The 144179-nt window shown below is 39.5% G+C and overlaps 3 protein-coding genes, 2 long non-coding RNA genes and 4 other non-coding genes across 14 annotated transcripts; 2 read left to right on the top strand and 7 right to left on the bottom strand.

Annotated features, from left to right (window-relative positions):
* The first annotated feature begins 6183 nt into the window (after nucleotides 1–6183).
* LOC121990744 (cell division protein FtsY homolog, chloroplastic-like) lies at nucleotides 6184–22725 on the top strand. Its single transcript, XM_042544823.1, has 5 exons — nucleotides 6184–6533; nucleotides 21880–22096; nucleotides 22167–22271; nucleotides 22359–22432; nucleotides 22531–22725. Exons 1-5 carry the CDS (start codon nucleotides 6184–6186, stop codon nucleotides 22646–22648), a joined length of 864 nt encoding a protein of 287 aa, XP_042400757.1. The 3' UTR covers nucleotides 22649–22725.
* A 43462-nt stretch (nucleotides 22726–66187) lies between these two features.
* On the bottom strand, nucleotides 66188–68631 carry LOC121991924 (zinc finger A20 and AN1 domain-containing stress-associated protein 8-like). Its single transcript, XM_042546007.1, has 2 exons — nucleotides 68482–68631; nucleotides 66188–66977 (listed from the first exon to the last, which is right to left on the bottom strand). Exon 2 carries the CDS (start codon nucleotides 66964–66966, stop codon nucleotides 66457–66459), a length of 510 nt encoding a protein of 169 aa, XP_042401941.1. The 5' UTR covers nucleotides 66967–66977; nucleotides 68482–68631; the 3' UTR covers nucleotides 66188–66456.
* A 431-nt stretch (nucleotides 68632–69062) lies between these two features.
* On the top strand, nucleotides 69063–99003 carry LOC121991925. 6 transcript variants are annotated; one of them, XR_006114775.1, is made up of 6 exons: nucleotides 69063–69221; nucleotides 92052–92109; nucleotides 94614–94657; nucleotides 94729–95188; nucleotides 95378–98604; nucleotides 98680–99003. It is a non-coding gene; the product is annotated as an uncharacterized LOC121991925 (long non-coding RNA). The 6 variants fall into 6 exon arrangements; XR_006114773.1 differs by having other exon boundaries at nucleotides 94614–95188; nucleotides 95378–95467; nucleotides 97938–98604; XR_006114772.1 differs by having other exon boundaries at nucleotides 92052–92092; nucleotides 94614–95188.
* Nucleotides 99004–99423: 420 nt separating this feature from the next.
* LOC121989929 (zinc finger protein WIP2-like) lies at nucleotides 99424–101128 on the bottom strand. The gene is made up of 3 exons (XM_042544230.1): nucleotides 100396–101128; nucleotides 99869–100149; nucleotides 99424–99792 (listed from the first exon to the last, which is right to left on the bottom strand). The coding sequence occupies exons 1-3, from the start codon at nucleotides 101041–101043 to the stop codon at nucleotides 99594–99596; spliced, it is 1128 nt and encodes a 375-aa protein (XP_042400164.1). The 5' UTR covers nucleotides 101044–101128; the 3' UTR covers nucleotides 99424–99593.
* Nucleotides 101129–106464: 5336 nt separating this feature from the next.
* LOC121991922 lies at nucleotides 106465–108462 on the bottom strand. Its single transcript, XR_006114769.1, has 2 exons — nucleotides 108301–108462; nucleotides 106465–107318 (listed from the first exon to the last, which is right to left on the bottom strand). It is a non-coding gene; the product is annotated as an uncharacterized LOC121991922 (long non-coding RNA).
* LOC121993457 lies at nucleotides 107222–107325 on the bottom strand. Its single transcript, XR_006115300.1, has one exon. It is a non-coding gene; the product is annotated as a small nucleolar RNA Z152/R70/R12 (small nucleolar RNA).
* On the bottom strand, nucleotides 107463–107556 carry LOC121993456. Its single transcript, XR_006115299.1, has one exon. It is a non-coding gene; the product is annotated as a small nucleolar RNA R11/Z151 (small nucleolar RNA).
* Nucleotides 107700–107793, bottom strand: LOC121993455. Its single transcript, XR_006115298.1, has one exon. It is a non-coding gene; the product is annotated as a small nucleolar RNA R11/Z151 (small nucleolar RNA).
* Nucleotides 107937–108030, bottom strand: LOC121993454. Its single transcript, XR_006115297.1, has one exon. It is a non-coding gene; the product is annotated as a small nucleolar RNA R11/Z151 (small nucleolar RNA).
* Nucleotides 108463–144179: the final 35717 nt, after the last annotated feature.

Genomic DNA, 144179 nt, shown 5'->3' with positions numbered 1-144179 from the left:
AGGTCGGGATCGGCAGAGCTATTCAGAGACAGCTCGATCTACAGGCCTGCGTTTGAAGGCCCGGAACATAAGTCACACGGTACAGGTCGGGATCGGCGAAGCTGTTCAGAGGCAGCTCGATCTACAGGCCTGTGTTTGAAGGCCCGGAGCATAAGTCACACGGTACAGGTCGGGATCGGCAGAGCTGTTCAAAGACAGCTCGATCTGAGCTGCGTTGAGCCGGGCATAAGTCACCGCAGTTCGGTCGGGATCGGCGAGCTGTTGAGCGGCTCGATCTGAACTTGCGTTCGAGGCCGGGCATAAGCCACGGTTCGGTCGGGATCGGCGAGCTATTGAGCGGCTCGATCTGAGCTGCGTTTGAAGGCGGAGCATAAGTCACGGTTGGTCGGGATCGGCGGTGTTGAGAGGCGGCTCGATCTGAACTGCGTTGACCGGGCATAAGTCACCAGGTTGGTCGGGATCGGCGGGCTGTTGAGGCAGCTCGATCTGAACTGCGTTTGAAGTCCGGGCATAAGTCACAGTTGGTCGGGATCGGCGGGCTGTTGAGACTCGATCTGAACTGCGTTGAGCGGAGCATAAGTCACGCAGTTGGTCGGGATCGGCGGCTGTTGAGCGGCTCGATCTCTGAACTGCGTTGAGCCGGGCATAAGTCACACGGTTGGTCGGGATCGGCGGGCTGTTCGAGCGGCTCGATCTGATCTGCGTTGAGGCCGAGCATAAGTCACACGTTCGAGGCGGCTCGATCTGAGCTGCGTTTGAAGGCCCGGAACATAAGTCACACGGTTCAGGTCGGGATCGGCAGAGCTGTTCAGAGACAGCTCGATCTACATGCTTGCGTTTGAAGGCCCAGAACATAAGTCACAAGGTTCAGGTCGGAATCAGCAGAGCTGTTCAGAGACAGCTCGATCTACAGGCCTGCGTTTGAAGGCCCGGAACATAAGTCACACGGTTCAGGTCGGGATCGGCAGAGCTGTTCAGAGGCAGCTCGATCTACAGGCCTGCGTTTGAAGGCCCGGAACATAAGTCACAAGGTTCAGGTCGAGATCAACAGAGCTGTTCAGAGACAGCTCGATCTACAGGCCTGCGTTTGAAGGCCCGGAACATCAGTCACACGGTTCAGGTCGGGATCGGCAGAGCTGTTCAGAGACAGCTCGATCTACAGGCCTGCGTTTGAAGGTCCGGGACATAAGTCACACGGTATAGGTCGGGATCGGCGGAGCTATTCAGAGACAACTCGACTACAGGCTGCGCTTAAAAGCTGGGGAGCAGGTCTGACAGGAGGATGTGAGGGGGTAATCATCACATACCAGGGGATATACGCAAAGGCGGAGGTTCCTAAACGAGAAGATGTCTTCATAACCAATAGTAACCAGACAGGTGTCTTTCACTACATGACAAAGCCCCTGCGCAAAGGCGGAGGTTCCTAAACGAGAATATGCCTTCATAACCAATAGTAGTCAGACAGGTGTCCTTCACTACATGACAAAGCTCAGCGTCTAACGCTTTCTGAGATGCTTGCAGGTTCTAGAAGCCCTAGCTGGCGCATAAAAAGGGGAGGATTCCTCGTACGCAGGTACGCTCTCTCATCACTTTTTTCCACAACTTTTCACTTTCAGTCGTTTTTTCCTCTTTGCGTTTTCTGAGGAAAAAGTACCTGACTTGAGCGTCGGAGGGCCTGACCCGGTGACTTTTTCCCTGGGTTCTGGTTTCTAACGTGAGGAGGGGGGATCGTCTGAGTGTGTGCAGGAGCCTGCAGCATCGTTAGCCGCCCGTGGGAGCCGGATCATCCACGACTTTCCGTCAACAACCAGGCCGCTGCGACCAGCCTTCGTCCGACTCAGCTTTCGGACAGGATCATTAATCATGTTAATTTATCACAAATTTGAATTGTTTAGGATTATAAAATATTTCTGATTAAAAATATAAACCTAAAAAAAAAATATTAATGAAACTCCAGAAATCATCATGAATTTAAAAATCTTAAAAAAAATCTGAAGTGCTTAATGACTCTCTAAAATTCAAAATTAAAAAACAAGAGACGAGCGAACCATGAAAATTTTAACCCTATATGTGGATGGGTGAGCGAAGGTTTATTAACGGAAGAAGAAGGGAGAGGAAATAAATATTTATATTTTTTTTATTTAGAAGGAAGAAAATATTCATTAACATAACATGTACTATCGTGTTTGGGAGGGAAGCGAGGATGATAAAGGTTAAATATATAAAGTTATAAAATTACCTTTACTTTTATTAAAAACTTACGCGTCCAAGAATCTAGTACATCTTACATACATTTATTGATTAAGATTTACGTATTCAAATATTTATAGCTCATTTGTTAAAGTCGACGTCGAAATCGGTATCGGCGTCAAAGTCGACGTTGGCATTAGCAGCGACATTGGCATCGAAGTCGGCTTGAAGTCAACGTCAAAATCAGCTTCGGCATTAAAGTCGACGTCGACGGAGTGCGAGTGTCAAGCGGTGCGAGTCGAGCGATGCGAGTGTTTTTCGTCATTGCACAAAGAATATCTGAAATAATAATTTTTAAAATTAATATAATATAATAAGGATAAAATTTGAACATAATTTTTTTAAATTCCTTTTACCCTTCCTTACACATCAAATCAGGATATAATTTTTTTTTTATTTCATGAATAAGGAAGATTAAAATTTATCTTTCTTTATCTTTCCTTTTCATAGCTCACTTCTTCCCAAATAAAATTTCAAATTTTCCTTTTCATTCTTTATCCTTCCCTCCCCTTCCCTGATCTCCTACTAATAAATGCTTAAGAGTTCAAGAGTATTAAAGTCCGTAAACATATTTAATTGATTGATTAGTTGTTCGATCAATTTATAATATTAATAACAAATCCACTAAAATAGATTGGAGAAAGGACATTAGATGTCTATTTGCAAAAGTCTAAAATGGGGTGAACCCATTGATTATTTTAGAAACTGTGACTTTTCTAATCTCTAAGAAAATAAAAAACATGGTCTGATTTCGATAAGTTTATATATTTAATTTAGTGGGCCCCTTCTGTTAGGACCAAAAGTAGCTAGAGGGGGGGGTGAATAGCTCGTCGCGTGCTCGTTACTCGGTGTTGCTTGTTTCTTCAAGAATGCGCAGCGGAAAATACATAAACAAACACAAACACGCTAACACTAGGAGTTTACTTGGTATCCACCTCCAACGGAGATGACTAATCCAAGGATCCACACCACACACGCACCCTCCACTATGAAAACACTCCTTTTCGGTAACTACCGAGGGCGGAGAAGCCCTACAAGACTCTCAGTACAAGAAGAAGAAAGGGTAGTAAAGAATAAGCAAAAGCTTACAAGAAATGCAGTAAAAACCCTAGCTTCTTCTTCTTCTCGTTGCAACTCGCCTCTTGACTTGGATGAACCTCCAAGAACCTTCAAACTGGCGGTGAGGAGCTTAGAGTGCTGGGGAGGAGCCGTGTTGAATCTGGAATGAATCGGTGAAGTTACGCTGAAGAAATCGCACGCCAACAGCTAGCGCAACGGTTGAATCCCAATCGATTGGATTGCTCCCAATCGATTGGGGAGGCTGGATCGATCACGGATCGATCGGGCGCCTCTGCTCTGGAAAAACTTCGGATCGATCACGGATCGATCCAGCGCTATTGTCGCGGGGCCGTCCCAATCGATCAGCGATCGATTGGGACCTCTGGATCACGGATCGATCCGAGGGTTCGCACAGAATTCACGGATCGATCGGTGGATCGATCCGGATCTTCTGGATCGATCCGCGATCGATCAACTCTTGGATCAATCACGGATCAATCGAACTCTTTGGATCAATCCGGATCGATCAAACCTTGGTTTTGCCCAAAACCAAGCCCAAGCCCCTAAACCAACATCTAGTCAACCATGACTTGTTGGTACATAAGACCTAGCATCCGGTCACCCTTGGCCAGCTAGGACTCTCTCACCAAGTGTCGGTCAATCCTTTGACCCACTTGGACTTTTCTCTTCTTGCCAGTATCCGGTCACTCCCTAAGACCTACTTGGACTTTTCTTCCTCGTGCAAGTATCCGGTCAATCCTTTGACCTACTTGGACTCTCACCAGATGTCTGGTCAACCTTGACCCATCTGGATTTCTCTTCTGGCTTCACTCACCGGGACTTTCCCAATTGCCTAGATTCACTCACTAGGTCTTTCACCGGCTTCACTCACAGGATTTTTCTCTGCCTAGCTTCACTCACTAGGACTTCCCAATTGCCTAGCTTCACTCACTCTTTCACCTGGCTTCACCAGGATTTTCCTCCTGCCTAACATCCCAGTTAGGACTTCCCAGTCAAGTATCCGGTCATCCTTGACCTACTTGACTCTTCTTCAATCAATATCTTATTGTCAAACATCTAAACCCAAATCAAGACTCAGCTTGGTCAACCAGGTCAACCTTGATCTGAGGGATGTTGCACCAACACCTTCTTCTTTCCTTGTATGCTAATGTTTGTATCCCAATTAACGGACAATTTTTTTAAAAAAAATCTTATTTTTTTAATAGTACATAGCCATGTTTTTAATTTGTTATAAAACAATGTCGCGATCCGAAATAAAATAATCATGTATGAGTTATCAGGGGCTATATATGTTTTAATTTTTTTTCTCTCTCCCATGTGTTTTGTCCCTCTTCTCCCGTTTTTTTTTTTCCCTCACGTTTTGTTTTTTTCTTATGTCATTGTATTTTCTTCTTCCACCTCTAATTTCCTTCTTCCGCTATTGCCATCGTTTACCGCCAGTGCTATCATCATCACTTCGTCAACACTACACAATAAATACTTTTTGATTGAGATGAAATATTTTTGAAATTATGAATTTAAGTGTTATATATATATATATATATAAATTATTAGAAAAGATAATCATTATATTTTTAAAATACTATGATAATAATAAATTAAATGAAATAATAATATTGAAGTATTTTTTTAAAAATATGAGATAAATCTACTTTCAACATATCTTCCCTCCACCACCTCCTCCATTACATTTTGATTTTGATGTCTACTTGAATGGGTATACTAGTCATTTTTGGCTAAAAAGAATATCCTCAGAGTATAATTTAAATGACGAATCATTATTTTAAATAGAATCAAGGGCTAAAATTAAAAATTTTAAATATAACTTCATTTTAAATTCAAAATTTAGACGAATGGCAAAAAATATTTGATCTACATTAATTTTTAAGAAGTACCCATCCTAGTCTAAAATCTTGCCTACATCACCAAGAATTATTAGAGTAAGTTGTGATAATATTTATCTTAGATATAGACAAATAAATCATAGAAATCTTTTATTTTAGCATGATCCTCTCTATAAAGAAGTCGACAATCCATATGATATTTTACACTCTTTAAAAATTAACTTCAACATCTATTAAAACAACCATCTATTTAATTACCAACTGTATCAATACTCCGGTAGAAATCATATTGCACCAGCTATGAATTTAATAATAATAATAATAATAATAATAATTATTATTATTATTATTATTATTATTATTACAGGAGTAGAAGTTTCCGACTACTATACTGCACTAAAAAAGTAAGGATAATTTCTAAAATAATATTACTGTCGAAATTTTGGCATTCTAATAAAAAGGGAAACATTTTTAATTTTTATGTAAAATTATTTTACCATTTTAACAGCAACCATAGCCCATTTAATGCAATAATAAATGTAATATAGTACAATGATTAAATGTCATTATCAGTTTGTCTAATTTTTAGAAGCTATTCTATAAAAGAACCCACAAAATAGAGAAGCAAATAATCAACTTTCTGAACTTCTCTCATCCACTTCCATTTAATCAACGTTTATATTTAAGCTAATCAAAATTATTTGAAATGGCAAATTACTACTGACCTTCCTTTTGGAGCTCCCAACAAAACACACGTCCAATCTCACATGCTGAAACAGTCCAGTCAGATTTGAAAAAATAATAAATTAAGAGAAAAAGGACAAGATCTTCATTATATCGCCACTGGTTCAATTATTCATCTGCAGTTTCCTGCACAATTCAATTCCTTAAAAAAAAAAAAAAAAACAGTGATTGGACAACAGGATCCAGAAATTATTGCCGCCTGACATTTCATTCAGAATGGCGAAACGTGTCCAAGAAAATAAAGGCAACGTCGTCAGGAAGAAAGATGAAACAGACGGCAGACGAACTGCACCAAGCAGATGAAGCCGCCCGAGGTGATTACAGATTAGCAATCAATCTGATTGCTACACAAACAACCATTTTGGAAAGAAAAAAAAAAAAGCAACTGAAGAAATTAAAAGTTAACACGAAGACGAGCAACAAGTGGCTTTGGCTTCGGCAGGTTCTTGCCCCGGAACTACTATTTGAGTTCCTTTCAGTGAGTTTGAGTTTCCGGTCGACTCAGGCTTCGATCGCAGATGTCTCCGGGAAGAAGAGATTCTCGCGCTGGAAAAATTCCGTTGCGTCGTCGGTGGGCACCGCGAGAGATTCTCGTGCTGGGCAAATTCCGTTACTGTCAGCATGTCCGCGTAGTTCATCGAGCCATCTGGCCACATCATCAAACGACTGACGTTTAGTTATGTCGGAGATAAGCATCGCTCCCATCAATTTGCGATCAGTCAAAGTTGATTGATTGGCGGAGATGGATCCTATCTATCATGGGATTCATCCTCAACACCTAATGGAGGAAATGATCTATCTTCTATATCATAAATTACGATTAGATATGTGCTCCGCTGCCACCGCGCTTCTGTAGTAGGCACTTGTTAGTGTTCGAAACCGGTTGCAAATGGAAAAATAGAAATTTAAGCAGAATGATTTAAGGGTGCGTTTGGTATGTACGTTTTTTTTTTTATTTTCTAAAAAATATATGTTTCTAAAAAATAGAAAATAATTTTTTATCATTTTTTATTTTTTTAGAAAACGTTAATTATTTTTTTTAGAAAATAAGTATGAAAAATATAAATCAAATATTATTTTTTAAAAAACTGAAAATAAAAAATACGCATATCAAACGTACCCTTAGTTTTACTGAATTTGGGGATAAATTAGTGTTGGATATTGGAGCCTTAAATGGACCAAAACGATTTTGAGGAAAGAAGCCATCAATTGTTGAAAGTCGCAATTGACTTCAAAATTGAAATATACGATTCGCGTAGATAGATTTAGACTATTAATTTGCTCAAAACCGATTAAGGGTGAATGAGAAATTAATGTTTAAAGTCGGCCCAAAATAACATTTATTATTCATTAATAAAGTGCATGGGAGAATAGTCCCACATCGAAAATTCTCGATGTGTATTCTCTACTTATTAATGAAGATGTGTTAATGGAGTTAACACAAAAATAAAAGGACAGGTGCTCCTTTAGCCCAGGGCGAGCAGGTGCTCGCACCTGTGAGCCCTCCACGTGCGCACGTGCGCAATGGGCGCTTTGTAGGCGCACTTTGCACTTGCAGTGCCTACGTGTCAGGCTCGTACCTGACGTGGCAGCACCTATGCGGCATCCTCGTGGGCAAAGGGAGATGACTAGACAGTTGACTTAGGGAATGGATGGCTACCGTTGATCAACGTTGATCAAATAGGTATGATGGATCGCTTGTGATGCGATCTAGAGCGTTGGATCGCAAAGAGTAACGATCTGACGGCTTGGGATGAGACTTGATCTGAAGCATCGAATCAATGGATCCAGATCCGATGGCCGATGACAATAGGCGGGATCTGAGGGTCACAACTCCTCAGATCTGATGGATGAGATTGAAGTGGGCTTGGAGAAGGGTTGTATCTTGGGAACGAATTGCAACAATCCGTTAAGCACCGTAGCGGAGCAATATCGTTTACGGAGATAGTGTCGAACACTAGCCTCGACGATCAGTTTGCATACTCCAGAAGCTACCCGGGATAAACAGTCGTAAACGATATTTCGTGCAAACTGATATGGCTACCAACGACATTCCGACGGTCGTTCTGACCGTCATTCTGACCGCCATTCCGACAACCATTCCGCACGGAGAAAAGCCGGAGAAATTCACCGGAACCGACTTCAAAAGATGGCAGCAGAAGATGTTGTTTTATCTAACAACGCTAAACCTTGTACGGTTTTTGTACGAAAACACGCTAGCCGCTACGGAAGGTAGTAAGACTGCTAGCGATGCGTGGTCTCACGGAGATTTTCTGTACCGCAATTATATACTCAACGTCTTAGACAACACGTTATATAACGTATATTTTTCTCTGGAGACGGCAAAATCTTTGTGGGAATCCCTTGAGAAGAAATACAAGACCGAAAATGCTGGATTGAAGAAATTCATCGTCGGTCGGTTTCTGGATTTCAAGATGGTGGACTCAAAAAGCGTCTCATCTCAAGTCCAAGATATATAATTAATACTGCATGATCTGGACGCCGAAGGCATGAAGCTGAACGAGACATTCACAGTTGCTGCGGTAATTGAGAAGCTCCCTCCGTCATGGAAGGATTTCAAGAATTACCTAAAGCACAAGCAAAAGGAGATAGGGCTGCAAGACCTGATCCTGAGACTACGAATAGAGGAGGATAATCGAAAGTTATCCGACTCGGAGAACAAGCGGACTATAGACGAAATGTCCACTTTGGTCGGGCGAGCTAAAAAGCGGCGGTTCAAAAGAAGGCTCAGCAAAAGTTAAGGCTCTGCTCTGTTGTGGAAAGGCGGGACACTGTCAAGGGCTGAGGCATGAAGAAGCCAACCAAGGGGCCAAAGGATGCTGCGAATCATGTCGCAACCTCTCTTGAGGACTTGGATCTCACTGCAGTTGTATTTGAAGCCAACTTGGTGGATACCAACCCGAAGCACGGTTCATTGATACTGGAGCAACTCGTCATATCTGTTCCGATAAGGCGATGTTCTCCAAGTATACTCTGATAAATGGCAGGAAGCTCTATATGGGTAATTCCACGACGTCGCCAATTGTTGGACTCGGAAAGGTTGTTCTGAAGATGACGTCCGGAAAGGAGCTAACACTCATTGATGTACTCCATGTTCCCGACATTAGTAAGAACCTAGTTTCTGGAGCGGCATTGGTCAAGGCCGGATTTAGGCTAGTGTTCCAGTCAGACAACTTTGTACTTACGAAGAATGGTGTATTCGTAGGAAAGGGGTACCTAGAAAAGGGTCTATTCAAAATGGTTGTAATGCCTGTACTCCGAAATTTTGATGGTAATAAAATAAATGTTTCCAGCTATGTTGTTGAGTGTTTTAATTTATGGCATGATCGACTCAGACATGTGCATAATAATACTCTCAAACGTCTCGTCAAATTAAATTTATTACCAAACGTCAATATTGACGGAACACACAAATGTGAAGTGTGCGTGGAAGCGAAAATGACAAAACTACCTTTTCATTCGGTGGAAAGGACAATAACTCCTCTAGAGTTAATACATAGTGATCTATGTGACTTGAAATTTGTGCAAACTAGAGGAGGTAAAAAATATTTTATTACTTTTATCGATGACTGCACAAAGTTCTGTTATGTCTTTCTTTTAAGAAGTAAAGACGAAGCCCTAGAGGCGTTCAGAACCTATAAAACAGAAGTTGAAAACCAACTTGACAAACGAATTAAAATAATTCGAAGCGATAGAGGTGGAGAATATGGTGCACCGTTTGATGAATTTTGTATAGAATCTGGCATTATCCATCAAACAACGGCGCCTTACTCACCTCAATCAAACGGTGTTGCCGAACGTAAAAATCGGACACTAAAAGAAATGATGAATGCCTTGTTGATAAATTCAGGCTTACCTCAAAACTTGTGGGGGGAAGCAATATTATCGGCAACTCACATTCTCAACAGAATCCCTCATAAGAAAAATGATAAAAGTCCATATGAACTATGGAAAGACCGCGAGCCATCGTACAAATACCTGAAAGTGTGGGGGTGCTTGGCAAAGGTCGAAGTACCTAAACCAAAGCAAGTAAAGATCGAACCTAAAACGTTCGATGCGGTATTTGTCGGATATGCCCATAATAGTAGTGCATATCGTTTCCTAGTTCACAAATCAGACATTCCTGATATACATGTGGGAACAACCATAGAATCTCGGAATGCGATATTCTTTGAAAACGTATTCCCAAATAAAAAGGGAAACGTTGAAAGTGATAACAACGGAAGTTCAAACAAAAATGACGTTACCGAACTTAGCTGTTATAAAAGGACTATTGACGATCAAAGTGAAGAGCCACGTCGTAGCAAACGGGCTAGAGTTGAGAAATCGTTCGCCAGATTTCATGACTTTCATGTCAGAAATGGAACCAAGAACATTAAGTGAAGCTCACTCTAGACCCGATGCTCCAATGTGGAAAGAAGCTGTCAATAGTGAAATTGAGTCTATCATGAATAATCATACTTGGGAATTAGTAGACATTCTTTTGGTAATAAACCATTAGGTTGTAAGTGGATACTAAAACGTAAGTATAAAGCTGATGGATCAATTGACAAGTATAAGACCAGACTTGTAGCCAAGGGGTACAAGCAAGAGGAAGGCCTTAATTACTTCGATACATACTCACCGGTGACAAGGATTACGTCCATACGAGTGCTAATAGCCATTGCAGCACTGTATGACCTTGAAATACATCAAATGGATGTTAAGACTGCGTTCTTAAATGGTGAGTTGGAAGAAGAAATTTATATGGAGCAACCCGAAGGGTTCATGGCTCCTGAAATGAGAAAAAGGTGTGTCGACTTGTTAAGTCGTTGTACGAACTTAAGCAAGCGCCTAAACAATGACACGAAAAATTTGACAAAGTAATGCTGTCAAACGAATTCAGAATAAATGAATGTGACAAATGCATTTATGTCAAAAACACACCTGAAGGCTATGTAATTGTCTGTCTATACGTAGACGACATGCTAATAATGGGCGATAATCATGATGTAATCATGACTACAAAGAAAATGTTGACCAGAAATTTTGATATGAAAGATATGGGTAGCAGATGCTATATTGGGAATTAAAATTTTCAGGACATCGAAGGATAGTTTTAACACAATCCCATTATGTAGAATCTGTATTGAAAAAATTCAATGCGTACGATCTCTCTATAGTGAAAACACCTATGGATCTAAGTCAACACTTAGCGAAAAATCATGGTGAGACCATATCGCAGTTGGAATATTCTCGGATAATAGGCAGTTTGATGTATCTCACAAACTGCACACGGATATTGCCTATCAACAAACTGAGTCGTTTTACGAGTAATCCAAATGACACCCATTGGAAAGCATAGATGCGAGTTCTCAGATATTTGAAATATACTATGAACTATGAATTACATTATGGAAAATATCCCGTTGTGTTGGAAGGATATTGTGATGCTAATTGGATATCAGATACAAAAGACTCCAAATCCACTAGTGGATATGTATTCACGATCGGTGGGGGAGCAGTATCTTGGAAATCCACTAAGCAGACTTGCATTGCTAGGTCAACTATGGAATCCGAGTTTATAGCACTAGACAAAGCAGCTGAGGAAGCTGAATGGCTGCGGAATTTCTTGGAAGATATTCCGAGCTGGATGAAACATGTGCATGCCGTATTAATCAACTGTGATAGTCAATCGGCGATTGGAAGGACACATAGTAATATGTATAATGGGAAGTCACGACATATACGTCGTAGACATAATACCATTAGGCAGTTGATCTCGAATGGAGTGATTGCAATCGACTATGTTAAGTCCAAAGATAATTTGGCAGATCCTCTAACAAAGGGGTTGAGTCGAGATCAAGTATACTGCTCATCAAGAGGAATGAGATTAAAAATCTACAACTGAAAATGACTGTAGCGGTAACCCAACCTTGTTGACTGGAGATCCCAAGATCTTGGTTCAATGGGACAACGAAGTTACAGAAGTTGTGGTCCAGCACATTAGATAGTTTATCTCTATCCCAATCCTAGGATGAATTTGTGCTGTCCTACCTCATGTAGTGAGGTTAAGCTTATGCTTTTAGTGACTTCTATACCTGATAAGGTGGAGTATGGTAGGATACTCTTGATAGAAGTGTCACCTATGTGAGTGTGAAGACAGGCCGCTTCAATGAAACACTCATGAATCCAAGATGGTATCCATGGCCGAAACGGAACCAACCATGAGAACCTAAAGTAGGTGAGATAGATCTCTGTGTGGGTGTTATTGTCTAAGTATACACCAACAGCTGAGCAGTTCAAGACATCACTGCGCAGCCTAGTATACTCGATAGCATTTCACTACGGAAGGTTCAAAGCCACAAGCTACCTCTCCCGATGCAGTGACTTATCGATTGGACTCTTGTAAAATGTCAGCATGCATACACGCATTGCATTAATTTCCATTCATATGGGGGATTGTTGGATATTGGGGCCTTAAATGGACCAAAACGATTTAGAGGAAGGAAGCCATCAATTGTTGAAAGTCGTAATTGACTTCAAAATTGAAATCTACGATTCGCGTAGTTAGATTTAGACTATTAATTTGCTCAAAACCGATTAAGGGTGAATGAGAAATTAATGTTTAAAGTCGGCCCAAAATAACATTTATTATTCATTAATAAAGTGCATGGGAGAATAGTCCCATATCAGAAATTCTCGATGTGTATTCTCTACTTATTAATGAAGATGTGTTAATGGAGTTAACACAAAAATAAAAGGACAGGTGCTCCCTTAGCCAAGGGCGAGCAGGTGCTCGCACCTGTGAGCCCGCCACCCGCCACGTGCGCAATAGGTGCTTTGTAGGATCCTCGTGGGCAAAGGGAGATGACTGGACAGTTGACTTAGGGAATGAATGACTACCGTTGATCAACGTTGATCAAATAGGTATGATGGATCGCTTGTGATGCGATCTAGAGCGTTGGATCGCAAAGAGTAACGATTTGACGGCTTGGGATGAGACTTGATCTGAAGCATCGAATCAATGGATCCAGATCCGATGGCCGATGACAATAGGCGGGATCTGAGGGTCACAACTCCTCAGATCTGATGGATGAGATTGAAGTGGGCTTGGAGAAGGATTACAACCCTTCGGAATGGATGATCTAGATCGATCCAGCCCAAGGAACACATCCACTCACCCAAAGGACACTCAACCTCTTCTTTCAGTATAAATAGAACCCTCCAGATGACGGAATACTCACTCAATCCTCTCTTCTCTTCCTCAAGCATTCATCTCATCTTGTGCATTCAAGAGTCCAAGAAGTCTACTAGAAGGTTCGCTGATCTCGGAAGTCGGAGTGCTACGATTCCGAGACGTTCGTCGTCGTTGTATCTTGGAAACGAATTGCAACAATCCGTTAAGCACCGTAGCGGAGCAATATCGTTTACGGAGATAGTGTCGAACACTAGCCTCGACGATCAATTTGCATACTCCAGAAGTTACCCGGGATAAACAATTAGCAAACTAGAGAGTTGGAAATTTAGTTATTTATCATCAACTATAAAAACGCTAATTCATCGTTAATTGACATAACGACTGATTATTACTGATGCTTCAAATTGGTAGCTGACAAAATTTATTTCCGATATTAGCGAGTCTCTATATAACGAGGAAATAATTTATTTTGTCATTAATTATCGACTGTGTATTTTAAATATTAACGGCGGAATAAATTATCACGCTCTACAAGATAGAATTTAAACTCCATCTCTATTTAGCAATGGATTGTATTATCCTTAGTTAATATTTAAATACAGTGCCAATATCTAGCGGCGGTAGAATAAATATTTAAATATAGAATGTAATGATGAAATATGTACCCGTCTCTATTTAAAGATGAAGTTTAAATTATATTTTCATATAGTGATGAAAATTATATTTTTGTAGTTATTAATTTTAGATTAATTATAATTTTATTATTAACGATTAAATTAGAGATGGAAATATAATTTTATCTTTATTAGAGATGGAACTTTAAAGTTTTTTCAAATTAGAATAAGAATGTTAATTTCGTTTCTAATTTTGTCGCTAAAGACTAGTCTTTGTAGTGATAGTTGATATGATAAGTGAATGAGGTTTTGCCACTTGAAGTCGAGTGATCGAACCTTAGAACCAGTGGAGCGTAAATTCCTACATCCTATATGACACACACCTCTAATCCGTTTATCTTCTCAATTATTATAATTTATCTTCCCCATATTAATTCTAGGATATAAGCGTTTCGCCTTTGCCACTTGATGCCATCAATTGTTAGTTTGGAAGGGCAAAGATTAAACAAGAAAGCAATACGTGTCACAGTATTAACTTAAAACACTACAGGATGGAATTGGTTGAGATGGCAAGGAAATTAGCTCTATCTGGAATTTTACCCTCATATATCAGCTCAAGATGGATATTGGGCCAATCATTTGAGCAACTTTTATAGCAAAAACAAATGCAAACTCATAATTTTCTGCAACAAAATCCCTTTTCAGAATTCAAACCTTCAGACATAAACTGAGGCATTCAGGAGAGGAATTTAAGGAAAGCCTTATGTGGAATAAAAAGTTCTCAGAGACTAAAATTTTGTGGTGATATGAGTACGCTACTATAGTAATCTATAATTACATCAATAAATAATAAGCATACAATAAATGTTAATAAGAGTAAGGTTAAGAATTTATGTATCTCCGGTTGAAGCATCGGGTTTGCCGACTGTCTTTAGAGAATTTATTGCCGCCCACGGTACAGAGGTTCTCCGGCAAAATCCTCCCAAGATCCGACAACCGCTCGCGCCGTTTGTAGGTGCACTCCAAGACGAATGCCGCACTCGGACTCAACCTCAGATCGCAGAACCAAGCCTCAGAACTTGGAAAGAAGAAGAAGAGGAAGAAGAGAGCAGAGGAATGCTTTGTTTTTTCGGAGTGATTTAAGAAGGAGCAGAGGAAGTGTATTTATACACTTGAAGCAGTGCAGAGGAAGCGACGCACGCTTTGCTTCTGCTTCCTCATCTCACGCGCGGGTGCGCTGCTTCGCATCTTCACGCGACGCGGACAGAACCGAACAGATGCCGTCGCGCTGCTTCGCTTCCTCGCGCGGACAGAACCGAACCACCAGGTGCGAGGGACAAAATCAAACCGGACCAACAAAAATAAACCAGGTCACCAAACTGGCAAAAACAGACTAGGCCGCTCGCAAGCACGAGGCCCACGAGCTGGGGATTTGCACCCCCCCTGCGCGCGATGATCGCGTGCGTCGTGCCCGGTTTATGGATTTCGGGCTCGAACCCTCCGAAACCACCTGATTTGGGCTCAGCCCGCGCATGCGTGTAAGTCCCCTTAACATTGCTAAGCATAGATGGAAGGACTCCATATATAAGGCCTTCCAACTTTCTTGGCTTAGCAATGTGGGACTAAAAGCATAAGGGATAATGTGAATTAAAACTCAACAATCCCCTACTAATTCAAATTATTTTAGTCGAAAACAAAGATAAGTTCTGAGGCTTGGTTGCAATGAGCTTTTAGTGAAAATACCTTCTGGTTTGAATTTTCGCCTAAGTACACCAATCTTATTCACATAGGTTTGAAGAGAACTGAGTCTTGATCTTAAACCTTTTATATGTGAAGATCAATTGGTAACAACTCATCACTGGCGACGGTTGAATCCTTCTGGGTTGGTGCATTACGGCCATGCCACCGAATCTTGTTTCATATATGCTAAGGAGAGTTGCCTAGACCCCCCACACTGCGGCCCCACAGTTACACTTACATAGGTGAGTTCTCCAAGGATGTACTGCAAGCATCTTGTCATTAATACCTTGAACTCATTAAGAGCTCCTAAGCTCATCCTTACTAGTAGTCAAACATCTATCCAGGGAAGAGACTATGAGATTACATCTCAATCAATTTGATGCTTACGATTAATCCTTATAGCTTGTTTATACCACATTGAGCCTACTTCTTGGGATCTCCAATCAGATAGGTTGGGTTACTGCTATAGATGAATCCAGGACAGACCTCAGTCCCATTCCCTTACTGGATCTCTTGATTTTCTCAGAATCAAGCCCTTTAGTGAGTGGATTAGCAATATTGTCCTTTGAACTTACAAAGTCTAATGACACCACTCCAAGAGACACTAACTCACGAATAGACTTTAATCGTATTCGTACATGTCTCTTCTGTTTCTGGTTATACTTGGAGTTTCTAATTTGAGCTATTGTTGTTTGATTATCACAGTGTACTGAAATAGAAGGTATTTGCTTCATCATCAAGGGAATTTCAAAAAGAAGACTCTTCAGCCAATCAGCTTTAGTTACTGTGGTATCCAAAGCACACAATTGTGCCTCAGATGTAGAACGGGTTATAATCGTTTGTTTAACACCAAGCAACTGCACCGCCTCCAAGTGTAAAGACATAACCAGTAACGCCTTTACACTCAGCAGTGTCCGCTATCCAACTATCATCACTATATCCCTCCAGGGCTGCAGGGAATCTCCCATACCACAAGCCCAAAGATATAGTGCCTTTTAGATATCTGAGTACTCTGTCTAATGCATCCCAATGCGTTCTGTCCGGATAGCTGGTAAACCTGCTCAATTTCCATATAGCAAAAGAAATATCAGGTCTAGAACAATTTGCTAAATATATTAGACTACCTATTATTTGTGAGTACCTTAATTGAGACACTGCCACACCACTCTTATTCTTGTGGAGAGTTTTTGAAGAATCATACGTTGTGACTACAGATTTAACTTGGCTATAGCCATATTTCTCTAATACTCTCTCAATATAGAGTGACTGAGAAATTGCTATTCCATCAGTTGATCGAGTCAACTTCAGCCCTAAAATCATGTCAGCACAACCCATATCCTTCATATCAAACTTACCACTTAAGAGGACCTTAGTCTCATTAATAATAGAAAGGTTAAAACAAAAAAGTAGAATATCATCTACATATAAACATAAGATAATACAACTATCACCTTTCATTTTAGCATACACACATTTATCAGAGTCATTCATTTCAAAGCCAAACGATAGCATAGCACTATCAAATTTTTCGTGCCACTGCTTTGGGGCTTGCTTCAAACCATAAAAAGATTTAACTAACCTACAGACTTTATTCTCATTTCCAGAAACTACATGTCCCTCAGGCTGATCCATATATATCTCTTCTTCAAGATCTCCATTAAGGAATACCGTTTTGACATTCATTTGATGAACCTCAAGATGATATATGGATGACAATGCTATCAACACTCGGATTGTAGTAATTCTAGTAATAGGAGAATAAGTGTCAAAATAGTCAATCTCTTCTTTCTGTTTAAATCCCTTAGCAACTAGGCGAGCTTTGAATTTATCTACTGACCATCAGGTTTTAATTTTCTTTTAAACACTCATTTACATTCTATAGTGTTACACCCAGGAGGTAAATCTACCAACTCCCAAGTGGCATTAGAGATAATAGAGTCCATTTCATTTTTAATGACCTCTTTCCAGTGCTTAGCTTCAGGAGAAGCCATAACATCTCTATATGTCACAGGGTCACCTTCTATATTATAGGTGATAAAGTCCTGGCCTAAATCTGTAGACACACGTTGCCTCTTGCTTCTTCTTAGTTCTATACACTCACTAGATTCATCTAGTCTAGAGTGACTTGAGGAAGGTATACCTTCTACGGATAATGGGGCCTCTTCGAAAGCAGGCTTATCTCTAGTAGGAATACTAGATATAGACTGAGGTGTTCTTATCTTCATAGGAAATATATCCTCAAAAAATGTAGCATCGCGAAGTTCGACAATAGTATTTGCATCTATTCCAGAAATTTCTGATTTAATAATTAGAAATCTATATGCAATACTATTTTGAGCATAACCCAAGAAGATACCATTTACGGTCTTTGGACCAAGTTTTTTTTCCTTCTGTGTTCAGGTACTAGTACCTTTGCAAGGCACCCCCATACTTTAAGGTATTTCAAACTTGTCCTCCGACCTTTCCAAAGCTCATATGGGCTTTTATCCTTAGACCTCATGGGGATTCTATTTAACACATGACATGCAGTGTATAGAGCTTCCCCCCACATGAAGTTGAGTAACCCAGAACTGCCTAACATGGAATTAATCATATCTTCAAGGGTTCAATTTTTTCGTTCTGCTATACCGTTGGATTGAGGACTATATGGAGCAGTTACCTCATGAATTATACCTGTATCTTGACAAAATTTTTGAAACATGTTTGAGGTAAACTCTCCACCCCTATCGGACCTTAACCTTTTAATAGATTTATTTGTTTGATTCTCAGCTTCAGATTTAAAAATCATAAATTTATCTAAAGCTTCATCCTTAGTTTTCAGCAAATAAACATAACAATAACGAGAGTGATCATCAATGAAGGTGATGAAATACCTTTTATGATCTCTCGTTATTACACCGTTAAACTCATAACAGTCAGTATAGATCAATTCTAAAATATTAGAATTTCTCTCAACTGATTTGAAGGGTTTTCGGGTTTGTTTATATTGCACACAAACTTCACATTTTTTCTTATCATTTATATGCTTAGGAATCATGTCTAGGTTCATCATCCTTTTCACGGTATTAAAATTGACATGTCCTAATCTGTCATGCCATATATCATAAGACTCAATGTTATATGAACAACCAATATCATTAGATTTATTTAAGTTAGCATTTTCTACATTGAGTTTAAATAAACCTTCATTAAGGTAACATTTTCCAATAAAGGTTCCTAAATGTAATATTACAACTTTATTACATTTAAAGTGTTGAGACCTTGACGTTCGCTAGAGGGGGGGGTGAATAGCGTCTCACCCAAATCGTCGCTTCCTACGCTTGTTAGTGCACAGCGGAAACAAAAATACTAACAAACAAAAGCAAAGCTAACCCTAGAAAACAATAAACAAGAAGCAAACCCAATGACACGTTGTTTAACGTGGTTCGGAGATGAAGCTCCTACTCCACGGTTGTCGGTAAGGTGGACGATCCCGATCCGTCGGTGGATGACTCCTCGGAAAACCTCCGGCTAGCTCGTGTAGCTCCTTGTGGGTAGAGAAACCTCGCCACAACCTTGTACAAGCATGCTAGATCACTTGGGCACTAGGAGACTCTAATTAGGGTTAACCACCACTAATTTCGTCAACTTCAACCAAGCTTCCAATGCTTGGTTATATAGGCCACGGGTTAGAAAACCCCGCCTACCAGTCGACTGCCAAAATATGCAGTTGACTGCCCTTCGTGGAAATTCGACCATTGCAGCCCAACGGCTCGATACCAACCCTCTGTTCGCTACCAGTCGACTGCACCAGTCGACTGATGAAACCACCAGTCGACTGCTACAGTAAACCCTAATTTTGGGATTTTACCCCGAGTACATTCACTCAACACTCGTTCTCGCCCGACCAACCTAGACCTAGCCTTCTAGCCTCCTCCATCAACCTTGCGCCCCTCGGATGCCTCCCCATCCTTCACGTCTTGCCTTCTGGAGCTTCCATCGGCCTTGTCATTGTTGTCGGGTCTTCCTTTGCCAAGAGGTCGCGCCTCCGGGACTTCATCCATTGCCAAGTCACACTTGGACTTACGTTGCCAAGACTACATGCTTGGACTTACACCGCCAAAACTCATCCTTGGACTTTCCTCCTTTGCCAAGATCACACTTGGACTTACGTTGCCAAGACTATATACTTGGACTTACACCGCCAAGACTCACCCTTGGACTTAAACCTGTATCCTGCACACTCACAATGCATATCAAATACAATAATAAACCTAACTTAAACCTTTGCCTAAACATCAAAACCTAGGGTACCCAGATTGCTCCAACAATCTCCCCCTTTTTGATGTTTGGCAACCCGTTTAAGTTAGGGAAACAATATAGCAATACATATGCAAATAAATATATGTAATCTACACATGCATAAATCATGGAACCTAATCCTAGGCAGCTAGGCTCCCCCTTCACCTAAGCTCCCCCTTGAGCTAGGATTTCTTGCAAAGGTAAACTTCTCCCCTTTTGCTAATAAATGAGCAATCGTTCCCCCTTCACCTAAGCTCCCCCTTGAGCTAGGATTTATTGCAAAGGTATGTAAGTTTCCCACTTAAACCTAAACTTCTCCCCCTTTGCCATACATAAAAAAGAGCTCCAACAATATCCCAATTATTGGACTCTTTGACCTCTAATGACCATAAACATCATGTATTAATCCCCCATAAGATTACATACATGTTCACCACTCTTTTGGTCATTTTCTAATGCTTGAAAAATATTTTCAGACTGTATCAGTCGACTGCAAGAAGTACCAGTCGACTGCCCTCATGAAAACGAGCTTACAGAGACATTTTGTGCTCGTGAACAGTGTTACCAGTCGACTGGTAAAATTAGCAGTCGACTGACCTCGTCAAAATGAGCTTACAGAGTTCCTCTGTGTTGAAAATTACTGTTACTAGTCGACTGGTAACTGTACCAGTCGACTGGTAACTGTACTAGTCGACTGGTACTCTTTTTGGACAAAAATCAGCCTTTTTTACCCACTTTCAGAAATACGTCAAAAATTTCACAGACCTCCAAAAAATTCTAAATTTTGTGGAGAGGTCTATTTTATCCATGTCTACTTGGGAAAAATATATATAAAAATATATTTATCATAGATCCCAAGATTGACACAAAATTCAAAACTAGCTAAATGGTTCAATTGAACCTTGACCTAAAGTCCTAGTTTTGGCTTCCTCTTGATGTATCTGCCCATACTAAACCATAATGCATCCCTAGCATTAGTTTATATTACATATATACATCAAAAACTAATTTTCATGCAATATGAACCCAATTCATATTTCCATGCACGAAACATATCCCAATTGTGCCAACCCACTAGGTTAGAGGCTTAAGTCTGTCTCCTAACCACTTGGCACATTTGATAACCCATCTACCATGGGTTCCAAAGGCTCTTCCTAACCTTAAGATTCTTAACCTTAGTCACCTCCCTTGGCGACTCATCTACTATGGCTAGGCCACTTCGATGCACCTCGGGTGACACTTGGCCTATAAAACTCACCTTCTTAACCTTAGACATCTTGTCTTTGGTTAGTTTCTTCTTTCCCTTCACCTTAGACACATCATCCTTGCCATAATTATATGTCACCCTAGCATATTCCTTCTTATTGGCCGTGGATGACTCTCCCTTGTCCTTGGTCACACCTCCCTTACCAATGTCATGTGCTACCTTAGCACTTGACCTCCTTTTTGTCTTGGAGGGACCTAATTTGGCATTTTTGGATCTTTGACCACTCAAATACATGTCAAGTCCTTTAGGTCCAATAATGAAACTCTCTAGGACTTTCTCCATTTTTTCAAGCCTTACCTTCAAGGCTTGATTTTCTAATTCTAGGGTTCTAACCCTAGAGTCAACATGTCCACTTTGGACATCACTACAAGAAAAACGTCATTCAACAACACTCAAACGATAACGGTTTTATACCAAACCGTTGTCTTTTTGCCTTTTAACAATGGTTTTAACAAAAACTGTTGTCTTTTAGTAATTTTTTTGGCCTATGACAACGGTTTTTAAAAATTATTGTCTATTTATGTTTTTTTGGGGATACGACAACGGTTTTTAAAGGGTACGACAACAGTTTTTTAAAACTGTTGTCTATGTACGCTTTTTTGGGATTACGACAACGGTTTTTAAAAACCGTTGTCTATTAAGTGTTGTTGAATGCGATTATTTTTTCTTTCGCCACTTTTTCTGTCTATTAAGTGTTGTTTATGCCTTGTTTTTTTGTCTCTTTCCCAAAACCCTACTCTTCGCCACCTCCTCCTCACCACCCTCTTCGCCGCCTCCCTCCTCACCACCCTCTTCACCGCCTTCTTCGCTGCCTCCCTCCTCACCGCCCTCTTCGTCCTTTTCTATCTTCGTTTCCAGGGGAGTCTCTTCGTCAGCTTGGTTTCGGTGCGCAGCCGGGAAAACCGCCGGGTTCTTCACCCAGCTGGGTCGCTTCATCAAGGAGAAGGCCAAGAGCGATGTTGATAAGCTCTTCTCCGGATTCTCCAAGACGCGTGAGAGTCTCTCCGTTGTAGATGAGCTCCTCCTCTACTGGAACCTCGCCGACACCGACCGAGTTCTGGATGAGCTCGAAGAGGTGGCTAAAAAAAGGATGATCATGCAGTGGGAAGAGTTGACTTTGATTTTCAATCGAATTTTTCTTGTAGGCACTTTTAGTGTCTGATTTCGGCAAGAAAATTTCGTTCAAGATCGTGGACAGCCTTCAGGAAGATATACTAGCGGGGAAGCTAAAGTCTGGAAGTGAGATAAAGGTGAACTTTTTCTTTCTTCAGCATCTTCCTTGTAGGTTTTTCCCCTTCAGTAACTGCCTAAGTTAATTCTCATTAACAAATATCTAGGAGGCTTTGAAGACGAGCGTGCTCCAGTTGTTGACAAGCAAGGGCAGTAAGACAGAGCTTCAGCTGGGATTTAGGTTCTAGACTTTGAATTATTCTTCATGTATTTTATCCAATTGGTCTTTCGTCCAAGCTGGACTCAATTGCAAAGCCTTTGATTTCCATGTGCAACCAGAAAACCTGCAGTGATTATGATTGTTGGTGTTAATGGAGGGGGAAAGACAACGTCTCTTGGTAATCATTTTGATCTTGTATGTTCACTTGCACATTTTCCGTTTATGCTTTCACCTTAAAGAAAGTAGCGGAGTGTATTCTTTTCATCCTTAGGCTAGGTACTTTACCCAAGTTACTCAGGTTTATTTTTTGTGTAGGATTTACTTATAAGATGTAACAGTGATCGCAAAATCTTTTTAGCAAAGTTCTTCTCAACTCATCTATCTGTGTTTGAATTTTGGAGTTAATTCTACCTCTCATTATGCCCCTGTATTGATTGCAACTAGACATGTAATTCATGTATAGAGATGAATTGGTTGCTGATTGATAAGGCAAGAGCTGTTCCTATTGTGTTGAAATAGTTATAAATTAGTAGCTAATCAAAATCTAGATAAAAAGGAGTTCACAGTTCTTCCTCTTCCATCTCATTGTGTGTTAACTAAGTTATTACTTTTTCTGTCAGGTACTCATAATTAATATTCAATGATATTGGATTTTTTTTGGATTAATTCTGAATAATATGAAAAAAAATATTATTTTGCCCTTTTGGTTTGAGCATGTAAACTCTTGGACTTGTGTCACATTCTGAGTTATTTTGTTCCCTGCTCCGTGTCACATTCTTGGACTTGTGTGGGAACGTTTGCATTAGATTGTACCTTTAGAATTAATGTTGCTTGATCACTGGGAAAAATAATGTTTGCATGATTTATAATAGAAGCTTTGTATGCAGTGACATAGAATGAAAATTCTGCTTAATAATAAATTTAAGAGCCACCATATTATTTCAAGAGGTTACCATTTATGTTACGTAGATAACGCTTTTTGCACTTCTATTAGATGACTATATCAAATGGTTTTTATGGTTATGTAACATTTATGCAGTGTAATTAGAATCACACATACAGTTTAGTTGCTAATTTGTAATATATATCTTTATTCGAATAGATGTCCTCAAGAGTATTGGGAAGAATGCCGACAAGTTAAAAAAATGAAGAGACTTTAACAAATTAAGGAGCACTAGGAGCTGCAATCCCTCCTCTTCACCGACATCTAAGTAGAAAATCTTGTGTTATATTGTTCTACCTTTGTTTTAATAGTGTTATCATTTTGTTGATTGCTTATGAAATTTTGTTGGTTGCTTATGAAATTTCTTCAGAATGTTATAGATATTATTTTTGAATGTTAGAAAATTGTATATTAAATTTTATTTTGAAATTTAGTATTTTGAATGATTTATAATATTGGAAAATTGTGTATTAATTTTTTTTTATTTTTTTCTAAAAAAGACAACGGTTTTTCACCGTTGTCGTAGATAGTTTAAAACTGTTGTTGAATACCCTATTATTAAAGGTAGACGCTCAAAGACAACAGTGAAAAACTGTTGTCTTTGAAGGAAAAGACAACAGTTTTTCACTATTGTAAAAATGTTATCTTTGCCTTCAAAGACAACGGTTAAAAACTGTTGTCTTTGGGCACCCCTTTTAACAACACGGTCTTTAACAACAGTTCAAAATGGGCTACGACAACGGTGAAAAACCGTTGTTGTTAGGCTTTTTTCTTGTAGTGCATCCTTAGACCTACCCACTTTCCTAGGCATATGTCTCCCTTTCTTGGGATTAATGCTTAGGTTTTCAACCACCTTCTTCTCCTTAGGAAAGATAGGTTGTTTCTTTTTAGGTCTATCATTTGAAAATGATTTCCTAGGGTTATCACTTACATTAACCCTATTCCTATCATTATATCTAAAACCATAAATATGCATGGGCAAATAATTCATATTATTTCTAATATGCATGGAGGAATTTGAATTTGAACTTGAATTCAAGTTAGGGTTTACCTCCCTTACCCTTGAAGCTCTCTTCTTCTCCCACTTTCTCAAGTGCGCCAATTTCTTGAGCTCTCCTCTCCTTGGGCACTTTGTGTGGTAGTGACCCCACTCACCACATGTAAAACACCTAATGTGCTTCTTCTCCTTCTTCTTCCTACAACTCACATTAGTTTCTAAATTAACTTTAGTGAGTTTAGGGTTTACCTCCTTTACCTTCTTGAGCGAAGGATACCTACTCTTGTAGTGCCCCATCTTACCACACTCAAAGCATTTGATATGGTCCTTTGTGCTCTTCTTGGTAGTTGAGGTGGAGGGTTGAGCTTCCAAGATCTCCTCATCCTTGGATTGATCTTCTTCATCTTCACTTGAAGATGTGGATGATACCTCCTCATCTTCCTTCTCCTCCTCGGATGTTGAGCTCGTGTCAACATTCGATTGGTCCTTCTCCTCTTGGACCAATGAACCCTTCTCCTTGGGCTCCTCCTCTTCTTGGATTTGTGTAGGACTCTCATGAAGCGCAATTACCTTTTTCCAAAGGTCACTTGCATTCTCGTATTCACCTATATTCAATATCACATTTAGAGGTAATAAATTAATTAAAATTCTAGTTACCTCCTTGTCCGTCTCCGATTGCTCCCTTTGCTCATCGGTCCAATATCGACGTCGGAGACGCTTTCCCTTCTTGTCCGTTGGAACTTTAAACGGTTCCTCCAACGCAATCCATTGGTTCCAATTCATTTGGAACCACATCTCTATGCGCTTCCTCCAATAGTCGAAGTCCTCGCGCTCGTATGGAGGTGGGATTCGGATGTCCCATCCGAGAGGTTCCTCCGACTCCATCTTCTTCCTCTAGCCGCTCTCTTGGCGATTAGTCCAACAAGAGCTCACCTAGCTCTGATACCACTTGTTGGGACCTTGACGTTCGCTAGAGGGGGGGGGGTGAATAGCGTCTCACCCAAATCGTCGCTTCCTACGCTTGTTAGTGCATAGCGGAAACAAAAATACTAACAAACAAAAGCAAAGCTAACCCTAGAAAACAATAAACAAGAAGCAAACCCAATGACACGTTGTTTAACGTGGTTCGGAGATGAAGCTCCTACTCCACGGTTGTCGGTAAGGTGGACGATCCCGATCCGTCGGTGGATGACTCCCCAGAAAACCTCCGGCTAGCTCGTGTAGCTCCTTGTGGGTGGAGAAACCTCGCCACAACCTTGTACAAGCACGCTAGATCACTTGGGCACTAGGAGACTCTAATTAGGGTTAACCACCACTAATTTCGTCAACTTCAACCAAGCTTCCAATGCTTGGTTATATATGCCACGGGTTAGAAAACCCCGCCTACCAGTCGATTGCCAAAACATGCAGTCGACTGCCTTTCGTGGAAATTCGATCGTTGCAGCCCAACGACTCGATACCAACCCTCTGTTCGCTACCTGTCGACTGCACCAGTCGACTGATGAAACCACCAGTCGACTGCTACAGTAAACCCTAATTTTGGGATTTTACCCCGAGTACATTCACTCAGCACTCGTTCTCACCCGACCAACCTAGACCTAGCCTTCTAGCCTCCTCCATCAGTCTTGCGCCCCTCGGATACCTCCCCATCCTTCACGTCTTGCCATCTGGAGCTTCCATCGGCCTTGTCATTGTTGTCGGGTCTTCCTTTGCTAAGAGGTCGCGCCTCCGGGACTTCATCCATTGCCAAGTCACACTTGGACTTACGTTGCCAAGACTACATGCTTGGACTTACACCGCCAAAACTCATCCTTGGACTTTCCTCCTTTGCCAAGATCACACTTGGACTTACGTTGCCAAGACTACATGCTTGGACTTACACCGCCAAGACTCACCCTTGGACTTTCCTTGTTGTACCTGTATCCTGCACACTCACAATGCATATCAAATATAACAATAAACCTAACTTAAACATTTGCCCAAACATCAAAACCTAGGGTACCCAGATTGCTCCAACATAAAGTTCAACTCATAACCAGCACGGACTAACTTTGACCCGCTAATCAAATTCCAACGGACCACTGGAACATGATGCACCTCATGCAGTGACAGGACTTTTCTAGAGATGAACCTTAGGTCAACTTGTCCTATCCCAAACACCCTAGCTGCAGAATGGTTCCCCATAGTTACGGAAGTGCCTTCAATTACCTGATAAGTAAGGAAGGCAGAGCGATCAGCACAACAGTGCACTTTTGCACCTGTATCAACTAACCATTCATTAGGTTGATAGATCAAGTTTAGTTCGGGTTTGAAGGTAACAAACTTATTGCTGGTGTCGTCACTAGCAGTCACGACATTTGCTTGTGCTTTGATGTTGGACGTATTGCTTTGGTTTTTCTCCTTGTCTTTTCGCTTAGGGCAGAATTTGACATAATGCCCAATTTGTCCACATGCCCAACACTGCTTGGTTACATTTTTCTTTTGAACCTTTGGTTTGGGTTTCATCTTGTTTTTCATTTTCTGATTTTTGAATTTCTTCTTGTCAGATGAGACTACTACATTTGCCTTTGGAATAAAATCCATAGGCATTCTTGTATCATCATTTTTATGTTGCTCCGGATGTTCTTCTTCGATATTTAAGGCAATCATCAAATCTTCTAGAGAGATTTTACCTCTCCGATGTTTAAGAGTCATGTCAAAATCTTCCCAACTCGGAGGCAATTTTTCGATGATTGATAAGACCTGAAATTTTTCGGGTAAGAGCATATCTCCTTCGGCAAGACCATGAATTTGAACTTGGAATTCATGTTTCTGCTCAATTACAGATTTGCTTTCAACCATTTTGAAGTTTAGGAATTTTTCCACAGTGTACTTTTCTAAACCAGAATCTTCAGAGTTGTATTTTTTATCCAAAGATTTCCACAGCTCTTTAGCTGAAGAGGTTGAACAGTACACATCAAATAGTGCGTCTGAGAGGGCAGACAGGATCCTCCTATGGCAGAGATAATCCCTTTGCTTAAACCTCTGTAAGGCAATACAATAGGCAGGTTCCTCTTCATCAGGTGAAGGAGGATCTGTTTCTATAACGGAGAATAGCCCTAGCGTAGTAAGTCAAAATTTCATCCGTTGTTGCCAACGTCTGAAGTTTTGCCCGAAAAATCTTTCGTGTCGGGCGCTAGTCTCATCATACCCCGTTACCCTATCATTCATCATGTCTATTGATGCTACAATAAATTCTCTAAAATTGTTGTGATATGATTACGCTAACACAGTAATCTATAATTGCACCAATAAATGACAAGCATGCAATAAACGGTAATAAGAGTAAGGTTAAAAATTTGTGTATCTCCGGTTGAAGCGTCGGGCTTGCCGACTGTCTTTAGAGAATTTATTGCCGCCCACGGTGCAGAGGCTCTTCGGCAAAATCCTCCCAAGATCCGACAACCGCTCGCGTCGTTCGTAGGTGCACTCCAAGACGAACACCGCACTCGGACTCAACCTCAGATCGCAGAACCAAGCCTTAGAACTTGGAAAGAAGAAGAAGAAGAAGAAGAAGAAGAGAGCAGAGGAATGCTTTGTTTTTTCGGAGTGATTTGAGAAGAAGCAGAGGAAGTGTATTTATACACTTGAAGCAGTGCAGAGGAAGTGATGCACGCTTTGCTTCTGCTTCCTCATCTCACGCGCGGGTGCGCTGCTTCGCATCCTCACGCGACGCGGACAGAACCGAACAGATGCCGTCGCGCTGCTTCGCTTCCTCGCGCGGACAGAACCGAACCACCAGGTGCGAGGGACAGAATCAAACCAGACCAACAAAAATAAACCAGGTCACCAAACTGGCAAAAACAGACCAGGCCGCCCGCAAGCGCGAGGCCCAGCGTACGTCGCGCCCGGTTTATGGATTTCCGGCTCAAACCCTCTGAAACACCCTGTTTTGGGCTCAGCCCGCACATGCGTGTAAGTCCCCTTAACATTACTAAGCATGGATGGAAGGACTCCATATATAAGGCCTTCCAACTTTCTTGACTTAGCAATGTGAGACTAAAAGTATAAGGGATAATGTGAATTAAAACTCAACAAATTTGTCATGAGAATATTAGGAATTTGATGCAAGTTCTATTATTCATTCTAGATAGGTCTCTGTGGAAGCTAAAAATCCCTATGGGCAAGAAGTTTGCAGTTAGCAAAATGAAGTGCTTCTTAAGATGGATTGGATTGACTTGGCCCGCAATAATAATACATAAACCTTGTATTTTTTGGTTATAATATATCTATAGGAACGCTTGAGTTAGACAATGAATGCAATTCACAAAAATGCGTGATGAGTTTTATGCATGAGAATACAAGAAAACAAAGTAGTCCATGGAGCTCAACTTCAAACAGCAGCTAATTGGAATTACTACCTGAACTCAATGCCTAATTCTGCAAGTAGGAATTATCGGAATACAAATAAATTCATAGATGATATCCTATTCTATAATTCACAAAAACAATGAAGAGATAATCAAAAGCACTTCCTTTCTTTGCAACTGATTTAATGAAGGAGTTTGATTTGGTGCACATTATCTTGCAATTAACAATCAATTCACTTTTTCTTCTCGTGTGAGTTTTCCCTTTGTGCTATTTGTGAGGCTGAGTTGGTATTGGTACAGAGCTGAAACCTGATGAAAACTTGCGGTTCAGTACCTGTTTACCATCTCCTACATTGCCCTCCACTCCATGACCACCCTTGCCATCGTTCACCAACAGAAGGGTTGCATTGCTTGTAGTGCCTCCATCACTGAACATCACTGCCACACAGAACCACTCAAACAGTAGAAGCTATGTGACCAAACACTATAAGCCTTAATGCAAAAGAAAATTTTCAGCAAAGCACCCCATGAACATCAGATTTGTATGAAGAAATATCTTTAAGAATGATATGTTATATTTGAAAGGTATCCTAAAATAATCATCTTAGATATGATATAATTTATTAGATAAATAAATTTACTATTTAAATGTATATTCTTAATATATATGATTAGATCTTAAAGTTATTTATTGAATGCCCACAATACAATTATAGCACGAGGGAACTTGTGATTGGATCACAACTAATGAGCATATCTACATATATAATTACGAATGTATTGAAATATTTCTTAGTCGATAAATTAATGAGTTTGGACATCATCGATTATGAAAAACTAGCACATGCTATACTTCTTAGTTTATCCAAGTAGTTTCTCCTCACTGGAGACATTTGGATATCATGAGTTAAACGTGGATGCTAGTTAAGGGTAATAATTCATTGGAGTGGTTTCTATGAGACTTCATATGATTCTATACATATATGGATATGTTAATGAAAATCTCATTGCAGCTCAAGTGCAAATTTTCGTTGACTTAAGGTATTTAAGTTGTCTTGGTTATGGAGACTTATGCTTTGACATGTTAAGCAAGCATCTCCTTGGAGGTGTGTTCCGAGATGATTGAGTATAAATCAAAATGCTCAGAGGTGATCAGGGGCGAATCCAGAATTTTAAATTTGGGGGGGCCGCATGCTAAGTGACAAAATTAATTATCGTCAGAAATTTGTACACCCTTAAACAATCTCCGAATTCTCAATTTATGACTGAAATCGAGATCAAAATTTACCTAGAAATCACCGTCCTAAGTTACCGTGGTTGACAAGACAACAATAGCGAACAAGCTCAAATGTAGTTCCGACACGAAACAAGGGCCAACGACCCTTCTCAAGTTGCGATATTACTTCAAGATTTTGGTATCAAACTACCAATAGAAAATTTAGGTTGCGGACTTTCTAAATATGTAATCAATTTTGAATTCTGACGATCAACGATGCTACAATTGACAATGAAAGCAATAATAATGATTTTGAAGTGAATAGAAAAAGATCGAGATGTCTAGTCATAGGAGAGAAAATACCTATATCATAAATTAGAAAAGATTTCTATATAGTAATAAACTAATAATATTATTACTAATAATATTTGAATATAATTAATGATCAGTAGTTTCCTTTTGTTAAATTAAAATAATTTTTTTCAACATAATTCCTATTAGGTAAATTAAAAAACACCCAAAAGAAATATTTTTCTCTTAAATTATATAGCATATTTAATAAGTATATCATTCGTCGATTATATTAAAATATATTAAAATGGAAGATTAATTTCATCATCTTATACTCCTTCACCATTCTAATTATATCTGTATACTATATATATATCCTAATATATATAATATAACCATGCATATAGGGAGGATTTACATGGAGACTTTGGGGGGGCCGTGGCCCCCCCAAGTCCCCTTGTAAATCCTCCACTGGAGGTGATTATGTAGCCCACAGAGGATTCACCCCTCATTTTATTAGGAGGTGTATACCCTATGGTCTCTTGTCATGATTATTACTTGTAAGTCTTTGGCTAAAATATTACACGTCAAGAGGATGATCTTCTTGGATACGTGCTTGAATAATTTGAATTTGCATGACAATGAACTACTATTTGAGCTAGGTGTGACGTAGTCAGCCTAGTGGGAATGGACACATAAAACATGTCCTGAACCAAATGGATATAAAATGAGTGAAAAGAACATACGTACGAATAACTGTAGTTATTGAAGGGTTCAGAATTAATTCGGAAATCAATGTGATTTTTTTGATTAATTGGGAGTTATGATGTACTACTAGGTGTCACTTATAATCGATTCATAAGTAATGATTAATTATGGACGACCAACATAAATCGGGAACCTATTGTGTCACACAAACTACGAGTATATCCAAAAACTTAAAATAAATTTGAGAATTAGATTCTTAGATTAAGAGAGACTAAGTCTGGTAGAACTAGACAAGGAGCAAATATGGAAGGTGTTTAGCACAATAGAAGCGATGGTGGGTCATTCCTCTTGTAGGCAAGGCTAGATTCATTATGGTTTAATAATAAACCAAAAAGATTTGGTTTAGTTATAAACCAAGATGATTTAATAATAAAACAAAAGGATTTAGTTTAGTTGTGAACAAAAATGATTTAGTTTTGAATCAAAATTAATGGTGATGGATCGGATTGGTATTAGGCTATTGAATTTGGGAGATGATTTGCTCCCCAAGTCATTGAAGAAGTGTATAAATATGCCTCTCCATGAGGGGAATTATGGATTTAAATTGATTGGAGAAAAACCTAATGGGATTAGGGCCTCTTCTCTTCTCCCGCTCCCTCTCTTTATTGCCGCCCAACAAGAAGGAGGGTCCTTCTTGTAGCCACCGCCCAAGGTACTACCAGTAGCTTCTCGCCAACCGGCACCTGCCCGTCATCCAGCGGGATGCCAGAGCAGTCATCTTTGGCCAAGAGGAGCCGCCCATACCAAGAACAACCGGCGGACAGCCTGCTGTCTGCTAGCGCCCAACAACCTTTTCACATTGTTTCGGCGAGCACTTGTTGCTACCAGAATTTCGATGACATGTTAAGCAAGTATCTCCTTAGAGGTGTGGACCCGAGATGATTGAGTATAAATCAAAGTGTCCAAAGGTGATTATGTCGCTCATAGAGGATTCACCACTCCTTTTATTAGGAGGCGTATACCCTATGGTCTTTTGTCATGATTATTACTTGTAAGTCTTTGGCTAAAATATTACACGTCAAGAGGATGATCTTCTTGGATACGTGCTTGAGTAATTTGAATCTGCATGACAATGAACTACTATTTGAGCTAGGTGTGATGTAGTTAGCCTAGTGGGAATTGACACATAAAATATGTCCTGAACCAAATGGATATAAGATGAGTGAAAAGAACATACACATGAATAATTGTAGTTATTGAAGGGTTAAGAATTAATTTGGGAATCAATGTGATTTTTTTGATTAATTAGGAGTTATGATGTACTACTAGGTGTCACTAATGATCGATTCATAAGTAATGATTAATTATGGACGACCAACATAAATCGGGAATCTATTTGGTCACACACACTACGAGTATATCCAAGAGACTTAAAATAAATTTGAGAATCAGATTCTTAGATTAAGAGAGACTAAGTCTGGTAGAACTAGACAAGGAGCAAATATGGAAGGTGTTTAGCACAATAGAAGCGATGGTGGGTCATTCCTCTTGTAGGCGAGGCTAGATTCATTATGGTTTAATAATAAACCAAAAAGGTTTGGTTTAATTATAAACCAAGATGATTTAATAATAAAACAAAAGGGTTTAGTTTAGTTGTGAACCAAAGTGATTTAATTTTGAATCAAAATTAATGGTAATAGATCGGATTGTTATTGGGCTATTGGATTTGGGAGATGATTTGCTCCCCAAGTCATTGAAGAAGTGTATAAATATGCCTCTCCATGAGGAGAATTATGGATTTAAATTGATTGGAGAAAAACCTAATGGGATTAGGGCCTCTTCTCTTCTCCCACTCCCTCTCTTTACTACCGCCCAACAAGAAGGAGGGTCCTTGTAGCCACCGCCCAAGGTATTACCAGCAACTTCTCGCCAATCGGCACCCTCCCGCTATCCAGCGGGACGCTGGAGCAGTCATCTCTGGCTAAGAGGAGTCGTCCATGCCAAGAACAACCAGCGGACAACTTGCTGCTTGCTAGCACCCAACAACCTTTTTCGCATTGTTTCGACTAGCACTTGTTGCTACCAGAATCCCGATGCCTCAGGGTACGTTATCCCTCATTGGGAATGACTTTGTTGATGCCAGACAGTGAGAAAAAGGTCTGGACAATTGCTTTTATCAGACCAAGCCGTGGTAAATAGTTGTTGTCCTCTTCCTTTTGTGTCAGGCAAATTGTTGGTCAACCCTCACTTTGTGCCACTAGGTTGTCCTCGCCGTCGAACACAAAGTCGAGTTGAAGATCTCTCTCTCAGATTGCGTCATCTCCATGCTTGGCTAGTACCGATCGAAGACGAAAAACTTATGGCTTAGCAAGTCGTCTTGAAGATCTAAACGTGGATATCGATAGAGGCAAGTCTCGTTAAGCTTGCTCATTGAATCTGATGAAGGCTAGCCTTGCGATGTTAGCAAACACTCTCTACAAGGTTCGATTATGAACTCACAGGTATAATTTTCTAACGAATACTTTGGTCCATGGTTATGTCTGGCGCGTGTATGTATTATGTATGTGCGTGATATGTGTGATGTACTAATATAAATTATTATTTCAATTTCATTGTTTGTTTATCGAAATAAAAATTTTAAAATGCTCATCCAGAACCCAACAATGGTATGAGATCCACCTGCACTTTAACATAGATTGTAGATCTGTGTTCTTATGCGTAGGTTGTCATAAATATCATTTATGAAAACTTTGGAAATTTTGGATAAGTAAATTGTTTCCTAATCCAATATGAAAATTTTAATTTTGGAATAGTTTCCTAATGTGTTAGGAAAAATCAATTTTGGAATAGTTTGCTAATTTTAGAATTTTTATTAAATTAATTCTGAAATTTCTATTTTAGAATGATTTCCTAATTTGTTAAAGAATAATTTAAAATTATTTATTAAATTAATTCCGAATTTCCTAATTTGGAATGACTTATTCTGAATTAAAAATATAATAGTGTATATATATAGCAAGTGAAGTGAAAGTCGATCAATATGATGTAGTTCACTGGTGTTAATGTAAAGATTGCAGCTATGTGTCCAAACACTACAAGCCTTAGTGCAAAAGAAATTTTTAACAAATATTACAAAAGATGATTCGTTTGTTTTTATATTCCTGTTAATTCGTCTTTAGATTAATATGAAGGAAATTAATTATAGGTGACTATTAGTCATTAGTGCAATGACCAAGACATGAGAGAAAGTATACTCGGACGTGCCGAGTTTTGACTCATGACCTAATATGACAACACCCCATGTCTCAACTATCACACTAACCCGAGGGGAAAAAAAGAAATTTTCAATAAAGTACCATGATAAGTGTGTGGCTGTCACTCACTCACATCAAATTAATAATTTCTGTTGGATCGAAAAGAATTTAGATATCTCCATAATAGCATGATATTATCCACTTTGGGCATAGGCCCTTATGGCTTTGCTCTTGGGCTCTACCCAAAAGGCCTCATTCCAATGGTGATATCTTTCTCTTTATAAACTCATGATCTTTTCCATGTATTTTTAATGTGAGACTATGTTTGTAACCTTACAACACCAACAATCCCGACCACAGGTTTCCCATGTCCGATCCTCGACCCACCAGGTCTTCCTGCCCCTCGGTCCACCCGACCTACTAGGACTTCCTTGCCTAGCCGCAACTAGGACTTCCTGCCTGGTGTCTGGTCCTCTTGATCCGAAGATAGGAGTCCCCACTTTCTTTATTTGAGGTCAATATTGTACCCACATGACTCAATCAGACCATAACTCTTGCGGTTAAATCTTCTGGCAGTCCTGACTCTGATACCAATTGTAAGATCGAAAAGAATTTAGATATCTCCATAATGACATGATATTGTCCACTTTGGGCCTAGACCCTCATGACTTTACTCTTGGGCTCTCCCCAAAAGGCCTCATTCCAATGGAGATATCTTTCTCTTTATAAACTCATGATCTTTCCCATGGATTTTCAATGTGGGACTATATTTGCAACCTTGCAACACCAACAATTTCTAATCTACTGAACCTATTAACCTATACTAAGGTAGTATAGTAGAGGATTAGGTCGTCTCTCTCGTAGAACCAATGATAGGACATTTATTTTCAGACAAAATTCAAACCAAGGGTTTGTTTTAAGAGTTTCTACGCCTAATGCAATAAAGGAAATTCTAACCAATAAGCAACGATGCACTCATAGTGCAGCGTCACTCTACACTACAAATAACACCATAAACATGTATAAATGAAATTGACTATCAAACCTAGCTATCAAAAACTATCCGTACACCGTATTATCACACTATGACACAAGATTTGTCATCAATAAGCATAATATGAAACAAATATGGAACCCCAAGGTTGTTTTGGTGTGATCAACAAGTTAAGGTAGGTCCTGTTTGTTTTAACCTTGTGTCTAAGTGTGCAGGAGCTTAGGAACACAGGTAGTCGAGCGGAAGACGCAGCTAGCGAGAAGGACGGCAGTCCGAGGGACGAGATGCTGCGGAAGAGTACATCGGTGGACGAGAAGGAAGCGTGTAGTGGTTCCGAGGGACGAAAGCTGGAGCGGAAGATTGCTCGGGGAGCAAGAGACGCAGCTAGTGAGAAGGACGGCACGCGGTGCGTCCAAGGGACGAAGACTGCGGATGAGTACGCCGGCGGACGAGAAGGAAACACGTGGCGATTCCGAGGGACGAGAAGCCGGAGGGAAGCCCGCTCGAGAAGACCGGAAGTTGGGTTCGGGTGAGCCCTATTCCGGATGTCAGAGATCACCCAAGCAAAGCGGAGCCGGAGCAGAAAGACCCGGACCAGAGGCGAGCTGAATCGGAGAAGAGAGCACGGACCAAAAGTCAACTGGGTTGACTTTTGGCTCCGGGGCGCCCGGAACTGTCCGGGGCGCCCGGAGCTGTCCGGGGCGCCCGGAACCCTTCCGGGCGCCCGGAAGTGACTTTTTCACAGGATCGAGCTTTGACTCGATCCAACCGTTGGGGGATAAATTTTATCCCCCAGGACGCCCGGAACCCCTTCCAGGCGCCCCGACCAAGGCTATAAATATAGCCTTGGTCCAGAAGCTTTTCATCAATTCAGAAATTGTAACAACACTTGTGTGCTTCCATTGCTTTGATTAGCTTCTTTCTTTTTGTGCCTACACTGCTGTAAACGAGGCTTCTCCGCCTGAAGGAGTTCTTAGTGCAACCATCTTCCTTGGACTAACAACCTCCCCGGTTGTAACCAAGTCAAATCCGGTGCCTCGTTTTTATGCCTTATTTTCTGCTTAATCTATTTTTCAAGTGTTAGCTTATTGCCGAGAAAGGGTTGTGTTTTATTCAGGGCTATTCAACCCCCCTTCTAGCCGGCCCAACGGTCCTACAAGTGGTATCAGAGCCGAGGCGCTTCAGGAGGACTAACCGCCGAACAAAGCAACGCGATGGCCGGACCAAGCATCCACCCACCGAAATATGAAGGGGACTTCGCTACCTGGAAAAAATTGATGCAGGTATTTCTTACAACAGATATTGAATTATTTTTAACAATGAAATTTGGCTTTGAAGCTCCAGAGGACAAGGAAATAGATAAATGGACAAAAAAGGAGCAGGCCGACTTCGTGGCGAACGGCAAAGCAGAGTACCATCTGCTAAGCGTTCTTCCGCCTCAAGAAGTCAATAGGATCGGTAAATACAACTCCGCAAAGGAACTTTGGGAGAAGTTCCTTGAGCTGCACGAAGGGACGTCCGAAGCCAAGCTCGCTAGAAGAGATCTGCTTCGCAATCAGCTCACCAGCCTGCGACTTGGGGAAGACGAGACAGTTGCACATCTGCACTCAAGAATAAAAGAAATCATCACCGGACTCACGAATCTCGGAGAAAAGGTAAGTAACCGAGATTCGCTCAGGTACGCGTTAAATTCATTTCCGAGAAATTCAAAATGGGCATCACTAGTAGATGCTTTTTACATTTCTAAGGACTTAGAAAAAATTTCATTAGAAGAATTTTTTTCAACATTTGAAGTCCATGAGTCAAGATGTGCAGGAATGAAGGAGCCCAAGAACAACGTCGCCCTCAAAGCTTCGAGAGACGAACCTGAGTCGGAATCCTCTCTCAACGACGAGGAAATGGTAATGATGGTAAGAAGATTCAAGAAACTTTGTAAATCTAGATCTACTAACCATCCGTAGGGGAAGAAGAAAAGGACGATCCGCTGCTACCACTGCGACGAAGAAGGGCACGTCAAGGACAACTGCCCCAAGCTGAAGAATAAAGACAAGGAGAAGGGTAAGAAGCCTATCCAGAAAAGAAAGGCCCTGAAGGCGACGTGGGACGATATGTCGTCCGAATCGGAAGTCGAAGCATTCTCCGGACTCGCACTGATGGCGAGTCATCAAGACGACGACTGCGATTCAAGCTCTTCTGAAATGAGCATCGAGAGCATCGATGAAGGGGGAGACACGTCGGAAGAAAGCAGCAGTTCAGGGGGAGAAACAGACAACGAGATCGAAAAGGTAAGTCAGGTACGATCTCTTCCTCCCGATAAAATGTTTAAGTTTGTTAAACTTTTAACAAAAGACTGCTGCAAATTAGAAAGTGAAAATAAAAATTTAAAAGTAATTCTAGCTAAGTCTTGTCCCTTAGAAGAATTAGATAAATTAAAATTAAAAAATGAAAAATTGGAATTAGAAAATCAAAATTTGAAAATTCAAATAGATAACTTAAAAAATTATGCATGTTCATCTAAAACCAATGTTAGAAGATTTAATAATTTAAATTGGTACTTTAAATATCACCAGGGACAAATTAGGAACATTTCAAGAAAAAATATCCACAAAATTTTTTTGGTTAATCCAGTAGGTTGGAACCTATATTGGGTTCCTAAATCATGCTTAAACTAAATTTTAAAATTAAAATTAGCGCTTTAAGTGAGAAAATTAAACAAAGAATTTCTTTATGAGGTTTTGTCAAGGAAGTGGTTGTTGCTCCAATAACCAAGAAGGCCTAGTGCCTCGCCACGACCTAGAAGCCAAAATATTGAAATAAATGTTTAATTAACTTTCTAATGAAGCATTAATTAGTGCTTTAAAAAGGTTATTCAAAACATTTTATTTCAATTTTGAAATTTACTTACTTAGATTTTTTTTAATTGCCTAAGTCATTTGCTTTAAAAAAATGTGCTTAAAAATTCTCAAAAATTCAAGTTAGAATTTTTTTTAATTTTGTTACTTAGGATTTTTTATTAGAAAAATTGTCAAATCATTTTCTCCTAAGTTTTTTTTTCTGAAACTTAGAAATTTTTTTTAAAATTTCTTAAAAACTTAAAACTTTTCAAGAAATATTTTTTCTAAGTCTTTAACCCTTAGGTTATTTTTCTTGGAACCTCATTTTTTTTGTGATCAAAGGGGGAGAAGGGAAAGTATAAGTCTAGGGGGAGGTAGATATATTTAATTTTTTTCTATCTTTTTGCACTTAAATTGCAATTTAAGTTAATTCTATTTTATGTCTATTTTAACCCTAGCTTAACTTGGGTTGATCACACCAAAAAGGGGGAGATTGTTGGAACCCCAAGGTTGTTTTGGTGTGATCAACAAGTTAAGGTAGGTCCTGTTTGTTTTAACCTTGTGTATAAGTGTGCAGGAGCTTAGGAACACAGGTAGTCGAGCGGAAGACGCAGCTAGCGAGAAGGACGGCAGTCCGAGGGACGAGATGCTGCGGAAGACTACATCGGTGGACGAGAAGGAAGCGTGCAGTGGTTCCGAGGGACGAAAGCTGGAGCGGAAGATTGCTCGGGGAGCAAGAGACGCAGCTAGCGAGAAGGACGGCACGCGGTGCGTCCAAGGGACGAAGACTGCGGATGAGTACGCCGGCGGATGAGAAGGAAACATGTGGCGATTCCGAGGGACGAGAAGCCGGAGGGAAGCCCGCTCGAGAAGACCGGAAGTTGGGTTCGGGTGAGCCCTATTCCGGATGTCAGAGATCACCCAAGCAAAGCGGAGCCGGAGCAGAAAGACCCGGACCAGAGGCGAGCTGAACCGGAGAAGAGAGCACGGACCAAAAGTCAACTGGGTTGACTTTTGGCTCCGGGGCGCCCGGAGCTGTCCGGGGCGCCCGGAACCCTTCCGGGCGCCCGGAAGTGACTTTTTCACAGGATCGAGCTTTGACTCGATCCAACCGTTGGGGGATAAATTTTATCCCCCCAGGGCGCCCGGAACCCTTCCAGGCGCCCCGACCAAGGCTATAAATATAGCCTTGGTCCAGAAGCTTTTCATCAGTTCAGAAATTGTAACAACACTTGTGTGCTTCCATTGCTTTGATTAGCTTCTTTCTTTTTGTGCCTACACTGCTGTAAACGAGGCTTCTCCGCCTGAAGGAGTTCTTAGTGCAACCATCTTCCTTGGATTAACAACCTCCCCGGTTGTAACCAAGTCAAATCCGGTGCCTCGTTTTTATGCCTTATTTTCTGCTTAATCTATTTTTCAAGTGTTAGCTTAATTGCCGAGAAAGGGTTGTGTTTTATTCAGGGCTATTCAACCCCCCCCCCCCCCCCCCTTCTAGCCAGCCCAACGGTCCTACACAATTGACACAAAAATATATAAGGAAAGTAACAATAAAACAAAAGAAATTGACTAAACAAACTTAACAACAATTAAACAAAACCTAATTATGCATTAAAGCTAAACTTGTACCACATTGTCACCCTATGATACAAGATCAACAATCATACAGAAAAATTCGCTAGAGGGGGGGGGTGAATAATGATCATCGAAAAATTTGAATTAAAATGAAGTTACGCAGCGGAAAATGAAAGAAACAAAAGTTGGTTTTATTTGGTTCAGAGCCTTCAACGACTCCTACTCCAAAGCTCGCACTCGTTGAGTGCTTTCGTTGGGCAGTCCACTAACAGTTCACAAAATGTGTTACAAGATAAGTACAGAAACAAAAAACAAGGTTATCGACAACAAGGAAAATATGAAAATCTGAGTCGCCGGTTGCCGGAGGAGCTTCACAGTGTCACAGGAGTTTTTTCGAAGGAACGAGCAAGAAGGAAACTTGTCGCAATTATCTTATGAAGCTCCGGGTCAAAGGCCTTAAAATAGGTCTATTCCAGGCTCCTGGAACCCCTCCAGGTGCCTGGACCACGTGGCTCGGCTAATTAACGCGCTCCACGTCAGTTTGTGGATGATTTTTCGGGTATGGGTGCTTAGACCGAGTCCAAGGTCCCGAATGGCCTAGGCACCTGCGGCACCCGTTGGGCGAGCCTGCTCCAGGTGCCCGAACCCTGTTCTTCAGCATCTTCCACCTGTAAGAAAAGATTAGTGTAGGCAATCGAAAAATATATTTTACTCTGTAAAATAGAGTTAGCACAACATGATAAAATGTGAATATTAATTAGATCATGTCTCCACGAGATCAGGACTAGTCAAGATCTCAACTTAGGTTTCCCAAATGGACCTAAGTTGGATCGACACCTACAGTTCCCTCAACGGGAATTTCGTCCTCACTGGATCTCTCCTCCAGTTACTTACTTTCACTTACCACTTCTAGTCACTTGACTTGTCTCTGACCTACCAGGTCTTCCCGCCAGTTGTCAAGTTCGTAGACCCAACTAGACTTCGGCTGGTTGTCAGATCTCGCGGACCCAACCAGACTTCTTGCTAGATATCATACCTCGTGGACCTATCTGGACTTTGCACCAGCTATCAGACCCAGCATATCTAGCTGAATTTCAGTCTGGTGTCATGTCCCTCAGACCAGTCAACTCCTGCACACTTGGTAAAGTAGTTAGATAAATAATACATCTAACTTTAACCTATTTGTCATACATCAAAATCAGATTATTAGTGCAACCTACACTAACAGTCGTCGCCGGATTGAAGAAGAATCGCAAGGAGAGGAGAATGGGGGCATTAGGGAAGACAATAGGAGGCCGAACAGTGATGAAGAAAAAGCCCCAAGCCAAGATCACTGTGCGTCGTGTGAGAGAATATAAAGGGAAGGGTTTCCCATCCAATCTGAACCATTTATCGTGATGAGGAAGATAGATGAAGATATAACCATTTGATCTAGTTGATGAAAAGATGAGTGCTCCGGATCAAGTTGCCTTATTGTTTGGATCCAATGGTCCATATCATTTCAGATTTAAATCAAGGGCAGAATGGTTAGATTTGAATGAAGGAATAGATCTCTCTTGATCTAAATCAATGGTTCATACTGATTCTACTTGATCTCCCTCATTGATCTCCAAATCAAGCCAAATTTGATCCGACTCGACTTTAATCCATGTCTCTTTGGATTTCTTATAAAACCACATTAAAAATATGAGATTAAACTCCACAATTTGTAGAAAATTTATAATTAAGTCTAAAATGAATTTCTATTGGTAAAATATGATATTAATACCAAATTTATCATATGAGAATGTAAAAATACCAAGAATAAAAGCTTTAATAATAGATAAAAAATCTAGTTATCAACTCTCCCACACTTATTCTTGCTCGTCTCAAACAAGTAAACAAAATAATAAAGATAACTAAAAATACATTCCCTAGCAATTCTCAATCATGCTTAGAGAATAGTGAAAGATATTTACCTAGGATTGTGAAATTCCAAAGACTCAAGCATTTATGGATTCAATTCATATACTAATTAACAAACATGATAACTTTAATCCATAACGAATAAATTGAGAATGATAAAAAAATAAATCTCACAAGGTAAGCGATGGTGGTTCTCCTCTTATAATTATGCAATAGTGGAGCTCCCTCAAGCTACTCATGACTTATGCACTACCATATACTTGCTTTTCTTCTAATCTTCACCACTATCATATACATAAGAGTGCACAATAAAATAATGAAGGCTTATTTATGAGATAAAAGAAACATGAATCAAAGCAAATGATAGTATAAGAAAGAAAATGAGAAAGATGAAACAAGGTAATGGTGGAAGATATGGAGATAATGAAATGCTACAAAGATGAGTACAAGAAAAACCATTGCCCCAAGTAGTACATCCAAACTTCTAAGCTAGCTTTTCATGACTTAATAAAAAAAAATGTGAACAACCTTTACTATAGCTTTTCACAATAAAAATCCACTCATGATATGCAATAAGAGATAAATATTGCTATAATAAAAATTGTCACTTACAAAAAAGATTCTACCACACATGAATATAAAATGCACGATATGTCAAAAGTCAATTTTCTATTTTTTTTTTCAGTTTATGTTCACTTCACTTTTTTTTCTTTTCACTTTTTTTTCTTTCATCTTTTTGTTTATGTGTTTCCATTTTTTTTTTGTTTTTTTAACATATCATGCAATACCTTCCTATGTATCATCATCAATAGCTCAAATAAAAAGATAAATAGCATGACTCACCTATAGTGATTAAGAATGGTTCACCTATACCTCTATGAAATTCTACTAAGCTATTGCTCTCCTCCACACATAAACTTTTGTCCATCCTGGACCAAACACTCTTCATGCAACTTCCAAAATATCCACATTCAAGAGAGTAATAGAGGGAAATAAATGGAAAAGAGAAAAGAACGAAATGCCCAAAGATAAAGGAATTATTCAAACAACATGTGATAACAAAAGGAATAGATAAAAGTAAGTAAGATAGTCTTCATAAAAATCATGCAAACCTATAATAATGTAATTTCGAAAGAATTAAGCAAGAGTAGCATTAACCACAAGTGCATCACACATCAATAGGAATAATAGGCTTAAAAATATCATCACTAGGCATATCTAAATTATCATCTCAATCTATCAACAGAGAATCTATCACCAAGTTATAACCACATGTAATCCAAGAATCCAATCATGATAATAAATCTCCAAACTTGATAATCAAATTTAACTATCTTTAAGAATACATAAGGAATTTATTATGAAAACTGACAAGACAAACTAAAAATGAACTACCAAGAAAAAGTAAACAAAGTAAAGAAATATATACAAGAAAAAAAGAAAAAGAAAAAGTGAGATAGAACAGACTCCCCTAAAATTCTGGTGGTCGGAGTCGATTCAGTTTCCTAAGCCATGCTGGAAGTGGAATGAATGTAGGTGAAGTGAGGACTACTCCCTCCACCATCGACTACTCAAAAATCTTCTCCGGTGGCCGAAGACGATTCAGTTGGAGTATCCACTCCAGAAGCTTCATTATTGCATATAGAGTTAGGGCCTTCTGCAATTGATGAATGCATCCTTATATGATTGACTGTAAATGAAATGCATGAAAAAATCCTGTGAACTAAAAAGAGGATGTAATTCCTGCACTCATGCTGTGTGAGATGGACCAGAAATATGATCCGGTGGTAAGAATAGGGGGGCCCACTCAGGTAGGGGTCAACGACACGTGGAGGTCAAAGTCAAGAGGGTCAGCCTTAGGGCCTTGCCGATCGGGGAGGCCACCTGGCCGACCGGTCGGGGTAGCTTCCAGATTGGCGTGAAGAGAGCTCGACCATGGGTCGGGCTTCTGATGCTCATGAGTTGCCCGTATGGAGGAGCGGTTGCGCCGAGCGGTTCGCTCGGCTGAGCTGCAGAGCAAACTTGACGCATTCCCGTCCGAGTATGTGACCAAGTGGCTTTCCCGCTCGGTCCAGTATGCTTGCATTCTCGGGCGCCAAGGGGCCGAACGATCATCCCGTCCGGCTTAGTAACAGACAAAAGACTCAGAAAAGGACAAAAAGGGCAGCTAGTGATATCAGCCTCGAGGTAGCTACCGCCGACCGATAGCATGGTCGACGGCCAGGCCGTACAGAGAATCATACGGTGAAAGTTTCTACCGTCATGTCAAGGATATGCTCGGATGGTTGCGGTATGTTGTCAGACACGCTTTTCTGACACGTCTAATTCTAGGTATGCTTTGGGGAACGTGCATGCCTCGAGAAACGTGCATGCGCCCCCCAGGGATCCTATATAAGGACCCTCAACTTCAACGGAGGTATGAATTCTCATCTACTGTAGCAACAGTCTCGTTACTCTGCTTCCTCACTGCCTGACTTGAGCGTCAGAGGATCGTCGCTGGGAACCCTTTCCCAGCCCGACTTTGTTGCAGGTTCACCAGAGGTCCACATCATCACGGAGATCATACGAAGGTAGTAGAAAGCGCCACGTCCCCGACATCTGTCGACTCAGCTCTCAGCCAGGATTAAATTCGCGTCGTCTGTGGGAACACACTTGAATCCGAGAGGAGAAGATGGAAGGAGCTGGATGACCGCATACCGTGACACTTTCTCAGGAGGAGCTCGACACTCTTATCGAGGCGAGAGCAGCGAAAATAGTGGAATAGCAGCAGCAAAAGGCATTAGCTGAGCGGATAGCGCAGCAGGCAACTTCGGCATCAGGTGGTCGAGCGGTGCAAGAAGATCGACCTGAGCAATACTCCACATGGCCACAAAATAAGGGGCAGACCGGTACCCCGGGAGACGCGCCACCCGCCCTATTCCGTTCCATCAGGCATTGTTCCAGACTCCGTCCGAACTAGCCCAAGCCAACCAGGGATTATCCGATGAAGCGCCCATGCGGGATGCCAGGAAGGGGAAGGTGCCTCGGACTGAATCATCCCTCGAGCGGATCAATCGCCAGTTCTCCGAGGCGATTCTACAAGACCCGCTCCTAAAGCATTACGCCTTACTAGCGATCGGAGAGTACAACGGTACAACCGACCCGGACGACCACCTCGGTAAGTTCGACAATGCCGCTACTCTCCATCAATACACCGATGGACTCAAATGCAGGGTCTTCCTCACCACCCTGTCCGGCTCGACACAACGTTGGTTCCGAAGATTGCCGGACGGATCAATTCGGAGCTTCAAGGACTTCCGAGCGGCATTCGTTCACCACTTTGCCAGCAGCTGACGTTATCAGAAGACCAGCGTCAGCTTATTTTCAATGAAGCAAGGGCCGAGAGAGAGCCTCCGAACCTACATCCAGCGTTTTAACCAGGCGGCCATGGATATCCTCGCGGTCTCGTCCGAGACAATGATGCATGCCTTCACGTAGGGCTTAGTTGACGGGGATTTCTTCCGCTCGCTCATCCGAAAGCTGCCTCGAGACTACGACCACATGCTGAAGAAGGCAAACGAGTATATCAACGTCGAGGAAGCCCAGGCGGCAAGGAGGAAAGAAGCACCGTCCAAACCTTCAGTGCAGGCCGAGCGGAGGCCACCACCCAGCTGTCGGGTAGGTTAGTTTTGAAGGTGCCAGCTATTCTGGAGCCTCCCCTGAATTATTGGCTTTTTATTTTAAGATTTTTGTATAATTAGAGTTGATTTTAGTTAAGTTTTAATGCTTAATTTGTAATTTAAATTTAAGTTTTTAATTTTGAATTAATTAAATTTGTTAACTTATCTTTCATTAAAAGAGTATATTTAATATTTAAATTTTCTTTCAATTTCAATTTTATTAGGTTAATTGAACTATCTTTCTTTAATAGCTTATTTTTAAAGTTTAAGTTTTTATTAATTTTTAAATTTGAATTAATTAAATTGTTTGAATTATATTTCTTTAAAATTTTATCTTTTAACCTTTTATTAATTGTTAATTTTAAATTTTCTAGATTATCTTTGTTTAATATGTTATCTTTAACATTCAATTTTAAGTTTGTTAAAGTGTTTGATTTTATCCTTATATTTTCTTTGTCTTTTAAATTGTAATGATTAATTGAATTTATTAGATTGTTTTTATCTTCAAAAGTTATTTTTTTTAAAATTATATTATCTTGATTTTGGATAGCATTTTCTAGACTCATTTTATCTTGATTATTAAATACTTTATTGAGGTAATTATTGATTTTATCCATTTTCTCATTTTTAACTTCTAAATTCGAATTTATTTTAATGTTTGACTTATTTATGTCTAGATGCTCACTTAATTTTAAATTTTCTGAATTAATTAAATTATTTGAATTGATTTGGTCATTGTTCTGTTTGACCAAGTCAAGGTTGATACCAAATTGATTAGAGTCTTTATTGACTTAATCAGAGTCTAGATTATTTTGTGATTTTGAATTTAAATCATTTATATCTAGATTATCATGCACCATAGTTAGAATAATTTCATACTTATTTGAATCATGCTGATTATTTAAACTACTATTAGTAGGGGTATTTTGGTAAATATTACTAATCTTGAGCGCAACCCCTAATTCAGTAGGCTTTTCTGTTGGATCTGACTCAAGTTTGGATTCGATTTCAACTTGATCCTCTAACTCCAACGGCTCCTCGTGAATTTTGATTAACTGGGTCCAAAGCTTATATGCATTTTTGTACTTTCCTACTCTGCATAAAATATTGTTAAGTAAAACACTACAAATAAGTTTACTTACATTTTCGTTCAATTCTGATTCATGAGAAGGTTTTCTCAAAATTAGCACATTGTCGAAATCTAAGCTTCCTAAGAAACATTCCATTCTTCTCCTCCAGTAGTTGAAATCTTCTTGATCGTATGGTAGTGGTTCGTGTGGATTCCATCCTTCTTGAAGAGACATTATTCTTGCACACAGAGAAACAGACAAAAAATCCCAAGACTTGGTCTTGGATTAGCAGTGCTGGAAAGAATAGTATTTCACTATTTTTGAAAAAATAATAATATATTATTAAAATATTAATAAAAAATATTATTTCAAATTTTTGAAAATGTAATATTTTGTTAATACTAAATAATCGTGAAAGGATGACGATGTATTTTTCAAAAATAGTTTTGGATGGGGAAAACGAAAGGCGTAAGGTTTTATTTTAAAGACGAACGATATCTAATTTTCTTTAAAAAACACCGCCTTGGCCTGATTGGTGGTTGCATCAAATCAGAGCGGTACCTGCTCTGATACCACTTGTTGGATCGTGAAGAATCGATAGAGGGGGGTGAATATCGATGTAAAACTTTCGAACAAAGTAAACGCAGCGGAAAAGTAAAGTAAAAAAGGAACAAGGCTAACACAGGTTCTTTTTACTTGGTTCGGAGCCTGTGTTAACTCCTACTTCAAGGCCCGCACTCATCGAGTGCTTTCGTTGGGCAATCCACTAGCAATTCGAATAATTGATTACAAGAATTAAGTACAAAAAAGCTAGAAATAAAATACCGACAAATATAAAGCAATAAGAAAAGAACGAAGCTTTGTCGGAGTAGCGTCGCAACGTCGCAGAAGCACAGGAGAGCAGATCGTCAATTCAGAGTTGTTGTTTTAAGCTCCGCCTTTGACCCTCCTTTTATAGGAAGCTCGGGGTGCCTGGATCCCTTCCGGACGCCCAGGTGTGACGTAGTAGTCCCAACTAGCGAGCTCCATGTGTCGATGCCGCGACTTGGTTAGAATTTGCCTCCGGGCGCCCGGACCGTCTTTCCCCAGAAAATCCTTCTCCTGCAAGACAAGGTTAGTCCGAGGCAAATATATAATGTATATCCTGCAAAACAACGTATTAGCACAGTTTATAAATTCAACGTAAAGAGTATGAATTAGATTTCATCTCTCCGAGACCGGAATCTAGTCAAGATCTCGACTTAGAGTTCCGAAATAGTTCTAAGTCGGATCGACGCCTAAGTTCCCTTCTCGAGAATGCGTCCTCATAGTCACTCCCTTCCAGTGACTTACCTTTACTCACCTGCCAGACGTCCGGTCAGCCCTTCGACCCGTCTGGACTTCTCGCCAGCTATCCAGTCAGCCCGTCGACCTAGTTGGACTTCGTGCCAAATGTCCGGTCAGCCCTTCGACCCATTTAGACTTTGTGCCAGCTATCCGGTTGACCCATTGACCTAGCTGGGCTTCGTGCCAGATATCCGATCAGCCCGTCGACCTGTCTGGACTTCGCCTGCACACTCGATCAGAGTGTTAGACAACGACAACCCTAACTTAACCTAAATTGTCATTCATCAAAACCTGAGTTAGACCGTTAGTGCTAACCGCACCAACAGTCCGTACACTTCCTTTGTCACTAAATAGAATAACAGACTCAACTGGCTCCAGTGGTAGTGTAATCAAAGGAAGTGATTCTTGGGACTTTGTCTCCATAGCACAAGTCCCTATACTTCCATCCCTATCAACAATACCTGTAACATCAAGAATATTTAGAATAGTAGCATCATCGACAACAAGAATATTAGAATCAACTACAACTTCACGATATAAAAAACTAGAACAGTCATGTAGAGTAGCAGAATCAAAATCAGGAATATTACAAACTCTACAATCCATCTCCTCAGAAATTGATGTAGTAGGTTGATCTGATAGTAATTGTAACTATGTCAACGAATGTGTTCTTGGCTGGAATTAGGTTTCTTATTGTTGCCAAATTTAGTGCAACTGCTCCCTAAAATTCTGCTAGGCTGATTGTACTGAAAGTAATGCTGATAATATTGGGGCTACTCAAAAATCCCTTGTTGTGTATTCCCATTCTTGAATCCTGAAAATAAATTATACCTGCCTTGCTGATGAATCTAATAATACTAAGGATTAGACTGCTGATATTGTATCCTGGTTGAGAATGCACTGGCAAAAGAATAAACATCTTTGATAATCATCGGTCTAGTCCCATACTGCTGATAATTTGCAGCCATAATCTCGATAAGTTCTTTGTCCTGAGTAGATGTCTTGTTAACTAGAGCTCCTCCACTAGCTGCATCAACCATATTCCTGTCCATGGGAAATAATCTCTCATAGAAGTATATAATCAATAGCTAATCACTAATCTGGTGTTGAGGGCAACTAGCAACAAGTTCTTTAAATCTCCCCCAATATTCTTGAACGATTCTCCTATGAATTATTGAACTCCGCAAATACTCCGAATAGTTGTAATACTAGAAGCAGGAAAGAACCTTGCAAGACATATTTTTTTTCATCTCGAACCAACTGGTAATAGAATCGGGTGGAAGACATTACAACAATCTTTTGCTAAATTCACAGTGAGAATGAAAATACTCTAAGTCTAACATCATCTCCTGATATGCCAAGTGGGTTCTGTGTAGAGCATACCATATCCAATTCTTATAGATATCTATTGGGATCCTCACCAAAAAGTTCATGAAACTTCGGTAATAAATGAATAATTTTCCATAACTTGAAGTTTGTCTCCAAATCAACATATCGAATGCAGAAGGAATCATCCAACAAATCTGGTGCCCAAAGTTCTCTAAGAGTCTTTTCAGTATTATTCTCCATATTACTTATCAAATATGAGATCCTAATCATACTAAAACTTTAAAGTTATTGATAACATACAAAGATTTATTAGTCTTACCTGAAACACTTATGAAATACAATCAACAGACATAGGAAAATATACAAAATAAACTGCATGCATACAAGAGATGAATAATTAAGTCCTAACAATATTTTTAAATTTTTGCAACCACCAAAGAAATAGAAATAAGAGAGAATAAAATCAAAAAGAATGAAATGAAAAATATAAAAAAAAACTAAAATAGTGGTATAAATGATGAGATTGACTAAAATATGTCTTTATTCATGGTGTAACTGTTAGTATTCTCCTCCACCCCTTTCCTTCAATCTGTAAAGTTCAATAGCAAAAGGGGAGATACTAACAATTACATCGAAAGAAAAATAAAATAACAAAGTAGAAAAAAAAAAGAACAACATAAAGATAAAAGGTATGTACAGTCTAAAAACAAACGAACGCCACTAAGTTCTCCAGCAACGGTGCTAAAATTTGATTAGTGTGCGATTGCCACTTGTTCACATCAAATTAATAATTTCTAATCTACCCCTTAACCTGTACTAAGGTAGTATAGTAAAGGACCAGGTTATTGTTAGAGTGTATACTAAAAGCCTAATTTTTTGTAAACATTTATTTTTGAAATAAAGAATCACATTGGTTAAATGTCTACATTTATACGCTAAGTGTAGTTGTTCAATTAATTTATATTGTAGATAACATGGTGTGTGGTGTCACACACAGAAGATCATGTTATCAATTCCTTATAAATTATAAACAGTAGCTCATGACTATGATGGAAAGGAACAAACCATTGGAATAGTCGTAGTGTAATTTGATATTAGTTTATCTTAACTATAAAATTACACTAGTACACTCTGAGTGTATTGAGCAGGATCATTTAAGGAAAGTTCTTTTATACTGACTTAATAAAAGAACTAGACCTTTTTGTTATTATGGAAGTGTGTGCTCTTAATCCCGATATAGTAACAAGCACATGTACTTAATATTTATTTCTTTGACTTATTAAAGGGTGAGATTTAACTCGATAAATCAAGAGGCCCGATAAGTTGGGAAATAATATTATTTATAGTGTGTATTGTTGATTATAGAAGGAAACCGTGTCATAATAATCTAGGTTGATAATGTCCCCAAGAGGATTTCATAAGGATTGTCATGTAAACCCTGCTGGTGGACTTAGTCCGACATGACAATAAGATTGAGTGGTACTACTCTTGGAGCTAGATATTAATTAAGTGAGTTGTTAGTAACTCATTTAATTAGTGGACATTCGATATCTTAAACACAGGGAGACTAACACACTCATGATAAGAAGGAGCCCAAAATGTAATTTGGGATTGGTGCGGTAGTTCAATAATAATTCTTTAGTGGTATGAATTATTATTGATGAAATTAAGTTGTGTGTTCGGGGGCGAACACGGGAAGCTTAATTTCATCAGGAGACCAAAACCAATTCCTCCTCTCGGTCCCTATCGTAGCCTCTTATTTATAAAGTATTATACCCACATATACCCACCTTCCTACCCAACCTTAGGTGGTCGGCCAAGCAAGCTTGGAGTCCAAACTTGGGTGGCCGACCATAGCTTGGAGTCCAAGCTTGGTGTGGTCGGCCATATAAAATAAAAAAAATTTATTTTTAAAATCTTTTCTTATGTGGATACCATAGTTTTAAAAGAAAGTTAAAAATTTAAATCTTTTCTACAAAAGATTAAGTGAAATGTTTGATATCTTTCCTTATTTGTAGTTAAAAGGAAGATTTTAATTTTGGATAAAACTCTCCTTTTTGTAACCATATTCATGATTTAAAAGAGAGTTTTAAAATTAAATCTTTCCTATTATAGTTTCTACAAAAGATTAAGAAAAGATTTGATATCTTTCCTTATTTGTAGATTGAGAGGAAGATTTTAATTTTAAAGAAAAGTTTCCTTTTTGGAAATCATCCACATGTTTTAATAGAGAGATTTTAATTTATAAAATTTCTTTTTATAAACAACCATGAAGGAAAAAATTATTAGAGAAATTTTTATTTTAAAAATTTTCGGAAACAAATAAGGAAGTTTTACTTTTGTGTTTAAAACTTGCCTTATTTGGAGCACATGAGGTGGCTGGCCATGTAAAGGGTTAAAAGGAGTTTTTAATTAAATTTTCCTTATTAACCAATGACAAGGAGAATAAGGGAATTTTAATTATAATTAAATTTCCTTATATGCCAAGACCAAGGAATATAAAAGAGGGGATAAAGGTGTCTCACCTCACAACATATCTTCTAGTATTCCCCTCCTCTTTTCCTTGGTGTGGCCGACCCTATTCTTCTCCTCTTCTCTTCTTCTTTAGTGGTCGGTGCATCCCTCTCTTGGAGTTCTTGTTGGTTGCCGGTTCTTGCTAGGAGAAGAAGGAGAGAAAGGAGGCTTTGCTCTTGCATCCCTTGGAGCTTGAAGGTTGGTGGTCGAAACTTGCAAGAAGGAAGTTGTCTTGGTGGTTCTCATCTTGGTAGATCGTTGCTCACACAACGCCCAAGATAAGAAGAGGAATACGATAGAAGATTAAGAGGTTGTTGCTTACAAAGAAAGGTATAGCTAGTAATTCTATTCCGCATCATACTAGTTTTCTTTGTATAGATTTTGAAATACCAAACACAAGAGGCATATGATTCTAGGTTTCAAATTTGTGATTCGAGTTTGTGTTCTTTTCTTTTCTTTTTCGATCTTGTGATTCGATTGTTCTTATTGGTTAAACCTAGGGTTACTATAAGGAGATTGAATATTGAATTTCTTTAAAAGGCTTTATCAAGGAAGTGGTGGATGATCCCATAACCAAGAAGGACTGGTGCCTCGCCATGTTTAACCTGGAAGCCAATTATAGAAATAAATATTTAATCAACTTTGTAACATGGGTGGACTTGGATTAATAATGTTAAGTATCGTTTGTGATCCAAGTCTAAACCTCTAAGAACAGATAAGTAAAATTTGGAATCAATAATGTTAAGTTCCGCTTGCGATTCCTAATTTAATTTCTAAAGAACACAATAGGTTGTTAGGAATGGTTCAGGACTTGTACAAAATTTTTGTACAGGGGAACAGTACGATATTCCGAGTATTAACCAACAGTCATCTCTCTCACGGAACCAATGCTAGGGTATTTGTTTTTAGACCAAATTTGAACTAGGGGTTTGTTTTGGGGGTTTCTACACCTAATGCAATAAAGGAAATTCTAACTAATAAACAATGGGGGTATAAATGAACCAAGCCGTTTATGAGCTATTCGAAACTCGATTCGATAAAAGCTCGTTTGAGCTCATTTAATGAGCATCGTTAAGATAAACAGACCAAGCTCAAGTTTCACAATATTTGGCTCGTTAGCTTATGAACATGTTCGTTAAGCTCATAAATCAACTTTTAAATAAAAAAATAATAGTTTTGATATTAAATTTATAGATTTTACACTCTACTTATGAAAAATATAGACAAATATATTAAATTTATTTATTAGAATAAAATTATAAATTTTAATAAAAATATTATAATTTTCTCTAAATATATAATTTGGTTTTTAATGAATATTTAAATTTATAATTTATATTTATTAAGCTTGTTTAGCTCGATAAAAGCTTGAATAAGTTTGTGAGTTATGAATATATTTGTTAAATAAAACTCGAGCTCAGCTCGATTATACATGAGTCAAACTCAAACATTCAAGAGTTCGACTCGGCTCGACTCGATTACACCCCTAATAAGCAACGATGAACCTATAGTCAAGTGTCACTCTACACTACGGATAACACCAAAAACATGCATAAATGAATTGACTATCAAACCTAGCTAACAATTGAAAACTATCCTTGCACCGTATTATCACATTACGACACAAGATTCGTCATCAATAAGCATAACATAAAAAAACACAATTAACATGAAAATGCATAAGGAAAGCAACAATGAAACAAAAGCAATTGACTAAACAAACTTAACAACAATTAAACAAACCCTAATTATGCATTAAACCTAAACTTGTACCACATTGTCAGCTTATGATAGTTGATCAATAATCATACATAAATGAAACTAACAAAGTGCAATAACAAACAATCTATCATACATCATAACATTACTCTAGATCAAACACAAAAGTCAACTAACAACTAAACAGAAACAATCAACAAGAAAGTAAACTAAACTATCCAAATCACTCTTTCGCAATCAAACACCAATCCAACTACCCCCTGTCGTTCACACGAAGGACCAGGATTTGGAACCACCAGCCCTGGTGGTCAACAACTCAACGACTGACCTCCGATTGGCTGGAAATTGGTACACAAACTAAGATAGAGGAGTCTTTTGCTTCCGCAATGTCGTCCACAGAAGAAGGCCTCCACAGTAGCACAATGCTGGATTCAGAAAGGTTTCCGTTGGAGAAAAAGAAGAGCAACGAGGTCAACTTCGCTTCAGCTAGAATTTGATACACACTGAATTTGCTAGAGTTCCTACTTCCACAATGTCATCCGCAAGAAGCTTCTTAGCAAAACCAGTGTGGAATTTCAGAAAGGGCTTGCCAGAGAAAAAGAAAAGATAGTCAGCTTTCACTGTGGAATCCTTTGCATTCGTAGCCACGTCTGCAAAAGATCTCCTTTGAGGAAGGGATGAAATAGGAATGCCTTCCTCCTGATGAAGAGCCTGCCGGAGCTAACCACTCCGGCAGGAACCCTAGCTTGAAGCTGCGACTTCTTCCTGAGAGATAAGAGGGCTCTCCACAGCCTGAGAAGAACCCATCCGTTGTTAAAGAACCCTAAGATAGGTTGTCGCCTTGACAAAAGTTGTCGGAGATGCTGCCATCACCAGATGGAAGAATAATTGCGAGGAGAGGAGAATGGGGCATCAGGGAAGAAAATGAGAGGAAAAGACGTGAACAGCGACGAAGAAAAAGCCTCGACCCAAGGTTCACTGGGCGCCACATTGTGACAAAAAAAAGGCGAAACGCTCGCCCCGAGCGCCCCCGCCGTACCCGACCCAAGGCCATCACGAGGGAGGTAAATCGCAGCATCCGAGCGAGCATGTGACAGACCGGGTGTAATACGGGGATAGGGGATTTATTCCCTAGCTGCCCCGAGGATCGACCCTGCGACCTCATTGTGGTAACACCCGCCACATACCAACTCGGATGACCCGCGGGGTCTTCACTGGGTGCCACATGAGAGAATATAAAGGAAAGGGTTTTCCCATCCAATATGAGTTGTCCATCTTGATGAGGAAGATAGATGAAGATATGGTCATTTGATCTAGCTAATAAAAAGATAAGTGGTCCAGATCAAGTTGCCTTCTTACTTGGATTCAATGGTCCATATCATTTCAGATCTGGATCAAGGATAAGATACTTAAATTTGAATGAAGGAATAAGATTTGTCTTGATCTAATCAACATTTCATACTGATTCTGCTTGATCTCACTCATTTGATCTCTAAATCGAGTCAAATTTGATCCAACTCGACCCTAAACCATGACTCTTTGAATTTCCTATAAAATCACATAAAAAACATGAGATTAAACTCCACAATTGGTAGAAAAATTTATAATTAAGTCTAAAATAAATTCATACTTGTAAAATATGATATTAACACCAAATTTATCATATGAGAAGATAAAAATGCTAAGAATAAGAGTCACAATAATAGATAAAAAATGCATGCAACCTGTTTGCATGAAGAAATATCCATATGAATAATACAGTGAATAGCAAGTGAGGTTAAAGATGATTGATGTGCCAGTTTTCTGTAACCCTCACATGTCTCGTATGGTTAAAAGTCATATTGATCTATCAATTAAAGTCAAGATGGGTCAAAAATAATACAAAGGGAATTGGACTCTTCTCAAATGAGACTTGGGTCTGATTGAACAAGCTCGACATGCTCGTCCCAGAGATTCAAGTTTGATCAAGTGCAAGGCAACCACGATGGCACCATGACTTAGTTCCCAACCTCGACACCCCTTTGGGTCGATCTCAGATCTCGACATCTACCTAGTCTTTGTCTCAGTCATCAACATCGCTCATGCCTCAACTTTAGATCCTTACATCCTCCATGTCTAATCCCTCAATCCCGACACTCCCTTTGGGTTGGTCTCAGTCGCCGACATCTCTTCTTGCTCAGTCTAAGATCCTGATGCCACATACGTCTCGACCTTAATCCCCGACATCTTCTGCTCCTTGCTAATATTACCCAAGTTTAAGTCACCAACATAGCTCTTGTCTCAATCGCAGATCTCAACACCATCTACTTAGCTCGGCCTCAATTGCCAACGCCCTTCGTGTCTTAGTTGCAGATCTCGGCACTATCTACCCTGCTCGACATCAATCGTCGACACCTCCCTTGCTAGACTCAGATCCTGACACCGTTATCTAGGCCTCAGCCCAGGCTATCGACACCTCCCCTGTCAGACTCAGATTTCAACACCATCATCTAAGTCTCGGCTCATATCGCGGACATTGCTCCTTTGAGGCTCAGATCCTAGCACCCTTGTCCAAGTCTTGGCCCAGGCCACTGACACCTCCCTTATTAGTCTCAGATCTCGGTACCATCATTCAGGTCTCAGTCCAAGCCACCAATACCTTCCTTGTTAGTCTCCAATCTCGATACCATCATTTAGGCCTCGACCCAAGCCGTCGACACCTCCTACTCACAAGGCCACTTAATATTGACGATATTTCATCATCCATCCTGGTATCGGACTTCCTCTCTACACCCCCCGAACAAGGTCGTTTCTCTCAGAAAAAGTGGACAACGACTACGAATATTCCATGACATGCGTCACTAGATGAATAGAGAGGCAGTTACGAAGTTGTCAGATCTGATTCTCTAATGTTCTTCTACAAACACGTGGCGCCTGATGAATGAATAACGGATGTCGGATCTGGTCCTCTTATGAGCGTATACAATGATGATGGAAGAGCATGCGACGTTTGGAGCATCTAATATAAAGATATTCTTCTAATAGTTATATGAACCCTAGAGAGGGTAAGTGTAAAAGATACGAACTCTCTACAACCCCACCAAGTTGTCTCTTTCTTCTCCACTTTTTTTTTTCTCGCATAATACCTCAAGAAAATTTTAATTTGAGCGTCGAAGTGACCTACCGAGATCCCACGGTGTTAGTCTAATCCTCTTTTGGAGTCCATTTCAGAATCCTTCATCTCCTTTACAAATGATCTATGTAAAATGCACGTGTCAGTATATTTGTTGACCGATGATTTGATCATGGTATTTGACCGGAACAATGATCAATATGATTTAGTTCACTATTGTTTACTTTAGAGATTGTAGCTATGTGACCAAGCACTATAGAGGAAGTCCTACTGTAAAAAAAATAATAATAATATAGGAAACCACCACATAAACAACAGCTTTCTATGAAAAAATATTAATAGGGATAATACAGTGTATAGCAAGTGAAATTAAAGACTATCAATATGATGTCGTTCCCTAGTGTTTATTTTAGTGATTGCAGTCATGCGACAAGACACTAAGGGTGCGTTTGATTCAAGTCATCATGTATAATCTTGGTTATGTGATTATCAGGTAATCACATAACCAAGGTTATAGGGAATAAAACATAACCAAATGTTGTTTGGTTTAACTTAGGTAATGCAACAAAAATTTGTTTGTTTGAAAGTATTAATGAATACCCTACTTTAATATTTTACCGTATTACCCTCAATTACAAAACTAACTATACATAATATTATTATTATTATTATTATTTATTTTTTAATGTTTTTTTACTTTTCTTTTTCTTGTATATTTTTTTAATTTTTTATGTGTTTTTTTATTTTTTAATGTTTTTATATTTTTATATTATTTATATTTTTACATTTTTTTTATTTTAATTTTTATTTATTTATTTTATTTTTTAATGTTTTATATTATTTATATTTTTATTTTTTATTTTTTAATTTTAATTTTAATTTTAATTTTAATTTTAATTTTAATTAATTTATTTATTTTTATAAATTTTTAAATTTTTTTTTAAAATTTTAAATTTTTTTAAAAAATTTTAATTTTTAAATTTTTTTAACATTTTTAAAATTTTTAATTTTTTTTTAAAAAAATTAATTTTTAAATTTTTTAAAAAATGTTTAAATTTTTTAAATTTTTATAAATTTTTTAAATTTTTTTAAAATTTTTTAAAAATTTTAAATTTTTTTAACATTTTTAAAAATTTTATTTTTAAAATTTTTATTTTCTTAAAAATTATTTATTTTTTAAAAAAATTAAATTTTTAAAATTTTTAAAACATTTTTTTACATTTTTTCTCTTTTTTTTTTCATGTTTTTTCTTATCGGAAGGTATTTTTGGTAAAAAAAATTCGTTAATCCCGGAATCAAGAAAAACCTTAGTTTTCTGAGGTTTTCCGATTCCGGACTGCATGACTCTTTTGCTGACGTGTCAGGCATGGAACATTATTTGGAAATCATCGAATACCTAAACCAAACAAGGTTTTTGTTGATAACCTTGGATGAATAACCAAGATTAACTCCGAACCAAACACACTCTAATAATCTCAATGCAAAAGAAAATCTTCAACAAAGCACCACATGAACAACAGGTTTGCATGAAGAAATATCCAAGAATATTAAGCATCATGGAAATGTACAAAAGCTCAGGATTTGGTTGTAGTCACAACACTTTAATCAATAACTATAACGGCTGACATTCATTGGTTGTGCAGCTAGAAACTTAGTAAACTGTGAAAAAGCAAGCATTCAATGTTTCTAACTGGTATAGCGGTCATTGATGCAGGTGCTGATATCCTACCAACAGCGACGGATCCAAAAATATAAATATGGAAGGACGATTATTATATAGAATAAGAGACAGTATCCTCAATCTTCACGAATGAAATCTTATAATACTAAGAGTTCTATTGTAATGACCCGGTCCTTTAGCCTCTTGGGCGGCCCTTGTGGCGGCTTAACTGGCGGCCCTTATGTCGTCGGCCCATTTGGCGACCTCTCTTATCGTCGACCGATGACCCTTTGGCCGTGCCGTTACTCACTAGGACTTTCCACCCCTGGCCAATGGATTTTTTGCCTCCCCCAGGATTCGAACTCTAAACCTCCAGGCTTAAGTATTAGAGTTTATGAATCCTGGTAACCAAGTGAGATCACCATCGTTCCGACCGTCGTTCCGACAACCATTCCGCACGGAGAAAAGCCGGAGAAATTCACCGGAACCGACTTCAAAAGATGGCAGCAGAAGATGTTGTTTTATCTAACAACGCTAAACCTTGTACGGTTTTTGCACGAAGACACGCCAGCCGCTACGGAAGGTAGTAAGGCTGCTAGCGATGCGTGGTCTCATGGAGATTTTCTGTGCCGCAATTATATACTCAACGCCTTGGACAACACGTTATATAACGTATATTGTTCTCTGGAGACGGCAAAATCTTTGTGGGAATCCCTTGAGAAGAAATACAAGACCGAAAATACTGGATTGAAGAAATTCATCGTCGGTCGATTTCTGGATTTCAAGATGGTGGACTCAAAAAGTGTCTCATCTCAAGTCCAAGATATGCAATTAATACTGCATGATCTGGACGCCGAAGGCATGAAGCTGAACGAGAAATTCGCAGTTGCTGCAGTAATTGAGAAGCTCACTCCGTCATGGAAGGATTTCAAGAATTACCTAAAGCACAAGCAAAAGGAAATAGGGCTGCAAGACCTGATCCTGAGGCTACGAATAGAGGAGGATAATCGAAAGTTATTTGACTCCAGAGGAACCAAGCGGACTATAGACGAAATGTCCAACCTGGTCGAGCCGAACGCCAAAAAGCCGAAGCAGTTTAAAAAGAAGGCTCAAGCAAAGAAGTTCAAAGGCTCCTGCTACAACTGTGGAAAGGCAGGACACCTATCCAAGGACTGCAGACGCCCAAAAAAGCCAACCAAGGGGCCAAAGGATGTTGCGAATCATGTCGCAACCTCTCTTGAGGACTTGGATCTCACTGCGGTTGTATTTGAAGCCAACTTGGTGGATACCAACCCGAAGCAGTGGTTCATTGATACTGAAGCAACTCGTCATATCTGTTCCGATAAAGCGATGTTCTCCAAGTATACTCCGATAAATGGCAGGAAGCTCTATATGGGTAATTCCACGACGTCGCCAATTGTTGGACTCGGAAAGGTTGTTCTGAAGATGACGTCCGGAAAGGAGCTAACACTCATTGATGTACTCCATGTTCCCGACATCAGTAAGAACCTAGTTTCTGGAGCGGCATTGGTCAAGGCCGGATTTAGGCTAGTGTTCCAGTCAGACAACTTTGTACTTACGAAGAATGGTGTCTTCGTAGGAAAGGGGTGCCTAGAAAAGGGTCTATTCAAAATGGTTGTAATGCCTGTACTCTGAAATTTTGATGGTAATAAAATAAATGTTTCCAGCTATGTTGTTGAGTGTTTTAATTTATGGCATGATCGACTCGGACATGTGAATAATAATACTCTCAAACGTCTCGTCAAATTAAATTTATTACCAAACGTCAATGTTGACGGAACACACAAATGTGAAGTGTGCGTGGAAGCGAAAATGACGAAACTACCTTTTCATTCGGTGGAAAGGACAACAACTCCTCTAGAGTTAATACATAGTGATCTATGTGACTTGAAATTTGTGCAAACTAGAGGAGGTAAAAAATATTTTATTACTTTTATCGATGACTGCACAAAGTTCTGCTATGTCTTTCTTTTAAGAAGTAAAGACGAAGCCCTAGAGGCGTTCAGAACCTATAAAACAGAAGTTGAAAACCAACTTGACAAACATATTAAAATAATTCGAAGCGATAGAGGTGGAGAATATGGTGCACCGTTTGATGAATTTTGTACAGAATCTGGCATTATCCATCAAACAACGGCGCCTTACTCACCTCAATCAAACGGTGTTGCCGAACGTAAAAATCGGACACTAAAAGAAATGATGAATGCCTTGTTGATAAATTCAGGCTTACCTCAAAACTTGTGGGGGGAAGCAATATTATCGGCAAATCACATTCTCAACAGAATCCCTCATAAGAAAAATGATAAAACTCCATATGAACTATGGAAAGGTCGCGAGCCATCGTACAAATACCTGAAAGTGTGGGGGTGCTTGGCAAAGGTCGAAGTACCTAAACCAAAGCAAGTAAAGATCGGACCTAAAACGTTCGATGCGATATTTGTCGGATATGCCCATAATAGTAGTGCATATCGTTTCCTAGTTCACAAATCAGACATTCCTGATATACATGTGGGAACAACCATAGAATCTCGGAATGCGATATTATTTGAAAACGTATTCCCAAATAAAAAGGGAAACGTTGAAAGTTATAACAACGGAAGTTTAAACAAAAATGACGTTACCGAACTTAGCTGTTATAAAAGGACTATTGACGATCAAAGTGAAGAGCCACGTCGTAGCAAACAGGCTAGAGTTGAGAAATCGTTCGGGCCAGATTTCATGACTTTCATGTCAGAAATGGAACCAAGAACATTAAGTGAAGCTCTCTCTAGACCCGATGCTCCAATGTGGAAAGAAGCTGTCAATAGTGAAATTGAGTCTATCATGAATAATCATACTTGGGAATTAGTAGACCTTCCTTCTGGTAATAAACCATTAGGTTGTAAGTGGATACTAAAACGTAAGTATAAAGCTGATGGATCAATTGACAAGTATAAGGCCAGACTTGTAGCCAAGGGGTACAAGCAAGAGGAAGACCTTAATTACTTCGATACATACTCACCGGTGACAAGGATTACGTCCATACGAGTGCTAATAGCCATTGCAGCACTGTATGACCTTGAAATACATCAAATGGATGTTAAGACTGCGTTCTTAAATGGTGAGTTGGAAGAAGAAATTTATATGGAGCAACCCGAAGGGTTCATAGCTCCAAGAAATGAGAAAAAGGTGTGTCGACTTGTTAAGTCGTTATACGGACTTAAGCAAGCGCCTAAACAATGGCACGAAAAAATTGACAAAGTAATGTTGTCAAACGAATTCAGAATAAATGAATGTGACAAATGTATTTATGTTAAAAACACACCAAAGGTTATGTAATCATCGTAGACGACATGCTAATAATGGGCAGTAATCATGATGTAATCATGACTACAAAGAAAATGTTGACCAGAAATTTTGATATGAAAGATATGGGTCAAGCAGATGTTATATTGGGAATTAAAATTCTCAGGACATCAGAAGGGATAGTTTTAACACAATCCCATTATGTAGAATCTGTATTGAAAAAATTCAATGCGTACGATCTCTCTACAGTGAAAACACCTATGGATCTAAGTCAACACTTAGCGAAAAACCATGGTGAGACCATATCGCAGTTGGAATATTCTCGGATAATAGGCAGTTTGATGTATCTCACAAACTGCACACGTCCGGATATTGCCTGTACGGTCAACAAACTGAGTCGTTTTACGAGTAATCCAAACGACACCCATTGGAAAGCATTGATGCAAGTTCTCAGATATTTGAAATATACTATGAACTATGGATTACATTATGGAAAATATCCCGCTGTGTTGGAAGGATATTGTGATGCTAATTGGATATCAGATACAAAAGACTCCAAATCCACTAGTGGATATGTATTCATGATCGGTGGGGGAGCAGTATCTTGGAAATCCACTAAGCAGACTTGCATTGCTCGGTCAACTATGGAATCCGAGTTTATAGCACTAGACAAAGCAGCTGAGGAAGCTGAATGGCTGCGGAATTTCTTGGAAGATATTCCTAGCTGGGTGAAACCTGTGCCTGCCGTACTAATCCACTGTGATAGTCAATCGGCGATTGGAAGGGCACAGAGTAATATGTATAATGGGAAGTCATGACATATACGTCGTAGACATAATACCATTAGGCAGTTGATCTCGAATGGAGTGATTGCAATCGACTATGTTAAGTCCAAAGATAATTTGGCAGATCCTCTAACGAAGGGGTTGAGTCGAGATCAAGTATACTGCTCATCAAGAGGAATGAGATTAAAAATCTACAACTAAAAACGACTGTAGCGGTAACCCAACCTTGTTGACTGGAGATCCCAAGATCTTGGTTCAATGGGACAACGAAGTTACAGAAGTTGTGGTCCAGCACATTAGATAGTTTATCTCTATCCCAATCCTAGGATGAATTTGTGCTGTCCTACCTCATGTAGTGAGGTTAAGCTTATGCTTTTAGTGACTTCTATACCTGATAAGGTGGAGTATGGTAGGATACTCTTGATAGAAGTGTCACTTATGTGAGTGTGAAGATAGGCCGCTTTAATGAAACACTCATGAATCCAAGATGGTATCCATGGCCGAAATGGAACCAACCATGAGAACCTAAAGTAGGTGAGTGTCAGTATACACCAACAGCTGAGCAGTTCAAGACATCACGTTCACTGCGCAGCCTAGTATACTCGATAGCATTTCACTACGGAAGGTTCAAAGCCACAAGCTACCTCTCCCGATGCAGTGACTTATCGATTGGACTCTTGTAAAATGTCAGCATGCATACACGCATTGCATTAATTTCCATTCATGTGGGGGATTGTTGGATATTGGGGCCTTAAATGGACCAAAACGATTTAGAGGAAGGAAGCCATCAATTGTTGAAAGTCGTAATTGACTTCAAAATTGAAATCTACGATTCACGTAGATAGATTTAGACTATTAATTTGCTCAAAACCGATTAAGGGTGAATGAGAAATTAATGTTTAAAGTCAGCACAAAATAACATTTATAATTCATTAATAAAGTGCATGGGAGAATAGTCCCACATCGAGAATTCTCGATGTGTATTCTCTACTTATTAATGAAGATGTGTTAATGGAGTTAAAAAAAAAAATAAAAGGACAGGTGACCCCTTAGCCCAGGGCGAGCAGGTGCTCGCACCTGTGAGCCCGCCACCCGCCACGTGCGCACGTGCGCAATGGGCGCAATGGGCGCTTTGTAGGTGACATTGCAGTGCCTACGTGGCACTCGGGTGACGTGTCAGGCTCGTACCTGACGTGGCAGTACCTACGCGACATCCTCGTGGGCAAAGGGAGATGACTGGACAGTTGACTTAGGGAATGGATGACTACCGTTGATCAACGTTGATCAAATAGGTATGATGGATCGCTTGTGATGCGATCTAGAGCGTTAGATCGCAAAGAGTAACGATCTGACGACCTGGGATGAGACTTGATCTGAAGCATCGAATCAATGGATCCAGATCCGATGGTCGATGACAATAGGCGGATCTGAGGGTCACAACTCCTCAGATCTGATGGATGAGATTGAAGTGGGCTTGGTGAAGGGTTACAACCCTTCAGAATAGATGATCTAGATCGATCCAGCCCAAGGAACACATCCACTCACCCAAAGGACACTCAACCTCTTCTTTCAGTATAAATAGAACCCTCCAGATGATGGAATACTGACTCAATCCTCTCTTCTCTTCCTCAAGCATTCATCTCATCTTGTGCATACAAGAGTCCAAGAAGTCTACTAAAAGGTTCGCTGGTCTCGGAAGTCGGAGTGCTACGATTCCGAGACGTTCGTCGTTGTATCTTGGGAACGAATTGCAACAATCCGTTAAGCACCGTAGCGGAGCAATATCGTTTACGGAGATAGTGTCGAACACTAGCCTCGACGATCAGTTTGCATACTCCAGAAGCTACCCGGAGTTCAACAAGTTCTACAGTCGGTAATGAAAGGGGGGGGGGGGTGACCGCTAATGCTGCCCCTCCCCTGCTAGATCCGCCCCTGCCTACCAAGATTGATACTTTGTTTCCTAGTCTATCATCTGTGATTTACCCACCGCTGAGTCATCGGTCAGCACCACCATGAAGACGTAGTCAATCTTCTGGTTGAATTCGCCATAGTTACTCCGACTGTCCGACGACATATCCTCCCTCCGACTCTCCCTCGACCAATCGCGACACAATCCATCAGTCAATCGAGCAATCAATCCAAGAGGAATAAGAGACACCGACGAGTAGGACGACGACAATCACCACCGCCACCCACCACGAAGAAGAAGGCGACGACAAAGGTCGATGGATTGGCCGATCGTGATGGAGAAATCAGGCGCCAAATAAACCAGAAAATGCAAGAGATATAAAGTCCGTTATCTACTTGGCCAATAGTTTTTTTACTGATTGAGATTCTCGTGAAAAAAATAAGAAATTTATTGAAAAATAATCATTATTAATTGCTCGATAATAAAAATTGAATATCGATGTATGGATATTTTGCACTTCACCTTGAATATTTAGCCTAAAAATTGAATATTTAGGCTGCGTTTGGTAGCTTGTAATCTACCTTGTAATGTAATCCATATTACATTACAAAGTCGATTATTTTGTTTGGTTTGATTTAAAACTTGTAATGTAATGTAATCTGGATTACAAAAGGTAGTGAAGATTTGTAATCTGGATTACAAAGCAAATGCTATGTAATCCGATTACATTACGAGGTCATTGTTTCACCAAAGTTTAAATGCCGAATATACCCCTAGTCTGTTGTCGACCGCCGCCCGCCACCGGTCTCCGACCTTCGTCGCCGGCCGCCGGCCGCCGGTCGTCGCCGGTCGCCGGCCGCCGGTCGTCGCCAGTCGTCGGTCGTCGCCGGCCGCCGCCGACCGCTAGCAATCGGCCACCACTGTCGCTGCCAATCGTCGGCCGCCGATCGCCGTCCACCACCGTTGCCCGCTGGTCGTCGTCCGCTGTCGCCCGCCTACCGTTGCCCATCGCCGCCGATTGGTGAAGACGGTGGCCTGCTGCGGCGACCGACGGTGGCGGCGGTAGCTGGTTGCCGATGGCTGCCGCAAACTCCGACAGAGGTGTGACGACCGCCGATAGAGGTCACAGGATATTTTTGTCATTTTATAATAATATGAATTACATTCCTTATAAAAAATAATGGATACCAAACAAAAGAATGTAATCAAAGATTACATACATTACATTACCAAACGTAGTAATGTAATCAAGATTACATTATATTACATTACAAATTTGATTACATTACAAGCTAGATTACATTACACCCAACCAAACATAGCCTTATAATTAAGTAAAAATTATAGATTACACAGCTGGCGTTAAGTAGAGTATTAGATTTTGATTTTTTGACATGTCAATTTTAAATTTACATTTATATTATAGCAGGTATGAATTTCTATCTAGGTAGCCGTTCCTATAACGTAAATTTATGGTGTCGAAAAGGTGACCACGCTTGCTTTAACGTCCTCGTCAATTCGTACCAGAGCAGTGACTACTAGTCTTTAGAATAGTAACTAACGCATAAGAGAGATATTTAGCTCGACTATACCAAAATTCGAATTTCAGATCTCATGATAGTAGCACCTTATGCGCTAGTCACTGGACCGTCCCGAGAGGGAGAGCAGATCTCATGGATCACTTTTTTGTGGTCCAGGGGATGTGCCACTTGTATTTGCGGCGAGATCGTGGTCGCGATCCGGCCGTAATTGATTGCGATCCCTTCTTGGATTCATTGTCCCCACCAGGTTATAGTTTGGTTCGGAGCGGACGACCGGAGGCCGCCCGAAGGCCTTCAGTGGTGGATAAGTGGTCTCCAGGCGACCTCCGACCGCCCGCTCCGAACCAAACTATAACCTGATGGGGATAATGAACCCAGGAAGAGATCACAACCAATTACGACCGGATCGCGACAACGATCCGACCGCAAATACGAGTGACACATTCTCTGAATAACAAAAAGTGATACAAGGAGACCCTGCCTTCCCGAGAGAGGGGATTGGAATATTCTTGGATAAAAATGAAAAAGAAATGTTTTTTTAAAATACACTCCTAATTTTTGCCATTTATAACCGAGACATTTTACCATCACAAGTTTGCTTGATGAAATAGAGTCGGAGACTTGGATTTCTTGATAGTACTAAAAAATGTGTATTGAATAACATGTTTAAGTAACTATTTTAGATGATAATTCAGCATTCAAACTCATGAACACTAATTTAAATAGGCACCTTTCACCAATTCAATCACTGAATAATTACCACCACAAATAGAAGATACCATGTAAGGAATGAAAGCGACTTCCATAACTAACTGAACCATACTTGAGAGAACATACTTGTCCACTAAGGGAGCACAGGTTAAAGCTTACACACCAGATGCAACATGCAAACCTTTTCCAAAGATAAAAGAGTTTTCGAGGCTGCAAGGATGCACTACTGCACCATACCTCCACAGCCATTCACAGCGAGAAAGGACACCGACATCTTGAGAGAAAAGGCACTGTATGTGGATCTCATTGGAACCAAGACGATTGACCTTCAGGGCATGTCCTTAGATCTTATCGAGCTTTTCCATCTTGATGACGGGGTTCGCTTTAGCGATAGCATTTTGAGCTGCCGTTCGGTAGTCGAACGAGCAGTCATGCTTGTCTGAGTAGCGGTGGGCAGCACAGAAAAAGTTTCCGCACCGGCAACTGAATCCAGTCAGGCTGACACGTTTCTTGCAGGAAGCACACCTCTTTGGACCTTCCTTGGTTTTTGTTTCTCCAACTTCATTTGATCCCATAACATCAGATGATTGGATTGTAGGCGGTTTTACTTCAGCAGAAGCTACAAGTGCATCGGCATTGTCTGAAACGATGGGTTCCTTTCCGCTACCACTGCCATTGACGATGCTTTCAATGGAGGATTGTGCCAGCTTCTCCCGCTCCTGATTCAGAATCATCTCCTTGTGGCACTTGGAGCACATATTCATCATTGCAGCGGTCCCGAAGAAACCACATTTGTTGATGCAAAGAATTGGACGTTTGGGGGCTTCGCATCCAGACTCATTGTGCTCCATTGCTAACTCTCCTGCATCATGACGACAGGAACTCAGAACATAACTGACAATATCAAACATAGACTATAACATGGAACAATCTGTATGTTTATGTTTAACACACAACCGACATAGACAACAATTCAAAAGTGAAGTGATTCAACATGAGTAGAACATGTGGATGGATGACCCAGATTGATCAATTTGTCAAGTCAAACAAGGTTTTTAATAGCTTAATAACTTTTTTATTCTACAAGTTCAACTAATCTTCTATCATATCAAAATTATTTTGGGAAAAAATACAATAAATTTCAGATTGTTCTAAATAGTATTGCATTAACACAGGCAACACAATACAATTATGACACAATTAACACAACACGATTACTCTGTTTAGGACTGTAAATGAACCAAACATTCGTGAACAAGTTTGGTGTTCGGTTTGGTAAGAACTTGTTTATGTTCATTCATTATACACAAGATTACTTAAACAAACAAACGTAAACAGTTTGTTAAACTAAACAAACAAACTTAAACACATATGTGTTCAACTCGTTAACATTCATAAATAACGTTCGCCAACAATTGTCACGAACCATATTCATGAATAAACTCTTTTCAATATGTTAAATAAATAATAAAATAAATAAATATATTTAAATTATTAAGCTCAATAACTAATCAAACAATCAAACAAGCTTGAATTGAGAGCTCGATAACATCTAAACGAACCAAGCTCAAGCCAAGCTTCAAACAAACTTAAGCTCATAAAAAATAAACCAAGCCAAGCTTAAATAATCATTTAAAAAGCTTGATTCATTTTAAGCTCGGCTCGGTTACGTTAAACAAGATTGAACACCTCAAAGTTCAGCTCGGCGTGTTTACAACCCTAACTCTGCTAACTAAGAACAAAGATCTTGCATCCATTGAACTACCTTTTCCATCACACAAACTAGACAGAAATTTGATACAACTTTTTGTAATATAGCAGAGTACAAGTGCAAAAAGACAATTTGATAGATAACCTCGTAACATATTCTAAGATTCATATGAACAATTGAACCCAAGCGATAGAGAGTCCTAAAATCTGATTAAGTCTAAGATTCATACGAACAATTGAACCAAAACGATAGATAGTCCTAAAATCAGATAAACTTTATCAGATAAAAAAGTTGAAACTGTCTTGCAATTCTCGTGTTTGCAATAAAATACACGAATCAACGACAAAGGATAGTAGATACCATAAAACATTAAAAAAAATTGCAAATTTTTAGCATTCAAAACAAAACAAAACAAAAAAGAGAAAAAAAACTAAGGATCAAAACCCTAGACCGACCATGAGAACAAAGAAACAACTTTTTTTATTCAAATCAAACATAAAACAAAAAGGTACCTCTCCTTTAGGGAAAGCACGACAAACCCTAAAACGACAAGGAAAGTAAAAGCAATCGAGCAAACAACAAATCTCGATCCTATGTACTGGCGGAAAGCCTAGATGAGATAGAAACAACAAGAAGCAAGAACCGAAGCCCTAACCTTAAGCTGCCGGAAATCGCAGGGGAATCTTGCGATCGATGGCAACCGAAAGGAGAGTTTTGAGAGACGGAAAAAGGAACGCAGTGAGAGGGATGGGGAGGTATTTATTGTGACCGGACGCAGACTTCGCCTTCCCCTCCTAAAATAGGCGCCGCGTAATTTCGTCTATGCGGGACGTCCAATCTTCCGTCCGATCGCACCACCGCGACTCGCTGTCGAACGATGATTCAGCGCGATAGAGATTGGACGGTGGAGAGGCGTCTCCGCATCGGATTTCTCTATGCGATACTAATGTTATAAAACGGACTGTGGTGTCGGCCTGGCCAACTGATTCCATGTCCGTCCCGGTTAACATACCGGTTCGGCCCAAATAATTCGGAGAAAATGTGTATTCGATTCTGAAATTTTAAAATATTAAATTTTAAATTAGTTTTTGATATTGTGTACTAATTATATATTCGCCGCGAGACATGCGGCCCTTTTAAATTCATTTTTTTAAAAAAATATTCTTATTAGTTTTATTCATTTTAATGAGTTTTGTGAATTTTAAATAATTAATAATTGCCTGTTTAATTGAAGCGACTTGTTAACCCTAATCAATGTTTCGCGCCTTGGATCGAATCCTCGAAGAAAGGTCGTAAGATCGAAGTGGGCGATGAGAGGGCGATTTTCAACGCGGGGAGCCCAATCCGACGCTCAGATCGCTCCACTTGATCGAGTTCCCCAGTGATTTCCCGCTGGTATGTAGAGTTCTCAATCTTATGCAATTCGACGTTTGTCTCGTTGATCATCGCTTTACCTTCTCCGATGAGCTTGTTTGATTCATCGCCTCCTTCAGTGAGATCTCTCTGGTTCTTTTTAAATCATCTTGTCGATTTAAGTTGCTTTTAGCTTGTTGGGAAATGTGAGGTGGACTGGGGAGCTGATGTTGGGTCTGGCATTTTAACTGAAGCTTGTAGGTTTCGTATAGTTGGCTTCGCCATGTTTAGGTCTTCTGGTGCATCTGTTCTGACCAGTCGATTGTGGATTTCACAAAGCTTTGTTGTAATGAGAAGTTTAATGATTTCAAGTGTTTGGAATAATTTAAATTCCATGTGAGTCTAACCAATTAGAACCTATATATTTGGATAATAAACATTAAGTGGTAACAGTGAATACTCAGCTTGAACTTTGTTCTGCAGTGGAGAAAATAGTTGCGAAAATGAATAACATTGTAGTGCTTCCAAAAGCCATCATTGATAAGGTCCTTGAGTATGAAAGAATAGGAGTTTTTCTTTGATGGTCTATTCAAGTTCTCCAGTGTCTATACATATGTGCTTGTAAAGATGAACACCAATAATTTTCTTGGATGAACAATTGTAATCATTAATGCATCTGAATCATGCGGATACAAACATGTACCATTAGATAACCAAACGGTAGATTAGGTAGCAATGAAATCATATTTTATGATATGAAATGCTAATTAAAGTTGGTGATTGTTCTCTTTACTATATTTCTGAAGTATTGATTTTATGAGATTATATCACCCATATATTAGTGGAGAAAGCACAAGTACCTTGCTTTCGTCAAAGAAAGCTATAGTTTCTTCTCAATGTTATGTTCTGTAGCTAACCAACATCTACCTATTCCAACTCTTGAACACCTTGAACAAAATCAATGGCGAGATAAGTCAATTCTTTGTCTCTCTGCTATCACTTATTCTGTTGTTTGGATCATGTACTCCTTTTTTCTCCACTTTTCAAATCTTTGGCCCAACAAATACCAAGGTGAAAGGTCAACTTACTATTGAACTGATATACCATGCTGAACCAATAATTTATAGTTATGTTCAACTTGAGTTTAGATGACTTCTGGGATAAGATTTGGTTGTTGTTGTCCATCTTGAATCTTGATTTGAACATTTGATGCATCGGATAACTATTGTTTCAGTTGATTATTGCACGAATACTGGAAGTGGTCTTCTAAACCCTATTAATTCTGTAGAATGCTAGGAGATAGACAACCAAATTCGATGTTTGGAAAAAAACGGTGCGGCCGTAAATTCTTATGAATAAAAAATTTCCTTTTATCAACCCAAATAATTGTTTATATATACTCCAAACCCTAAGACGCAAAGAAAAAAAATAAATCCTGATAGAAAGGAAAAATTCCTAACGGACTCAAAATCTTAAGAAATCTTAAATGGACTTGAAAATCCAAAAATACAAAAGATAGAAATTATCAAAAATATCCTAAATACCAAAAACACCTTAAATACTAAAAATAATAATTTACTAAAAATTAATAAAAAAATCCAATGAATCCTTTTGCATCAATCACCGCGGGTTGAAAAAACTCGTCCTTGAGTTTAGGCTAGAGTGGTGTCAGGTGCTAGCCTAGGAGGAAGACCATCTAGCACCAAATCGGTAAAATATAATGACAACCATTGCACTTTTGCTGATAAATCAAAGACAATTGAAAGCATCATATTTTTATCAGTAGTGTTTCTAGCAAATATTTCACCATTAGTAATTAATTAATTTAAATTCCTTCTCACTGCTGCTAGAAGATATCTCAAAGCTATCTATATTTGGAAGTTTAATTTCAACACCTTAATTAAATCCAAGAACTACTTGTTCCATATTGCAAGTTTGTGTAAATCTTCCATATCCTGAACCTGATGAAGATTATTATTGTCACCTTCATGCTCTTCAGCTATGTCTCGGGATTCATAGCACTCATTTTCCAATGTCTCTTTGTTGGTCGCAACATGCCATTCATCATCAACTTCAGGGAAATTGAATTTGAAGTCGTCATTCTATCCGTACTACCACCTTCCAATGGGAATACAATATGTTCACTGTCAAATACAATCATATGGTCGTCATCAGCAGAAGCTAGCAGTGGGGGATAATCCCTAGAAACATCTATCTTATGGTGTGAAAGAAGTGTAGGCAAACTAGGTGGACTCGAAATAGATAGGGAGAGCTGTAAACCACATCTTTCACTCATTTTGTCTGATTCTTGCTCCAAATTAATAGAATTCCCCTTAAAAGAAGCTAGGGGTGTCGATTCGAGTGGATCCGATGGGTTCGAGTCGGGTTGAAGATCAGTTACCAAAAAAAATCCCAACCTGAACCCAAACTCAACCCGAAAACCCTAAACTTGAACTCGAACCTGAATAACTCGACCAACCAAATTTTTTTTTTTTGTTATTTCCCTATAATTCTTCACTTTTATCTTAATATTTCATCATTGTTATGTACATAAAATATTTTAATTTCGAAACTAAACCAACCCAAAACTCCCAACTCGAACCTGACCCGAACCCGAAAACCCCCAACCCGAACTTGATTTTTTTTTTTTTTGGTCGACTCGGGTCGGGTGCAGGTTGGATTCATTTTTGAACCCCTAAAAGAAGCAACTTTTGGGATTTGTTGAAGAATTTCATGAAACAAATTGTCATTACCTTTCAACATAACCTAATGATCATAACTACTTTCTAAAACAACTCTCCTCTGTTAGGGTCGATTTGTAGCTCGTCGCGTTCGTTGTCTTGCTTCGTGATGATGATTTGCAGCGGAATGAAACACGAAACACACTTACAACGCTAACACGAAAGATTTACTTGGTATCCACCTTAAGAAGAGGTGACTAATTCAAAGATCCACACACAACACGCTCATCTATTATGAAAACACTCCTTTACGGTAACTACCGAAGGCGGAGAAGCCGTACACACACTCTCAATACAACAAGAAAAGAAGAAGAAGCAAATACACAGAATCTCTTACAAGATTTACCAGCGTTTGAAAAAATGCCCTAGGCGGCTACCTAGGCGTTGTGCGGCGGTAGGCCGCGTCGGAAACCAGCCAGGGGGATGACCTAGGCGGTTGGGTTGCCTAGGCGGCCCTCGGCGGGATTTGGCGGCCATCGCGGGCTTCGGCGGGCCTAGGTATTTTAGGCATATTTTAGGTTTTTTAATACTAAATCGGATTTGCCGAGGTGCTTCGTCTTCTTTCATCGCCAACTCTTCGTCTTCTCTCATCGCGGCTTGCTTCCGGTAAGTTTATATTTTTCGTTTCTATTAATTTATTTGTTTGTTTCTCACGTCACGACAACTCTCCGGCAACGCCGAACGCGTCGCAGGGCGTCAGAAGCCGCCGAAAGCCTCCCGTGAGGTGCCGGTGGCGTCCGCACAAACGGTGCGTTTTTTTTTCTGTTTTGTAATTTTTTTAGATTTAATAAATTAAAATAATTCCTAACTGGGATAATTTCAATAATAGGATTCATAAAGCCTAATTAAATTATGATCCCAATTAAATATATTTAAAATTTAAATTTTTTATAATAAATATTATTAATTTATATAAAACAAATTTAAATATATAAAATTCTAATAAACATAATTAATTTATATAAATCTGATTATATATATATATATATATATATATTTAATAAATATTATTAAATATTAATTTATATAACAGATTTAAAAAATTCTAATAAATATTATCATTTATCAGATTTAAAAATATAAAAAAAATATTTAAAATTTTAAAAATTATAATACATATTATTAATTTATATAAATCATATTTATAAATTTTATATATTATTAATTTATATTAATCAGATTTATAAATATTAAAATTATATTAAAAATTTAAAAATTCTAATAAATATTATTAATTTATATAAATCAGTTTTTAAAATATAAAAATTAAATTAAAATTTTAAAAATTCCAATAAATATTATTAATTTATATATAAAACAGATTTAAAAATATAAAAAATATATTTAAAATTTTATTTTTTTAAACAAATATCTAATAAATTTTATTAATTAGATTAAGATATATAAAAAAAATATTCTCGGACTTGTTAATGTTATATTTCATTATTTTGTATCGTATCGTATGGTATAATTAAATTTTATTATCATGTTATGTTGTTATATATAATTTTTTCAGGTTATCTGTTATCATAATGGCAAGCAATGCATCTTCGACAGCATCTGTCATTCAACCCGAATCCGGGATTCTTAGAAGAAAGTCAAATGACATCGGATGAGAGTTTGGGATATTGATTGATCCTAAGAACCTCGACAAAATTAAATGCAAGTTATGTGGAAAAACAATGTCAGGGGGAGTGTATAGGATAAAGGAGTATATTGGAAATATACCTGAAAATGTATCTGGTTGTCAAAAAGCATATCAAGAAGACAAAAATAAGTGCAAACAGACTATTTTAGAAGGAACAGAAAGAAGAACAAAAGAATGGAAGAACAAAGTTGTAGAGTAGAGGTGGCTATTTCTCTAGACAAAGAAGAAGGTCTTGAAATTGAAGGGATGGATGGAATTAAAAAACCTCTTCCACTTGGCCCCATGGATAGATATGCATCGGCAATTGCTCCAGAAAATGCAGGCTCCAATGGAAGTAAAGTGCTTCACCAAAAAAATATAAATGAGGCTCTTTTCAAAGAGAGAACTCAACAAGTTGAACAATATGTTGGGAGATGAATTTATAAAAATGGAATCTCATTCAATGCTGTTGATAATATCAACTTAGGGAGCCATTATTGAAGCAACTAATGGAGACAGTGGGTCAATTTGGACCAGGATTCAAGCCTCCAACTCAATATTAACTTAGGGAGCCATTATTGAAAGCCGAAGTTGAAAGAACAAAACAATTGCTGAAGAAATATGAAGAAGAATGGATGCTCGATCATGACAGATACATGGAGTGATAGAAAAAGAAGCATCTTAAATTTGTGTGTTAATTGCAAGGAGGGTACTATATTTTTAGAGCCTAAAGAGTCTTCAGACGAGGCGCATATAGCTGAACTTATTTTTGAGTATGTTGACAAGTGTGTTGAACAAGTAGAAGCTCAGAATATTGTTCAGATTGTAATAGACAATGCCACCAACAATATGGCTGCAGCTAAATTGATGAGAGAAAAGCGACTTGGGATTTTTTGGAGTTCATGTGCAACTCACACGGTTAATCTCATGCTTGAAAGTATTGGCAAACTTCCACGATATAAAAAGGTTAATAAGCAATCCAAGTCTTTTACCATTTTCATCTATGCTCACCATAAGACTTTGTCATTGATGAGAAGTTTCACGAAGACGAGAGACATAGTCCGACTATGAGTTACCAGATTTGCATCAAATTTCCTCACATTGCAAAGTTTGATTGAAAAAAAAGCTAGTTTAAGGGCCATGTTTACAAGTGATATGTGGGAGAAATGTGAATGGTCAAAAACAAACAAAGGAAAATTGACTTATTTTACAGTAATGAGCATGAGTTTTTGGAATGGTGTGACACTTTGTTTGAAAATATTTGCTCCTTTGGTAAGAGTTCTTCAATTGGTAGATGGAGATAGAAAGCCATCGATGGGGTTTGTATATGGGGAGCTTCTTCAAGCTAAAGAAGATATCAAGGTGGCTCTGAACAACGTGGAATCAAATTATCAGCTATCATAGTCATTATTGAGTCAAAAATGGAGGATAGACTTGATACATCATTGCATACCACTGCTTTTTTGTTGAATCCTTATTTTTACTATAAAGATAGTTTTATTTCTCTTTATGAGGAGGTCGCGACGGGGATTTTTGAATGCATTGAAACTTTGCATGTCAATGAGTTAGATCTACAAGATACAATTATAACAAGGAATTTCCAAAATATAGAGATAAGACTGGGTTATTTGGAAAAACATTGGTAGTAAAAGCATGTGAAAAAAATGATGATACATTTGATCCATGTGCATGGTGGATTACATACGGTGCTCACACACCTAACTTGCAAAGGGTTACATTGAGGATACTTTCATTAACTACAAGTTCATCTGGGTGTGAAAGAAATCGGAGTACATTTGAAGGAGTAAGTTTTAAACTTTCAGTCTTTAATTAAATTAGCTATAATTTTTAACGTCTATACTCTATGTTTAGGTACTAACTATAATATTTACTTTCTCTGTTTTTTTTTAGATTCATACAAAGAAAAGAAATAGGTTGGATGCCAACAGGTTGAACAATCTAGTATTTGCCCAATTTAATGCTAGATTGTTGAACAAACAAAAAAGAGAAAAAGAAAGAAATGTCGATGTCCTTCTTGCAAAAGATGCTTCAAATGCATAAGGTTGGATTATAGATGGTGGGGAAGATGATGAAATTGAACTAGGTTCCGGGCTCACTTGGCAAATGGTTGATGAAGCAAGTGGTGCAGATGAAAATCTATAACCCCGAAGAACCTCTAGAGTGAGAGAACTTCATGAAGATGATTTTGCATCCGAAGAAGAAGAGGAGGATCACAATAATGATATTGAGTTTGTGTCCGATGAAAAACAAGTTATTGAAAATTACGGAGAAGAAGAAGTAGAATAAATATGATTCTATGAGATATTATTAGTTGTGTAATTTTGAACTCATTTTGTTAAGACATGATTTATGTTATTCAACAATTATATTTTGCTTAGTGGTTACTGGTTCACAATGATGTTATCTTGAATTGAACTATTGCTATTATTTTCTAATGTTTTCCACCACTAAAGTTGTTTTAGCTTATAGCAAGGTTTTAAAATTCGAGTTGGATATATGTTCTACTGTTTACTACATGATTATGATAACTTACTGCATGTTCTGCTATTCAACTGTTTCTTTTACTCGTATTTACTGAGTCTAGTATATTTTCTTTGCACAAAACTGTTAGTTTTCTTTTATAGTTTTCCATTTTTTGATATTGGAAAGTCTGCATTTATTTCAGCATACATAGTTAGATCTCCATTGCTATGAAATTGTTTAAGACAACATTTAGATTTGCATATGACATTGTCCACAGTCCACATAAAACAAGGGATACCGAGAAATCCGCTTAGCGGCGCCTAGTCCCCGCTTAGGCGGCCTAGGCGCTAGGCGCTGGTCTGCCGCTTGACTAACGTCTAGCGAATTTTAAAACCTTGAGATTTACATAAATGAAAACCCTAGCTCTCTTCTTCTCCTTGTGTGGAACGCCTCTTGACCTTGGAAGTGCAGCAACACTTTGCTCCAAGAAGCTTCACGAACTGGCGGAGAGTTGTAGAGAAGCTCGCGTGAAGATCGGGAAGAAGCTAGCGAAGATTTGCCGAAGAAATCATTCGCCAACGGCTTTAACTTGCGCAACGGTCACATCCCAATCGATTGACCAATCGATTGGGGAGACTTGAATCAATCGGTTGATCGATTCAGAGCGCCTCCGTGTTCTCTAGAATAAGACCTGAATCGATCGACAGATCGATTCAAGCATTCTTGCGATTGCGCGAGAAAACCAGCTCCAATCGATCGGCCGATCGATTGGAAGTGCCCAATCGATCGACTGATCGATTTGAGAAGCTTCTGTGCTCGCGACAATTGCTCCCAATCGATCGACCGATTGATTGGGCCTGCTTGTCGCAACACTCTCCCAATCGATCGACTGATCGATTGTGCTTGGGTCAATCGATCAGCTGATCAATTGCCCCAACCTTGACTTGCCTAAACTCAAGTCCAAGGTTCCCAAACCCAACATTCGATTAACCGTGACCTGTTGGGACTCCTTCTGTCTAGCATTCGGCCAATCTTGACCTGTCAGGACTTCTTTACCAAGTGTCCGGTTACCGTGACCTGTTGGGACTCCTTCTGTCTAGCATCCGGTCAACCTTGACTTGCCGGGACTTCTTCGCCAAGTGTCCGGTTAACCCTTTGACCCACTTGGACTTTTTTCCTCGTGCCAAGTGTCCGGTCAACCTTGCCCCACTTGGACTTATCGTCTCGTGCCAAGTGTCCAGTCCTTCATGTCCCACTTGGACTTCCACCATATGTCCGATCAACCTTGACCCATCTGGATTTCCTTGTGCTAAGTATCCGGTCACTCTTTTGACCTACTTGGGCTTTCCAACACCAGGTGTTCGGTCAACCTTGACCCACTTGGATTTCTTCGCGTGTTTGACTTCACTCACTAGGTCTTTCCTTCTGCCTAGTTTCACTCACCAGGACTTTCCATCTGTCTGACTTCACTCACTAGGACTTTTACCTAACATCACTCACTAGGGTTTTCACTTGGCTTCACTCACCAGGATTTTCCCACTACCCGATTTCACTCATCGGGGCTTTCACCTGCCTAGCTTCACTCACTAGGTCTTTCACCTGACTTCATTCACCAGGATTTTTCCTTGCCTAACCTCCAGTTAGGACTTTCCTAGTCAAGTATCCGGTTAACCCTTTGACCTACTTGACTATTCTTCACATCTAACTGGTTAGTCCTCCAGAGGGGAATTGTATCAACAATCTTCCCAATCGGATGATTGCATCTGCAATCTCCATGTATTGTCAAACATCGAAATTCAAATATTAAGACTCATGCTTGAGCTAACTCAACCTTAGTCAACCAGGTCAACCTTGACCTAGGGATATTACACCAACATCCTCTTCATCTTCATCAAAATCATCTTCAATATTGGTTTTAAACCCAACATCTTTTGAGTTGTCCTTAGGAGTTAGCGGACTCTTGCAAACAATTAAAATCTCAAGGTCATCACCATAAAGTACCTCGTCGTATATTGCTAGTTGACTCGGTCTCGTCTTTGTCGTAAATTGAATCACCGACTATTTCTATCTTGTCGTCCAAGTTGATATTCTCCCCCACGCCGTCGTCGAGAGTTGGATTGAGCCCTACAAAAGCCCTAATCTGCTGCCCCTCTCGATCTTCATCATTGGATTCATCGTCTTCCTCTCCATCACTTTCGACATCCGAGTTTGCCCGGTGATGGTGTTGGACCAGAATTCTTCTATTTTGGTTTTCAAACACCACCTCCTTCCTTTAAGTAAATTGTTCCACAACCCCTTCTATTCGATCCATCCGTTCATAAATCATCTATTGAACTTGTTGTTTCATATCACGTTCATACACATCGTTGACATTGTCAATGCGTTGTTGTCTTCTTGGCGGCATGATTCCACAAGATCATCTCGCTCTGATACTAATTGATGCAGCGGATAATTATCGATTCCGTTGATTCGCGCTCAAATATCGGAAGCAATCTTCTAACCCTTGTTGATTCTGTAAAATGCCAGAAGATAAGCAATTAAACTCGAGGAAAGAAATGATGCGGTTGCAAAATCTTATTAATAAAAAAACTTCCTTACATCAACTCAAACAATTATTTATATTAACTCCAAACCCTAAAACACAAAGAATGAAAAGAAATCCTAATAGGAAGGAAAAATTCCCAACAGACTTAAAATCCTAAAAATCTTAAATGGACTAAAAAATTTAAAAATATAAAAGATAGAAATTATCAAAAATATCCTAAATACTAAAAATACCTTGAATACTAAAAATAGTAATTTACTAAAAATAATAAAAAGATCTAATGAATCCTCCTATATTAACATTTAACATAAACTTGCACGAAAAAACTCATTGCATGAAGTCATTAAACATCATCACATTAATCGTATATCAGTTGGTTTTTGTGTGGTCACATCTTAAAAACTACAAATACTCAAATGCAACTTATTATCTATATATATTAGTTATCATATTATCGTATATATTAGTTATCTTATTATATTATATATTAGTTAATATACCTGTTTATTAGCCTAATTATAGTTACCTAATATAGATTCTTAATTTGTATATAAATATGTCTCACTCTTAATTACAGAGTAACAAAAGTAACATGGTATCAGAGCCAAGTTACACAAGAATCATCCACAAAAGTAACAAAATAACTAAAATCAGGTTTAGACAAAATAGGGCATGAACCCTAAATATCAGAATGAACTAATTCAAAAAGAATAGTAGCACGTTTATTTACTCTAAGAGTCGAACTAAGACGGTGATGCTTTATAAACTGACATGACTCACAATCTAACGAAGACACTTTATCATATTGTGGACAAAGTTTTTTTAGCAAAGAGAGAGATGGATGTCCCAACCTATAATGAACCTCGAAAGGAGAAGTGACACTCGAGGAAGCAAAAGAATTTGGGAGCAGTGTGTCAATAATATAGAGGCCTCCAAACTCATGTCCTTTACTAATAATTTTTTTCGTCAAAAGATCCTGAAATAAACAATGATCATGAAAAAAATATGATGCTTCAGTTAAGATTATGATTTAGTTAACTGGCAGAGAGCAAATTAAATGATAAATTAGGTAAATGCAAGCCAAAGGACAAGCAAAGAGGTGAGATTGATAGTGTCAGATCCACAAACACAAGATAGAGGCCCATCAGCTAAAGAAACGGTAGGAGTGTTAGCTTTGAACTGAAAAGTAGAAAAGAAATTAAAATTACATGTCATATGATCCGTGGCACTAGAATGAATGACTCATTTGGAGGATGAGGAAAGAAGACATGCATTTTGTTTACCTGAATCAACAACAGCAGCGACAGAGGAAGATGAAGACTTACTGACTTAGTGATTCCTTATATTTTGAGAACTTGACAAATTCGTAAATAAGGACCGATTTATGAGAGACATCATTATTTGATGCAATATAGGCCAAGTGTTTTTGCTGATTTTTATACTAAAGTTTTTTACACTCAAACTTTGTATCACTTGGCTTACGACAATAGTTGCACATAATATCACCCGAATTCGGAGTTCGAGTTTCAAAGTCCTATGAGCCACCTTCTTTGTTTCCACGGTGACTAGTTGATCTTCCAAGCACATAATTAGTATTGCGACTTGCCAAAGTACCACTAAGTGAAATGGGTGCAGTACGAAGAATACAACTAAATACATCTTGTAAAGAGGAGACCTCAGAACTAGAGAGAACTTGTGACTTAGCAAACTCAAAGTCAGGAGATAGGCCAACGTGAAAGTTCATGATAGCCATCCGCACTCGTTGGTATCGTTGAACCTTCACATTAGGTTTAAAGGGCAGTAGCATATTAAGCTCCTCATATGCGTTCTTGAATGCCATAAAATAATTTATTAGAGGATGATCTTGTTTTTTTCACACGATAAAATGCTTTGCAAACCTTATACATGCGGGAGAGATTCTCTTTTCAGAGTATAGAAATTTCAAGTAATTCATTAGTTCTTTAATAAATTCACAATGATTGATTAAACCAATTACCTCACTATCAATACAATTCCGAATCTGAAGGAACAAGTGAGCATTCTCTCTAAGCCATATCTGATTCGAATCTTGAGGAGGTCATCAATTAAATGATCATGTTTGTCAATACTTCATAGATAAAGATGAACCGTCTTATTCCAATCCAAATAGTTTAAACCATTTAGCTTATAGTCCGTGATTTTAGACATTACAGGCACCATATTCGTCACAATAGAAGGCTTATTTTCGGTCATAAGACTTTATCTCAACGGAAGTCAAATAAGAGAAGAATCTTAAGGAAGATCCAAACCAACAAGTATAGACAAACTCACGTGCGCTTAGGTATTGCTCGCGTTGAGGAAAGCAGGGCGACAGGTTCAGGCTGGCGGCAAGAGGATCACTAGCGACCGATATTAGGCAGCGATTCTTCTAATGACGTATATCGGGAGAGCAGCAACGACCGATGTGGAGACGAGTAGCGATTGACTTCGTGCGCGGACAGAGGAGGGAAGGAAAGAGTGTCGACGAGGAGGTCGTGGCCAGTTGGCGAAGGCACGTGGGCAAGGATGAGACAATGACGCGCTGCTAAGATGAAGGTACGCGAGAGGCAGAAGAGGCGGAAATGGAATCCTGATCTTGAATCCCTAATTTTAAAGTGGCTCTGATTCCTAATTATATGTGTCAAAATGACATGCTTCATTAAACCTCTTATGTTGATACGCCGTCCTAAAATGGTGTGGATGAACATAAAAATTGACTTCTTCTTGAAACTGCATGGGCCCTTTTATTTCAAATGAATGTTCCCAAACCTTTTTAGGCTGATGCAGTTTCTACAGCATGTTTTCTCATTAACCATATGCCATCCTCTGTTCTTCATGGTGAGATCCCTTATAAAATCCTTTTTCCCAATAAGTAGTTGTTTCCTGTTAATTCTAAGATATTTGGTAGCACTTGTTTTGTTCAGGATGTTCATCCGCATGTCACTAAATTAGATCCCAAGTCTTTAAAGTGTATCTTCCTTGGTTATTCTCATCTTCAGAAAGGTTATAGGTGTTATTTGTTGTGCTCAAAGGATGCCCACATATCTCTACAATGACATGATATTGTCCACTTTGGGCGTAGGCCTTTATGACTTTGCTCTTGGGCTCTCCCCAAAAGGCCACATGCCAATGGAGATATCATACATCCTTTTAAACTTATGATCTTTACCAAATCTTTCCAATGTGGGACTTTGATTGAACCCCAATAATCCTTTCCTTAAACGAAGGACCACAATTACTCTCATGGTCCGGGCCTTCCCGCGAACATCTGGTCATCCTGACTTGCTCTGGGCCTCCCCGCAAGCATCTGCACCCAGTCACCTTGACCTACTCTGAGACTCCCTACGAGCATTCGATCACCTTGACTTGCTTTGGGCCTCTCTGCGAGCATCCGGTCACCCTGACCTACTCGCCTTCCCGCAAGTATCCGGTCACCCTGACCTGCTCTAGGCCTCCCCGTAAGCATCCAGTCATCCTGACCTGTTCTGGGCCTCTCCGCGAGTATCCGATCATCTTGATATGCTTCGGGGCCTTTCCCACAAGCATCCGGTCATCCTGACCTGTTTCGGGCCTCCTTTTAAGCAGTTGGATTCGGTCAATCTTGACTTGCTTTGGGCCTATCCGCGAGCATCTGCTTCGGGGCCTTTCCCACAAGCATTCGGTCATCCTGACCTGTTCCGGGCCTCCTTGTAAACAATTGGATCCGGTCAATCTCGACCTGCTTCGGGCCTATCCGCGAGCATCCGGTCACCCTGACCTGCTTGGGGCCTCTCTGCGAGCATCCGGTCACCTTGACTTACTTATCTCCCCGCAAGTATCTGATCATCTGACCTACTCCAGGCCTCCCCGCAAGCATCGGGTCACCTTAACCTACTCTGGGTTCCTCGCGAACATCTGGTCATCCTGACCTACTTCGAGCCTCCTTGCGAGCATTTTATCACCCTGACTTACTCCGGGTCTCCTCGCAAGCATCCGGTCATCCTGACCTATTTCGGGCCCACCCTCAACTTCGTTCAAGGCCGCCCCACATGGCATCTAGTCTGGACCATGACTCTGATACCATTTGTTGTGCCCAAAGGATGTTCACATATCTCCACAATGACATGATATTGTCCACTTTGGGCCTAGGCCCTCATGACTTTGCTCCTGGGCTCTCCCCAAAAGGCCTCATGCCAATGGAGATATCCTACATCCTTTTAAACCCACAATATTTACCAAATCTTTTTATTGTGAGACTTTGATTGAACCCCAACATTATTGCCCTAGTATTAACAAATATCTTATCTCAATTGATGTTACCTTCATGGAAGATACACTTTATTTCTCGTCCTCACCTATTCTGACTCATTAAAGAAAGGATGATGTTTAGTTGGTGTATTCTATCACATCCTCTGCACTCGTCCTGAAATCGGCTCCTACCAAGCCTCTATTATTCAAGTCTACTCTAAGCGTCAACCCCTTGATTCATGCCCTACACCTACTACTTTGTCATCAGATCGAATCCCGAGCGATGATCTTCCTATTATGTTACACAAAGGTAAATGTCAGTGTACTTATTCTACTTCTTTTGTTTCTTATAATTGCTTCACTTGACTCTATCTCTATTTCTAAAACTGTCCATGACGCTATATTTCATATTGGTTCGAAAGATGCAATGATAGAGGAGATGGATGCTTTAGATGACAATGACACTTGGGACTTGGTCGATCTACCTTCAAGGAAACAGGTTGTTGGATGCAAATGGATATTCACAATTAAATTCAATCCGGATGGGTCAATTGTCAAATTAAAAGCCCGTCTTGTCGCTAAAGGTTATACCCATACCTATGATGTGGATGATTGTGACACTTTTTCACTAATTGCAAAGTTGACATATGTTCGATTGTTTATTTCAATAGTCGCTACTCATCCTTGGCCTTTATATTAACTAGATATTAAGAATATTTTTCTTCATGGTGATCTTCAGGAGGAGGTGCATATGAAGCAACCTCCTGGACTTGTTGCTCAAGGGGAGTCAGGGCGAGTTTGTTGTCTTCGAAATTTTTTGTATGATTTGAAACAAAGTTCTCGTGTTTGGTTTGTAAAATTTAGTTTGATGAAAAGCAAGTCTGACTATTTTGTGTTCCACAAGCAATCAGAAGTTGGTATCATTCTATTAGTGGTGTATGTGGATGATATTGTTATCACTGGAAGTGATACTACGGGAAAATCATCTCTTAAATCTTTCATTCATACTCAATTTTACACGAAAGATTTGGGGTGTTAAAGTATTTCTTGGGTGTTGAAGTTACGAGGAGTAAAAAAAGTATATTTTTATCTTAGAGAAAATATATCCTCGACCTATTAACTGAGACGGGAAAATTGGGGGGGGGGGGTAAAGCCTTGTAGTGCTCTAATGACTTAGAACATGGGGAGCTATTTGAACATCTTGAGAGATATCGAAGGTTGGTTGGGAAGTTGATTTACCTTACCGTGATTCGTCTAGATATTTCATATTCGGTTAGTGTTGTTAGTTAGTTAATGTCATCTTCAATCGTTCATCATTGGATAGCATTTGAGCAAATTTTGTGTTACTCGAAGGGAGGACTCGGATGGGGTATTGTATATACAAATCATGGACACACTCATATTGAATGTTTTAAGATGCAGATTAGGTAGGTTCCAAAATGGATAGAAGACCTACTTTAAGTTATTGTATCTTTCTTGGAGGAAATTTAATCTTATGGGGGAGTACGAAGCAAAACGCTGTGTCACGATTCAGTGCAGAGTCAAAATATAGAGCTATGATACAGTCTGTGTGTGAGATAATGTGGATATCAACTCTTGACTGAAGTAGGACTTAAAATTTCAATATCAGCAAAATTGTGGTGTAATAGTCAAGTTGCTCTTCATATTGCATCGAATCTTGTGTTTCATGAGCGAACTAAGCACATTTTATTCGTGAGAAAATTCAACAAAGATTGATTTCTTCAGGATATGAGAATAAGTAGGGGACATTTTCATAAAAACTTTAAATGGGATTCGGGTAAATTATCTTTGTAACAAGTTGGATATGATTAATATTTATGCTCTAACTTGAGGGGGAGTATTATCTGTATATATTAGTTATCATATTATTGTATATATTTGTTACCATATTATCTTATATATTAGTTGTCATATTATTTGTATATATTAGTTAATATATATGTCAATTAGGCTAATTGTCAATTAGCCTAATTATAGTTTCCTAAAATAGATTCCTAGTTTGTATATAAATATGTCTCACTCTTTAATAAAGAATATGAATTATTTTTATCTCAAATAACACAACTAACAACCATTAGTAGAATATTACAAGAAGAAAACTACAAAAAGAAAGAACATATCAAATTCTAACTGACACTATTTTGATTTTTCATTAATATGTTTCACACTTGAAACTTTTTGCACCTTTTGGTTTCACATTAACTATTAACATCATCTTATGTATCGCTTTGCTTCATTTGCCTGACAACAAACTTCATCATCTCATATTAAGACATCTCATGTTGTCGATGTTAAATAAGTGTCATTTGCCTACCATATCTCATAATTTTAGGCTCTTATTGTTTGCATTACTTTCAGATTGTTAAATTTCCTGATTGTTATTACATAGATAATAGTATGTTAACTATAACCTAATTTGAATCATCATTTATGTATTTTTAATTGCAAAATGATTCACAAGAACTAGTTTCTTTCACATACATGAGTTTTTCTCCAGCTTCTCATTTATTGATCCAATAATTGGGACTCACGGCTTGTTTTATGAACTGGATATTTCAGAAACTACTTATTAGCACAGTGACTCAAGATCATTAACAGGCATTTCGTAAATAGGAAAGCTAGAGGGCAAACATCTCTAACCATTCCTTAAACTAAAATGGTTCACAACATATTAACAATAGTTATCTCATCAGATTTGATAAAACAATTTCTCACCTCAGATGATCACTGTCATTCCCACGCCAAATGGAGAGCTCTAAATCCCGATCATTGCTGACTCCACTTTATCAATATAGATGGCTATCAACGTTGGATCAACTTTCCCTTGTGTTGTGTAGATGAGGAAGAAGACAGGGAGAAAAGGTGAAATTGCATTCCCAGATCCTCATGTCACATAATAAAACATTTGAGCCTTTATCTAATCAATTAAGGTAAAATTTCATCCATTTTTAATGGACACGGACTTGCATACCATAATAGGTCCTTGTTTAGTTTAGTGAATTCTCCTTGGAACTTCCCAAACTCAAAAGGGCTATTTGACTTATTGTAAATTTTATCTCAAAGCATAGCCTTGCATCTTCTTTTCTTACTCGTGCAATTCAAGAGTTATACTTACGTTTGCTTTTGATGATACAATTGAGTGCTACAAAGAACATTTGGTAGCAAATAGGTTTGCTGAAACATCTAATGTGAATTATTTGAGATGTTTTAACCAATGGCTTTATTGAATTACATTTGCAAATCCAGACCATAGGATCTTCATCTTATGACTCAAATTGACTTAGATGATTCAAATCCCAAGTAGGATCTTAATCGGGCCAAGAACTTGCTAACCTACATCCTGATCATATGATCCCTTGCCATTCCTTATGTAGGATCTCAAACTCAACAACCTTTTAAAAAAAGGACAGTCCGGTGCATGCAACTCCCACCAAAGTAAGGTAAGACCATATTGGGTCTATTGTAGGCAGCCTTGCTCCGCATTACAAGAGGCTATTTTCGTGACTCGAACCACAAAGTCAGCAACTTTTCCGTTGTGCCAAGACTCTCGGCAACCTTTAATTGGACGGAATATGGTTATATTCGCATAGGCATTTTGAAGCTTGGTATTTACATATAGACAATCTTATCATGTCATACCATTAGAGAAAATCAAATTTTCATGTATATGAGATTCTTTTTAACTTCTAAGCTATTGTCATCATCTTATAGTTTTCATTGCTATGATCATACTAATGATATTAGAATAATAAAGTCTAAAATGTTGATATTGGTAGTTGATACATATGATTATTTTATAAATGTCAAATATAGTTCTAAAAATAACTGATTAAATTGTAGGATCTAACAACCTCACACCTTGATTCTACAATCTGAAGCTATAGTTTCTCCTTGTTCCTAGATACCATCTTGAGATTGACAACCTTAGGTTGAACTTAATGCAATAAACTAGGCAGTTCCAATATCAAAGCGATCTTAGTGCTTCATTATGATGATTCGTTTCATATTGATGTAGAAATTGTTCTTCCTACTCAATTTGTTAATAAAGAACTCTTGCCTTTATAGTTTCATATTTGCATTTTAGGTCTAGCATGTTTGTAATAAAAGGAATATAATGGTTTATATCCCCAAACTAGATAAGAGATCTCCCTCATCTATCAACCTCTCTCTCATAGTTTTATCCATGAGTGTCAACTCTATGAAAAAAAATTAGGTACCTTGATTTTGGGTGGTCCTCTGTCATAGCCAAATCTTCTTCATTGCCAACATGCATTGGTCTCCTGCCTTGTGTGCGATGCTTATTGTGAGACAATCCCGCTGCATGTGAGGCTGCCCTTTCGCAAGACATGAACCAATCATTATACTTATTCTGTGTGACACCTTCTTGCAAGACATCTGGTGCTTAACATTAACCCCTGTGGAACCTTTGCAGCTCTTGACAAACACAAGTGATGGGAGAACTTGGAGAGCGATGGCGTACTCTGCTGGGACCTGATCCAACATTCTGCTTATTGTTGAACCTTCACAATACTTTGAATTTTGTTGTTGAATTTCCATCAATTGGGCTTGTGCCACCCTTAACGTACTCCTATGCGACGTTGGTCTTTCCCCTCATATCCTGCATGGAGTCTTCTCTTCATTGATGCCAACAACAGAGTTAGCTGCAAGGATTCTGATTTCTGAGTTTTACCAATATCATTCAACCTCATCTTTTTTGCTTACAATAGCACTCATTGAACTTGTTCTTTGTTTTCTTCATGCTCCTTGTCTTTCTCCCTAATAGGAGCTTCTTGTTGTTATCGATCTTTTTCTTACACCATCTTCTTTATGATGTCCCAATTTGCAAGTGTACGTCTCTTTATACTTCCCTGCTCTTGATACCCAATCATCCTTTGGGATTAAATTCTGTTTCTGTTCTACATATGTATCATCTGAAATCAAGTGCAGATCTGAACTAAAAAATATCCTGTTACTTCTTGCAAGTGGTCAAATTGTGCTTTACATCTTCATTACAGACCTGAACACAGAAAAGATCTGTTCTCATTTTGCTAAGTATACTGTCTATCTTTCATGTAAGACTTAAAATGTGTTTCTTTTCCCTCAATCTATTGCATTTTAATGTAATTGCCACTTTAAGGATAGACTTGTGAGATTATTTATTACTACTTTAACGAGAAGCATACTTCTCTATTTACCTTAACTCCATTTAATTGTTTCACCGTTTATCATTTCTCTTGTATCATTGTGTTGGCTTGTCTGAGGTTGAAGGGATTGTTATTTACATGCTTTATCAACTATTTAAAGCTTTGTTGATCTAAAGTTGAAGGGTCGATTGTATGATTTGTTAACTCATTGAACAGTCATATTTTGCCTGCCTACGTGCAAATATTTTTTTGCTTCAATAGGATCGCGTCTTACTCAAACGTCTATTCATGTGACAAGCTAGATACTATCTATGCTCTAGTTTGAGTGGCTAAGAGTATTAAATAATAGAGTTGCTGTGCGGTTTCTGTAGTCCCATATGCTATTACATTGCTTCCCATATATGCATAGTAATTATCTTCTGAAACAATAAAAGGTAGCACAAATTCACAAAATATTTACTATCGCCAAAGTACAGGATTCATTATGGTAAATTGAACAACTTGGTTGCGAATTAATTGACACATCAGTCATTCCCTATAAGGAATTGTGGTTTGATGCTAAAGACTTGATGATAAACTTCTCGATATTAGGGAAGCTTATTTATCTCACTGGTGAGCAAACCAAATTTACTCCTTACTCTTTTAGTTGTCAGCCAAGGGAGAAGCCGTGACAGTGTTATCTGGATCTTCTGCACATTCTTTATTATCTCAATGATGTTCTAAGCAAAGGTTTGCTTTACACCAAAGACGAACATTTATTGAGTTATATCTGAATTTAGATATAAAGCCGGTGCTTCCAATGTTATGATATCTGCATCAAATTGTTGTACTTTGGCTATGATCAGAGTGCAGTGCTATGGCTCACACAACTTGTCTTAGGCTATGATCACTCCTGGAGGAGCTTGGATTCAGTCACACAAATCCTATTATCAGACACTGATAACCAAATTGCTACCCACAAATTCCAGCAATCTAATCTTTCATGAATGAACCAAGTATATACTCAACTTGGTTTTCATTTCATTAGAAATATTGTGATGGCTTAAGAAGATCTCTACTCTTTTTTACAGTTTTGAAGATCCACTTGTAGGCTTCTTCACTAAACCCCGTATACGGCACTGCATGTTTTCTACTTTGTGTTTCAAATTTGGCATGATTTACATTTATGTTCCATCTTGAACAGGAAAGTTAGAATAGTTAATACTACTGTAATCTCGCATGAGTTATATAATATTTTGTGTATATATATATTACTAGGTCATACGGTGTGCACTATAGCACCTCATTTTAATTGATTGATATTATTTCATTATTCACTTCATCACTTCCAGCTCAGCAAGTTGCTGTCTGGAATGAAGCAAATATTAATAAACCATCACACCAAACAGATACCATAATTCATTGAAAGCATTGGTCTTACTCCAGCTCATTCCCTGTATATGAATTTTCTTCAGCTAGGAAATCAATTGTTCCTTTAGTTACGTATACATTAATTGATAGGGAATGAAGCTGAAGATCATGTCACGTTAGGACAAACTGCTTTCACTTAAGTGTTATCCATCTAAAAAGTATTTATAGTGCTCTTCTTATCACATTTAGGAAAAAATCCCCTTCATTGAGACTGCCACAAGATTGAGAAGTATGGGAGTCATTCAATGCTTAGTGTGGGAGTCTCTCTCAGACAAGGATTTCTTCATGCCTCTTGGCCAGAAATCCTTTACCGAAGTTAGACATTATCTCGACTTGCCAAAAAATTCACCACATTAAGCAACAAAGAAGAGAATAAATATGTTTTCATCAAAGTAAAGAAAAGTCGGCACTGATAATGTTATTACTTGTTGGGAAATGGAGCTGTTCTTCACATGTGTACCAAGATAGATCATAGATTCTAGGTTCTTTAAAGTTAGTAAAATGAGAAAGCTAGTGCCCAACCCTCTCACTTATTCTTAGAGTGGGAGATAAAAACAGTTAGTTATGGGCAGAGACAAATGGCCTTCTTCAGAAAATTTGTGTGGTTATGGGCAGGGAAAAGTTGGTTGCTAGTTATAAATGCTGTGTAGTTGTAGAATTCTAGATCCTAGGTGTTAAAAAAAATGGAATGGTCTCTCCCATGCGCTTTTTCCTTTTTTGTTGTTTGCTTGTAAAGTGGTAATGTGATATTCTTTAGAACAAAACTCTTCACATGTTATCTTAACTAAGGTTATGCAATTGGAATGTGATATGAGATAATCTCATCTACATTCATTTCTTTCATTCATATGTGAACAAAATTTTGCATCAGAGAAGATCAGGGTTCAGCTTATGTAACTATCCTTTTGGATATGTTGGCAGAGTTGCCTTCAATGGCCTTGAAGTAGACTACAATGACTTTCAAGCTTCATCATGTGGAATAAATCTAAATTATGTCACTGGGTGCACAATCTGAGTTAGAATCTTAACATTGGGAATCTACCTATTGAAGTCAATTATTACGGTACTTGTCCCTTGTTGACTTTGGAACTCACATGTAGATGATATGAATGGAAACTACTTAAAATAGTCACAAATGTAAGGGGTAGCTTTGGTACTGCAGAAGAATGCTCCTTTACCCTTGTCTAATTTTCTTTTCGATCAAAATTGCATTGACCCACTGGACTCTTTTGGTCAGTCCTCCTTTGGTACTCTTGAGCTCGACAATAAAATGTGACAGGTAATACTCCCAGCAATTAACTAATAGATCTTGTGAATGTGATAGTGTGACAATTGGTGCAATTTCATCCGTTCATGGCAGTTAAGTTTTATTCTCACAGTCGATTTAACCAATACATATAATCTGGTAAGTAAATGAAAGCATTAATTCACAGGAACCAACAAAGCAAAAGAAGTCATACAACTAGGACTAAGCAGAGGGTGGTCATTTCCTGTGGTCAGAAGACGTTTCCCTACTACTGATCAGTAATGAACAGTGGTTATATTGATGACATATGTCCAGATGAGCAAGTTGCTTGTAGGTTCTTTAATAATGATGGAAACCGTAAACGTGTACACTTTATGTGAGTACTATTTTGGAACTGTAGAACAGCTGGAATGAGAGATATCTTTTAGCTGTTATGATTCACGACTTGTTCCATTAGCTTAGTATAGTTCAGGATGTTTTCAGCAATTAACACGAGAAATAAGCACAAGGATCGATTAACAGTTGTGTGTATGTATTCTTCTTGCTTGCGAAATTAACTAGCAAAATCTGTGCTCTTGATTTGGCTTAGCATTTTTGTCAACAGGCACTCTTTTTGTTTGAGTGTTGCAGCACAAAGTCCTTTGTTCTTTTTGTCTTGGGGAGGACACAAGCCAAAGTGAATGGTTTCTTGTCACTGTACTTCAAATTCTGAGGAAGAGTTCAGAGTACGAAGTGCACTGTAACTCTTAGCTGCACCTCATCTAATCCACCTTAAAAATTGGAGATCATAAAGAAGAAAATTCCATTCTTTTTATTGTCTTCCTTTTTTAACTTTACCCCTATAGTTTTCTTTTCTTTTTTTTCTTTTCACTTTTTGTTCTTTTTTTACTGTTTCATGTATCATGTCCACCCTCAAGCCGTACGGGTGCAATGAGTTTGAAAGTGAGAGATCATGTAAAAGCCAAAGTCTGGTGTTTGACCACCACTAGCCTGGACAAATTAGATGGGTGAGATGTAGTCGCGAGTAGTTAAACGAGCCATAAGGCTGGAATATTTATTGAGTCCTTGGGTCCTTTTCGACTTCATAATTGTTCTGCGACACTAGTAACTATTTGGTGAAGAAAGGCCAGTTGTAGCGAACTCATGCAGTTGATGCAATATTTGGCCTACCATGCACTTTTAATTAATTAGCTGAAATCAATCACATGTTGATATGGACATATCTATACATATTAATGGTAAAGAATATATATTTAACTTAGGCTTATTTAGTCCTATAATTTGTTTGTTTGCTACTATTTTTTAGTAGGAAACTGCTTGTATCATTTTTAATGCATTTTTTACTAGATTTTCAGTTATATGATTATTTAGCAACATTATTAACCATTGGCTCCTTTCCATTCCCTTAGGTACTCAAGACTAAGTGGCAGTTGTTTGCTTTGCTTTGGAGGTAAACTTTTGAAAATTGTAAGGGTGCCTTTTCTTTTACTTTAATTTTGGTTCTTTAGAGATAAGACCGGCAACAATTGTCCTCTATACTTCTAATTGATGTAATTTTCCAGGAATATTATTCCTTGATTTGATTTGAGAGTAAGTGCACGTTGGCCGTGAACGTCAAAGCTTTCCTTTTCTCATGGTCCTAAGAACAACAAAAAAGAATTTACTCAAAAAAAAGTAGAGAAATAGACTCCCTCTCAATCTCACTTTTCCTTCTCTCTGTATCATATATGCTCTTCCTTTCTTCTCAGTCAAGCCTCTAAATCAACCTTATGCCCTGTTTGAAAGAGACACAAATGCACGGCACTTGGAGAATCTCAAAAAACATTGCTTATTAGCTTGCTTTCTTTTTCTTCTTTTCAACCTTGTGAGATAGCCTTAATGATCATTTCGCCCTTTTCCCTGCATTCCCCTTTTTGTTTGTTCACTTTTTACAGGAATTATATACCAAAAATTATATGTATAAACTGAGTCTTCTATATATAAACTGAGTGGCTTCTTTTATATTTCTTGAAGTCAAATCAAGATTATTCATCAAATTCGCTTTAAGATATCTTTACAATTCTATCATGAATTTTTACTTTTAACTAATATATCACAAACTCTCAATATTGTAACAAATCTATCACTGAAAAAGATTTAAGATCAAATTTTTAATTAATTCTTTGTAAAATTATTTTTACATAACATCACACATCTTTTTGACACATGATGTTCTTCAATGATCAAATTTTTAGCTATTTTTTAATTTTTAAAAATAAAGTATGTTCAAAATGTTGAATCAATATATGGGATGATATATTATTAATAAAGAACGACATTTAACTTTTTTTTAAGTCTGAAATGTGATGGATTTGTAACAGGGCTAAAAGTATGCAATATATTCGTAAAAAAAATTGTAATCGATGTGTTAGAACCTTTGATAAATCGTGTAATTAATCCTTATTTGATTGTTATCCTGTCTGATTAATGAACCAACTGAGATAGTTTATTAGTTCTCAAAGATTGATTTCAAGATCTAATTATATATATTCTTCAATTTAATCCCCATTTAATTAGATCTTGACCTCAAACTTTTAATTCCTTCACATGTCTTCCCATTGTACTATTCCTCTCTCAGTGTCTTTAATGCGGTCCTCCAAAGTAACCTCCAGTTGGCCAGCATCTAGTTCCTTCTATTAGTTGGAGTTTAAGTGTGCTTATGATACTAGACATTTCAAACAAATATTGTATACATGAATAGAAGGGTATTAATTTTTTTTTTTATTTATGATTACTCGTCTATATTTCACCTAATTATTTTAACCCGCAAAATAAATAACAGTATTTTGGCAGGTTCCAAAACATAAGAGAGTCAATGTGTCAGACTCAAAGCAGAAAGAATATATAGTAGTTTTAGCTGCACTCACAGTGACTTCAATTATTGTTTGTTCCCTTGCCTTCAACCATCTTCATGCCGTCTTCTTTAATTGTTTTAAGGATCTTCTCTCCTTAATAAATTCAATACTTGATATTTAAATTAATTCAATAGTTTTTGAAGAACTTTAGGTCTTCCTGAATATTGTTGGGTGAATAACTTTCAAAAGCCAAAGTGGCTAAAGTTTGTCTTCAATTTGTTTTCCTTTAATGTAAGCATAGATTTTCTTTCCCTTTATTTTGTTCCATAATTTTTTCTCCCAAGTAAACAAATCCTAGATATTTCCTTGATGTTGTATACCCACCAAACAACTTTAGCTCTTAGTAGTCTCTTCCTCCTATCATGTAGCTCTCTTTTTCATTGCACACTTTTTTAGTACAAGTGATTAGTCTTCAGTCTTTTGTCCTAACTAATTAATTAAAGTGCTACATGAATCTTATCTCTCTATTGAACTTAATACAAACCAATTAACTTATTTTAGCCTAAATATGTTGATCTTGAACATATCTATATAATCTCAACTTATTTTCTCTTATTTGATGATATATGCTAGTAATTTTTTAATGTTATTTTTTATAGCAACGTCAGATCATCTTTGCTCCTTTAATTTTTCTTGGCATAAATTTACTTTATTACAACTCAATATTAATCGAATTTATAAAGTATAGCTGGTTATAACCTATTTTAATAATTAAAAAAAAAAATCCATTCGTTTAAGAGAGACAACAATCACACATTTTTCTGCATAGCAATTGCATGCCTACCACACAAAAGCCTATCAACCACCTTTCTACATTGCTTTAAATGCTCACCATTAGGCAATTGCTGGACTAGGATAATTAGGGTTTTGAGTGTCTAAATAAAAACCCACACAAAGATTGCACAAAAGACCCTATCAAGCATCTTCTACATTGATTCAAGTGCTTACCGTTAAACAATTGCAGTATGATCACAAGGATAATTACGTTGTACAAATAAAAAGAAACAACAATCACACAAGATTGAATTATGAACCTTTCTACATTTCTACAAGAAGATCACCATTAAGCAAATGCAGGATTAAGGCAACGGGCGTGGTACGAATATGTGAAGGCGCACGGAGTACGACCACACAAAACTCTGTCAAGTACCTTTCTACATTGCTTCAACTGCTCACCATTAAGCAATTGCAGGAGGATAATTATGCGGGGCAAGCAAAAGCAGATGAGTAAAAAAAATATGCAAGCTTTTTTCTCTCCAACTCTCTCTCTCCCTCCTCAGATATCCACACTGTTACACTGCACCGGAGGATTACCCTAGATTTCCATGAGCAGACAGGGTTGTCCCCATTTGTATTGCATCGGAATGTGAATAGGGAGAAGGCATAACACTATTGTCATTTAAGAGGGTGTCTGTGTATGTATGTGTCACCCTCCTTGACAAGGTCAAGGCAACAGTGCGGCCTTCTACCACTACTGTTTCTCTTATTCTTCTCAATGTTTAATAGTTAATGATGGTGCGTGGACATGGCACAGAGATATATAGAGGATGATGTGCGACATAAGGTAGCACTGTTTGGAGGGGCCTTGGATGCTGTAAGCAGACAGGGGGAGACAAGGGGTTCTGCTGTCCACATGTGCCCTTTCCTTCCTAGTAAATTTAACCCCCCTCTCTCTCTCTCTCTCTCTCACTCACTCACTGTGTATTTCTACAGCTATTTATTCTTTGTGTAAATCTCAAAACCAAACTCACTATTTTTACCTTCAGATTTTTCCTCAAAAACTATATCTGCATCGGAATCGGATTTGGTGGGGCTCATTCTCGATTTCCTTTTCTTTGCAGGAGCAGGTTAGCTATGGCCTGAGGTGGAAGATGAATTGATTGAGATATTATCATTACCTCCGCATCAACCTCCTGCAGATTTCACAATTGGTTAGTTATCTACACAACTAAGTTTGAAGGGCTTTTCCATATATGTGTGTGTGATAAAAAGTGAGTCAATACTTAGAAGTCTTTGAAATCCGTGCTATGACATGCTTATGCATGAACGCATGCAATGCTCGGAATTCAAAGCATTGCCATGGGGATGGGCGTGGTTTCTTCTTCAACGCTGCTTCCTCATTTGTCTGCTTAAAATTCGACAGGAACAACACCACCAAAACCAGGGCGATGTCAATGTTTGTTTTATGATTCCGATGGCCTCATGCCCTCTATATCCCATTTCCATTTCCCCAGAACTTGACCTTTGCATTTCCTTTTAGATTTACCGTTCCTTTTAAATTAAATTAAATAAGCAAGTCTAGATATGGAACAATATTCGAGACATGCATGCGTTTATATATCTTTTTAATATTCAATCCTCACTAGTGCTTGCCCTCCATTTTAACGTAGATTTGGGGCTCAAATTACTAATATATGCGATCTGCACCTTTTAGTTCCGTGGTTCTAGGGTTTAAAATATTTCCTATCATTTAGTAGAATGCAAAAGTGTAGAAAATTGTTTGTTGGAAGTAATTGGCAATGGTAATTTGATGCCTTAGTTTTAAGACAATAAATTGAGTCAGCTATTTTTTTGTTCAGGATACAGTGTAGCATTCAATATTTACTATTAGAACTTGATTTATGAGGAATAGCATTTGACAGCACCAAGTACATCTTATTAATTGCTTTGATGTTAATTCTTAGCCTTTCTACTTATAGTCACTACTATCTAACCAATTATGCTTGGAAATTTATTAATGAAGCATTTGCGCTTGCTTATATTGTCAAAATCATAATCTGATTAGACACAAAATTCAGGGCATCTGCTATAGCTAACACTGTTGCGCAGTTACCTTATTTGTTGTAGTAAATTTTGTCTAAACTAGTGCTTGCAATAGGTTCTTTTATTTGTCGCATAATCCATGTAATTTTTTTTTACATGTATTTGCGATGATTATGCTGTAGCTAACTGTTGTATTTTTTATTCTAAAAAAAAATTGTTCTCGATATCAATTAGATTGTCACAGATGCAATCTTATAATCCTTATGTATGAATCTAAAGTGGAAGAACTTGCTCTCAAGTAATGGTACAACGGCAGGATATTTTTTTTTTTAATTTTAAGGCATCTAAATTAATAAATGAATTTTTTTTAATAGGCGGTTGATCTAAAAACTCTGGATTGATAGGTCATCCTTTACGAGCACTTCTTGATTTATCCTGGTGGTCGGTGAAAAATTTTCTTAAAACCAGACTGGTCACCTAGGATTAATCGGTATAAAATGAATATTTGGTGCCAACTAAAAAAATAAAAGACCTTATAATAATTTGTTTGATTGAATCAAAAGGTAGATTATCAATCTTCAAAAATCAATTTGGAAACTTGAATTATAAAAAAAAAATTTACAAACATGGCGACGCGAGGATGGGACAAGATTTTTAGTCTTGCTTTGCCTCACCTCGTTTTATAATATATTTTATTGCCCTATTTTGAACTGGAATCACAAAACAAGCGGAATTATGCAAGAAAAAGAAAGAAAAACTCCTCCAATAACATGCTTCACTCACCCTGTTTTACCTCACCTGCCTCTGAGGATGGGAATTTTCTAATTTTTTATTGTCCATTCTTTAATTCTAGATAAATAATTTGAATGTTGAAAAGAAAAATAAAATAGATTATCATTGATTTTTTACACCATTAAGTAATATTTATCTTTTACACAGAACATATTTGATCTCTCAGAATAAAAAAAATATGTATTATGCAAAATAATTAAGAGAAGAGCAACAGGAAACAATGCAGTGTTTCTGTAACCAAACAAGCAACACCCATGCCCACCCCATCCTCAACTCAAGATATTATTAAAAATATATTCGGACAACCCGATAAGTGAATCAGATGGAGGGCTGTCTATCTCCAGATTAATTATATTCTTAATAAAAATTGCTATGACATAGAATCCACTTAAACAACCTCATAATTAGGAGATTACTTAGTGCCATGGTTAAATTGTTAACCCAATTGTGATTTACTTTGTCTCAACTAATTTACATTATATATGCGTGTAAAGATTCTTTTTTTTTTAAATCAAATTTGTTGAATTATGTATATTTAGTCTAGTTTGGAAGTGACTTGTTACAAAGTAGGATAAGATTGTGTATAATAGATCTATCCTTGGGATTCCGTATTGGTAGAAGTTTCGTGTACTCGACTGCCTTTTTTATATATATTTAGTCGGGTCCCGATAAATCTAATTTCAAATTATGGTGCATGTCCATGAGATGATCATCTTTTTTACCATGAACTCATAACACCCAGAGAGCTTTGCTCAAGCTTCACAAAGTTCTTTCCTCTGCTATATTAGATAACAGATACACATCTGAAAGCCAGACAAGAAGAATAATTTATATGTATATCTCTAGGTTTTAGCGTGCAGTAGTGCTGCAAGGAACAAAGAGACAAAAAGAAAGCATGAAGGGTGTGTCAGATCAATTTTAATTATAGACCTAGTAGCTTAACCTCACTCTGTGCTGCTGCTTCTCCTCCTGCTGCTGCACCTGCACTGACTGCACCCCACAACACACTGAGCCATGGATGAATGGATTCATTGTGGTCTGATATGACTTGTCGAAAAGCCTTCTTTTGACTACTGCTCCGTCTCCCCAACAATCTCAGACACATTTAAGAGCCCGTCTCATAATTGTTATTTGGTCGCCATAAAATATATGCTTGAGTTGATACAGATTCTTTCTCTCTACTAGTCCTTAAAGCAAGCTAATCATTTGAGTTGAATATTTCCTTGTATATGTTCCATCCATTAACTGCCACTAAAAAAATGGAAAAGTAAGCAAAGCACAAAAGCATCCGGAAAGAAAAGCTGGGATTGGTGCAGGGAAAAGGCATATGCATGCAGTTAACTGAGGATTATTATGATTCTACTTATCAGACTGAGGATTTCGCTATAGTGCAGGCTTCATCTTGTGTGTGTTATCAAACTGCATGCTGCAGCAGCTGCATGACTCATCACTTCAACTGGAGGAATGGGAATAAAGGGTGGGAGGAAGGAAGGAATGATGCATTCTGCAGCAGGTTAAGGAGGAAATATTTATATTTGTTTTTTATCTCTCTCTTTCTCTCCCGTCTCTCTCACTTTAGCCATTGCAGCTTCTAAAGCACACCAAGAACAGCAAAAAAGGTTGGGGATTCTTTGTCTGGGTGAGTCTGAGAAAAAGCTGGAAATTTAAAAGCAAAAGAAGTGCATTTGATTAATTAGTAGAGATATTTTTTAAAAAAAAGTTGTTTTTTAATAGTTTTTCCAAGACCTTTTCTATTCTTATACATTTTATATTATATATTGATTTTTATTGAAGGTGAGTTTGTCACAACGGTAAAATTACTATGGTATAATTAGAAGGTAGTAGAAAAAAGTCTCTTGCAATACTGTTTGTAATAGATCTAGTGTGATTCAATCATTTTTTAGGATTCTATATTGACAGAACTTTCGTACGCTAGACTAATCTTTTTACATTGATTTTGCTCTCTTGAGTTTACCTTTTAAACATGATATTTTCATCAGTGTTGTGCAGCTGTGCTATAATTCTTTCTACTATATACAGGGGTAAGTTTATTTTTTCTAACGATTTTTTTTTGGAATTCTTCAATATTTGATGTAATGGAAAATTCATAATTAATATTTTTTTCATATATATATATATATATATAATTTCATCTCCAAACTCACATAATTAATAAATTTCTCATCTGATCTATCCATTCATTTTTTTTGTAAGTGTCGTCACATATATAACTTAAAGCTAATTAACCACCAAGCTGCGCCAAACCAAATTCTTATTTTCCTAACCAAATGTTTGCCGTATTTTATTCGAATGCCTAAATCAGACAAATAAATAAATTCAAAGACATTCCATATCATATCGTGGGTGATGGGTCTCCCTTCGACTAAATATAATTCATTCTACAAAAGATGGATCACTCGGACCATAATAACACATCGATTCCAGTACTACACATGCCTCCTCCGATATCACTCCAAGCTAAGTCATTAATCAGTTGACATTTCAATTGGACTTCATGACATACCGGGGCAGTGGCGGCGGCGGCGCCTGTTCTCCGACGCTGTCCTGTTCGATCTCCGACGATGGCTCGTCGTCCTCGTCGAAGACGTCGATGCCGTAGGCCGCGTGGCCGCCGCCGAAGGCCTTGATGTGGTCCTTGAGTGATCTCTTGTGCTTGAAATCAGATCCACACGAGCAATACCTATATTAATAATTATAATTATTAGTTAATTAGAACAAATATAAATAAATAATAATGAATTAATTAATGATAATACCAAAGTTTGCCACAGTTCTTCTCGTGGGTGCGCCAGTCGCCTCGAACCGCAAAGGCCTTGCCGCACTTGCGGCACATGAAGGGCTTGATGCCGTGCTTGCGCTTGTAGTGGGTCTGGAGGGTGCGGAAGTCCTTGAGCGGCTTCGCGCGCGGGTGGTCGATGTTGTTCCTGCACCCCGCCGCGCAGCAGTAGCACGGCAGCCGGAGCATCGCCGTCGGCTGCGTCCCCCGCAGCGACTCCGGCCCCTTCCTGTACTGCGACCCGTGCCCCCACATATGCATCTGAACACAATCACCACAAATTAACCTAAATTAAAATTATATTAATTCCAACAACACCCTAAAACTATCATATGATATAGTAAGATCGATTCTTCTTTTAGACAAGATATATAAATTAAAGAGAACTTTTGGGCTGGTTGTTTATCAGCCATAAAATTACACAGAAGTGTTGTTGTCGTTTAATCAATAATCATAATTAATTATGATTAAACAAGAAGATGAAGAATTAAAAAGGAGATTACTGACTTGCATGTTGTTGTATCTGTTGAAGGTTTTGCAGCAAACAGGGCAAGAGAACTGAGTAGGTCCGATGAGGATCTGGGAGGGGGTAGGGATCCAGTACTGCCCTCTCATCACCTTCCCGATCATCGTAGGGTACTGCATCAGGATTCCCTGCTCGACCTCATGCTCCTCCCTATCTTCCTCCTCCTCTTCCTCCATATTTGCGCAATTAGAGTCGGCAGCAGCAGCAGCAGAGGTTGAATTGGAAGTGTTGTTGTCGTTGTTGTTGTTGTTGTTGCTGTTCCGGTCGATCCTGGATAAGAGATCTGCGGCAGTCGGAGTCGGCAGCCCAATTTGCAGAGCCACCGCCGCCTCCTCCTCCTCCTCCTCCTCCTCGTCCTCCACGTCTTCTTCTTCCTCGTCTGGCGCCGCCTCCGCGTCTCCCGCGCCGCTGCTCACGAGGTTGAGTAGCGGAAGCGCTGCTCTCTGCGGCGGAGACGGCGGCGGCGGCGGCGGAGGAGGAGGAGGAGGTGAGAAGAAGTAATTACTGATGGGAAACTGAGAAGTCAATGATGAAGAAGAAGGAGGCGGAGGAGGAGGAGGGAGGTAGTTTGGGGGCATGTAGTGGCTGAAGTAGTAGCCTTTGAAGACGTTGTTGAAGGGATCTGCCATGGCCGGAGAGCTCGTTGGATGTGGAATCGGAGGAGGTGGCTGTTGCAGTATTAATAGAGAGAGAAGAGTGTAAGAAACTGTTTTATGATAAATATGGGGAAATGGAAGACAAAAGAGAAAGAAAGAAAGAAATAAAGAGGTTTTTTTTAATCAATGCATCCAGCTAACTAAATAATCGCGGTTTGATCCCTTAAAATTTTTTATCAGGATAAATTTAGAAGCATGTGCTAACGAGCGAGTTCCTCGTCTAAGGACATCTCCAATAGTTAAAACTCTAAATGAGTTTTTTTCAAGATCCCAATATGCCACATCAATAATATGAAAACTCAATGAAATATTTTCAATGGTTAAAGCTCTAAATGAGCTTTCTTATGATCCATGTCATAGCATGAGTTGCATGTCTTTATGCATGTTGCATCAAATTTGACACAAAAGAGCAAATTTATGTTTTCACTACTGCTTTTAAATTACAAATCTCAAACCTCACTTCTTTAATGGTTCAAGACTTTTTATTCAATTTTTTTTTATTTTTCAAATCTCTCATAAACCTTGCATTGGAGATGCCCTAATAGCTAACTTTTCATATTTTTATCTCATTAGATAATACTTTACAGTAGACCATCAGGATAAATTCGGAAACAAGAGCTATCCCTCACCCAACAACTAACTTCTCATATTTTTTCATCTAATTAGAGAAAAATATTCATTGTAATTGAGATTTAAACCGTGGATGGTTGAAAAACTTCTTGAACGTCTTGCCATTGCATTATGACCCGATGTACTAGAGAGGTTTGGTTTTTTAAGCTAATACCAACTATCCAATCTTTCGAACAGATTAATTTGGGGGATAATTGATCTTGTCGACAGAAGTTTTCTACTGATGATAAATTTAGAAGTGCTCGCAACGCCCAGAAGTTAAACATCTCAGATTTGTTATTCCATAGAGGAAACTATTCTATAATGCACCGTAATTTACAATCAAATTATGAATATTTGAGAGAATATATGGTACCCTACTATTGCATCCTAGCCCGGGACTAGAGAGGTTTGGTTCTTGTTCATTGAATTGTGTGAGCCATCTCCATCTTAATTCCATATATATTATTCAACCAATTCACGTACTCATTCTTCTTCAATAAATTATGCAGGCCTACTTCCACCAAAAAAATAATAAAAAATAAAATAAAATGGGAGAGTGTGTCTTACTATTGCCACTCATCTCTTGTTTCAACATTTTGATTCTTTTTTATTTTGTTGAAGTGAATCAATTTGGAGTTCATTTTGATTTTAAGAGAGTGTTTATGTTTGTGTTAGGTTAACTTGTGTCTTTTTCTTATCATTTTTTAAGAAAAAATAATGATAAGGAAAAATAATGTTATAAATGTTGCCTTGGAGACTTAAAAAAAACTAGAATTTATCTATTTTTTAAAAAAAATATTTAATATTCAAGACCTATGGTCCAATCAACTAATCATAAAGATTAATATTTATTTTTTTAAAAAAAAAACTCAAAATAATAATTTTTCAATATAAGAAATGAATATCATTATTAATGTGTTCATTTATTTTAGTAGTAAACAAATTAAAAGTCTAATGATTTTTTAATAAAAATTTGAGGATTCTACCAAGTCATAATACTATAAAATTTAACTTATTTGTCAAAATTAGAATTATCCATTCATCCCCTCATTCATTTCAAAACCCTTAAACAAACAAAAAAAGACCATTATTATTATTATTATTATTATTATTATTATTAGATATGTGAAATGGAAATTGTAAACTTTGGAATAGGTAACGGTTGGTGTCATTCCCGGCATTAACTTGGGAAGCTACGCCTTTGGTCTCTCATGCCTTCATCTAATTAAAACTTAATATTCACAACCATTCTTGATAATAATAATATTATTATTCTTATTAATTAATTACTAAAAAAATAAATTTGAGATTTTTTTATATACTTTCGGGGTTAAGAGGTTATATGAATATTATCATTTAATCACATTTATCTTCACTCAATCAGTCTAACTATTTTATTCTACTTTATTTATTCGTTATGTATATTAAAGGATTTAACATAGTCGATAATGAAAAAATTATTTAAGTAATTAATTTTTCTTATTGCATGAATGATAATTAATCAAATTAATCGGTCCCTTTTTTTCTCTTAAAGTCAACTTGTTTTTGATATTAATTAACGAAATACTAGTGCAAAAGCATGTGGATTGCCGCAATATGAGGCACTTAGTCAGCATATAACCCAAATAAACTCGAAATTATGACTTTTTTGAAAATTAATTTTCAATATGATTCACATTTTGAAATGACTTATAAATTAAATAGCAATAATGGCTTCTTATGACTCCATGCTCGATCCATTAAGTCAATCAATAGACTTGCTTTTTGATCATTTAAAACCATTTGATACACATGATCAAATATAAACGACTAACTTAATCTTCATCGTACTTTTACCGTCACATTTTAGAGAATTTGCATTCCGTAAATAACTTTAAATCTTTATATATCGTAGAGCTCAATCATCAACACAAAAGGAAGAAGAAGAAGAAGAAGAAGAGCCTCGGGCTCGAATTGTTTCCCTCGGCCTTGCACCAAATTATACTTATTTTATGAAAAAGAAAATGGTGGCAGTGGAGCCAGCCCCATCCACAATAATTAATAGAAGAGGACAAGGCCTTAGGGCACCCTTTCAAAACCCTAACCAAACCCTCATGCACCACTAAATGCAAACAGTTGTTATGTTCTCCAGGGCTACAGGACTATGGAGCTCCCATGGCTCCACCATGGCCGACACAAGGTGTTCAAGGTATAAGCAACATGGCAATGTATCGTCGTCATCTTCTTCTTCTTCATCATCATCATTCATCTTTAAAAAATTATAAGGAAAAAATAAAATCATAGAGAAAGAAACAACAGTAGAGGTAATAAATCAGTGCAATAAAGAGAGGAGGGGGATGAAGGGCAGTGGGGTGGTTGTGAGTTGCTGAGGGAATGGTGTAAATGTACTAGATAGGGGACATTTACATATGCATAGGAGGTGGAGGGGCTCCTTAAGCACAAGGGTTCAAGGATTAATTTCATGTCTCTCTCTCTCTCTCTTTGTCTGTGTTTTAATTGTATTCGAGGTTGGATGAAGGCATTCATTCAATAATTGTGATGAGAGGGCCACCCTAATTGTCCGAATTCTCTTAGGGTTCATTTTCCGTGTCTCGGCCGTGATTTGTGAGTGTATTGAGAAAGGACTAACAAATTGAGCGGATACCGTGTGTATGACTTTCGGTAAACAATGTGTGAACATATAGTAATTCATAGCGAAAAAGGCAAGCTCGGTCTAAGATCAATGTCTATATATCCTATGAATTTCGTAGAGTACGTAAATTAGTGTACTAGTTTCCAAAAGAGTAATGGCCACCTCAAGCGAGCTTAGCTCAATATCGAATTCCACCTCGGGTGAGTCCATCTTGTCGACATCATGTTTAATTGCTATCCCCCCCCCCCGGTGAATCATATGAGCCCTCATTTATCTTCATCAACCTCCCTATCATGTGCCTCTATAGTCTAAACCTACTACTTTAAACTTGTTTAATTATTTAAAACAACTCTCCTTGACTTGTCTAGCAAAAATTCAAAATCAATACTACTTCACAACCTAAATTAACCTTTTGCTATATATATATATTGACTTTGAGCACACCACATTGAATTAATTCATAGCACCATGCATGTCTTGAAGAACTTTATTTAACATCTAGTACAAGGCATTGTCAATGGTATCATGACATACACTCCTTTTCCATGAAAGGTCCTTTCCCCTGTAGCTCCCAAATTTAATGACCCCAAACTATAAAAGGCATCAAGAGGGTGCGAATTGATGACACCAACTTACCCTTGCCTCTCCATAGTGCCTCTCCATAGTTACTCATAATGCTATGACATAACTACCAAATTGTGCCTCTTCCAGTAAATTCTAAACCTAACTTATGTGTTCAAATACAATCAAAGTTTTATGTTAAAAATACATTAAAAAAATTATGAATTTATAAAATAGAAGATATATTTATTAGTATGAACTTTTTTTTTTGGATAGAGTAAAAAAAAAAAATTTATTAGGGTTTAGACTTAAAATGGAAAATGTCATACTATTATGAAAATATATGAATTTTTTTATCCTAACAAGTGTTATCAGAGTCATGATCCAGATCAAATTATGTAAGTGGAATAATGACTTTGAACGAAGGAGGTGGAAACTTTCAGAGGAGTGAACTTTAAATGAAAAGTCTAAGTAAATTAAGAGTTACTGTATGCTTGGTAGAAATTCTGGGAGTGAACCCAAAGTGGAGAAAAATTCAAATAGATCAAAAGTGATCTGATGATCGATGAAAATTCTAAGAGAGTGATCCCTAGACGATAAAAAGTCTTACAAAAAAAATGATATGAGGGAAGGACGATTGAAAATACCACTAAAACTCACACTAAAAATAAATAAAAAATAATAATAATCTAGGTACAACCCACCAAATGCAAATGGAGATATGTAAATTCTTTAAATATTAACTATGCACATTAAATCAACCGAATTCATACTTTGATCATTTTAATGGTTCTTCTAAATATTTTACTAATATAACACATATACCTTGTTAATTTTTAGTTAATTGACAATTTAGGTATGCAACACAATTAATCTTGGAGGATGGGGGTGAGCTTATTCGTCTTTTGCCATCACAATTAATCTTGGAGGTTCAATCCTATTAAAATTTTCTATCAATCACATATAAATCAGAAAGTGCTCATGATGACCAATCTAGATGGCCAATGTTTTTAAATTTATCATCAGAAAACAAATAATACAATGCATTATAATTGTCAATCTCATTAGGATTTAGGGTACTCAAGAAAAATATTGAACTATATAACATTGACTTTGAGATAATCATGAATAAATGAGAAAGTGCTTATAATAACTCATCTAGATGACCAACGATCGCATTAGGATTTAGGGTATCCAAGAAAAATATTAAATCAAATAACATTGAATCAGACAATCATCACAAAATCACTAAGGTAAGATTGAGTTGACTAATGTGGAATAGAATTACTATCATAAGAAAAGGATAACAGATTTCATTTTTTTACTACCATGGGACAATCATCACGAAAATTTTCACTTAACCGTTGTCCAAGGACAGATTTGGGGTACTCAAGGATCAATGCCTCACGCTTCATTACTTCTCTTCCATTATATTGATTTGATAAATATACAAAATTGTATCATATTTCTATACGATAGCATATTATATGACTAAGGCACGACAACAATTAAAATAATGATATTGTTTTTATTATTGTTGAAAGAATATCTCTTTGTTTAAAAAAATATAACATTTCATTCTATTTTTATTTTGAGAATATTAATATTTTTAGGTAAAAAAAATATAGTACAATGGAAGGTTTAAGATATACGGACTTTTTTTGAAAAAAGTATTTAATATGGAAAGAGGGAAATGAGGTATAAATAGAAATTTTAAAGAAAATAAGGGCTTATTTACAATATTCCCTAAAATCATTGGTAGATATTTCGGAATCCCAAGCCGTTTCCATTCGCCGCAGTTTATCAACTCCCTCCTCCGGCGTCTCCGCCGACGCCGGCCGATCCATAGCTGCAGCAGGGGCCCGCAACCGCCGCTAATTCCTAGTGGTAACGCCGCCGACCCTCGTGTTGGGAGAAGACCCGATCCCCATTCTTACCTTGATTCTTCACGCTTCATGGTGGCTGAAGAACTGATGCCCTGAATAATAATCTTCCTCCGGTGCTATAGATTCAGTCAACTCTATCCTCTCTGCTCTTTCTTCTTCATCACTTTCTTTTCCGGAGGAACAAGGATAGAACTTAAAGACAAGCAAAAAGGAATGAATAGGCGATCTGAAGACTGTCGAAAGAAAGTGAATATCCCCGCTTCTACAATCGGATCGAGGATAGGGGTTCCTCGCCTGAAGAGAGCAGATACGGAGGAAGATGATTTGGCGTCGCCTCATACGCAGCGACCATTGGAATGATTCGCTGGTAATCAGTTATTCGACGCAGGAGAGAATACTTCTATTTTTTATCAATAACTCAGTATAAACTCAAATTATCAAGGTAAATGGAAAGGAAATGAGCGCTCAGTGGAAGGAAAAGTCGTTTGATTGGTGAAAAAGGCTCACGGTGATGACCATGAAAAGCCAACGCCACTGCCCACACCAGTAACTCATCACTGCACCAAATCCATCCATGAATCAATTCATCTAACAAAACAGCAACTTTTAAATTGAAGGTCGCCAAATCTTAATAAAAAATTGGTTTTTGATAGTAAAAAAAATCATTTAATTGCAGGAAAAAGAAAGGAGAATGAGAAGCGAGGCTTCAGTGTGTGTAACAACATTTGTAAGATCATAGACCAAAAGGCCTCGCTGAAATACGCTAAGATCTTGGAGATCATTCATCATCAGCCATTTTTATATACCAAAAGAAATCCATAAAGCACTAAGCGAAGAAGCAATGAATTTTTTATGATCAGAAAAAATACTGTCCTGAACAAAAATTTAAAACAAAACACAATTTTTTGTGAAGATGATACCATAGAGACTGAAAGAATAGGCTTCAGTGTGTGTAACAACAATTTTAAGATCATAGACCAGAAAGCCTCACTGAAATCCGCTAAGATCTTGGAGATCATTCCTCATCAGCCATTTTTATATACCAAAAGAAATCCATAAAGCAATAAGCGAAGAAGCAATGAATTTTTTATGATCAGAAAAAATACTGTCCTGAACAAAAACTTAAAACAAAACACAATTTTTTGTGAAGACGGTACCATAGAAATTGAAAGAATAGGCTTCAGTGTGTGTAACAACAATTTTAAGATCATAGACCAGAAAGCCTCACTGAAATCCGCTAAGATCTTAGAGAACATTCATCATCAGCCACTCATATATACCAATCGACAAAGGAGGCACCAAAATTCTGATCCCGAAAGAAAACACTATCATCAAAAAAGCCCAAGGAGCAAATTTTTTTTCTAAATGGGAGAACAGAAGGGATTAAAATAGTAAAGTTCGGCGTACAACACTAATATTAAGATCGTATACAGGAAAACCTCACTGAAATCCGCTAAGATGTTTAAGAGCGCTCATTATAATCTAATAGAAGAAGAATAAATCCATGAAACGATCGACGAAATTACCAAAACTACATACCGACAAGGATGAAGGAGATAGCCCAGTAGATGTAGAACCTGTGGGAGGCGATAGCGACGAACTCAAAGGCGATGCAGAGAGAGATCCTCCGCTTTCTATTTATAGAATGGAGGAATTGGGCGGAGGTAAGGAAATTGATTAGGGTTTGGGGGCAAGGGTTGCGGCGCCGAGATGGAATGCGTCTCGGCCGTCCGATTTAATAGGCGAACCAGGATCAATTGGGCTAATAATAGCGGTTTAGCCGTGTAGGCCCGGCCCATTAGAGCCTAATAAAAAACAATTATATAATTATATTAAATATTATTTTTTTCATAATATTTCATTTACACGAAAAAAGGGTATAAAAAAGTATTTTAATCAATAACCAAAAGATAATTATTTGTGAATATAATGAATAGTTAATTAATTGCATATAATTAAATATAGGATTGTCCAAATGGCATGTACATAAAATCATAGGATCCTCCCCAAAGAAGGATTAGTTGTTATTAGCCAACTCACACAAGTTAGCTCCGACCGAGCGGGTGACATGACTCATGGAGTTTCGATGAAGGCGACAACGAAATGAACCGGCGTGAGTGGTGGGCGAGCATAAGCAATTCATCTTTTGACTTACTTGCTTGGTTAAGATCGCCTTTCGATTTTTAGGATGAAGTGAGTCGACCATGCCAAATTTAGGACTTTTCTCTTCCTCCGGAAATCTTTCAGCCCTCACATTAATCTTCTTAGGGCTCATTTCTTCAGTAGCCATGACCTAACACTAATAAAAAAAATGAAAATTAGTTTATAAGATTTAATTAAATTAGCATAAAAAATCATTAAATTGCTTCCATATTGAAAAAGGAGAGGGTGAAGAATTATCAAGAACTCCACTAACAAAGATGAAAAAATTCAACAATTACATGAAATAGAGATTAAAGGGACAATCAAGTGAAAGTATGCACTTTGAGTATCTATTTAAATTAACAATTAGCCACAATCTCTTTTAAATATAGTAGTCCTGCTTTGGAGGATCTAAACTTAGATAATGTGCATTTTTAGCTCTTATTTTGGAAAGAAAAGATAAAGCTAAACTACCAATTAAAGATCTAATAAGGAGAGAAATAGGTAATTAGGGCGTCCACAATGCCTATATCTTCTCATGGCCGCAAGAAGTTATTACTAGAATAAATATTGAGTCTCAAGGTGAAAATGAATAACTCTTTTACAATTATATCTAAATTTTGATTTTGTTTAATTTAAACGGAAAATATACTTTTTCGCAGTAGAGTTTAAATTAAATTTTATGTTTTTTTTTCATAAATAGTGTATGTTTGATGCATTATTAGGGATGCTCAACTATTCTGTTAAACAAACAAATCGACCAAATAAATTTATTTTAGAAATTCAGTTTTTATTTTTAAAAATATCAGATAAATTGATTTTTGGAGTTAAAAAATTTGGTTAACAAAATTTACCGAATTAACCTAATTATTTAAAAATAAATAAATTTTATTTATTAGGATTTATATATAATTTATAATATTTTTTTAATATTTTATATTTAATATTATTTGAAATTTTTGTTATTTTAAGGCCGAATTATAATAAAAAAATATCAAATTTCAATTATTAATTTTGTATATTTTTTATTAATTTTTAAACAAATTCGGTCAATTCGATGTTAATTGATTTTTAATTCAATTTTAACAAAACTTCGATTCGGCTCGATTAATTCAATTTTAACAAAACTTTGATTCGATTCAATTAGTCAAAATTAAATCAGTTAAATCTGTTTTCAATTAATTCAATTCAATTATTAACCAAATTAATTGCACTCCTATACATTATTATGCTTATTGTGTTTTAGATAGTGTATTTCGAGGTGAGCAGTTGTGTAACCACGTAGGATGAAAGGATGTGACCACCCTCTAAATTTCATTAAAAAAATTTAATACCAAATTGAAATTTTTTTAGAGAGAACAGTATTCCATCGGTATCTTTCGATAGAAAATAGGATTTTGTCAGGAAATTGGTCAATATTGCGGCTAGGGTTGCTTAATTAACCAGACTTACTGATAAAATTTTATTTCTGAAGGTATTTTCTAACGGAGTTAACCAGAATTACCAATGGAAATTATCTATGGAAATTAATTTCCATCAGTAAATACCGATGAAAATAGATTTCTGTCGGTAATCTCGGTTGAAAATTTAGGGCATATCCATATTTTTCTTATGCACACGGCTTCTCTTTTGCCGACTGTCAGCACGTGGCTGGAGGCTTTTCTGACCGGCAGCACACGATCGACAGCTTTATTGGCCGCTAGCACAGGACTGACGACTTTTCGGCCACATGACGCAACCATCGACTTGGCCGGACACCGGCACATGACCAGTGGCTTTCCGCCCGCCAGAATACTACCGGTGGCTAGGCCGAACGCCAGCTCAAAGTTGCCAACTGTTGGCTGCGAGCTTGACCATGACTGGCAACTTGGCCGTAAATGATAGTGTGATCGGCTGCTAGAAATGCAGTTGGTGCCTTGGCCGGTCGTAGCTTAGGCAGCCGCCAATTGTTGGCCACAAGCTTGGTCGCAGTTGGCAGCATGGTGATGTGTGCAAATCTACAAGTGCACGAAAATGTCGTCAAGTAATACAATATTGATGCACATCGACTATTGATTAAGCACTAGCAAAGTTCGCAAAGCAAGTTATCTAGACAATCACGGTGGTGTGTGGTCACAAGAAAACTTAAGAGAATGAGAGTTGTCAGTTGATAAAGTTTGAGGGAGAGGCAGAGAAGATAGCTGAGTCAGAGAAGTGAGTGAAGGGAGAAGTGATTCTAGGACTTTGGTTTCTCCTAAATGATCATAAACACCTAATCTATGTTTAGTTTCCTACCCTCAATGATATTTATGTAGATAGAACATCATATGGTATTTGATATGAACTTTTGGTACTACAACTATGTACCAACCATAATCATTGGCTACTTTCAGAATGATCATAACTAGAGATTGAAACCTAAGGGGGACCCTTTTACTACTCGACCTCTAATTAACCACTTTTCCTACTGTGTAACAATGAATTAGGTTTGACCCATTAAGCTCTATGATGGCCTAGGGTTCTTCATGTCATACTGGATTTGCACTTTCGTATCTGACTCTTCGCGTCTCAATTTTTTATGGGTCGGAGGGTCAGGTTCTCCTTTTAGTTCATCCCCAAACCTCATAGGATACGAATTTGATACTTTTGGCATCAAGGTCATGTTAATATGATAGATTCAGACTATAAACACACATTTCATCGAACAATAGACATGCAAACTTAATAGATTAAATAAAAAGATGTTCACATATCAAAGGGTTACTCCCTACACCCAATAATCAAGAGAACTACTCCATTGCAAGGTAATTACAAACCAAAGACACTAATAAAAGCATTCACACAATTCAAATTAGAGAATAGAGATAAGAAATGCTTAGGGAGAAAATTCCTGGTGTCTTCGGAATGGTTCCTTGTACCAAAGGTGAACGGATCGTCAGAGTGGATAAAGGTGATGACTCTAGGATTTTCCTTAGAGGGGAAAACCCTCTCCCAAGGAGGAGGACGAAGTCCTTTGGTCCTAGACCCCCAATCCCAATAAGGAGAGCTCCTTTAATAGTGTAGAAAATTGAACGCCCGACATGGACCGTGCCACTAGGCATGCCCGCCCATGTTGGGCATGGGGCTCTGGATCTGACGGGGCATGACCCGTGTCACTAGGCACTGGTGGTCGTAGCAAGATGGCCGAGCCAGGCATGGGCAGTCGTGGTATGGAGGCAGAGCTGGGCACGACCCATGCCGTTGGGCATGGCCCGTACCGCTAGGCACAGGCTGTTGGAACCCGTGCAGCCGGCAAGAGGGGGGTGAATTGCCTGTATAATAAAATCGGACCTTTCTTAATCTTTCAAACAAAATTAATAGCACAATTAAATTAAAGTAATTTAACAACTAATAAAATAAAGAGGCACAGAAAGTTACTTAGTTACAACCTAGGTGGTTGTTAATCCAAGATAAAAGAAAGCACTAAAAATCTCCTTCGGTGAAGACGAAGAAGCCTCTTACATCCGTTGAACGCTAAAAAAAAATACTAAGAAATGAATACTTGTAAAATACGACACCTAAATATAACCTTAAGGGAATTTTCAGGAATTTTCTGGAAATTTTTCGGAGCTCATATGACGAGTATAAGGGGACAATTATTGGGCCACGGGAAAACATGTTTAAGCTACCCATTTAAACGAGGAAAAGTTTTATTTTTTATTTTTTCCTTTTCCTTTTCTTCTCCCATCGCCGAATCCCTTCCTCTTCCCCCTTCGCTGTCGTGCCCTATTTCTCCCCTTGCCGAACCCATCCTCTCCTCTACTCATCGCCGCCCCATCTTCTTCCTCTTCCCCTCCCTCTCACGCCGATTCTCTTCTTCCTTCTTCCCGATCCAGCCGGCGCTTCTCCCTTGCGATCTCGCTGCTATTAGCCACAGAAGCCAGCCATGCTGCCTGGCAGACACCGCCCAAATGTCGCGCTGCCTGACAACCACCGCCCAATGTAGTGCCACCCGACGGATGCCGCATCACTGTCGTTGATCTCTACCATCGCCGATCTAGCTTTCCTCCTCCACCGATCGCTTGATTCTCTCCGGCGATTGTCGTCCTTCTCCCAGAGTCGCCGTCGTGTAGGTGGATCGTTAGCCAAGGGGGGGGGGGAGGGAGGTTGAACCCTAGCGTTAGATCCCCCTCACCTCGACTTCTTCTTCATCTGCCGACCACCGATCCCGATGTCATTGACATTGGTGATGGCCTGGATGCATTGACCTTCGCAAGAGTAGGTCGCGACCAGCACTACGACGACCACGATCTGCCACCGGTCGATCCAATGCCGCCCTGCCGTAGCTACCACTCGAGGTCCTTATGCCGTCGCCACCCCTCTTCTCTAGTTCACCACCACAGCAGCCACCATTTGAGGGAGAGTCACCGATCGCCATGACTCAGCTGTTGGAGCAGCGAACAACCATTGGAGAAGAAGAGGGAGCAATGGGTAACGAATCCCTTACCCTAAGCTTTGTTGGTCTATGATCAGTGGTGATTTAGGATTATTTGTTTTAGAGGGCAGCACCTTTTACCTTGCTCTGGTCATCACTGTGCGTGGGCGATCCATAGCTCCTGCCACGATATTCGGCAGTAAGTTCTTCGGTTGTGGGACAACCAAGGAGCATCCGGATTTGGGTGAGTTTTATAGTTGATTCCATTTCTATGTTGGATTGGATTAGTGCGATGAGTAGTAGTGATTAATTGTAGATTTGATTACTTGGGGGGAATGAATTATGAAGGATTGATGCATGATGCTTAGTTGTTGATTATAGGGGTTGAATGATAAGTAATTGATTAGTGGAATTCATGCTTCGATGGGATAATTCCGTATTAATTGGATTTAATGTATGATGTGATAAAAACTAATCTATTTAGGTGGATGAATAGGGTTGGTGTATGATTGGAAAGGTTAAATGATTCATGGATGAGCTAATTACAGTTAATCATTAATTAAGGTTAACTGATGATCATGTTGGGTTATGGTTTCCTTAATTGGGAATGAGAATTTGGTTTGGTTATTTGATGCATGTGGGAGTAGCTAAATTAAATGTGTTGTTACATGACTCTGATTTGTGACGAGCTGCTTTACGTGGGGTTTCTTTTGGCACACGCTATTTTTGAGACGGGTACCTTGACTTATCTTTTAGATATTGTCATTTGATATGCATAGTAGATTTTAATGAATAATTATGTTATATCTGCATCGGTATGTCATTGCTTGATTCCTTCAGCATGCTTATTTATTACCTGTTTTGCATCCATTACCCTCTTGATTATTTATGCTCATAGAGGTAGTGACATATCATGCCTTATGATATACCGGACTAGACATTTGCCATATCTGATATGTGTACCTAGATTTTCTTATTTGAGCCATTTATTTTTGGTACATGTTTTATGGAGGTAGATATGGTCAGGATTTTCATGCTTAGTGTCATGCACCATCTCGCATGATTGCATGCTAAGCGATTGTCAGCTCCATTATTGTTGAGTACATCACCAGTTACATGGATCGACACACACAACCACTCATGGGTTAGTGATTTTTATTCAGGCAGGGTGTGTTGCAGCAGGTTGCTCTGTCAGTTCTCCTTTGATCCACTCATGGGTAGCGTGACGTAGCGTGATAGCAGGACAGAGATCCCTTCTCTGGACTGACTCAGGAAGATGAGAGCGTTGAGCTCCCCCACTTATGATTTGGGGTAGGAGGATAGGTGTACTCCGACAGTATCCTGTCCACTCGGTCACTCAGGAGTAGTGATGGCAGAGTGCACAGTTGTCACAGTCCTACCCATTCGGTCTCACCATCGTGTGTGAGATGGCTGACTGACATCAGGGGTGACCAGTGTTGGATCGAGTAATTCGCTAGAGGGGGGGGGGGGTGAATAGCGATTTAGAAATTCGAGTAGAAAATCGAGTACGCAGCGGAAAGATAAAATCGAAAATAGAACAATGCTAACACAAGTAATTTTTTACTTGGTTCGGAGTGTTCGTCGACTCCTACTCCAAGGCCAGCACTCGTCGAGTGCTTTCGTTGGGCAATCTACTAGCAGTTCAAAAAATGTGATTATAAGTGAAATTACAAATGCTTTTAAAGTAGAAATATCGACAACAATAAGGAATGAAGAAGAAAGGTAGCACGTTATCGGAGAAGCTTTGCAGTAGGAGTACAACAAAGCAGAGTAAGCGTTGAAAGGCATTGTGGTTGAATTGTCTTTAGCTCCAGGGCTCACCCTCCTTATATAGGAGGCTCCGGGCGCCCAGATCCCTTCCGAGCGCCTGGAGTGTGACATAGCCTGGCCAACCAGAGTGCTCCACGTGGCTAAGCGATAAGGGGATAACATTTGTACTCTGGGCGCTCGGATCCCTTTCGAGCGCTCGGACCTCTGTTTTCCGGCAGCCTGCAAGAAAACGTTAGCCCGAGATTAAATGCAAAACTACCCTGTAAAACAAAGTGTTAACACAGTTTAAAAAAGGATAGTAATTAGATTCCGTCTCGTCGAGACCGAAATCTAATCAGGATCTCAACTTAGAGTTTCGAAATGGTTCAAAGTTGGATCAGCGCCTAAATTCCCTTTCCAGGAACGCACCCTCACAGTCACTCCCCTCCAGTGACTTACCTTAACTTACTTCCTAAACGTCCGGTCAGCTCGTTGACCCATCTGGACTTCGTGCCAACTATCCGGTCAATCCGTCGACCTAGCTGGACTTCGTGCCAAACATCTGGTCAGCTCGTTGACCTGTTTGGACTTCGTGCCAGCTATCTGGTTAACCCGTCGACCTAGCTGGACTTCGTGCCAGACATTCGGTCAGCCCGTCGACCTGTTTGGACTTCGTGCCAACTATCCGGTCAGCCCGTCGACCTAGTTGGGCTTCGTGCCAGACATTCGGTCAACCCGTCGACCTGTCTGGGCTTCTCCTGCACACTTGGTCAAAGTGTTAGATCACAATGAAACTAACTTAACCTACTTTGTCATTCATCAAAACTTGAGTTAGACCGTTAGTGTTAACTGCACCAACAATCTCCCCATTTTGATGCAATGACAACCTAGGCTAAGTTAGTGAAAAATGTGCAAGTAAAACAGACATTTTTATAAGGCTTTTAAGTTAGTCTTGTTTTATATTTGGTATTTTATTGTTTAAACTAACTTAAACCACCTAACCCTCCCTTTGACATTCATTAAAAATAACACAGAAAAAATTAGGAAGTAAAAGAAAATGCAATCGAGAAATTGAATTAAAATAAGAATAATCTTTGAAAAATTGACCAAATTTTCAAAATAAGCTTATAAATTTAAAAATTCTTTTCGAACATAAGTTTTATAAAGGTTAATTTTCAAGTATACTGACTTTACAAAAGTAAGATTAACAAAGTCAAGTTTTCAAATTTTAAAACTAAGTTTGTAAAATGTAATTTTAAAACCAATTTTCAAAGACAAGTCAATTTTCAAAACTTATTTTTTGAAAGTCATTTTCTAGAATAAGTTTTTGAAATCTATTTTCAAAAATAAGTTTTTGAAGGTTATTTTAAAAATGAATAAGTTTTTGAAAGTTAAAAAAAATTTTGAAAGTCATTTTTCAAAGATTAAAATTTCTAAATTAAAGTAATTTTCAAAATAATTTTGCTAAAGTATTTTTAAGGAAATGAAAAATATTTTTCAAAATTGATTTTGCAAAAATATTTTAAAAAAATAATAAGTATGAAAAGAATTAATCCTCCCCTGAACCTAACATTATAAGGCTTTTCAAAAATATTTTTCAAAAAAAATTCAAAGTAAGATTTTCAAAGTATATATATATATATTAAAAGTAAGGTAGGATTTTCAAAAAAAAAATTGATAAGGAATAATTAAAAAAATCCCAATAAAAACTTAAGGAAATAATTTTATAATAATAAAAAAATAATTTTTAAAGTTAAAATAATTTTTAAAATGATTTTTAAAGTTAAAATAATTTTTAAAATGAAAATAATTTTTAAAATAATTTTTTTGGTTAAAATAAATTTAAAATAAGTTAAGTTAATTTTTAAAATAATATTTAAGTTAAAATAATTTTAAAAGTTAAAATAATTTCTAAAGTTACAATAATTTTTAAAGTTAAAATAATTTTAAATATAATTTTTTTTTGGTTTAAAATAATTTTGGAATCTAAATTTCAAATTAATTTAATTTAATTCAATTTGATATTAAGTTAATTTAATATTAATATTAATTTAATTTAATTTAATTTAATATTGATATTAATTTAAGTTAATTTAATTTAATATATTTTAATTTAATTAAATTAATATTATTTAATTTAATTTAATTTAATTTAAATTTAAGTTAATTTAATTTAATATATTTTAATTTAGTTTAATTAATATTATTTTATTTAATTTAAAGTTCGGTCCTTAGTCATCTCACCCAATCTAAATTTTCGATCAGGGAATTCAGTAATTTTGTGAGATGAATTAGGTTCAGTTTTAGGGTTTGGTTTAATTTTATGTTAGATTCAGGTTTAGCTTTGGGCTCAACAAATAGGCATTCTTTGGATAAACTTCTGGGCTATGGCGAGTCATTTGGACATCATTAGAGTAACCATACCTTTGAGGTCTTCCAAATAGTCCTATCCACTGAACTTAGTACAAAACCTTGGTCTAACTAGTTAGGATCCATAAGGGGTAGCTTCAGTTAGTTCCACTTAGCCAAATGCACCAGGTCGAAGTCATATCTTTCTAGACATGCATAGACTAAGCTTCCCTAACCTACTATCATCCAAAACTTCACCAGTACTGTAGGTCAAGTTAAATTTTGTCCCTTTTTACTCTAATCCTAATTACCTTGTCAGGTAGATTAGTTTTGGTTACTCTGCCGGGTAGATTATTTTTGGAGATGCCAGCTATTCTGGAGTCTCCCCCTAAATTATTGGCTTATATTTTTAGTTTTAGTTCTAGGTTTATGTCTATTACTTTTATAATTATATTTAACTTGATGATAATCTGATTTTTGATGGGTTTTAAAATTTTTTGATTTTGATTTTGTTGGTCTAGGTTTGTGTTTTGGTTTTTGATTTGAGTTATCAGATTTTATATAGTATATTTTATCTTTGGGTATATAATATTAGTTAATTCCTGCTTGCGTGGTTAAGCACGCTTTCGAAACCCAAGCTTTATTTTGTTGTTTATGTTGGGCTATTAATGATTTAAACGTTTTATTTGAACTTGACTTGTAGCCAAGTCTGATTTTATTGTAGACTGCTTTTTGACTATTTAAAATAAGATCTAAATTTTTAGATCTTGTTGTAAATTTTTCTAAAATACTTTTTAATTTATTATTTTATATTTTTATTGTTAAATTTTCCTCCTCAAGTGTTAGGTCTTGAGTTAGATTAAAATTTATGATTTGTTCCTTGAGGTTTTGGTTTTCCTCAAGGAGCAATTTATTTTCATTTTCTATTGTAGTTAATTTTTTATCTAAACATGCAATTATTTAAAAAAAAAATCTGATTTAAATTCAGATATACCTCTTCGGAACCTTCGGAAATAAGTACGGACTCGTGGCTCGATTCAGGTTCGGACCCGTCTTCCGATTCGTCCTCCGATTCTGCTTCGCGAGCCATCAACGCGAGGTGACTCTGGTGCTTCTGATCTTCGACCTCCGATTCTTCTGAAGATGAGTCGTCCCATGTTGCTTTGAGAGCTTTCTTCTTGGTTGTCTTTGACTTGTCGCTCTTCAATCTCGGGCACTCATTCTTGTAGTGACCTTTCTTATTGCACCCGAAGCAAGTCACGTTCCTTGGTTCAGATGGGGAGTTGATCTTCTGCAGGTCCTTTTTGCTGAAGCTCTTCTTCCTCTTGGTGAACATCTTTCTTACCAGGTTCACCAGATATTCTTTGTCTTCAGAATCTCGGTCGGACTCATCTTCAAGGTCAGGCTTGGTCTTTTTTCCTTTCCTTGGAGGAACCTACAAACAAAGCAATACCTTTCTCGGTTCCGGCGTTAGTCTGCTCGTGTAATTCAAGTTCACAGAATAATTCATCTAGTTTCAATTTAGATAGATTTTTTGAAATTTTGCAGGCATCCACGATAAATGCCCACAATGTATTTCGCGGAAAAGCATTTAATGCGTACCTGATTAAGTCACGATTTTCCATTTGGTGGCCTATCGCGTGGAGTCCGTTGAGGATGTCTTTGATCCTCACATGAAGTTGACTCGCTATTTCCTTCCTGTATTTTAATATTAAATAGTTTATTTAACAGAATGTCACACTTAGTTACCTTGGCGTCGCTCGTTCCTTCGTGTAGTTCGATCATCTTGTCCCATAATTCTTTCGCATTTTGGTGTGGTCCCACTCGGTTAAGCTCTTCCTTTGTCAGCCCGCATTGTAGTGTGTTGAGAACTTTGAAGTCCGTCGAGGATTTCTTTCTCATGTCTGGAGTCCACTGTTCCGGGTCTAGTGGATTTCCGAAGTTGTCGACCGGCACCTTGTAGCCTCTGGTGACACTGAACCACTGGTCAAAGTCGGTCTTTAAGTAGACCTCCATTCGCTTCTTCCAGTAGGGGAAGTCATCCCCGTTGAATAGGGGGACATACTATGCTGAAGCCTTCGACTTGAGACATTTTACCTTGCACACAAATAGATAAAGAGACAAGAAATCCCAAGACTTGGTCTTGGATTAGTAGTGCGGAATAAGATTAAAAAGAATCTAAAACTGAATTGGCGTTACACCAATTCAGCTTAATTACTATGACAAAATTTCCAAAAAGGTAACGATACCAATTTGGGTTTATAACATAAAATTGAAAATAGAAAAAAATGAAAAAGAATTTCACCTCCTGTCTGATTGGTGGTTACACCAAATCAGAGTGGTACTTGCTCTGATACCACTTATTGGATCGAGTAATTCGCTAGAGGGGGGGGGGTGAATAGAGATTTAGAAATTCGAGTAGAAAAATTGAGTACGCAACGGAAAGATAAAATCGAAAACAGAGCAATGCTAACACAAGTAATTTTTTACTTGGTTCGAAACCTTCGTCGACTCCTACTCCAAGGCCCGCACTCGTCGAGTGCTTTCGTTGGGCAATCCGCTAGTAGTTCAAAAAATGTGATTACAAGTGAAATTACAAATGCTTTTAAAGTAGAAATACCGACAACAATAAGGAATGAAGAAGAAAGGCAACACGTTGTCGGAGAAGCTTCGCAGCAGGAGCACAACACAGCAGAGCAAGCATTGGAAGGCATTGTGGTTGAATTGTCTTTAGCTCTAGGGCTCACCCTCCTTATATAGGAGGCTCCGGGCGCCCGGATCCCTTTCGAGCGTCTAGAGTGTGACGTAGCATTGCCAACCAGAGTGCTCCACGTGGTGAAGCGATAAGGGGATAACATTTGCACTCCGGGCGCCCGAACCTCCGGGCGCCCAGATCCCTTCCGGGCGCCCGGACCTCTATTTTCCAGCAGTCTGCAAGAAAACGTTAGTCCAAGGTAAAATGCAAAACTACCCTGCAAAACAAAGTGTTAGCATAGTTTAAAAAAGAATAGTAATTAGATTCCGTCTCGCCGAGACCGGAATCTAGTCAGGATCTCAACTTAGAGTTTCGAAATGGTTCTAAGTTGGATCGGCGCCTAAGTTCCCTTTCCGGGAACGCATCCTCACAGTCACTCCCCTCCAGTGACTTACCTTAACTTACTTGTCAGACGTTCGGTCATCCCGTCGACCCGTCTGGACTTCGTGCTAGCTATCCGATCAACCCGTCGACCTAGCTGGACTTCCTGCCAAACATCCGGTCAGCCCGTCGACCTGTCTGGACTTTGTGCCAGCTATCTGGTCAACCCCTCAACCTAGTTGGACTTTGTGCCAGACATCCGATCAGCCCATCCTGTCTAGACTTCGTGCCAACTATCCGGTCGGTCCGTCGACCTAGCTGAGATTCGTGCCAGACATCCGGTCAACCCGTCGACCTGTCTAGGCTTCTCCTGCATACTTGGTCAAAGTGTTAGATCACAATGAAACTAACTTAACCTACTTTTTCATTCATCAAAACTTGAGTTATGTTGATGCAATATCCCTAGGTCAAGGTTGACCTGGTTGACTAAGCTTGAGTTGGCTCAAGCATGAGTCTTGATGTTTAAGTTTCGATGTTTGACAATACATTGAGACAATACATGAAGATTGCAGGTGCAATTATTCATGTGGGGAGATTGTGAAGGAGAGTCAAGTAGGTCAAGATTGATTGGATACTTGACTGGAAAGTCCTGGTGAGTAAAGTCAGGCAGTTGAAAATCCTGGTGAGTGAAGTCAGGTGAAAGACCTAGTGAGTGAAGCTAGGCAGAATGAAAGTCCTGGTGAGTGAAGCCAGGTGAAAGACCTAGTGAGTGAAGCTAGGTGAAAGACCTAGTGAGTGAAGTCAGGTAGATGGAAAGTCTTGGTGAGTGAAGCCATGCAGATGGGAAGTCCTAGTGAGTGAAGCTAGGCAGAAAGGGAAGTCCTGGTGAGTGAAGCCAGGCAGATGGGAAGTCCTAGTGAGTGAAGCTAGGCAGAAAGGGAAGTCCTGGTAAGTGAAGCCAGGCATAAGAAAATCCAGGTATATTAAGTTTGATCGGACACCTGGTATTGTTAAGTCCAAGTGGGTCAAGGTTGACCAGACACTTGGCATGAGGAAAAAGTCCAAGTGGGTCAAAGGAATTGACCGTACACTTGGTGAGAGAGTCCTAGCAGGTCAAGGGTGGCCGGATGTTAGGCATGATGTACCAACAGGTCATGGTTGACCGGATGTTAGTTTAAGGGACGTTTGGACTTGATTTGGCAAGTCTCACATGGGCTGGATCGATCAACCGATTGATTGGCGCATGCCTAATCGATCGGGTGAGTCCCGCAGAAGGAAATCCTCCCAATAAATCGGTTGATCGATTGGGGGAAATCGTCTTTCGCACAGAACGTCTCCTAATCGATCGGCCGATCGATTGGGAGCCTCCAATCAATCGATTGATCGATCCAGGCATTTCTCAAGAGCACATAGGCGCTCTGGATCGATCAACCGATCGATCCAAAGCCTCCCCAATCGATTGAGAGCAATCCAATGGATTGTGATCCGACCGTTGGTGCAGATAAAGCCGTTGGCGAGCGTGTCTTCGAGACAACTTCTTCGATTCCACTCCACGAGCGACAGAAGCGATTTTTACAGCTTCTCCATATAGCTCTCACTGCCAGATCTTGAAGGTTCTTGGAGGCATTTCCAAGTCAAGAGGCGGATCTACAGCAAGAAGAGGAAGCTAGGGTTAGGGTTTTCATTGCATATCTTGTAAGATATTTCTTGTATTTGTCTTCCCTTGCTTTCTTCTTGTATTGAGAGTGTTGTAAGGCTTCTCCACTTCGGTAGTTACCGTAAAGGAGTGTTTTCATAGTAGAGGGTGCGTGAGTATGTGGATCCTTGGATTAGTCACCTCTTCTTGAGGTGGATACCAAGTAAATCCCTTGTGTTAACATTATAGTTGGTGTTTCTTGTATTTTCCGCTACACATCGTCGAAGAAACAAAGTAACGAAGAGCACAAGATCGCGAAGAGCTATTCCCCCCCCCCCCCCCCCTCTAGCTACATTTCTGTCCCAACAAGTTAGACCGTTAGTGTAACTGCACCAACAACCAAGACATGTCATTTGCATCATATGCATGATTGCATTTATTGCTTGTGCTTACTGCACTTTGTTTACTGCATATTTAGTGGATGCATATAATTGACATGCATACAGGAGATATGACATTTTCGGTCTGATGACCTTATTATTCTGATAGGAGGTCCTGGTGAGTATAGATTCTCTCATTTCCTTCAGTTTTATATTTTCTATTATTATTCCAGGAGACTGTATGCATAATTGTTACTGATCCTGTCCGAATCGATGAATCAATGGACGCTGGGCACGTGGCGCTCTCCTAGTTGCTGACGTAGATCTCCGATCGGTCGTACGACGCTCCAGCGAACCTGCAAAGAAGTAGGGCCAGGAAGGGGTTCCCGGCGACGACCCTCCGACGCTCAAGTCAGGCAAGTGGATAGCAAAGAAGTGGCTCCCAATATCAGAGAATGCGTACCTCCGGCAAAGTGTGAGGCTCCTTATATAGAGCTGGGAAGGGGCTCACGCACACATGCCAAAGCGAATACGTGTCCTCAGCCCATACCTCCGTATGGACTTGTCAGAAAAGCTTACCTGACACCATACTGCTACAGTCCGAGCACATCTTTGATGGGACAGCTGAACCCTCTGTCATAAGATTCTGCGTATGGCCTACTCGTCGAACATACCCGCTGTCAGAAGATGTTTCCTTGTCCTTTTCTCCTTTTACTCCATGCCGAGCGTCCGGCTGGTCGGCCGCTCCCTTGCGTCCGGCCGGTCGTATGTGCTGGCTCGCCTTAATATGATTCCCGGTCGTGTGCTCTGTGGACTGTTCGCAGTATTGCTACTTTATGTCTTCGGCCGAGCGGGCTACCCGCTCGGCCATACGACTCTGTTCAACATGAGCGTCAGAACCCCGACTCCCCGCCGGGGTGTCTTTGCTTCCGTTTAGACCCCGGTCGGCCGGTCGGTCCACTCTTGTCCGATCGGCCATTTAACCTTTTGACTTCCACGTGGCGTTGACTCCCCAGAACGAGGGTCCTCTGTTCTTACCGCCGGATCACTTGCCTCCCCTTCAAGTCTAGTCGAAGGTGTTAGGACCGAAAGTAGCTAGAGGGGGGGGGGGGGTGAATAGCTCGCCGCGTTCGCACGTTGCTCGACGTTGCTTGTTTCTTGAAAGATGTGCAGCGGAAATACAAAGAAACAATCACACAACGCTAACACGGTTGGTTTACTTGGTATCCACCTCACAAGAGGTGACTAATCCAAGGATCCACACCAACACACACACCCTCCACTAAATAAAACTCTCCTTTATGGTAACTACCAAGGGCGGAGAAGCCCTACAAGACTCAATACAAGAAGAGAGGGAAAGGATACAATAAATACAAGCTTACAAGCTTACAATGAGTATAAACCCTAACCCTAGCTTCTCTTCTTGGCTTTGATCCGCCTCTTGACTTGGAGAACTTCCAAGATCCTTCAAGAACTGGCGATCTGAGCTTTGTGAGTGCTGTGGAGGAGCTGGCGAGAGATCTGGAATGAATCGGAGAAGAGATACCGAAGGAATCATGCGCCTGCGGCCTTTATCGACGCCAACGGTCGGATCCCGATCGATTCGAATGTTCCCAATCGATCGGGGAGGCTTTGGATCGATTCACGGATCGATCCAGAGCGCCTCTGTGCTCTGGGAAAAATGCCTGGATCGATCCATGGATCGATCCAGCGCTTATCGCGCGAAGCAGCCGCGTCCCAATCGATCCACTGATCGATTGGGACATCTGGATCGATCCACGGATCGATCCAGAGGCTCTCTGTTCGCTAGGAAATGCTTGGATCGATCCACTGATCGATCTAGCTCCTGGATCGATCCACTGATCGATCCAGTACTTGGTTTTTGCCCAAAACCAAGTCCCAAGCCTACCAAACCAACACCCGGTCAACCTTGACCTGTTGGTACACCATGCCTAGCATCTGGTCACTCCTTTGACCTGCTAGGACTTCCCACCAAGTGTCTGGTCAATCCCTTTGACCCACTTGGACTTTTCTATTCATGCCAAGTATCTGATCACTCCCTTTGACCTACTTGGACTTCCATCAGATGTCTGGTCAATCCCTTTGACCTATCTGTATTTCCTCGTGCCAAGTATCCAGTCAATCCTTTGACCTACTTGGACTTCCCAACACCAGATGTCCACTCATCCTTGATCCATCTGGATTTTCCCTTGCCTGGTTTCACTCACCAGGACTTTCACCTAGCTTCACTCACTAGGGTTTTCCATCTGCCTAGCTTCACTCACTAGGGCTTTCACCTAGCTTCACTCACTAGGGTTTTCCATCTGCCTAGCTTCACTCACTAGGGCTTTCACCTAGCTTCACTCACTAGGGTTTTCCATCTGCCTAGCTTCACTCACTAGGGCTTTTACCTGGCTTCACTCACCAGGACTTTCATTCTACCTAACATCCCAGTTAGGACTTCCCAGTCAAGTATCCGGTCAACCTTGACCTACTTGACTCTTCTTTAATCAATTTCTTATTGTCAAACATCTAAACTCAAACCAAGACTCAGCTTGGTCAACCAGGTCAACCTTGACCTGAGGGATGTTGCACCAACAATCTCCCCCTTTTTGATGTTTGACAATACCACAAGAACACTTACAATACCATATGTAAGTTAGGCTAATCCTATAGCCTCAATCTTCATGCCACTAGGTAATGAATACATAAATTAAGCTCTTCATTCTCCCCCTAAGAGGGCACACTCCCTCTAGGTAATGAAAGCCTAACTTACACCCATTCACAGGTCCTTTCATTCTCCCCCTATTGGCACACATCAACCCATCTTTGGGCACACATCAACCCATGCCCCAATTTTGGGTACACATCAACAAATCCATTTGTTGACGACTCTCCCCCTGAAGAGTTGCTCCTCGTTGTTCACAACATCACTCGTTGTGATCAACACGATAATGAAGGTCCCATACCCTTCATTTATCCTTAACTTCTCCCTCAATGTAGACAAATACTCAACCTTGAGCATTTTCTAACCACTTGAGTTCCCACTTGAAATAATGAGGATATCCACTCCCCATTTCAAGTTCAAAAACTCATACATGAGCATTTTCTTTAAAGAAGGTTAACCACCTTCCAAGGTTCATGAAAAATAATTTTTCATGTCTTTAAAGAGTCCCTCCCCCTAAAGACATGGTGGTAACTTCTGTCATTGCACCAACAATGACTTGGAATCCCTAAACCTTTAGGAAACCCAAATTTAGAAGTTTTGAGGTTCAAATACTCAAAATTTGAAACAAACCTCAACCTAAACTTCAATGAAGCCTTCCTTAACCAATCCATCCTTGTTTTCACATGAAAACACCCTTTGTATGTATACAAATATATTTTGGGGGGTTCGGAATGGTTACCTAGACTCAAAGGGGTTCAAAGATGCTGAAATCAGGCCTTCCCAGCCAAAATCAGCAACTTGGATCGATTGGAGTTGGGTTCCAATCGATTGAACCTTTCTGAATCGATCCACTGATCGATTCAGACTCCCTGGATCGATCGGCTGATCGATCCAGCGAGCTTCTGCTACGGGAGAGCCTTCTGAATCGATCCACGGATCGATTCAGGCACTCCAATCGATCCATGGATCGATCGGAGCTCTGATAGTTGCTGAAATTCCATTTCAGTCAACTTCAGAAACCCCTAGAAAATTCTACAAAAATCCAAAAATCATAAAATTTCGTGTAGACATTATTTAGGGCATACTTAATCATAGAAAAATAGTTTTCTATGAAAATACATCATATTTTCAAAGATTTACACAAGCTTGAAAACTTGCTAAAACTTTAGCGTTTTCTTCAAGTTTGTGTCTAACTATTCAATGGTGATTGCTGTCAAAAGATAGCCTTCACCATGTTTTTCCAAAAGCATTTTAAAAACATTTTCAAAACCAATATCCCATCATGTTCCTTGGGCATAATGCACATGACTTGTACATTAGCTTTCCCAATGATGGGAAAACACATAACTATGTGTTTTGATGAACCTAAAACTCAAAAGAATGCACCCAATCAACATCTTGAGCTTTGTTCATCATCCTAACATCTCACTTGTATCTAATGTGTACTAAAAACACATACAAGTCATCTTATAGGTCTTTGTGAGATGTAGATTTTAGTTTTGCCCTAATCTAGGGATCATGCATATCTATCTAGGCATTTTAAAGATATTAGACATCCACCTAGGATGCCACTTGTTAATAAGTGTTGCTAAAATACCATTTGTCCTTAATTACAAGGAATTAAACTAATGCATGATAATGTTATGGCATACATCAAAATAAAATAACTTCCAAAAGAAAGATTCCTATAACTACATGATGTATGAATGTCATGACATGGTATTTTTGAATTTTGCATAATAAAACATGAATGCAAAAATAGACATGCTGTCATGGCATATAATGGGCAAACAATCATGGCAAGATTTAGCATAAATAAAATATACCTAGATTAACTATCTAAGTATCCTTAAAATCTTAGCTAAACTTACAACTTAAACCTAGATTGCCTTAAAGTGCTTCAAGAAAATGCCAAAGCCTAAATTGGCATTTCTAATTTCCTTGATTAATTTATGCCAGTCGAAATTAAGCATATCCTCAAATGTTGGCATATTTCATTTTTCACAAGAGTAGCACTTTTAAATTAAGGCTCGGATTGCCTTAAATTTCCTAAGAACATACCAAAATCCCAACTTGGTAGTTCTTCTGAATTTCCCAATATGTGTCATTTAAGATTAAAATCAATTCTTCCACCATTAGGCACATTTTACTCTTTCAAGGAGTAAATAATACTTCCATTTCATTTTCAAAGATTAACAAAACCCTGAAAATGCTCCTTGAGTGTCAATTTCCTCAAAGTTGGGTTAACTACCCTTCTAATCGGAGTTGACACTCTCTAACCCATTTATGGGGTAGAGAAAATGCTCCTAGGAACCCAACACCTATTGGTGCTCCTTGGATGCTCTAGGTACTCACTAGGGATAACTTCCCTAGATACCTTCCTAGTGACCTTGTTGGGCTTCTTAGAAGCCTTGGTCACATTTTCTAGGTCAACTCTAGGGATAGCCTCCCTTGTGACCTTGTTAGTGACTTTCTTAGACTTCTTAGAAGTCTTAGTCACTTTGGTTGCAAAGAGACTTCTAGGGATATCTTCCCTTGTATCTTTGACTTGACCTCTAGACTTAGGGTTTGTTCCATAGCTATATAGAACCCTATGATAACTAGACACATCCCTTTTAGCTTTGGGTTTGTATCCCAAACCTAGGTTATGCTCATTTTGCCCTTTTAGGATATTTTCCATCCTTTTTAGGGTCTTTTCCATTTTATCAAGTCTTGATCTTAAAACTTGATTTTCTATCATTAAATCCTTAGATTTTGATTTTTCATTACACCCATAAGCATTTTTGTTTTTGGGCTTGTACCTATTATCCTTAGTGTTTTTGCCCAAGTGTCCATCTACCTTCCTAACCTTAGGTTGGGTAGTTTTGGCATGTAGGGCCACATGTTTTTCCTTAAAGCCCTCATGCTTCCTATTCTTATGGTAAATCGCATTAAAATGATAAAAATTAGAACTATCATGCTTTTTACCATAATATAAAGGGGTAGGCTCAATAAAAGATACCTTCTTCTTTACCTTGGAGGCTCCCCCTTGACTAGTACCTCCTTGAGCCTTGACCACCTTCTTCCCCTTGGGGCATTGACTTCGGTAATGCCCCTTTTGATTGCAAGAGAAGCATATAATATGCTCCTTGCTCTTCTTTGTGTTGGGGATGATCTCCTTGGGCTTCACCTTGCCTTTTTGTGCCACTTGGCCCTTCTTCTTGGCCAATTTAGGGCACTTGCTCTTGTAGTGCCCATGTTCCCTACACTCAAAGCATATAATATGATTTTTATTATTAATTGAAATATTTATACCTTTGCTTGTAGGGGTGGCATTTTCTTTGGATCCGGAGGTAGAAGCTTCCTCTTGATCGGACCTTGATTCTCCTCCATTCGATTTTTCTTGACTTGTGGAGGTAGAATCTTCTTCCTCCTCTTTGTCTCTTGACCCGGATGTAGAAGCTTCTACTTCTTCTTGATCCGGCGTCACCAAGGATTGCTCCCCCTCAATCCTAGAGGTGGAGGCTTCATCATCTTGAATATGAAACAAGGAGTATGCTCCTCCTTGTTCCCTTCGTTGCATTCCCTTGAGGATGAAGCTTCTTGGATTTCTTCTTCGGAGGTTGAGCATCTCTCAACCTCGGAGTCCTCCTCTTGGTCTTGCTCCAAAGAGTCACCCTCTCTGGATACTTCTTGCTCTTGTACAGTGGAGGGGATCTCTTCATGAAGCTTGGCCAATTTGCTCCATAATTCCTTTGCATCTTCAAATTCTCCAATTTTGCAAAGGATGGTGCTTGGCAATAAATTGACCAAAAGCTTGGTCACTTTGTCATTTGCATCGCACCTTTGGACTTGCTCCGAGCTCCATTTGCTTTTCTTGAGAAGCTTGCCCTTCGAGTTTGTTGGAGCTTCAAATCCTTCCATTAGAGCAAACCATTGCTCTATCTCCATCATAAGAAAGTTTTCGATTCTTGATTTCCAAGAATCGAAGCTCGTGGAAGTGTATGGTGGAGCCACCCTTGTGTCAAATCCAAGTCCATCTTGGAATTGCATCTTTTGATTTCTTTGACTTTGATGAATTTGCTCCAACTTCTTCGCCCTCTAGCTTTTCTTGTTATGCTTGACCCTTCCGGCGATGATTCCGGTGAAGAGCGGCCTTGCTCTGATACCACTTGTTAGGACCGAAAGTAGCTAGAGGGGGGGTGAATAGCTCGCCGCGTTCGCACGTTGCTCGACGTTGCTTGTTTCTTGAAAGATGTGCAGCGGAAATACAAAGAAACAATCACACAACGCTAACACGGTTGGTTTACTTGGTATCCACCTCACAAGAGGTGACTAATCCAAGGATCCACACCAACACACACACCCTCCACTAAATAAAACTCTCCTTTATGGTAACTACCAAGGGCGGAGAAGCCCTACAAGACTCAATACAAGAAGAGAGGGAAAGGATACAATAAATACAAGCTTACAAGCTTACAATGAGTATAAACCCTAACCCTAGCTTCTCTTCTTGGCTTTGATCCGCCTCTTGACTTGGAGAACTTCCAAGATCCTTCAAGAACTGCGATCTGAGCTTTGTGAGTGCTGTGGAGGAGTGAGAGATCTGGAGTGAATCGGAGAAGAGATACCGAAGGAATCAACGCTGCGGCCTTTATCGACGCCAACGGTCGGATCCCGATCGATTCAATGTTCCCAATCGATCGGGAGGCTTTGGATCGATTCACGGATCGATCCGGAGCGCCTCGTGCTGGAAAATTTCGATCGATCCATGGATCGATCCAGCGCTTATCGCGCGAAGCAGGCCCCAATCGATCCACCGATCGATTGGGACATCGGATCGATCCACGGATCGATCCGGAGGCTCTCCTCGAGAAATGCTTGGATCGATCCACCGATCGATCTAGCTCCGGATCGATCCATCGATCGATCCAAAGCTGGTTTTGCTCAAAACCAAGTCCCAAGCCTACAAACCAACACCCGGTCAACCTTGACCTGTTGGTACACCATGCCTAGCATCCGGTCACCCTTTGACCGCTAGGACTTCCCACCAAGTGTCTGGTCAATCCCTTTGACCCACTTGGACTTTTCTATTCATGCCAAGTATCTGATCACTCCCTTTGACCTACTTGGACTTCCATCAGATGTCTGGTCAATCCCTTTGACTTATCTGTATTTCCTCGTGCCAAGTATCCAGTCAATCCTTTGACCTACTTGGACTTCCCAACACCAGATGTCCACTCATCCTTGATCCATCTGGATTTTCCCTTGCCTGGTTTCACTCACCAGGACTTTCACCTAGCTTCACTCACTAGGGTTTTCCATCTGCCTAGCTTCACTCACTAGGGCTTTCACCTAGCTTCACTCACTAAGGTTTTCCATCTGCCTAGCTTCACTCACTAGGGCTTTCACCTAGCTTCACTCACTAGGGTTTTCCATCTGCCTAGCTTCACTCACTAGGGCTTTTACCTGGCTTCACTCACCAGGACTTTCATTCTACCTAACATCCCAGTTAGGACTTCCCAGTCAAGTATCCGGTCAACCTTGACCTACTTGACTCTTCTTTAATCAATTTCTTATTGTCAAACATCTAAACTCAAACCAAGACTCAGCTTGGTCAACCAGGTCAACCTTGACCTGAGGGATGTTGCACCAACAGAAGGAGGCGATTAGTCCGACTGACTGGACCATCAGTTGAGCCGAGCGGAAACTACCATCCTCTCGGAAGCAAAGAGGGCAGCTAAAACGCCAGTCAACGCCAACATTCCCCAGCATCTCTTCGAAGTTTCCGCCAATCTCCATCATTAAGGTCGAGCACGCGCTCATTAAATGCGTTCCAGTGGCTGAATGTCACGTGGCGGTGCTGCCGTCATTGTACGGCGATGGCGTGGTATTCTGACGGGATCGAGGCGGTTCGAAATGAACGGTGCGATGCGTGCTCCGATTCTCGCGACCTGGATTCGACGGTGGAGGCCGCTCGGACTCCACCCTATAAAGCCTTCTCTTCTTTCCTTCGCCTCACTTCTGCTGTCGCGTGCCTCCCGCTTCTACCTTCTCAGCGCTCCAGCGATCCAACTCCTCTATGCTCCGACGATCCCCGGCGTTTTTCCTTTGATCCTCATTCTTCTCTGTAAGGCTCTTTCCCTGCTCTCTTTGGTTCTTGTGGTTCTTGTGCGTATTTCGTGTTTCTTTCTCGAGTTTTGGTTCTCGGGACACTGTTCCGTTGCCATCTTCTTCCGTCTATCCTCTTTCATTTTCTTTTGATTTCGTCCGTTCGGACAATGGCCCATTCCTCTCAACCCGATGACCAAACCCTCGGCCCATGGTATACTACCATGGAGTCGCGCTTCGATCGGCACGAAGTCGATCTTTTGATAGATAATTTTGAGATTCCTTCCGACCTCGAACTTATCTTACCCACTCCCTCCGCTCGGCCACACAAACCGCCGCGCGGAGCTTTTTGTGTTTTCCGTGACCAGTTTACAACCGGTCTGCGATTTTCGATCCATCCCTTCTTTGTAGAAGTTTGCAACTTTTTCGACATTCCGCTCGGAAGCCTAGTCCCCAATACCTTCTGCCTCCTATGCGGCGTTGTCGTCCTATTCAAGATCCATAACATTCCCCTCTGACCGGAGGTCTTCTATTACTTCTATTACCCTAAACAGTCTGAGCCAGACACTTACATGTTTCAGGCTCGGCCCGGCTTAGTTTTCTTTAATAAACTTCCTTCTTCCAATAAGCATTGGAAAGAATTCTACTTTTATATTCACCTTCCCGGGCGGGCTACCTTCCGAACCCAATGGCAGGTCGGCAATCCTCTCTCCCCAGAACTCAAAAGATTCAAGACCCGGCCGGATTATCTTCACGCCGCCAACATGCTTGCCGGTCTGCGGGTTGACATCAACAAATTCCTTCCAGAAGGGGTTATGTACATATTCGGGCTGAGTCCGATCAGAACACCCCTCCCGAGCGGCTTCGGTAAGAATTTTACTTGTACATTTACCTTGCTTGCTAACTAATTTTTTCCTCTTTCTTTTGCAGCGAATATTGTCATGGAGTCGGTGATGGCTGGTATTCTGAAGAGGAAAGCAGCGGCGCTCGAAGCCGTGGCGGCCAAAGAAATGGAGACGCTCGGCATTGAGCCGGTCGGCTCGCATAAAGGGGAGAGCGGGACTCATGAAGAGTCGGTCGCTCAGGCCTCTCATCAGAATGTGGCAAGAGGAGCCACCCCTAGTGGAGGACCAACTGTCCAAGAGGAAGGCTCCGCTCGGGAGGAAGAGCAACCTCGACAAAAGAGGCGTCGAGTGGAGACTCCCCTTCGATCGGCTACATCCGCGGTCCAGCCATCCGAGCGGGTCACTGCAACTGCTCGCGGCAAGGCTCCACAGGTCGAGGCGATTTCATCCGATCGGACACTATCGCATTTGGACGTGTCGGCGGACCCTCTTGAGGCCGTTCCGATCAGCGTCCTTCCACCTGCTTCTCGCCGAGTCCAGCGTTCAACAATTTTATCTCAATTTTTAGCGCCGGCCTCCGACCCTCTTCCATCCTCCGCTCGGACGCCCCCCGGTCACGACCGCACTGTTAGGGTCACCCTGCATCTCCCCACCGAGGAGATTTTACCCGAGTCTGAGCGGCCCACTGCGCCTGAGCACACGATCACCCTGAAGGGGCCCCTAGCCGAGATGTGGGCCGAAGCTCGGGCGCGCATCGCGATGATCCTCCTTCGTAATTTGGCCAACAACCACATGCAAGAGGCCACGGGGGTAAGTTAGAAAACGAAGTTTTTTTATGCATTCTTTCTGATCGGCCACTAACAACTTCTTTTTTCTTTTTTTGTCAGAGATGGGTGGAGGAGATAGCTGTCTCCAACCGCCTGGCGCTGGTGGATGAAGAATTGAGGCTACTGAAGGCTGCAGGCGATCCGTCCGGCTCCCAAGGCCCTTCGTACACTGATCTGCAGAAGGAGCTGAAGAAAGCCCAAGACTTGTTGGCGGCCGAGCAGAAGAAGACAGCCGATCAGGCTCATACCTTGGCCGAGCTCGAGCGCGTGAATAAATCTCTAGATCGCAAGATAAGCCTGGCGACTGAGCGGAAGAACACGACTATCTCCGATCTGGAGAAAAAGAATGTCGAGGCTCGGGGCTTGGAGCAGAAAGTTAAAGAGTTGATGGACCAACTGGCCAATGAGAAGGTTGCCCGAACGGATGAGGTGGCGAAGCTCGAGGCTGCTTTACAAGAACACCAGGCAGTAGCCGATGCTTCCCGAGCGGCCCTTAAAGAATATCAAGACGCCGAGCCAAGCCGGGTCGTCGCCCTGAGACAAAATTACATCCGTTCGGCCGAATTTTCGGAGAAGGTTTGTGAGCGGATGTACATGGCCTTTGAACTTGCCATGACTGCGACGACAGAATATTTGAAGTCCCAAGGGCAACTTCCCGAATCCACCGTCATCCCGGATAAGGACCAGGCGACCCTTCTCAACAACATCCCGACGACTCTTTATGATTATTTAGAATAGAAGCTTAAATGTAATCTGGACGATCGGCCAAAGACTATCCTTTTTTTGTAATTTGGTCGCTCGACTTTAGTTTCTTTAATATAATATCCTTTTGCTTGCTTTGTCCTTTTGCTAGTCAATATGTGTGTTGTCTGCTAGCCTCTTATCACACTCCTCTTGTGTTCGAAAGGGATTTTAACGAAGTATTTTGCGTAACTTTTCCGCTCGGCTGAATATGTCCTGCTTCGACAGAAGAAGTTGTTCGCTGGATGTTGATGAAGTACCTTTGGGTACTAGGCCGAGCGGAACGTACAGGCAGTTGAATGGTATTAACGGCAAGTACTTTTGGGTACTTGTTCACAAGTCCTCTTTATTGCCTTCGTCCGGCTGGGGGGTTTATAGACGTCGGTCCGTCTCTCGATTTTTAACGTCGAAGCTCGACGGTCTTCCGGCCGGAGGGTTTATAGACGCCGGTCCGTCTCTCGATTTTTAACGTTGGAGCTCGACGGTCTTTCGGCCGGAGGGTTTATAGACGCCGGTCCGTCTCTCGATTTTTAACGTCGGAGCTCGACGGTCTTCCGGCCGGAGGGTTTATAGACGCCGGTCCGTCTCTCGATTTTTAACGTCGGAGCTCGACGGTCTTCCGGCCGGAGGGTTTATAGACGCCGGTCCGTCTCTCGATTTTTAAGGTCGGAGCTCGACGGTCTTTCGGCCGGAGGGTTTATAGACGCCGATCCGTCTCTCGATTTTTAACGTCGGAGCTCGACGGTCTTCCGGCCGGAGGGTTTATAGACGCCGGTCCGTGTCTCGATTTTTAAGGTCGGAGCTCGACGGTCTTCCGGCCGGAGGGTTTATAGACATCGGTCCGTCTCTCGATTTTTAACGTCGGAGCTCGACGGTATTCCAGCCGGAGGGTTTATAAACGCCGGTTCATCTCTCGATTTTTAACGTCGGAGCTCGACGGTCTTCCGGCCGGAGGGTTTATAGACGTCGGTCCGTCTCGACGGTCTTGAGCTCGACGGTCTTCCGGCCGGAGGGTTTATAGACGCCGATCCATCTCTCGATTTTTAACGTCGGAGCTCGACGGTCTTCCGGCCTGAGGGTTTATAGACTTCGGTCCGTCTCTCGATTTTTAACGTCGGAGCTCGACGGTATTCCGGCCGGAGGGTTTATAAACGCCGGTTCATCTCTCGATTTTTAACGTCGGAGCTAGACGGTCTTCCGGCCGGAGGGTTTATAGACGCCGGTTCGTCTCTCAATTTTTAACGTCGGAGCTCGACGGTCTTCCGGCCGGAGGGTTTATAGACGCCGGTCCGTCTCTTGATTTTTAACGTCGAAGCTCGACGGTCTTCCGCTCGGAGGGTTTATAGTCGCCGGCTCGACTCTCGATATTTAACGCGGAGCTCGACAGTCTTCCGGCCGGAGGGTTTATAGAAGCTGGTTCGTCTCTCGATTTTTAACGTCGGAGCTCGACGGTCTTCCGCTCAGAGGGTTTATAGTCGCCAGCTCGACTCTCGATATTTAACGTCGGAGCTCGACGATTTTCCTTGAGCCTTTGGCTCGGATAATCTACGCCCGGCCGAACGGCACAGGGTCTTCGCCATCGAGCCTTTGGCTCGGATATTATACGCCCGGCCGACCGGCACGGGGTCTTTGAGATCGCTCATTCGGCGAATAATTACAAATGCATTTTAAAATGGAAAGCATACAACATACATTACATTGGCGCACCTTTCACCCCGCCCGATAAGGCTGGAGCTGATTTGCGCTCCACGGTCGATCCAGCTGCCGTCCGTCTTCCTCCAAATAATAAGTGCCTGAGTGGAGCTTTTCAACGACTTTGAAGGGGCTTTTACACCATATTTCCGATCGGCGTGACGGACTCGACTCGCGGCACTTTCCGAGCGGACTTGGCTTCGGCTCGGACCATCTCCACATAGCACTTCCGAGCTGCTAGATGGTCTCCCCGCACTTCTCGAACTTTATCTTCAACCGGGAACTTAATTTTTTGGTAGAAGGTGGAGACGGCCGCTCGGAACTCCTTGAAGCTTGTAAGGGATCCGTCCGGCATCCCAGATGATCTCCGGGTCGATGGTTCCGTTGTATTCACCGATCGCCGGGGGCACATAGTGCTTTGGCAGAGGGTCCCGCAAGATGGCCTCCGAGAATTGCCGATTGATCCGCTCGGGAGAAGCGTTCGCTCGGGGGGCCTTGCCTTTTCTGTTGTCTCGTATTGGCACTTCGTCTGATGAAGATCCTCGCTCACGATTAACTGCTGTGGCTTCCGGAGGCGTGGGAATAGGGCCCGATGAAATGGAACTGTGGCCTGAGGTGCTTCCGCTCGACCCCCTGATACTGAAGTCGCTTGCTGCTCAATCCGCTCGGCTTGCGACTTCTGCCTCTGTTGTTCCACAAGCTTAACTGCTCTTGTCTCGACCAGAGCGTCGAGCTCTTCTGTGGAGAGCATCACCGAGTGCGGTCGTCCAGCTTCGTCCATTGCTTCTGATCGGATGTAGGAGCGTTCCCACACACGGCGCCAAATTGATCCTGTCCGAATAGATGAATCAATGGACGCTGGGCACGTGGAGCTCTCCTAGTTACTGACGTAGATCTCCGATCGGTCGTACGACACTCCGGCGAACCTGCAAAGAAGTCGGGCCGGGAAGGGGTTCCCGGCGACGACCCTCCGACGCTCAAGTCAGGCAAGTCGACAACAAAGAAGTGGCTCCCAATATCAGAGAATGCGTACCTCCGGCAAAGTGTGAGGCTCCTTATATAGAGCTGGGAAGGGGCTCACGCACACATGCCAAAGCGAATACGTGTCCTCAGCCCATACCTCCGTATGGACTTGTCAGAAAAGCTTACCTGACACCATACTGCTACAGTCCGAGCACATCTTTGATGGGACAACGGAACCCTTTGTCATAAGATTCTGTGTATGGCCTACTCGTCGAACATACCCGCTGTCAGAAGATGTTCCCTTGTCCTTTTCTCCTTTTACTCCATGCCGAGCGTCCGGCCGGTCGGCCGCTCCCTCGCGTCCGGCCGGTCGTATGTGCTGGCTCGACTTAATTTGATTCCCGGTCGTGTGCTCTGTGGACTGTCCGCAGTGTTGCTACTTTATGTCTTCGGCCGAGCGGGCTACCCGCTCGGCCATACGACTCTGTTCAACATGAGCGTCAGAACCCCGGCTCCCCGCCGGGGTGTCTTTGCTTCCGTTTAGACCCCGGTCGGCCGGTGGGTCCACTCTTGTTCGGTTGGCCATTTAACCTTTTGACTTCCACGTGGCGTTGACTCCCCGGAACGAGGGTCCCCTGTTCTTACCGCCGGATCAGTTACTATTGGTCATTTTCCTATTATGCATGCCAGCTTGATATCCACTGAGTGTTGGACTCACCCCGTTGATATATTTTTTATTTCAGGTTGATACTGTCAGGAGATTCCAGTCGCTAGTCTCCACCCTGAGTCGTGACGGTTTTCTATCTTTGAACTTTTGGTTTCCTTGCTATGTTCCTACATACTTATGATGTGTGGTTGTACTCGAGGATTTTGATATCGAGTTTTGGTCTACCACCTTTGTTTTTCCGCTGTGATGATTTTTTGTTCCTCGAGTAGTGGTATAGGTTTATTAAACTGTGTGGTTGTGAATTGTTGTGTAGTCAGCCAGAGGCTGAATTATATAAACTGCGTGGTTATTTAAATATTTTATTGTATATGTTCCTACCGTGTTGGCCGAGGTTTGTGAGTCCTAAGGGCTATGTAGATGAGTTCCATATTGTCACCCGTATAAGTGAGATACTGCCAAAATTTTCTCTGGCAGGGACTCCCCCCGGGGCGTGACAATACTAAAGTTGTTGAATATTTCCTAGCTCTAGGGGTCTTTTTATAGACCCTGGAAAATCTTATCTGACCTTGGAAGGCGCCTCTAGCATGGCAAATGTTATCGTGCGAAGATAAAACTTCATCTTTGCTAATGATTACTTTTTGCTCAGTTCAAGGCACCTTTAAGTGATTGAAGGCACTTTCCATAAAGGCTCGAAGGTGCCTTCAAGAGATTGAAGGCGCCTTCCACCAGAAAGGCGCGAGGGTGCCTCCAGCCACATTGGAGGCACCTTCAGCAGCTCCAGCAGCTCCGTTTGCTCTTCTATTGCTCGGTTTACCTGGGTGATTTCGTCCATCCGGAATTGGGCTCACCTGGACCCATCTTCCAGACTTCTTCTCGAGCAAGCTTCCACTTCGGTTTCTCGTCCCTAAGAAACGTTGCGTGCTTCCTTCTCATCTTCCTACGTACTCTTCTGCAACACTTCATCCCTCGAACTCATCGAGCCTGTCGACTCTCTCCTGTGCTAACCTTCTTGCTAGCTGTGTCTTTTGCTCGACTTCCTGTGATCCTAAGTCCCTGCACATTTAGACACGAGGCATTAAAATACATACAAGACCTAACTTAACTCGGTTGACAACATCAAAACTACTTCGGGGTACTAACAATCTCTCTCTTTTTGATGTGTATTAACCCGAGTTAGAGTTAGGGTAAAAACATAGAGTTAATAAAATCATAGTTAAAACTGGAATTTCGCAAATTATAAAATTGCAAACATAACCTCCCCTTAGACTTAAACTCTCATCTCTCATTCTCCCCATTTGATCATAGCAAAAATGAAGTCGGGGGTAAAGCAAAGTTAGATAAAAAAATATAAAAAGTTTTTTTCTTAAAGTTCAATAGAGGTTTATGAATATGTAGAAAATTCTCATAAAAAATTAATAAGTGTTTTAGTACAAACAAATCATTTTGCACAGAAACATTGGTTTTGCAAGATTTTTTTATTTTAGAAGAAAATGAAAAACTTTTAGAAATAAAATTTAATAGTAGGCGTACAAAACTTAATTTTGTAAATAAAATTAGTATTCCAAATATAAAACATACATAATCATTTATTTTAGACTAAGCAAGATTTGAGGACCCAGAATAAGTTTTTACCTGCTGAGTTAACAAGAAATTTTTTGGGTACATATTTTTGGGATATTTTTATAATTTGGTATTTATGATATTTAAAATACTAATTTAGGCTTCTATAATTTCTCCAGGTATTTTGATTAACATATGTAGATTTTTCAATTTTATCCTTTAATTTTTTATTTTCATCTTTTAATCTATCATGCATTTCTAAAGGACATGTATTTGATAAAATTATTTTTAATTCTACAATTTTCTTTTTCAAATTGTTATTTTTGGACTTAAGTTTACATAATGATTTGGTCATAGATTTAATAGCTGAGTATAACTGGTCAGAGGTAGTAAACATACCCCACTTACCATATCTACTCTGAAGTTTGTTTCTTGCTCCTCGCTGCAGCTTTCTTCTGATGAGCCTCCCCCATCATTTATGCTTTCCTCCTGGTGACTTGCTATTAGTGCAAGTCCAGTGTACTCCTCTAGATCAGATTCTGATGATGACTCATCCCAAGTCGCCCTCAGGGTCTTGAGTTTTATTGTGCTTGGACCTTTCTTGTTGTACTTCTTTTTCAGCTTTGAGTAGTTTTTGTTGGAACCCCAAGGTGTTTTGATGTGATCAAACAAGCTAAGTTAGGTCCTGCGTTTGTTTAACCCTTGTGTCTAAGTGTGCAGGAGCTTAGGAACACAGGAAGTCGAGCGGAAGACGCGGCTAGCGAGAAGGACGGCACGGGAGAGAACCGACGGGCTCGGTGCGTCCGAGGGACGAGGTGTCCGCGGAAGAGTACACCGGTGGACGAGAAGAGCGTGCGCGGCGCTCGAGGGACGAGAAATCGGGGAGGAAGGCTGCTCGAGGAGAAGGCCAGAACATGGGTTCGGGTGAGCCCTATTCCGGAAGGCCGAGATCACCCAAGCAAACGGAGCCGGAGCGAACAGACCCGGACCGAGATGAGTTGGATCGAGACGAGCTGAACCGGAGTCGAAAAGTCAATTTAAGTTGACCTTAGGGCTCCGGGCGCCCGGAACCATTCCGGGCGCTCGGAACCATTCCAAGGCCAAACCGACCGGCGCCTTAATCGACTTTTTAACAGGATCGAGTTTTGACTCGATCCGACCGTTGGGGGATAAAATTTATCCCCCCCAGGGCACCCGGAACCCTTCCAGGCGCCCGGACCAAGACTATAAATATAGCCTTGGTCCAGAAGCAATTATCAATTAAGAACGAACTACTTGTAATCCAGTGCTTTCATTTGTGTTATTTCTTTCTGTGCTTTCAACGCTGTAAGAGGCTACTCCGCTCAGAGGAGAATCAATTAGTGCGCCTTCTTTGCCTTGGATTAGCAATCCTCTGATTGCAAACCAAGTAATTCCTCTGTGTCTAATTTCTGTTTTAATTAGTCTCTGCCTTTTTAATTACAAGTTCTTTTAAGTTAGTTGAATATCCGAGAAGGGTTTTTGGTTTTATTTTGTAGGGCAATTCACCCCTCCCCTCTTGCCGGCCTCCAAAGGGACCAACAGTTTTCCTTGATGTGCCCTTCTTTATTGCAGTTATAGCATTTTATATTCCTTGCTCTTCTTTTCTTTACCTGCACTTGATTAAACTTATCATTTCTAAAGAACTTCTTAAATTTCCTTACCATATATGCTAACTCACCATCGTCGAGGGAAATGTTAGCATCTGGTTCATCCTTCTTGGCTTTTAGAGCAATGTTACTAGATTTTTCTTTTTCCTGATCTACACAACGAGATTCATGAAGTTCAAAAGTTGAAAATAAATTTTCAAGAGTACTTATCTCAAGGTCCTTAGCAATGTAGTAAGTATCTAAGGAAAAATTTTCTTAGAGATGAATTTTCAATACCAATTCAGTTTTAGATTCTTTTTAATTTTATTCCGTACTACTAATCCAAGACCAAGTCTTGGGATTTCTTGTCTCTTTATCTATTTGTGTGCAAGGTAAAATGTCTCAAGTCGAAGGCTTCAGCACAGTACGTCCCCCCTATTCAACCGGGATGACTTCCCCTACTGGAAGAAGCGAATGGAGGTCTACTTAAAGACCGACTTCGACCAGTGGTTCAGCGTCACCAGAGGCTACAAGGTGCCGGTCGACAACTCTGGAAATCCACTAGACTTGGAACAGTGGACTCCAGACATGATAAAGAAATCCTCGACGGGCTGCAAAGCTCTCAACACACTGCAATGCGGGTTGATGAAGGAAGAGATGAATCGAGTGGGATCGCACCAAATTGCAAAAGAATTATGGGACACGCCGATCGAACTACACGGAGGAACGAGCACGGCAAGGTAACTAAGCAAGACCTTCTATTAAATAAATTATTTAATATCAAAATACAGGAAGGAGAAACAATGAGTCAACTTCATGCGAGGATCAAAGACATCCTCAACGGACTCCACGTGATAGGCCACCAAATGGAAAATCGTGACTTAATCAGGTACACATTAAATGCTTTTTCGCAAAATTCATTGTGGGCATCTGTCGTGGATGCCTACAAAATTTTGAAAAATTTATCTAAATTGAAACTAGACGAGTTATTCTATGAACTTGAATTACACGAGCAAACTAACACCGGAACTGAGAAAGGTATTGCCTTGTTTGCAGGTTCCTCCAAGAAAAGGACAAAGACCAAGCCTGAACCTGAAGATGAGTCCGATTAGGATTATGAAGATGAAGAGTACCTGGTGAACCTGGTAAGGAAGATGTTCACCAGGAGGAAGAAGAGCTTCAGCAAAAAGGACCCGCAGAAGATCAACTCCCCAACTGAACCAAGGAACGTGACTTGCTTCGGGTGCAACAAGAAAGGCCACTACAAGAATGAGTGTCCGAGATTGAAGAGTGACAAGTCGAAGACATCCAAGAAGAAGGCCCTCAAAGCAACCTGGGATGACTCATCCTCAGAAGAATCGGAGGTCGAAGATCAGAAGCACCAGAGTCACCTCGCGTTAATGGCCCGCGAAGCAGAATCGAAGGACGAATTAGAAGATGGGTCCAAACCCGAATTGAGCCATGAGTTCGTACTCATTTTCGAAGATCCCGAAGATGTATATCTGAATTTAAATAAGAATTTTTTAAAAATAATTGCTTGTTTAGATAAAAAATTAATTGCAATAGAAAATGAAAATAAATTACTCCTTGAGGAAAACCAAAACCTCAAGGAACAAATCACAAATTCTAATCCAACTCAAGACCTAACACTTGAGTAGGAAAATTTAACACTAAAAACAGAAATAATAAATTAAAAAGTATTTTAGAAAAATTTACAACAAGATCTAAAAATTTAGATCTTATTTTAAATAGTCAAAAAGCAGTCTACAATAAAAACAGACTTGGATACAAGTCAAGTTCAAATAAAACATTTAAATTACTAATAACCCAACATAAACAATAAAATAAAGCTTAGGTTCCGAAAGCGTGCTTAATTACCCAAGTAAGAATTAACCAATACTACATACCCAAAGATAAAATATACTATGTAAATGTTGGGACCGAAAAGTAGCTAGGGGGGGGGCGAATAGCTCGTCGCGTGCTTCGTGGTTGGCGTTGCTTGTTTCTTCAGAGATATGCAGCGGAAATACAAGAAACAAAAACACGCAACGCTAACAAGGATGGTTTACTTGATATCCACCTCACAAGAGGTGACTAGCCCAAGGATCCACACCTACTCACGCACCCTCCACTATAAAACACTCCTTTATGGTAACTACCAAAGGCGGAGAAGCCCTACAAGACTCTCAATACAAGAAGAAAAGGAAAGGTAATGAAATACAAGCACAACTTACAATGAGTACAAAAACCCTAACCCTAGCTTCTTCTTCTTACTTTTGATCCGCCTCTTGACTTGGAAGAACCTCCAAGAACCTTCAAGAACTGGCGATCTGGAGCTTAGTGAGAGCCGTGGAGTTGCTGGTGAAGATTGTGATTGAACAGTAGAAGTTCTGCCGAAGAAGACGCACGCCAACGACCTTTATCTGCGCCAACGGTCGGATCCCGATCGATTGGATTGCTCCCAATCGATGGGGGAGGCTTTGGATCGATCCACGGATCGATCCAGAGCGTCTCTGTGCTCTGAAAATTCGCCTGGATCGATCGGCTGATCGATCCAGGGCTTATCGCGACATACAGCAGATCGGATGATCGATCCAGAGGAATTCTGTGCGCTCGCGACTTCCTCCCAATCGATCCACTGATCGATTGGGATGAAGGCTTCTTGCAGGGACATCCCAATCTATCCACTGATCGATTTGGCTCCATCCAATTGATCAGCTGATCGATTCGGCTTTTGGTTTTTGCCCAAACCAAGTCTCAAGCCTCCCAAACAAATATCCCATCAACCTTGACATGTTGGTCCATCATGCCTAGCATCCGGTCATCCTTGACCTGCCAGGACTCCCTCACCAAGTGTTCGGTCACTCCCTTTGATCCACTTGGACTTTTCTTCATCATGCCAAGCATCCGGTCACTCCTTTGACCTACTTGGACTTTCACCAGATGTCTTGTCAACTTTGACCCATCTGGATTTCTCCGTGCCAAGTATCCAGTCAATCCTTTGACCTACTTGGACTTTTCACCAGAACTCTGGTCAACCTTGACCCATCTGGATTTCTCCGGTGCCTAGATTCACTCACCAGAACTTTCACCTAGCTTCACTCACTAGGATTCTCCTTTGCCTGGCTTCACTCACCAAGACTTCCATTCTGCCTAGCTTCACTCACTAGGATATTCATTCTGCCTAGCTTCACTCACTAGGACTTTCACCTAGCTTCACTCACTAGGATTTTCATCTTCTGCCTAACATCCCAGTTAGGACTTCCCGGTCAAGTATCCGGTCACTCTTGACCTACTTGACTCTTCTTCAGTCAACCTGATCAGACCCTGATCAGAGGGGAATTGCACCATACAATCTCCCCAAATGAACAACTGCACCTTCACTTGTCCATATCATCGAAGTCTCGTATTGTCAAACATTGAAACCCAAACCAAGACTCAAGCTTGGTCAACCAGGTCAACCTTGACCTGAGGGATGTTGCACCAACAATCTCCCCCTTTTTGATGTTTGACAATACCAACACTTCCACTTACAATACCACATGTAAGTTAGGCTAATCTCATAGCCTAAGCCTTCTTCATGCCACTAGGTAATGAACACTTAGGTTAAGCTCTTCATTTTCCCCCTAAGAGGGCAACCCTCTTAGATAATGAGAGCCTAACTTTCATAAGTCCTTTCATTCTCCCCCTATTGGCACACATCAACACCATCTTTGGGCACACATCAACCCATGGCCCATGTTTGGGCACACATCAATAAATTCACTTGTTGATAACTCTCCCCCTGAAGAGTTGCGCATCGTTGTTCACAACTTCACTCGTTGTGATCAACACGATAATGAAAGTCTCATACCCTTCATTATCCTTAACCCTACATTCTCCCCCAATGTAGTCAAATGCCCATCCTTAAGCATTATCCACTTAAACCCACTTGTACAATGAGGATATCCACTCCCCATTAAGGTTTAAACGCTTAACCTTGAGCATGTTCTTAACGGAAGGTTAACCACCT

This window comes from Zingiber officinale, chromosome 6B (genome assembly GCF_018446385.1).
Source record: "Zingiber officinale cultivar Zhangliang chromosome 6B, Zo_v1.1, whole genome shotgun sequence".
Taxonomy (NCBI): domain Eukaryota; kingdom Viridiplantae; phylum Streptophyta; class Magnoliopsida; order Zingiberales; family Zingiberaceae; genus Zingiber; species Zingiber officinale.
Note: the sequence above shows the minus strand (reverse complement) of the source record. Positions and strands in the feature narration are given on the sequence as shown.

Excerpts from the sequence above, each read along its gene's own strand:
- LOC121990744 (XM_042544823.1), top strand. The coding sequence starts at position 6,184 with ATGAAACAGACGGCAGACGAACTGCACCAAGCAGATGAAGCCGCCCGA. Across the intron at positions 6,534-21,879 it reads GCTGGGCAAATTCCGTTACT|GGGAGTCTCTTCGTCAGCTT; the intron begins GTCAGCATGTCC and ends CTTCGTTTCCAG. Across the intron at positions 22,272-22,358 it reads AGTCTGGAAGTGAGATAAAG|GAGGCTTTGAAGACGAGCGT; the intron begins GTGAACTTTTTC and ends ACAAATATCTAG.
- LOC121991924 (XM_042546007.1), bottom strand. The coding sequence starts at position 66,966 with ATGGAGCACAATGAGTCTGGATGCGAAGCCCCCAAACGTCCAATTCTT.
- LOC121989929 (XM_042544230.1), bottom strand. The coding sequence starts at position 101,043 with ATGGCAGATCCCTTCAACAACGTCTTCAAAGGCTACTACTTCAGCCAC. Across the intron at positions 100,150-100,395 it reads ACAGATACAACAACATGCAA|ATGCATATGTGGGGGCACGG; the intron begins GTCAGTAATCTC and ends GATTGTGTTCAG. Across the intron at positions 99,793-99,868 it reads AAGAACTGTGGCAAACTTTG|GTATTGCTCGTGTGGATCTG; the intron begins GTATTATCATTA and ends TTATTAATATAG.